This window comes from Peromyscus eremicus, chromosome 4 (assembly GCF_949786415.1).
Source record: "Peromyscus eremicus chromosome 4, PerEre_H2_v1, whole genome shotgun sequence".
NCBI classification, from domain to species: domain Eukaryota; kingdom Metazoa; phylum Chordata; class Mammalia; order Rodentia; family Cricetidae; genus Peromyscus; species Peromyscus eremicus.
The window spans coordinates 106779967-106922640 of record NC_081419.1 but is presented as its reverse complement, the minus strand read 5'-3'; the positions used below and the strand labels follow the sequence as shown (position 1 = coordinate 106922640).

At 43.8% G+C, this 142674-nt stretch overlaps 5 protein-coding genes, 1 long non-coding RNA gene, 1 other non-coding gene and 1 pseudogene across 15 annotated transcripts; 4 read left to right on the top strand and 4 right to left on the bottom strand.

Moving 5' to 3' along the window:
* Nucleotides 1–8527: 8527 nt before the first annotated feature.
* Nucleotides 8528–8661, bottom strand: LOC131910205 (U2 spliceosomal RNA; annotated as a pseudogene).
* Nucleotides 8662–19219: 10558 nt separating this feature from the next.
* Nucleotides 19220–28826, top strand: Lrrn4 (leucine rich repeat neuronal 4). Its single transcript, XM_059259597.1, has 5 exons — nucleotides 19220–19305; nucleotides 20285–20951; nucleotides 21921–22125; nucleotides 26269–26406; nucleotides 27406–28826. Exons 2-5 carry the CDS (start codon nucleotides 20294–20296, stop codon nucleotides 28607–28609), a joined length of 2205 nt encoding a protein of 734 aa, XP_059115580.1. The 5' UTR covers nucleotides 19220–19305; nucleotides 20285–20293; the 3' UTR covers nucleotides 28610–28826.
* Nucleotides 28827–34249: 5423 nt separating this feature from the next.
* On the bottom strand, nucleotides 34250–54599 carry Crls1 (cardiolipin synthase 1). Of its 6 annotated transcripts, none has more exons than XM_059261484.1 (7): nucleotides 54137–54599; nucleotides 51622–51759; nucleotides 46652–46781; nucleotides 40290–40375; nucleotides 39370–39438; nucleotides 37452–37543; nucleotides 34250–34565 (listed from the first exon to the last, which is right to left on the bottom strand). In XM_059261484.1, the coding sequence occupies exons 1-7, from the start codon at nucleotides 54440–54442 to the stop codon at nucleotides 34478–34480; spliced, it is 909 nt and encodes a 302-aa protein (XP_059117467.1). In that variant the 5' UTR covers nucleotides 54443–54599; the 3' UTR covers nucleotides 34250–34477. The 6 variants fall into 6 exon arrangements, with proteins under 6 accessions (XP_059117467.1, XP_059117471.1, XP_059117472.1 ...); XM_059261488.1 differs by lacking the exon at nucleotides 54137–54599 and adding an exon at nucleotides 53935–54046; XM_059261489.1 differs by lacking the exon at nucleotides 54137–54599 and adding an exon at nucleotides 53999–54019.
* Nucleotides 48516–48590, top strand: Trnaa-agc (transfer RNA alanine (anticodon AGC)). The gene has a single exon. It is a non-coding gene; the product is annotated as a tRNA-Ala (tRNA).
* Nucleotides 53334–74494, top strand: LOC131909700 (uncharacterized). Of its 2 annotated transcripts, XR_009378903.1 has the most exons (4): nucleotides 53526–53632; nucleotides 58185–58465; nucleotides 60191–60412; nucleotides 73801–74494. It is a non-coding gene; the product is annotated as an uncharacterized LOC131909700 (long non-coding RNA). The 2 variants fall into 2 exon arrangements; XR_009378902.1 differs by lacking the exons at nucleotides 60191–60412; nucleotides 73801–74494 and having other exon boundaries at nucleotides 53334–53632; nucleotides 58185–58539.
* Mcm8 (minichromosome maintenance 8 homologous recombination repair factor) lies at nucleotides 56148–87898 on the bottom strand. 3 transcript variants are annotated; one of them, XM_059261482.1, is made up of 19 exons: nucleotides 87261–87898; nucleotides 86822–86993; nucleotides 86341–86424; nucleotides 84483–84565; nucleotides 83982–84131; nucleotides 82609–82712; nucleotides 81158–81356; nucleotides 80065–80150; nucleotides 77815–77966; nucleotides 77304–77499; nucleotides 74572–74602; nucleotides 73795–73935; nucleotides 70475–70616; nucleotides 69051–69246; nucleotides 65740–65959; nucleotides 65151–65360; nucleotides 63778–63854; nucleotides 59543–59732; nucleotides 56148–58952 (listed from the first exon to the last, which is right to left on the bottom strand). In XM_059261482.1, exons 2-19 carry the CDS (start codon nucleotides 86967–86969, stop codon nucleotides 58860–58862), a joined length of 2502 nt encoding a protein of 833 aa, XP_059117465.1. In that variant the 5' UTR covers nucleotides 86970–86993; nucleotides 87261–87898; the 3' UTR covers nucleotides 56148–58859. The 3 variants fall into 3 exon arrangements, with proteins under 3 accessions (XP_059117465.1, XP_059117466.1, XP_059117464.1); XM_059261483.1 differs by having other exon boundaries at nucleotides 87601–87898; XM_059261481.1 differs by having other exon boundaries at nucleotides 87662–87898.
* A 117-nt stretch (nucleotides 87899–88015) lies between these two features.
* Nucleotides 88016–101719, top strand: Trmt6 (tRNA methyltransferase 6 non-catalytic subunit). The gene is made up of 11 exons (XM_059259595.1): nucleotides 88016–88266; nucleotides 94267–94394; nucleotides 95320–95429; nucleotides 95896–95987; nucleotides 96097–96180; nucleotides 96436–96560; nucleotides 97245–97600; nucleotides 97952–98037; nucleotides 99257–99359; nucleotides 99458–99544; nucleotides 101013–101719. Exons 1-11 carry the CDS (start codon nucleotides 88133–88135, stop codon nucleotides 101202–101204), a joined length of 1497 nt encoding a protein of 498 aa, XP_059115578.1. The 5' UTR covers nucleotides 88016–88132; the 3' UTR covers nucleotides 101205–101719.
* Nucleotides 101720–115396: 13677 nt separating this feature from the next.
* On the bottom strand, nucleotides 115397–127950 carry Chgb (chromogranin B). The gene is made up of 6 exons (XM_059258946.1): nucleotides 127911–127950; nucleotides 126883–127284; nucleotides 123305–123351; nucleotides 122769–122862; nucleotides 116118–117880; nucleotides 115397–115490 (listed from the first exon to the last, which is right to left on the bottom strand). The coding sequence occupies exons 1-6, from the start codon at nucleotides 127948–127950 to the stop codon at nucleotides 115413–115415; spliced, it is 2424 nt and encodes an 807-aa protein (XP_059114929.1). The 3' UTR covers nucleotides 115397–115412.
* Between the last annotated feature and the right edge of the window lie 14724 nt (nucleotides 127951–142674).

The window sequence follows — 142674 nt, the reverse complement described above, 5'->3', positions numbered from 1 at the left end:
GCGATTAGAGAGTGCTTGACCTTGAGCCTAAGAGGTCAACTTAGAACCTTTCTTAACCTTTGCTTTCAACTCTTCACTCACTGACGGGCATCAGATTCCCTGTCCTGTCCTTACTGTGGCCTGTCTTGTCCTTTTCTAGATCTTAAGAAACCACCAGAAAACAAAGTAATACGTATCCAGAGAAAGGAAGAGCCAAGGCCTCAGCTTTTGATAGCTGGATGCCGAGGGCACCTCTTTATTTAATGGAGAATGACCCCTAATAGGTATAAACCTGTGCTTTTTAAGATCCTTCCATGTAATTCTCGCATTGGCCCATAGGGGGGCCAAGTAGAGCTTGCCTACTTGTTCTACTGACAGAAGAAAGCTCACAAGGAGAACTACCCTGAGGTCATACGGCTGAAGCAGTGGAACCAGGATCCAAAGGCAACTTTGTCAACCTTCTCCCTCCCTGCTCAGCCTTGAGGCACTAGCCACCTCCCACTCAACGAAACTCGGTGTCCCCCCCCCTTGCAAGTCCAGTGTGACTCAGTGTCCACCACACCCTCCCACAAAGTCAACATCCTCTCATCAGTCTGATACTGGCAGGAAAGTGTCACCAGCTTTGGGAAACTGGCTGTCCCAGAGTTAGATGGATAAAGTAGAGGTAAAACGAAGAGGTCTGAGAGATAGAGAAATACCTCACTGAAAGTTTTGGGTTTTGTTTTTTTGTTTTTTTCCAATTTGAGTTTGGAGTCCTAAAAAGTACGGAAATGAGTCTTTTCATTTGAAAGTTAGTCCTTTAGTCAATGGCCTTAGGATCCAAGGTATCTTGCAATAGATTTTTCCTGAAGTAAAAATCATTTTACTTGGCCTGAGGATGTATCTCCATTGATAAGCGTCATGCCTAGCAAGCATGAAGCATAATTACAAAGCTCATCCATACAATCGTAAACCTAAGTGTATATGGTAACTTCTCAGACATCTTTGCAGAGGAAATGCTCTTGCTGAATGAAGACTAGGACCCTAACAATTAAGCCATCCCTGAGCCCAGAGTCACAAGGAATCCCGTCTTAATACCACCAGATTAGGAGGTATAGAAAAGCCTCGAGGAGTGCCCCCCAACGTTTGCGATCACATGACATGAAAAAGCGGGCCCTGAGGAGGAGGCAGAGCCCTTTGTGGGGAAGCCGAGGACTTCTGAGGAAGGCCCCAAAGCCTGTGTGGCATGATCCAAACAACGCACCATCAGGAAAGGCCTGGTGCCCCTCCGTGGAGACTGTGACAGGGAAGGCACTGCAGGAAGAGGGGCAGCCAGTTTGAGAGCAGTGCCTGGCTGGACCCCAAGGGTGCCGTGTGGCTGTTAGGAGAGAGCAAGGACGTGTTCCTGGCAGCACAGCATTGTAACGGTGGGTATTCTGGGAACCGAAGAGGGCTGAGGTCTTTACAAAGGGACTAGGTCTCTATGCTGTCACTCAATTTTCTGGCTGTCCTCAAAGAACCTGGACTGGAAGTCAAGCCAACCTCTGACAACCACTGCTACTTCTTTTAAAAAGTAAAACCAGTGTGCCTTTTCCCAAAGGCATACACTTCCAACGTGGATTTCCTCATTGCTGTTAAAGGCCAGGTACCAAGTATTAAACCTGCAGAGATTTCAAGTTGAGCCCTTGCTACTTAAAGGGTAGTCCTCAGCCAGCACATCTGTCAGAGACACAAGACCCACACCAGGATCAGCCAGCACATCTGTCAGAGACACAAGACCCGCACCAGGGTGGAGTCAGCACATCTGTCAGAAACACAAGACCCGCACCAGGATGGAGTCAGCAAGGCACTCTAAGGCACAGGGAAGGGGGCCTGTGCAAATGCCAACCCAGCCTTGTCGCCGGGCCCAGCTCATCTGGCTGTGTGACTTACATCTCGTGCAAGGAAGACAGGTTGCACTGTTGCCCACCACCCCCACCCCCACCCCCACCCCCACCCCCGTGCCCTGGAACAGGGGAGATACCAGGAGATTAAGTAGCTACACAAAGCTATGTGACAGTGGCTGAAACCAGCTTCTGCCTCCCCAAAGAGCAGTCTCAACCACAGAACTCGTAGGTCATGACAGAGAGAGACTGATTCTGAGAGAGAGGTGGAGGGACACTGATGTCCTAAGGGCTGTCCCTTGTGCTTCATGCCTCCCACAAGCTGTCTCCATTCATCCCCTGAGTCAAGTACGCATGATAAGCACCACTGCACACATTTAGAAATGGTGTGCTGGGAAATGTTTAGAAATTCTGTGGTCATGGGGTTAGACACTCTGTGGTCATGGGGAATGCTGGTTGGCTACGTCCTATGATGTAAAGACCCACGGCACAACTAATGTGACAGTAGTGGACACACACTCGGAAGGAGATGTGAACATCAGGTGACCCAGCTAAGATAATCCAGCTCCAGTACACAGTGGGATTGTGCATAGATGTCAAGCAGCTTGTCAAGGTCGCAAGCTATATACAGGAAAAAGGTTTTGAGTCTACATCTTCTGAAGTGCACTCTTCAACACTGCTCTTGATTTTCGGTGTGAATTTGAGGCTCCTATGCCAGGATTTCTAAGTTGTGTTTATTCATGATAGCATCTTTGTGTGGCAGGGAAAGGGAGAGAACAGGTCAGTTATCTGCCACTCTACTTTTTTGGGCAATACACAGAAAGAGAGAGAGAGAGACAGAAACAGAGACAGAGATAGAGAAAAGAGAGAGGAAGAGAGACGGGGAGGGAGAGGGAGGGACAGACCTTTTCCAATAATGCCCTTGGAAGCCTGTTAGCAACCTACAGCCCCATATCCATATTGAGCTGCATGCACGGCCTTCTCCACATAAGTTTCTCCTCCCCTATCGACCAAGTTCTAATCAAATACATTCCCAGTTATGGCTGGGTGCAGGAGGCAGGATTTATCCCAGGCTGAACTACTTGGGGGTACATGAGCAGTAAGCAAAACTATGTCCCCAAATGAATTTTTAGGGAGAATCCCCTTTTTACAATCTTATGCCTAAGTATAGTTGGAGGCATATGATTTATAGCAGATGCATTATGGAAAGAGGAATGCCCAACATGCAAAGACTTACATAATCCAAATCCATTCATTAAAACAGAGAACTGCCCACGCTATGCCCCTTAGGTAGCCAATTCCTTAGGAAGCCCCAAACAATAGTCAGGGAGCTAACAATCTTCACTCATTATGGCTTGCAGTCAACACTGACAGTGGGTTCCTTTCTGCCCTGTCTTCCCTTCATGATGGACTACATCTGTAAGATAAAATGAACTCTCCTTCCAAGTTGCTTACGATCATTGTGTTGGCTAGTTTTATGTCTTCTTGACATAAGCTAGAATCATTGGAGAGGAGGGAATCTCAGTTGAGAAAATGCTTCCATAAGACCTGACTACAGAGCATTTTCTTAATTAGTTGATGGGGAAGGTCCCAGTCCACTGTGGGTGGTGCCATCCCTGAGCTGGTGGTGGTCCTGTGTGCTATAAGAAAGCAGGCTGAGCAAGCCATGAACAGCAAGCCAGTAAACAGCACTCCTCCATGGCCTCTGCATCAGCTCCTGACTCAAGGTTCCTGCCCTATTTGAGCTCCTGTCCTGACTTCCTTCAGTGGTCAACAGTGATGTGGATGTGTAAACCAAATAAACCCTTTCCTCTCCAAGTTGCTTTTGGTCATGGTGTTTCATTACATCAGTAGTAACTGTAAGGAAGTCGTGGTCTTTATCACAGCAATAGAAACCCCTAAGTCACCTGAAAACACCTAACTCAGATCCCGACCACCAGTAGGTAATACCTGAGTTGATTTTTTTGCAGAACATATCGAGATGAAATCCATAAAATCCTGGAATTTTCCCCTCCAATTACTTTATATTAGATCTCAAATGCCAAATTTTCTACTAAACAACTCTTCAGATGCCAAGTATCACTGTACTTGTCCAGTATGGCACTCATTTGCAAGTCTGACTCAGGGGTGGGCTCAAGAGGGAAGGAAAGGATACCAAATGCCAGTCAGAGACCTGCAACAAACACTTGGCCCAAGCCTTGCTGTTGCTCGCAAATGGTTGATGCCAAATCATACCAGAGAGCAACAACTCTCCCTTGGGAACCAAGCCCCTTTGGAGGAGCAGCGTGAGATGTTGTACTGACCTTTTTCTCCCTTTGTAGATGACCTTGGAAATCAAGTGCTCACCAGGAGAGCAAATGACCAGCAGATGCTTGGAAAAGGGCTACTAAATAACTCCCTCCTGTAACCTGTGAAATAGGGAGTCACAAACATAAAATCACTGGGAGGCATGAAGTGGACAGGCACGTGGTCAGTCAGATAGGAGGCCATTTGTGAGCCATATCCTGCCTACTATGGATAGAGGAGAAGGGGGACTCGGGGGACACATTTGCATTCTGTTTTAAAGATGCTCTTGTACTGCATATCATAAAAAAGAACTGGCTTGTGTTACTATAGCTTAGCACATGCCCACTGTTAACGGCACATGTGTTTTGAGTTGACTGCCACCCCTAGCCCAGATGTCTCTGGAAGAGTACAGAGTTGACACCACAGACATTGAATTCACTGGACTCAGCATTTTGAGAAGTGTCCAAATGTCCACAGGAGGAAGGAAGAGGGTAAGGGACAGTAATGAGAGTCAGATGTCCTAACTCTCAAAAACAGGCCTGACCACCTGACCAGAGGGGCAAGCCTGAGCTCCACGATGACTGACTGCCTTAATCACCTTCCCGGTCCCTACATATAATCTGCCTTCTGGCACTGAGATGCAGGACAGGTCTGTAGATGTTAATCCACTGTCCTCTCAGATGGCCAGCTCTCTGAGTAAAATTCACCTTTAAAGACTTCATTCCTGTCTCTGTCATTGGCATCTGCAAGGGACACATAGCAGTGGGTGCAGGTGTTCTTATCTCAGTGTCCCCACATGACACGGCTGGACAGGTAGCTCAGTGGTGAAGGGTGCGTATTGCTCTTGCCGAGGACCCGAGTTCTGTTCCCAGCACCTACTCAGGTGCTTGTAACTCACAGCTGTTTATCACTCCAGCTCCCGGGTAATCGATGCCTCTCACCTCCACGGGCATCTGAGCGCACATGCACATACCCACACAGACAGACACACATATCCATAATTAAAATTTTTTGATCTTAGTCGGGCGGTGGTGGCGCACCACGCCTTTAATCCCAGCACTCGGGAGGCAGAGCCAGGCGGATCTCTGTGAGTTCGAGGACAGCCTGGTCTACCAAGTGAGTCCCAGGAAAGGCACAAAGCTACACAGAAACCCTGTCTCGAAAAAAAAAAAAAAAATTGATCTTCTTTTTTAATACCACATGACAAATATATGTCAGAACCTGTAGTGGATATCTGTCCTACCTATGACCTTGAAGTACAGCCCCCTAGAGATGTAACAGGTAACTGTTCTACCTATGACCTTGAAGTATCAGCCCCTGGGGCATGGCCTCGGGGCTACCCTTAAGACTGGAGAGGCATATAGAGCGCTCTCTTCTCTCCCTGGTGGGCTTGGATGGCGCAGACTGACACAGGCGGCAGACCAGCGTGGGACAGTACCTCAGCCTTCCAGGACCCTGCAACGATTCTCCTGTTCCGTTTAGTGAATTTTCTTTCCTAATAAATTCCTTTTACCCTTTAAGCCGACTCCCATGGATTTCTCATTATAAGAACCTAATGAATCCAGCAAGCAATCATTTTCAACCTGTGGCAGGGCTCAGCTATTGTAATTCAACCAGATCAATTCTTTCCCCTTACAGTGCTGGAGGCTTCGCATGTGGAGACAAGTTATCACTGAGCTGTATTCCCCCATCCTCAGCCTCCCTGCCCTTTTCTATTTTCAGACTCATACTAATCAACCCAAGCTGGCCTCAAACTCAAGATCCTCCTGCCTTAGCTTCCTGAGTGCCGGGGTAATGGTCACGCAACACCATGCCTGGTCTAAATCAATTTATTTTAAAGCATACATATATATTTTGTGCTATCAGAAAATTTTCTGTGTTGAATCGCTGTAAGTTGGTTTTTGTTTGTTTGTTTGTTTGTTTGTTTCTCTTTGGGCGACCTGCCACCCAGCTCCCAAATAAATACACAGAGACGGAGCCATATTCGTACTTATGAATGCCTGGTCTTAGCTTGGCTTGTTTCTAGCCAGCTTTCTAACTTAAATTTTCCTGTTTCTCTTTAACTACATTTTGCCTCTGGGTTTTTTAACCTCTCCTTATTCTATATATCATTCTTCCCTTCTTACTCTGTGATTAGCTGTCTGGCTGGTTGGCTGGCCCCTGGTGCCCTCCTCTCCTCCTTTCTCACTCCTTCCTTTTCTTCTCTCAAGCCTAGATTTCTCATCCTCTTTATTCTGTCTGGCAGCCCTGCCTATCCTTTCTCCAGTCAGGTGTTTTAGGCAGACAAATTAACACAGCTTTACAGAGTTAAATAAACGCAACATAAAAGCATGCAACACATCTTTGCATCATTAAACAAATATTCTACTGCATACACAAGTGTAACACATCTTAAACTAATATTCCAGAACAAATCCCCACTTGAAGAAACTTTCTTCCTTTCTCAACCTCCTTAGGTAGGCAAGGCTGGACTACAAATCACTATACAAGCCTGGAGTCCACATACTTGCATCTTTTTACTCCACCATTTCCAGCTTGTAGTCCCAAAGTCATCGCTCGGTCCAACAAGGCAGCTATGGCTCCAGGCATGTCACATGGTTTTAGCTCTCTCCAAGGGAGTTTGAAGTATTTGCTCTTTATTCAAAGTGGCCGCAGACTCAACTAGAAGTCAAGGTTATTTTACTGATAAAAATGGTGAGAGTGGATATTGGGAGACAAACGACTGCCTCTTCCACAGGCGTTTGCGATGCCCAGGAACTGTGCTAGCTGCTCAGGTTACACACAGTGCAGGAGCAAATGAGAGAGATGGCAGGGCCAAGCGACGCAGTCTCCTAAGCACTAACACAATAAATAAAAAGCAAGTGAAACCAAAAAGTAGGGGATAGTTTGGGACAGTAGAGTCAAGGGCCTGTCACGAAAGTTTCTCAGGGGGAATATTTAGACTCGGCCTTGAAGGTCAACAAAAGATTTGCCGAGTAGAGAGAGGGGCAGGAATTCAGTCGAGCTTGGCAGACATTATCAGTGGAGAAAACTGAACAATGCTCTTCTCCACGATCCCCCATGGTCAGCTTGGCATGCAGAAATGCACGGTGCAGGGGCAGGCCAGAGCTAAGCCAGTAGGTGGGGCAGGAGGACACTAACAAGTCGTCTCAGAGCCAAACAGAACTTTGCTGTTGTGGCCAAGACTATTATCTCTGAGCAAAAGCCATTTTCCTTTCTTCCTCCGTAACAGAACTTGCTTTTTGATGGAGTCAAGGTGTGGTGGATCTTCACTGCTCCACACCAACCGACCCTGTTTCCCAACCTCTCATCTTCCTTGGCCGATAAGGGTATGTGTACCTATGACCTAGTTCTGACCAGTGAGGCCTGAGTATGCTGTGGAGATCCCTGTGACCATCTATTACCTTGATGAAAAGACTGTTTATACTTCACCTTTCTAGTTCAGCCTGTCCAGAATGTGGAGGCAACACTTGGAGGCCCTGCAGCCATCCTGCCTCCAGAAGGCAACAGCACAAAAAATGAGCCGAACATAACACACGCCTCTCACACAGAAAGCTTCTGTGGCAGCATGGAGCAGCTGAAGGGAAAATGGTAGCTTGCACCCGCTACATCTGTGACACTATTCATTTCTGTCAGTTTTGACTGACAAGGGACAGAGGATGTTTCTAAGTGCTTCATTACACAGTGATGAATTTCCCCCATTATTAAGCAGTTTTCTTGAACCTACACCTGAACACATTCCCAATCGTTCTAACACTGAACTAGTGAATTTGTACAATGAGGGGGAACAGAGTCAAGCTTGAACCCACATTTCTAGCTTGGTGAGCTGAGTAGATGGAAATGCAGTGTCCAGCCGTGAAGTGTACCATATATAGTCAGTGGGGCCCCAATGTGTTGCTGGTGTGGAGATAAGAGACCAGTCATGCCAAATGTGATGCAATTCTATGAACCTTGTGAACTTTCACACTGGTACTGCCCAAAACATTCCTGGAATTCTCCCTTGGAAATCTCAGCAAGGTCTTATCTACATTAGAATGTCCTCACCATCAACAAAACCGCATTATTCTCATGACGACCCAGTCTTTGGAAATATCCAAGACAAAGGTGAGTAATGAGATTATGATAAAGTAATTTTAATGAGTGATTAAAAAAAAACTCTGATGATTGATGAGTGTGTGTGTGTGTGTGTGTGTCATAAACTCCTGAAAGAAATTTCAGAGCAACCATTACAAATATGGAGGTCAGCAGGCTGGCTGGGTGGGGGAGGGTGCTTGCCACTAAGTCTGATGACCTGAGTCTGATCCCTAAAAGATGTCCTCTGATTTCCCCAGACATACATACCATAGTGCCCTATTTCCCACCTCACATAAATAAATACATGTCATAAAAAATAATTACGAATATGGTTTTGCATCATTTGCAAAAAGACATTGCCTCTAAAGTAAATTTCTGAGAAGCGATTCTTGCCAGATTTTTTTTAAACTGATAAGAATGCATACTACACTTGATCTTAGCCAAAAGGCTGAGAAGTGATGCTAGACTTTTTAAAAAGAATTTCCAACGTGGCCAGAGATGGCTCAGTGGTTAAGACCATTTGATGCTGTCGCAGAAGACCTGGGTTTGGTTCCTATTCCTAGCACCCAACCATCTGTAATTCCAGTTCCAAGAGATCTGACACCCTCTTCTAACCTCCATACACACCAGCCACCCATGTATGGCTGTGGTACGCGTACCTACATACAGGCAAAATTCCCGTACCTATAAAATAAACAATGTTTAATGATGTTTAATTTTTTTAATTTTATGCGTAGGTGTGCATGTTTTTGTGTGTGTATGCCACAGGCCAGTCTGATGGAGTCAGTTCCTTGGTTTAGGGTCCCTCTTCCCAGGTGACTCTGTGTCACGCTGACAAGCACTAACCAGCACTGTCAGCAGCTCCGGCGATATGGACTCTGCCTCACGGGTTCCGGAAAGATTTTAGAAAACTAATAATTAGCAATAAAGTTACAAGATTACTAATACATTATTGGGGATAAGTAACCACATATTTCTAATTGATGCTACTTTGAGTAATGACAGAATGCCATCCCTATTAAAATCTGCTAAAAACAAAAAACAAAAACAAAAAACAAAACCAACAAACAAACAAACAAAAACCTGCTGTCCCAGCTCTGAAGCTTCCCTGCTGTGCCTTCTTTTCCTCTCAGTTCTTCTCACTCGACCTCGGGCCAGCGTGTTCATTGTTCATTTGGACGCTGGTGAGCAGTGAGCGGTGTGGTACCATCCTGCCACTATGTCTGCCCTCTCTGTGACTTTCTTCCGTCCTGTCTCAGTGAGAAGAGTACCCACCTCCAGCCTTTTGAGCGTTCCCTTAAGGTTTGTGAAGGGTTTCGCTCCTGCAATCTCCTCTCGCTTGAGTATGACTGATTTTTCCCAGTTTCCTGGCACATTCCCGCCCAGCCTGTAAATGTACTCTGCCTTCGTAGGGGTGTTAACCATCGCTACAAATTATTGATCAGTGTTCTGATGACCTGAGTCTGATCCCTAAAAGTTGTCCTCTTTTGAAGAGGTGGGATCTATATCGTCTCCTACTAGATCTGGGTGGGCCTGTGGTGGGACTGACCGACCATAGAACACAGCAGAAGTCACACTGCAACTTCCAGGCATAGGTGTGGCAACAGACCACGTGCCATGTCCAATTGGCTGAGCGTTCTGCTAAGCAGCCCTAGCCAGGTGAACTGGCCCGATAGAACAGACCTTCTAGCCGTCCTCAGAACAGCAGCAGCCATTGAGTGAAATCACCTGAGTTCTCGAGCCCAGCCCAGTCAAAGCTGATTCTTACCTATGACTTCAGCCAACGCCACCTGAAGTAAATGGGCCACATAGCCAAGCTCTGACCAAATTCTTAACCAGAAAATCGTGGAACAGACTACAAGGACTTGTTTAAAGCTATTAAGGCTTGGGGTCTTGTTAGCCAGAACTATCCATAGTAACTTCCACCTCAAACGGTTTCAAAACTGTATGTGGTCCCATCTTCTTTTGTATCTCACAGCAGAACTTGCCCCAGTGGGGTTGGGGAATTGGCTCAGTGGTTAAGAGGACTGGCTGTTCTTCTAAAGGACCTGGGTTCGATTCCAAGCACCCACACTGCAGCTCACAACCATCTATAACTTGAGTCCCAGGGGATCCGACCCCCTCTTCTGGCCTTCTGTTTGCTCAAAACCTGACTAGCCATGCTCTTCTAGGTAAACCGGTTCTCAGTTTCCTGAGCCAAGTTTCCCTGGCTTTTCTGCCACTTCTCTACTGGCCCCTTCCCGGCTGCTCTGGCTTACTCTGCCTCGCCTTTCGATGCTGGCTTGAGTTTTCCTCTTCTCTTTGCACACACATTCCTTGGGTGAGCACAACCCATTAATTTTCCTTATGAATCTTCTATCTTCTGATGCCTCCCAAATGCAACTCCCCAGCACTAGGGAGAATTCCAGAGTTACACAGCCAATTGCCTCCTCAGCGCGTCCTTTGAAGGCAGAACAGCCATTTCAAATTTCACGTGGCCCAGAACGGAGCCTGCCCCTAATCTGCTGTGTTTATAAATTCCTGTCTCGGTCCATCCAACTCTCAGCCAAACACCAAGGAGTCACCTTGACCTCTTCTTTTCCCTCATCACATCGATTAGTTCCCCATGGCAACTGTAACAAATTATACAAATTCGGTTGCTTAAAATAACAAACAATGCTATCCACTCACAAAAGGGAATGAAATTTTAATACACACTATAATGTGGGGCCTTGAAAATTTGTGTTTAATGAAATAATTCAGGAACAAAGGACAAGTGTATATGATTCCATTTACATGAGGATGTAAATGAATAGGCAAATGAAGGAAAAGACAATACGGTGGATGTTACCAGGAGCTTGGGAGAGGGGGCTATCATTTAATGGATACAGAGTTTGTTGGAATTGATGAAAGAGCTTTAGGTGTTGTGTGGTTAGTTTTATGTCAACTTAACACAGTCTGGAGTCATTTGGGAAGAGGGACTTAGCTAAGAAAATGCCTCCATAAGATTTGCCAGCAGGCAGTCTATAGTGCATTTTCTTGATTAGTGATTGATGGGGTGGGCCCAGCTAACTTGGAGTGGTGCCACCCCTGCGCTGGTTGTGCCGTGTTCTCTTTGCTAAATAAGGTAACATTTACCCCTTCTGGAAACGAAGCAATGAACATCTCTCAGACTATTTATTCAGGCCACCACACTCACTACCAACCTATTAGCAAATCTTGTTGATTCTAATTGCCAAACACTTCAAGATTGTGTTCACCTTTGCTATCATCCCTCTTGGGCCAGCAGCAGCATGTTTACCTAGGACATTCACAACATGTTTTCAACATAACTTAATTCTACTTTTGCTCTTTCCTTCAATCACCATGGCAACCTTTGGCCTTTGAACACCTGAAACGTGTCTTGTCCATCTTACTCACATGTTAGCATCCCTGCCTACTTCTCTCCTTACTCATTATCTGCTAGCCACAAAGACCTGCTCCTGTGACTCAGACACAGAAGGATCTTTCTTATCATCCCATAGAACACAACGCTTGTGACCCTGTACATGACGCAGCTCTATCTCCCCAGGGCCTCATTCCAAAGAAGCAATGCCTCCTGATGGCCATCTCCACTCTTCTTCCCTATGCTTTTACATCAAATCCCCCTAGTTATTCCCTTCACAATGCTCACAGCAATCGGTAACCACCTTGTTCATTCACTTACTGTCAATAGAGAAGGGACTGTGTCGGCTCCAGCATTCAGAACAGCTACTGAGTATAGAACAGACATTCAGTGTCTTGAATGAGCCCAACACCATACCTAAGGCCTGTAACTATCTAAATAATCAGGTTCGTGGTAATTCACTCATTTCGCACACTACATACAAGTGTTCAGTCCAGAGGGAGTTCCTAGACATTTGAGCAGACGGAGCAGCCAGCATCACAGATAAGGCAGAAGATAGATAGATGATAGATAGATAGATAGATAGATAGATAGATAGATAGATAGATAGATAGATAGATGATAGATAGATAGATGATAGATAGATAGATGATAGATAGATAGATAGATAGATAGATAGATAGATAGATAGATAGACAGACAGATGACAGATCCACAGTTATACCAAAGGGAAGAAAAACAACCCCCTCCACCACCAAGGGTCGCACAGCAACAATTGAATATAATACCTGGAAGTGCCACGTGCCATGTTCTGTAATTATTGATGAAGCAAAACTTAGAAACACGTCCTTATCGAATTATGAGGGCTTGGAGATACTATCCTACCACACAGCCAGAAAAAGGAGAATGTGAGATGTGAAAGTGCACCAAAGATTAATACAAAGCCTTTCATAAAATGACTGCATATAACCTTTCCAGACTCTTCTCCCTACACTCCCTTCACACACCATGCCTATCATACATTCAGTCCTCTGCACATACTGGATCCTCTACCACAGAAGCTTTTCAGAGCTAACTACTGCTCTAATCATCAATTACTTTTTTTTTTTATATAGATCCTCACTATGTAACCCTAGCTTACCTGGAGCTCACTTTATAGGACAGGCTGGCATTGAACTTGGAGATCCACCTGTCTTTGTCTCTAAGTGCTGGGATTAAAGATGTGAACCACTACACACAGCCATCATTATTTTGAACTTCATATAAATGGGAACATATATGTACTCTGTGTGCCTAACTTCTGTTAATCAAAGCAGTGCCATGGAGATTCAAATGCGGTTTTGAGAGTAGCTTTTTTTCTCTCTCTCTTTTGTGGCTCTGCACTAGCTCATTGTATATCTACACTCTTATTTTACGAATCCATTTTCTTATTTAAAAGCCTTCTGGGTTGTTTCCAGTTGTGGGCATTTATAAATGAAGTTGTTATAAACATTCCTTCTCTTGAGTATAAAACTAGGGGTATAATTTCTGAACGATAGGGTACATGTATGATATCATATGACATTCCCATGAGCATAAGGATTCTTTTTTGCTCCATATCCTTATCAATACTTGGTATTAAATTTTATGGGTTTTGCTTCTTTGTTTTCATTTTTGGCCATTGTGGTGGTACATAGTTGTGTCTCATTATGGTATAAATGTGCATTTCCATGGTGAGTAATGATTTTAAGCACATATTTACCTGCTTACTGGGTAACATGCATTTCTTTATTGTGGGGAATAGATGAAGTCCTGAGTGAATGTATATTATTGACATGGGCACAGCCATGTCAAGGACCCCAATGCCCAAGACCCATGGTGAGGGCAAAGCCTTCCCCTATCCCAGTACAAATGTTGGTGAACAACCTTTAGCCCAAACCAATGTGTGCAGAGAGTATCAACTGCGGCATCCTCATCCTTCTGGAATGTTGACATTGTGTACAGAAACTACCAACCACAGCAGCTTCCTCCTCCCAGATGACTCCAACCTGAGACTGCTCCCCTACAGAGACCTTCTAAGGAGGCCTTCTACCAGGATTAGTTACCCTCCCCCCACACACAAAGTTGGTGCTAAGCTTGCTGAGTTTCTGAACTACTGCTGGTGCACCTCCATCAGAGCACACAACCCACCCCATCGCAGCTTTTCTGTATGTGTGTCCTTTCTTCATTTCTTGTCACCCCAGTTAGGTCAATCCTTAAATGGTGCATGTTGCTGAACCTTATTCAACAAAACCTTATTTCAACCAAACACTGCACACGCAAGTTGCTGTAGACAATGGTGACAAACCATATCCATGTTCCTTAGGATTACAAATCATTGTCTGATTTGTGTAACTTGAGCGCTTTTGTTTTGAAAGGATTTTCCTAAATATTTTAGAAATCTAAATATACTCAAACCTGATTGCTCTTCTCTAAAACATTCCAAATAAAGAAATGTAACTAATAAGAAGTAGAAGAGCACGGAATAAAAAATAAACATATTCAGCAAATATCATTTAAGCAAGTGTGCTGTTGAGCTTTCTGTTACTGTAACAAAGCCTGAGATAATCAACCATCTTACAAGGAGGAAAAACTTGTTTTAGCACACAGTTTCAGAGGTTTCAGTCCATGGTAGATTGCCCATTATTTGTGTGTGTGTGTGTGGGGGGGTCTATATGAGGCAGTATATTACTTGGTAGCAGGTAGTGGGACAAACCTTCTCATTTCCTGGTGGCTAGGAAGCAAAGGAAGAGGAAGAGCAAGGTTCCAATATTTCCTTCAAGAGTACATTTATGATAAGACAACTTCCCACCAGTAATCCCTACCCATTAAAGTTTCCAAATACCTCCCAGAAGTGCCAGGGACAAGGGACCAAGCCTTTCGGGTCTTTGGGGCCTTTCCTGTCCAACCCACAGCACATGTATAATGCATGAGTCCTGCCAGATACAGGGATGAGCAGTAAACAAGCTGTAAACAGCGCACGGCTCAGCTCCTTGTGATCTGGTAGTGTGCTCACACTATGTGCGGTGGCTTCTGTCTTCTGCTGGAGGGAAGGTCCAAGCCTTACTCACCTCTGGGACCTCATTTTATATGTGAGCACCCAATACAGATGTTGGCATGTGCATTGAGTTGCTAAGCCAGTTGATCTCTTTGACAATCCCACATGGAATAGGTAGAGTAGAATTTACATTGTCCTTGGTAAGGTGGGATCAGCTTGAAGACGGGAATCCACATCCTCCATCCGACTTCAAGGTTCTTTGCTTTCTAGTGCATCCCTAGCTGTGGAGAACTCCAGAATCAGTTTATAAGATAGCCTATGCCTTTTTCATCTTACTTCCTACATCTATACACAAAGGAAAGTGATAAATTTGTGCCTGGCTCCTCTGTTCAGTCTGAATCTTTTCAATGATGGATTTTTTTTTTTAAAGTCTTACGTTTTTACATGCCAAGCATCCCACAAATCCCTATGTTGAAGTCTTACTGACACGGAGAGGTAAAAGGCTTTACATCTTAACTGTCACCATCTTGTTCCTAAAGACCTCTTCCTCTTTGGCAGGTTGTCAATGAGTCCACACAGATGCCATGAGCTCTGGAAGCCTCTGTACTGCACACCGTTCTGTGGGAGCAGGCCCTTTCTGGAGACTTGACAACCTGGTACCATGTCCTCCCACAAACACCCTCCCATCCCAGCAGCTCGTTTATCTCAGGTGTCAGAGAAGAATGAAGCTGTGCTCTTGCACATTCCAACTCTGGCACCTGGAGGGGAATTCTGCAACAGAGTCAGCTGGCATCTGGGAAGCCAGGCTGACCCGTTGGCTGGCCAGTCACCTAGCCAGCCCCTATCAACCCCCAGGCTGCTAGAGCTGTGAACACAGCCAGACGAGAGGCCCTTGGAAGATCTCTGGGGCAACCTGTATCTGAAGTATATATTCTGACACTCCTGGGAATGAGACAGAACAGCACAGGTCAAAAGCCTAGAGTTCTTCCCAATGCTTGGCATTCAGGAGGTGAGGGCAGGTCAGGCCCCGACTCCTCCACCAGAGCAGGAGAGACCTAGTGAACTATGAAGAAATGGCCTGGAAGGATTTATGAGTGGGGTCACCCTTTTCCTCATTAACCAGAAACCCACAACTCTGTAACCTCAGCCAAACCTTTGCCCTCTCTGGAACTCAGTTTTCTACCTTCAGAATGGACAGGGTGGGGGTAGGGCCAGACAAAATGGTCAAGACCTTTCTAAAAGCGACGATCTTTGGCCCTGATTTTTACACACAACCAGAGAAGAAGTATAATTACTGGCTGTTTGTTTCCCTGGGGCCATGTGTTTCTAACACTCTAACCATGTGATCTTTCAGGAGAAATTCCCTACCAAGCCCTAAAATATGTTGGAAACCTGGGATTGCAAAAGCTTTGACGATTTAAATTTCATTAAAAATATTAAATCTATGTGTATGCGTGTGTGCCTGAGTGTATGTATGTGCATCCTGTGCATGCAGAAACCCAAAAAGCTCAGAAGGCGCCGCTGGATCCCTTGGAAGTGGAGTTAGAGTTTTGAGTCATCATATGGGTGCTAGCAGCCAAATCCAGGTCTTCTGCAGGAACAGTAAGTGCTCTTAACCACTGAGCAAGCTATCCAGCCCCATGGTGACTCAATTTCCTATTTCTGCTTCAGCTCCCTCCCCAGTCTCTACCCTCTCCTTAACCATCTCAGCCCTGGGGCCCACCGTGATCCTGCCACGCCTTTCCCCATTCATTTGTCAAGCATTTCCCCCGAGTGCCAGATTCTGGCCTGTGCTCTGGAGCTAGCAAGACTGTCAATGTGGCTAGTTCTCAGGACATTCAGTCTTACAGATGGAGGGACTCTATCAGTCATCTGTGGCACACAGCCCGCACCCCCTGTGGAAGAGTACCCAGGAAGGATATCTAACACAGCTTAGAGCAAGGAGCTAGGGCAGGTACTCTCCGCACTAACCCACAGCAAGTGGGCCTCCTTGGAGAGGCTCCATCCGTGCTCAGGGAAAGTCAGGTATGTCTGGGAGCTGCATCAGCAGTGAGAAGAATCCTGGGACCAGCAGGATACAGAAGCTGGGGGTAAATGCTGCACTTCCTCAACACTTGACAGACACATCTCTCGGAGAGTCTCACTGCTCATGACCGTAACTCAGACTCCCTGGGCTTCCTCAGATCATCTCTCCAATAAGTTCCTTGCACCTGAGTCCTGAGTTAAAGGTCTCCTTCTTTAAGGCATAGAGGAGGTTGTTAAGAGACTGAGTTGATCAAAGGGGAGACACCCCAGCCGGGGATAGTTCAGGAGGTACCACATGGAGGAAAGGATGTGGCAGGGGGTTGAGAAACATATACTTCTTGGTTCCAGGACTTTGTCACGGGACTCTTGCATCCTTCTCTGGTAGAGTAAAACATTTATGCCACCTTTTCCTAGGCTACCAAAAGTGCTAGAAAAGAAAGGACTGAAAGAGTTCTTCGGTGTCCCTGAGAGGTGCCCACAGGTGCCACACAGTAGTCATCTTTAAGCCTGCTATACCCGAGAAGTCTGCTCATTGACAAAAGGACATTTTCAACATGTTTCAGCATCTTAAGTGATACGGATTTATCTAAATATCAAAGAAAGGTTATCTTAAAAAGGAAGATAACAGCAGCATCAAATACTAAAATCGGCTGAAGGGATCTAAACACAGTAATACACAGACAGCACACTCATAATCTGCTCCAGAGCCCAGTCAGCCTTGGGAACCAGTTTCCTTACCACAGCATAGTACTCAGTGCCTTGGGAAGATTCAATGAGAGCATGCTTGTGGACCTGGGATCTAGCAGTGGAAAGTACTTAACTGTAAAGTGGGGGTTGGGGGTGGGGGTGGGAGGTAGGGGATGGGGTGTGTGTGTGGAGGTGGGGATGATGATGGAAAGCAGAAAGCACCATACAAGGGCAAGGCTATAAAAAAAATTCTAAACAAACCCATCCAGGGACTGACCTCAGTTTCCCCAGCATGGGGGCCCAATTGGATAGCACCAGGAACCTATCTGCTGAAGCAATAGAGCACCCCGGAGGACCGAGAGTAAACAGCACATCAGCCTAGGCAGGCAGCAAGTAACACAGCAGGCTAGGTTAGGTTGGTTAAGAGGATCTGAGCTCCAGGAGAGTACCAGGTGACGACTTCAGGGCCAGGGGCTCTCCCTACCCCTCCCCACTACGGCCCAGAGGAGTGTCCCCAACAGGGTTTCTTAACATAGTTTACAGTCCTTGCAGGTATACGAAGGTCCTTCCTTCTAGCGGTCTATTTGTACTTATATCTCAGTGGGCTCTGCTCCTTCCCATCTGGTGTCTCCAGCAGAACTCCCCTGCTGGATTCAAGGGAGCTAATGACTTGACCAAGGTGGACAGAGCATGTTTAATTTTGAGAGAAATCTGAGGCTTTGATTCTTGGGTATACAGCTCTGTGCCAAGCAGAGGTTAAGGAGCTCATGGCTGGGCCTCAGGAGTCAACCTCCAGCCACTTCCCTTCCCCATCTTTCTCTGCTTCCACTTCTTCCCATGGTGCAGCGGTCCCAACACCACCGAGGCCAGGACCCAGACTCCTGGATAGTTCCCCAGAGGCGAGCACAGAGCAGACCTCCCCTGACCTCGCTTAGGCACAGGAGGAATGTTCTGAACAGCAAGGCCTCAGCTGGCCCTGCAACACACATCTTTGAAGACGACCTCAAAGGAAACCGCCAGGGACTAGTAATCCCATCAGACCAGTTTGCAAGGTTCCTGGGACTACTCAGAGCTGCCCAGATAAGCAGTGACAGGAGGAAAAACAGGAAGCTCTGGTCCCAGCATCTGTATACAAAGAATTGGGGATGACAGCCCAGCCTGTTCTCAAGCTTCCTGACCGGCCTGGGAGAAGAGGGAAAGGGGTAGGAGCTCTATGGGAGAACAGCACTGTCTGCTCCAAGCAGGTGCTGCAAAAACACCTGTGTCACCGTGTCCTCTGGGGGACCTGCAGGTTCTTATAACTGGGATCCATCATGGAGCGGGAGTGTTCTTTCTGCATTTCTGGTCTCTGTATCTGTTCTCACTGCTCAGAATTAAACACAGGTTGTCACTGAACCGGGTCTCAGAGCAATCACTTGTCTTGGGGGCTTTTGCACATGGCTTGAGCTAGATCCAGTGTGAAGACTCCTTTGCGCAGGTCTGTGGTCACTTCCCTGTGAATCTCTGCAAGCCACTCTGGGAAAGCACCCCTCCCCTCGGGAAAGGCAGCTTCTTTCTCTCCCAGCTCACCATTCCAGCTCCAATTATCCCAGGAGATTAGGAATCACCTAGAAGAGAGAATAGGATTCCTGGGAGGTGACAGGGCTGCCTCACTGGGCACCAGCCCTTGCTGCTGGCTCCTTTTCTCAAGCTTGGGAAAGTGAAGTAAGGAAAGACAAGGACCGGAAGGATTGGAGGAGGGCTGCAGGTGGGGGGTGGGGGCGCCAGGTCTATGCAGGGAAAGGCCCGAGGCGAAGAAGTGAGATCAAAACAAGGAAAGTCTTGGTGGAGAAGGAGGGGCTTCAGGGCGGGAGTGTCTCAGGCTCCTCCTGGACCGGGCTGGAGGAGGGGCAGTGGGGAACCAGCCGTCTCCCCTCTGACATTCAGAGTCACATTCAGAAGTCACTGGTTCCTGCAACAGTCAAAAGTTTGAGGACCGTGAAGGGGTGCCACACCACAGGGACAGCTTCCAGGTAAGTGTGCCATACTACAGATACCTTCACTCCTGGCCTTAAGTCCCAGCAACTTTCTCATCACTTTATCTTCCTACCAAGAGGGAGGCCTTTCTCTTGGAGCCTTGATGGTGACTCAAGAGATTGGTGTTCAGTGGGGAGCCATGGCAGGAATCTGCAGTAACATGGGCTATCAGGCAGTGACCTTCATGCCCAGGGCCCGCTTAGAAGCCACCAGAGCGGGTGGAAGCGCAGCCAGCGGGCCTGGGCCATCTCTCCTCCAGTGCTGGCTTTTTAGAGCCCATCTGAGACCAGGGAATGCTTGATCCAAGAGTCCCAAGTCTTGGAGCTGTCTAGGGCTCCTGTCTTCTTCTGAGGGCAACCTTGAGCTCCCTTCCAAGATGAGGATCCCAGAACTTATTTTACTCAAACTAAGAAGTGGCTGGGCACTTCCAGTGAGAAAAATGGGCCCAGTCTAGGTTTGACTACATTTCTCTTGACTCCCATTTAATCTCAGCTGAAGTTTAACCCGGGAGCATTCACAATTAGGACGCCGCTGCTTAAACAGGGGGGAGCCGGGGGTGGGGGGTGGGGGGTGGGGGGGTGTTGCAGACAAAAAGAGAACGAACAGCCTTCTCTCAAAAACTCATAGAAGAGGAAGCATGGGGGACCCTGGAAGAGTCAGGTCAGGCGTGGAAAGATGAGGGAAGCCTCCGGGAGGCTAGGACAAGCAAGTGTGCATGGGTCCTGCACCAGAGATGAGGGAAAAGCTGGTCTCCACCTGCTCTCTCTCTCTCTCTCTCTCTCTCTCTCTCTCTCTCTCTCTCTCTCTCTCTCTCTCTCTCTCTCTCTCTCTCTCTCTCTCTCTCACACACACACACACACACACACACACACACACACACGCGCGCGCGCTACAGGAACATCGGAACATCCAGGGGACACACTTTTGCCTTCCGTTCAGGGGCTTCTTCTGAAGTCATGGGCGGTCTTTCCCTAGAGACTCGACATGCGTTGGACGCTGCTGCTTCTGCTGCAGCTGCTACTGCTGATGGTGCGGAGCCAGAGACTGGCGGGACTTTCCCAGGAGACGATCCCCCTCTTCCGACTCACTCATCAGGGACCCCGGGACATGCACGACAGCCAAGCCACCGACTCGCCCTGCCAGGGGCTCCCCGCTGCAGCTGCAGGAGCCACGACCCTGACCCTGGCAAACCGCAGCCTGGAGCGCTTGCCCAGCTGCCTGCCGCACACGCTGCGCAGCCTCGACGGCAGCCACAACCTGCTGCGCGCCTTCGGGGGGCCTGAGTTCGGTCGCCTGCCCGAGCTACGCGTGCTCACTCTGAACCATAACCGCATCTCCACGCTGCACTGGGGCCGCGGCACGCCGGCCGAGCTGCGCGAGCTCGACCTCAGCCACAACCTGCTGACCGCGCTGCCCGCCTACGCCGGGCCCCCGGAGCGCAACATGCGCTCGCTGGTGCTGGCCGGGAACCCACTGCAGGCGCTGCAGCCACGGACCTTCGCACGCTTCCCGGCGCTGCAGCTTCTCAACCTCTCCTGCAGCGAGCTGGACCACATCGCCCAGGAGGCGTTCGCCGGGGAGGACGGCGGGCCCCTGGCGGCGCTGGAGGTCTTGGACCTGAGCGGCGCGCGCCTCGAGCGAGGTGAGAGCGGGTGTGAGGGCTACACACGCTCCTCTGGGGGGTGGAGGTCAGGGCTGCGTTCTTCAAGAGGTGGCCCCAGAAACCAGACGCGTGGACCCAAGTGCCTGAAGTGCCACACAGTCGCAGAACTGCTGACAATCGCCGGATTACATAAAAGGAAACTAAGGCACAGAATGGTGGAATGATGTTAGACCTAATCTCTTAGATCTAGCGCCTAAAGTCCTCAAATCACAGCCCAAGCATTCCACCGGCAGGGCTCAACACTTCTGGCTGGATGAAAGCTGTGGGATGGCGAGGTGAAGTTGGCATTGGAGCACATAAACATATACATGAGCTTTGACCCAAGCGTGCCAAAGAGGAATTCATTGATTTCCCCTGCAACACGCATTTGTTTCTACAGATGTTGGGTTCTTCCAACAAGATGCAGGAGGGAGGTGCCTCTGATTCACGAGCATGCTTCTATTGCTCTTTAAAAACACTCTATGTGTCTATAACCTCTTGTTTACCACGGTGGTCTGAGGAAGGGCGGCAAGGGGCTAGAGAGAACAAGAAATTCAGAAAGGGTAATGTTCTCCATATTTTGGGAGACGACAAAATTGAGTTCCTGGGACCTCCTCCAGCCATGTGCCCCTCTCTTCCTTTCTTGTGTTCCCTGAAAGCTCTCCACTCTTCGGAGGCATCCGAGCTAAGTCTGGCTATTTGGCATATGGAGTTTATTTAACCTGAGGCTGTGACAGCAGCAGGCTTGGAGATAATAGTCCCGGGTAAGGGCTTCCAGCTCTGTGACCTTGGGTCAGCCATGCTTCTCTCTGTTTTTAGCCAACTTGTAAAAAAAAGATTAGGCATAGCTGAGGAAGCACCTTTCCAGCTGCTGTAGTGGTCACCTCTCCTGTCACTTACTTCTGTATGGCTCTTCTGGGCCCCTGGGTTTTGGGCCTTGCTGTAATGGATAATTCCCTTTGATTTCAGTTGAGTCTGGGTGGATCAGGAACCTTCCACAGCTCAAGTCCCTCTACCTGAGAAAGATGCCCAGGCTGAAGACGCTGGAGGGAGACATTTTCAAGATGACTCCCAATCTGCAGCAGCTGGATTGTCAAGAATCCCCAGCACTCAGTTCTGTCCACACAGAGATCTTTCAAGACACACCTTGTCTACAAGTCCTTCTGTTCCAGAAGTAAGTGATTTTAAGCCCAGCTCAGTCAGGACTGATTTTTGCCTGTTATACTATATTGAATTTTATATGACATGCCAGTCCTTACTGTTTCTGTCACTGCCCTTCCAAATCCTGCCTGGGCCTCTGTTCTCCCCCCATCTTCCCTGTGGTGTCTTAAGCAGGTCCCAGACAGTATCCCCAGCTTCATAACTAGCAATGAGGAGACAAGGACACTGGGCCTTCTCTCCACTGGAACCCCCTCCTTTCCCCAATGATGCCATCCCAGGGTGTGAGTGGGCTGGGAGGGAAGGAGATGGGGTAGGAAGGTTTACCATGCTGTAGGATCTGGAGTTGTCCCCCTTATTCTAGTAGCAGCCATTGGCTTGACTTCTCAGAGTAGTGGAACTTAAGATGACCCCAGGCCACCTCTTGTCAGTGGGTCCTACATCGGGGACTTGTCATTTGACATAGAAGCATTGTCTTTTCTCCCTCGTGTTTTGGTAGGGGATGGGGATTAGAGGAGCTTCCAAAGCGCTGTCCAGTCTCTTCTCCCCTCTTTGATCAAGTCTCCAGCTGGGTAATGAGTTAGTAAACTCCTTGTCTTCCCTGGTCTTGAACAGGGTGTGGATCTCTTTTCCCAATTCTCTTTGGGATCTGGGCGCCTCAGCCAGCCCCTTACTTAGTGCTCTCAGCCTTTATGGTTTCTGTTGAACCTAAGCCCTGTTTGAAATACCCAGTTGTTTAACAGTCTGTTCTGTGTCATTGGCCATTTGTGAAAGATTTAAAGTAGCAGCATTGAGCCTTAGTTCTGTGGTGAGGTTCTGTGTTCCCTGACCCACTGGGGCTTAGCGCTTTTCAGAGGATGAATACCTGCCTCTCAGAGTCCAGGAAGATGGTGTCTTAGAGGGGCCACAGGGCTTACCACATCGTGGATAAAGGTGGTGTCGTGGCTCACAATTCCAGGGGAGCCCAAGAGTGGGTTTTCTTAGTTCTCTTTTGCCCAAAGCAGGTGCCAAAGATGGAGCTATTTTTCCTTGGGAATGAACGCTTCTCCTTCATTTGGTAACCAGATACTAAGCACACATGGTGTGGAGGGAAAATACTTTGTGGCTATGACTCCTTTAGGCTTGATAAAAATACAAAAATCCAAAGTCAAAAGGATGAAACACTGGAAAATGATATAGAGTGAAACAGGACTACAACAATGGTACTCCCTTTGGGGCTTTTCACTTAAAAAAAAACAAATGGGAGCCCTTAAGTCTGTTTCTGGAGTATAGGCTGTATCTATAGAACTGGGGAAGGTGGGGCTAGAGAGGTAGCTCAGGGAGAAAGGTGCTTGCTATGCAAGCATGAACACCTGAGTTCCAATCTCCAGCACTCCAGGCACGGTGGTGCACATCTGTAACACCAGCATAGGGATGCAGAGGCAGGTAAAGCCCTGCAGTGTGCTGGCCAGCCAGCCTCAGCTAAACGGCAAGCTTCAGGCTCAGGGCAGAGACCCTGTCTCAAAAAAATAAGGTGGAAGGCAATCAAGGAGGACATCCTGATGTCAATCTCTGACACCCACAAACACATACATGGATACACATTCCTACATGCGCATTAATATGCATATCCTCCCTCCCTCCCTCTCTCTCACACACAAATGATAATACTAACTGGTGTAGGTGATGATGGTGATGACGGTGGTAGTGATGATGACTGTATGATGATAATGGTGGTGGTGAAGCTGCTGATGCTGAAGCTGGTAGTCATGACAGTAATGAGGATGCTATGGCCCCACCTTTCAATAAGACCACAGTTTAGTACAGGAAGCAGATGACTGCCGGCCAGCACCAGCCATCGTGAACCACAGCAGAGGCACACACTCTATGCTGTGTTATAAAGCAGGTAGTGCTAGTGATCCATCAGGCTGGGTAAGGGAGGCTTCTGTAGGGAGAGCGTGAGTGAGCCATAGCTCTGTGCAGCTCATGTTGCCCATGGTGAATTTGTTAACTGTGAAGGGCAGGGAAGTAAAACCTAAGAGTCAAGGAGCTCAGGAAGTGCGAAGAGTCCACGTCAAACATTCTGTCAGACTCCAAGGAAAAAACAGGGGAGAGCCAAGAGTGGACCTGCCATTGTTAGGTGTGAGAAACTGTAAATATGCCTAGAATAATTCTCCCCTGCCCCATTCCCGTCCCCCATCCCTGTCTGTGACTGCTCATCTTCACCCATCCAAAGCTTGATGCTTGAAGCTTGGTGACTTGAAATCGGTGCTGTATTAGCAAATGTAGACAGAAAGGAGAAAGCATTGAGAGTTGGAGTTTGTTTTCTCTTGTTCTTGGAGCCCCGACTACCATGTGATGCTCTAGGCTGACCTCCCAGGTGGTAAAAGGTGCATGGAGGGAGGTCCACACCTAGTTGAGGCTCTCTATAGATGATGTACTCCTACGTCATCTGGCCCAGGTGAGCCTGCCCAGACCAGGAACTGCCAAGCCATCCCAAGAATCATGTGAATGAAAACAAGGCAATTGTAAGCTTCTACGTTTTGGTGCCATCCTCCACTTAACAAGGGCTAAATGGTGCACTGAGCGAGGCATTGTATAAGTACTGGCATTGTGCCAACAGCTGTGGTCCAGTTCTGGCACTCAACTGCTTTCTCATTTATGGCTACATCCAATTTGCTAATATCCTCCTGGCCTAAGTAAGTCACCAAGTTTGAAAGGGTAGAGAAGTACAGCCTAGCTTTGGATGGGGAGAGATGCAATCACATTGCAAAGGTGTGAGCCTACAGAGATGAGAGGACCTGTGGCCATTTTTACAAATACTCCATGTAGCTGAAGTTTTCCTGGTCCTGCCTGGCCCACAGTCAGGACAAATCTCTCCCACTCGCGTCCCCCAAGTAAACGCACAGAGACTTATATTATTTATAAACTGTATGGCTGTGGCAGGCTGCTTGCTATCTGTTCTTATATCTTAAATTAAACCATTTCTATAAATCTATACCTTGCCACATGGCTCGTGGCTTACCGGTATCTTACATCATGTTTCTCCTCACAGTGGCTGGCAGCATCTCCTGACTCAGCTTTCTTCCACCCAGCATTCTCCTCTCTCCTTGTCCCGCCTACACTATCCTTCCTGCCTGGCTACTGGCCAATGAGCATTTTATTTATCAATCAATCCTAGCAACATATATTCACAGCATACAGGACATCCCACAGCAACTCCACCATACTCAGCAATGGCAAACTCACTCCAGGCTCTCTCCCCTCTTTCTTCCCTGGAGTTCAACGTAATCTTTGTCCTAGACTCACTGCGCTCTCTGGGTCTCTTGGCTTATCCAGTGGTGAGATAAGAGTTTCACTGAGAGTTTTGGATTAAGGGTGGTAAAACGCTTACCTAGCATGTGGGAAACCCTGGTTTCAATCTCCAGCACTGGTCTATAACAATAGTATTTACTATCCGTTTTTGTGTGTGTGGAGAGATTTGTATTTACTAACACGTTCATTATCACAGACTTTTGATAAAAACACTTGGCATGGGGGTATTTTCTCTATTCAATATGAGTTAATAATGACTGAGTTTGGTTGACAAAATAGGAGGTCTAAACTCATTTTGGTTCTACTCAAAATTCTAACACTAGCAGAATTGTTTTCTCACAACACCACTGTGCCTCTTAGGGACATTTGTTTCTTTTTCTTTAAGGTTTAATTATTGGGGGCTGGAGAGATGACTCAGCACTTAAAAGCACTGGCTGCTCTTCCACAAGTCTTGAGTTTAATTCTCAGCAACCACACAGTGGCTCACAACCATCTATAGTGACCCTCTTCCAATGTACAGGCGTACATGCAGATAGAGCACTCATATACATAAAATAATTATTTTATATGTATGTTTGCTTTGCTTGTGTGTATGTCTGTGCACCATATGTGCAGTACCCATGGAAGCCAGAAGATGTGAGATCCTCTGGAACTGAAGTCACAGACAGTTGTGAACCACCACGTGGGTGCTGAGAACTGAACCCAGATCCTTTAGAAGAGCAACCAGTGCTCTTAACCTCTGGGCCATCTCTCCAGCCCTTGTGGGAACATTGTGAACCTAATTGTTCAAATTGAACCTAAAATCATTAGTTAACTGATTTGTGTATGTGTGTGTGCACGTGAGCACACGCGTGTGTCATTTCAGCTGCAACTTGAGTTCCTTTGGACCTTGGATTGTGAATTCCTCCCAGGTCTTATCTGTCAACCTCTTTGGCAACCCTCTCACTTGCAACTGTGAGCTGGCTTGGCTTCTCGTGGATGCAAACAAAACTGTCGTACACAGGTAACACATTTACTGAACAGATGGCTGTGAGGTGGGATCAACCTTCCAGGGCTGGAGCCATCCCAGCTTATGTCTTGCCCATATGACCATGTGGGCATTCACCCCAATGTAGTCAGGTGGGGGGCGGGGAGGGTGAGGGCTCTGCTTCTATTCTAGAAAGGGCAAAGAATATAGAAAAACTGACTTGGGAGCTTTTAAATGGACGAGGCTGCCAGATGGTGCTCACCATTTCTACTCATATTCATTGGCCAACAGTTAGTGGACAAACCACACACACCTAACTGCAAAGGAGGCTAGGAAATGTAGTCTGCATGCCCTGTAGGAAAAGCAATATCAGCCATACCATTTCTCCATTTTATAGACAAGGGAATAGAGCCCAAAGTAGTGAGGTACTTGATAAATTCATGCAGCTGCTGGATGAAGGAGACAGTATCCATCTTCATCTACATCTGTGCTCTTAACCACTAGGCCCCTTGATCCCTCAAGACAGCCTAGCTTCCTGCTCTTAGCCATTCAGCCTAAGCCCAGTATGCTTACAGAGCTTTCTCATGGGGCAGGAAACAAATTCTAATGGTATCTCTTGGCTTAGAAGAGCTTTATTTTCTAAGATGCACTAAATCCCTTGACAGTCAAGTCTCACTATGCTGTTGAAAAAGATGCTGAGAGCACATGCTAAAGCAGAAAGGCTGGCTTCATTCCACTTCCTACTGTAGATATGACTGTGTTACACTCTCTGGGGTAATAGTTCCTACTGCACAGGTTTCCCAGGTTTATGCTTCGCCATTTGCTAGCTATGGCATCTTGGGCAGTTGGCATCTCTTTCCTGTTTCCTTCTCTGCCCAGAAGGGATGAAAGGGACTTCCTTCAAAGGTTTCCTGGGTCAATAAAGTGATGTCACTAGGCGATATTTGGTAGAGATGTGTTAGCAGAGCGGACCCCTACATTGAGGATTTAAAACCCTGAAACCAAGGATCTCCTAATGATTGGTTTTCCCTCCAGGGCAGCAGATACCATGTGTGAGCCCGCTTTAGGATCCAAGGACCCCTTCTCTGGCCCTCTCTCCCTCTGCCAGCTGTCTGATGTGTGCAGGCCAGACCAAAGCACCACCCTCTTGGCTTCAAATCCGCCTCACTTTGATCATCCAGTTTCTGCGCCACGGACACAGGGGCCTTCCATTGGACAGAACACAGTCCTGTCTACTCAGCCTGGAGGAGGCCAACAAAGTATCACCAAGGTCCCCTCCCACACTGTGGCTTCTCTTACACAAGGGTCATGGATGCATGGTGATACTTCAGAGGAAACTGCCCAGTCCCCTCCTGACTCTCTGACCGTTTACAGTCCCTCCAGGGCCCTGCCTGGTGCAGCCGGCACAGGGGCAGAGCAGATTGCCACACATACCCTCGAGCCCAGTATCTCACTTGCCTCCGGCACACTGCTCAGCAAATACCTCGGACCCTTGTCCACTTCGCCAAACCCCCGGAGCATATCTCAGACTAACCAGAGGACACCAGCCACCGCCCAGGCTCCCCACACACATCCTCCACAGGATGAGATTCCAGTCCTGCTGTTAGATGACGACAGTGAGGAGGATGAGACTCAGAATCAGGTGGCAGCACCTCACGAGGCTGTCTCTTGTGATTACCACCCCTGTAGGCATCTGCAGACCCCATGTGCAGAGCTGCAGAGGCGCTTCAGATGCCGCTGCCCCGGTCTTAGTGGGGAAGATACCATCCCAGACCCTCCCAAGCTGCAGGGGGTTTCAGAGATAACTGACACGTCAATGCTCATCCACTGGTGTGCCCCCAACTCAGTGGTGCTCTGGTACCAGATCAACTACTTGGCGGAAGGAGGATCTGGGAACCAGTCCGTAGCGGACATCTATGCTACAGCTCAACAGCATCCCCTGTACAAGCTGTCTCCAAGCACCACCTACCACGTGTGTGTACTGGCAGCCAACAGGGCTGGCCTGAGCCGGCAGCAGACCTCAGGCTGGAAGAGGTCATGTGCCACCTTCACAACCAAGCCCAGCTCGGTAGTCATCTTCTGGGGACTGTGTATCTCCAGTGCCCTGTTACTGGTTAGCACCCTGGTGCTGTCGGTGTGTCTCTGGAGGCAGCGCTGGAAGCCACACAGGCAGTTCTATGACACAAACCTGGTGGCCTTCAAAAACCCGGCCAGGGCTGAGGAAGTAACTCAGTGGTAGTGACTTCCCCATGCGCACGGCCTTGGGTTTATCCCCGATATCAAAATCAGACGCATTCGAGGCCTTGGATTGATGTCTAGCAACCAAATTAAACAACAGACCAGCCTTTGACCACCTGCTGAGGCTCCAGACCTTCAATTATCCCAGCTTCTTTCTTCCAATCAAACTACATCTGCACATGCAGAAATTGTGATCTAGTGCCTATAAACAATCTTGAGTTCCACATTCCCCAAAGTGCCTCAGGCACGCACAGCACTCTGCCGCTTCCTTCTCTGTTCCTTCTGTAACTGTTCTCAGTAACCTGATGGTCACACCCGACAGTCCTGCTGGCACCTGTCCGTCTGTGTTGTCCCCTTGGGGTTTTCAGCAGTCAGTGTCTCCCTTAGTGTCCACTGGGGTACTGCATGCGAGGAGATGGGAGAAAAGAAAACAATTGTAACAAGGAACACAACTTTTGGAAATGCCATCCTTAAGTTTCTTCTGTGCAAGTTGCCTTGTGGCCCCTGATTTTCAAGTGAGTTCTGCTATCCAAGAGCGGGTGGCCAAGGAAAAGTTATGGGTAGTTTCCTAAGGCCTTCTGAATTTATTAGTTGCATTTCAGGGTGTGTCAAAACATGTATTTCCAGCTTTACAGCTAAAACTGGCCTTCTGGTAACATCTGTGAAACACGGGAAAAGACTATTTGCTTCCAGGGCTTCCTACATTTCACTCAAGACTCAATAGACAAAAGTAACATGTACTTTAGTGCTTAGACAAGGTCTTACTGTGCAGCACTTACTGACCTCAAACTTGGGACCCTTCTGCCTCTCTCTCCAAATGTTGCGATTACAAGAGTTTGGAGAGGAGGGAACGTTGAACCCACAAACAGCGCTTATGTCTATTGTAAGAAAAAACTTGTCTGAATCCATCTCTCGTCTCCAGAACAGGCTGTAGCACAAATGCCACACTGCAGAAAGAAGGAGGATTCTAGCTGGGCCCCCATATGAATTATACTATACACTTCCGAGGGGCTAAGTATTCAAGCATGTTTTCAACATCCTAAAATACATCCCTAGTTGTATCATATATATCCTTAAAAAGTTACAAAAGCCAAAAATGTGAGTTGGTGTTGTCCTAAGACAAGTAATTAAATAGCCCCAGTGTTTTTAGCCTACTCTCAAGAATGAGTCAATTTGCCAATCTGTATACACAAATGCATACTCTAATATTCTCATCCAAATACAATCCCAGCATATTTTAAAAATGAACACAATGCTGGGCAGTGGTAGCACACGCCTTTCATCCCAGCACTCAAGAGGCAGAGGCAGGTGGATCTCCGTGAATTTGAGGCCAGCCTGGTCTACAGAGCTAATTCTAGGGCAGCCAAACCTACACAAAGAAACCATGTCTCAAAATACCAGGAAAACAAACAAACAAACCAAGGACAGAATGTATTTTTTGACAATTCAGTATAAAAAAAATTGTGAGGGCATTTGAACTATTTTTAAGAGTAGATACGGAAAAGGTGTAGACCAGAGCTAGATCAAAACCCCTCATACTAAGGATACTATGGTCAACAATAACCACAATTAAGCAAATATAATAAAGCAGAATAAAGGTCTAATCTCCTCCATAAGCACTTTTCCACCTTTTTACTTGACGTTTCTGTGGGCTCACCATCCTGGGTGCTCCAGTAGTCCCTCTGTCTCCAGGGTCAGCAGCTCCGTTAGAAACTGTATGGGAGAGCTGAGGAGGGGGCAACCGCCAGCCTTGTCCCACCCTTCTCTTCCCTGTGATGCAGTGGTAGGGTTTAGTATGTGCCAAACCCACGGTGGCAACATTCGCTACTTTTCTATTACTGTGACAAAACTCCACGACCAAGGCAACTTACAGAAGGAAGGATTTATTTAGCTTGTGGTTCCAGAGGGGTCAAGAAGTTGACAGCAGGTAGGCATGGCGGTTGGAGCTAGAAGCTGAGAATTTCCTTTTTTTACTTTTATTGATTCTTTGCAGATTTCACATCATGCATCCCGATCCCACCCACCTCCCTGTCCCTGTGCCCATCCCCCCCCACATCCACCCTTGCAACCTCCCTCCCAAAACAAAACAAAATTTAAAAGAAAAACCAAAGCAAACAAACAAAAGCAAAACCAACAAAACAAGACAAAAACAAAAACACAAAAGCCCAGAAAAAGAAAGCATCTGGTTGTGGAAGCTGTAGTGTGTGTGGCCCACTGAGTCACACAGCTCCCCCTAAGTCCTTTCACCTTCACTTGCAAGCCTTCATTGCCACAAGCCATCGCTCTGGTTCAAGGCCTCTGGCTATCAATCATGGGCTCTCACCAGGGCTCCTCTTGTATATCCTGTTGCCCTCTGTCCTGGGGATCCTACAGTTTTGGATCTGTAGGTTCGTCCCCTTCACATGCTCCAACAGTTCATAGATATGGTTGATGTTCTGGTGGGCCAACTCATGGCCCTGGTTCTGGGCCTGGGGGTAGCTGGGCTGGTCCCTCTACCAGCTTCCCTCCACTGTCACCACCCAAGTGAGCTCTCCAGCCCTGCCTTGACCAGGCCACCCAACACAGCCTTGTAGCAAGGAGAGGGGCCAGTTTTGCTCTCAAGCCCTTGGGTCCGGCTCACCCATAATCACACCACCAGGGCCAGCTCCGCTGTCTTGCCCAGGCAAAAAAGGCGTAGGGCCCTCTCTTCTGATTGCTGTAGGGGGCACAGGGTGGAGGTGGGGAGGGGTCATCTCTCCTGCTCTCATGCCCTCAGGTCCGGCTCATCTGCACCACCACCAACAGGGTCAGCTCTAGTGTACCGCACAGGCCAGGTGCAGGGCCTGCTCTCCCATGTGCTGCAGGGCCCACTTGTGTGCTGCAGTCAGTGAGGGACAAGGCTAGTTCTCCATCTTTCGTGATCCAGCCCTCTCACTGATCACAGGCAGCAAGGGGTGGGAGGGGGAGGGCATCTTTCCCTCACCCATGCCACCACATGGCAGATGAGGGGGTGGCAGGGCCAGCTCTGCTGTTCTCACTCTCAGGACTGGTTCACCTGCTTCCTGACAACAGGGTCAGCTCTAGTGTGCTGCCCAGGTGAGGTGCATGCACATGGTGAAGGGTGGGGCCATCTTTCTTGACTGCAGGGGCTAGATCTCCTGTGGCAGTATCCAGTGAGGGGCAGGGCCAGCTCAGCACAACCTTCAGATTTCAACACTCTTGGTTCCTATGAACCCCATGGCGATACAGGCCATGGACATCAACAGACCCCAGCCACAGCAGGACCATGGACCCAGACGTGACCCTCGGCAGTAGCCCTGGCTCAGGTGGCAGCACAAGCCACCTGGATCAGTATGGTCCTGGTAGCAGCATGGCCCTGGGACAACATAGTCTCATTTGGCTGACCAGACCTCGGGCATCCCTGTGGCCTTGGTGATAACATGGGCCATAGACATTAACTCAGACCCTGGCTGCTGTAGAGCCATGGACCCAAACATGGACCTCAGCAGCAGCCCGGGCCCAATGTCACCATGGCCCCAGGTGGCAGTACATGGCCCCATGGCAGCATGGCTCTCGGACACCAATCTGGCCCCAAATAGCGGCCTCTGCACTGCCCTCAGTGGCGACAAGAGCCACAGACATCAGCTCAGCTGCTTCAGGGCTTTGGACCAAGAATGGCCCTTGGCAATAGCACATGTCCAGACATCACCTTGGATATAGGTGGCAACCATGCCTTTCACATCAGCCAGTTCCTCACCACCCTCACCTTTTCAGAACTGCCTCTCCCCAGCCCATGAAATGCTCCACCTCTCTTCCAACTCCCCACACTGTATTCGCTCACCATAAGAGCATCTTACTGCCCCTGCCAGCCACATGGCATGGCTTGGATCTGTTGCTGTGGCTATGTCCCAGCCTGGAGCTAGAGTCCTTGGGTGGCTCCTGGTTGAGTCCTGCCCCACCAGCCGCATGGACTGAAAGCTGTTGCTGTGTTGCAGGCAGGGGCGAGGGCCCTCAGGCAGCACTTGAGGCCTACCTGGCATGGCCTGGAACTCTTGCTTTGCAGTATCTTTGCCAGGGGCTAGAATCCCCAGGCGGCTCCTGGTAGAGTGGAGCTATTGTGCCACAGGCCTGGGGCTGAGAGTTCAAATCTTGAACCACAAGTAAAAACCAGAAAGTGAACTGGGAATAGCACATGGCTTTGAAACCCCTGTGACATACTTCTTCCAGCAAGGCCACACTCCCTAGATCTCTCCCAAATGGTAATATTCAAACATCTGAGATTTGGGGCATTCTCATTCAAACTACCACAGTGGATAAACTGGTGCTTGAGAATGTGAGAAGTCAGGACCAGCAACAGAGGGTTGCACCAATGCAAAATGCAAGGAAGCTTGAATTATCTTTAACTTCTATTTCTTAACACAGCTCAACAAACTGACTGGAGAGTGTTGTTTGAATCTTAGATGGTCTTTTAATAAAAAACCCAGAGCCAAATATCAGGGTGAAGCTGAAAGATCAGAGAAACAGAACAGCCAGCCACTAGTTCTTGCCTCTTTGAAATTCTCAGCCTAAAGAGACTGCGTTCCTGTTTCCTCACGCCTTATATACCTCTCTCTGCCCTGCCATATTACTTCCTGGGATTAAAGGCATGTGTCCTACCCAAGCAAAGGTATGAGACTTCAAGTGCTGGGATTAAAGGTGTGTGCCACCACTGCCTGACCTCTACGTCTCTGATCCTCGGGCAAGTTTATTAGGGTACTCAGTATATCCCCACAGGAGAGTCTTAATGTATGGTTCCACATTACATGTAGGTTAAAGCTAAGGAGAAAGGGCCACCAAAGGCCTCCAGTATGTGAAGGAACCCCAGCTTCCTGACCCTAGCTGCACCCTAAACACAGGGTGTGGCGGGTCTTTAAAGTCAGATGGTCCTGAACCACTTATGTTCACCACATGAGGGGGAAGTGCTGCATCTAAGTGTACTGCATAGATTGGCAAACTATGCAGCTGCACAAAGACAAACCACAGAACAACCCAAGTGGAAAGAAGGCGCGTTTTTCCAAGCTCTTTTTTTTTTATTGAGTTAACAATAGAAGACTCCCCAAAGCTTTAAAAAAAAAAGACTCTGAAAAATAGAAAGTTTTATATTATTTACATGACATATGAGTACAGGTTGCAATATCATACAAACATCACATTAGAAATAGTGGGGAGGCATGACGTAATTCTTGGCCTTTTAGATGCAAAGCCATTATGTGTTCCATTCTGACTCCCATGTTACCTGTTTTCCTAATACATAAACTATTTGGTACCTGAGAGGCTGGAAGACTACTGATAAACTTCAATACCGTCTATTTTATTTGATCTTTTTATTTTCAAAACTTATGGCATTTTAAGGCTCTTTACACCTTTACCCTACCCCGCAGCTAAGTTTATTCTCACATTTTCAAATGGTCAGGTATTCACCACATGAAATGTTAAATGTGTATATAGATTTAAAATTCAAACATAAAAATGCATAGCCACGCTGTGTAGGGTATATATCTCATCTCAGGAAATCCCTCCTGCTTTCCTGTTTCAATACTATCAACTATGTTTTTTAAAAACATTAAAAAAAAAAGACAATAACTAGAATAATTCATCTCACAAATTAATCAAAAACCTAAGATTAAAAATTCTACATTATAGTTTTATTTGTATTTAAAAATACACTGGAAATTCTGTGTAGGCCCATGATAGAGCTTATTTTCGACGTACATTCCTTCGGTTTGAGACATGGTTTGCCTGACAAGTCCTTTCACAAGCTGAACACCAAGATGGGGAAAGTCCTGTAGCTTTCGCTGGCGCTGCTGCCGATGATGCAAGTCGCTTCCTTGCTGCTGGAGCCGGATGCCTCTCATTTGCCCTTTATCACCTGAACGGTTTTCCGACCATAGTGATAATAACTGTATGCTGACGCAGCTGTAGTGAAGGCTGTACAACACCTTGGAGAGAAATGGGACTCAGCTGTCAACTCTAAAAGCACTAACAGCAGAAATCATAAAGTACACACATCAAAGATGGACTAAGAAAATAGAACTGTGTGACAGAACTGTCTAACTACAGAAATCTAAATCCATGACTTCCTTTAATAAAGACTTCATTTGAATTGGTGATGCCAAATCAAAGTCATCTAATTACCATGGCCTACAGACTAGCAGTGCTAGCAACTGTTTTTCTGACCACAACTCTTATGTTCTCATTTTTCTCCACAAAACTAAATTTGTACAGAAATGGAGACAACTGTAAAAAGACCGGAGAAACACGGCAGAAATCTATAGAGCTCCTACTTAGACTGCTTGGGACAGATCTAACGTCATGCACTACCTTGAAGCAAAAACAGGAGAATCTGGTTACATATGGATGCAATTTGGAAGAAAGAAAACTTCCATTAATGAACCAAAACACCAAGGGGGAGGGGGAACCTTCATTTTATGCAAGAAAATAAAGTTCAAACTGTATCACTTTTAAAAGTCTTTAGTATAACTCACTTTGATTTACCAACCACATTTGTTCAGACTGCTAAAGCATGTTTTAATTATAATTAAAAGTTTATCAAAATACAAATCAACATGGCAGCCTATTTGGAATGCTTAAAAGTTTGATTTTGACACATTTTAAGACATTTACAAATGAGTAATTTGTATCAAGCTTTTTTATAGGACTTTCTTTAGACCACCAGCCCACAAATAATGACAGAGTAACTTATTAATTATAAAAGCTTGACCTTAGCTTAGGCTTGATCTCCTAGTTCTTATAACTTAAATTAACCCATTTCTATTAATCTACGTTCTGCCATTCTGTATGTCCAGCTGTGGTGGTACTGTGTTCCCTGAAATATTATGCACTCTAATAAACTTATCTGGGGTCAGAGAGAGAACAGCCACAATATTAAACATAGAAGTTAGGCAGTGGTAGCACACGCCTTTAATCCTAGCATTCCAGAGGCAGAAATCCCTCTGGATCTCTGTGAGTTCAAGGCCACATTGGAAACAGCCAGGCATGGTGACTCACGCCTTTAATCCCAGAAAGTGAGCCTTTAATCTCAGGGAGTGATGGTAGAAGGCAGAAAGATATATAAGGTGTGAAGATCAGAAACTAGAAGCATTTGGCTGGTTAAGCTTTCAGGCTTTTGAGCAGCAGTTCAGCTGAGATTCATTCTGGATGAGGACTCAGAGGTTTCCAGTCTGAGGAAACAGGATCAGCTGAGGAATTGGCGAGGTGAGGTAGCTGTGGCTTGTTCTGCTTCTGTGATCTTCCAGCTTCACCCCAATACCTGGCTCCAGGTTTGATTTTATTAATAAGACCTGTTAAGATTCCTGCTACATCCAACTCCATATCAGGCTAGTAAATCCCCCCTCTTTTTCCCAGAGTTCCTCTCTCCTCAGAAGTCCCGCCTATCCTCTCCTAGCTATTGGCCATTCAGCTCTTTATTAAACCAATAACAATGACACATCTTTACAGTGTGCAAAAAGATTACCCCACAACAGTAATTAGCTCAAGATTCAAAGTGCTAGCCGGGTGGTGGTGGCACACACCTTTAATCCCAGCACTCGAGAGGCAGAGGCAGGCGGATCTCTGTGAGTTCGAGGCCAGCCTGGTCTCCAAAGCGAGTTCCAAGAAAGGTACAAAGCTACACAGAGAAAACCTGTCTCGAAAAACCAAAAAAAAAAAAAAAAAAAAAAAGATTCAAAGTGCTTTCACTATGTGTCCCCCCCACTAGCCTGGATCCTCAACATCACTGTTCAGAATGTCTGCTGAGGGCCCCGTTCACCTGTATTTATGGCTCAAATGCTACTTCTTATTACTTTTTCTTCCTCTAAAACTCTTAACACACTGGCAATACTTCTCATTCCTCCAAGCTGTGACTGCTAACTTCTATGCTCCAGGCCTGAGAGTAAGGTTAAGAATGCCAGTTGTGTTAATCCCCCTCTACTATAAAAAGAGGCTTCTCTGGTGACGACCGGGAGATGCACTAACATATGGGTATAAAAATAGGAACCTAGAGGCAACTCATTACTATCTCTGTTTAGCAGAATGATAGTATTAAGTTCTCTCCTAGGATCTATGACTTAGCCAGCCACTGGTTTGGGGGTCCTGTTAATGGAAGCAGGCTTTAGTTCTATCTTGTGGAGTAGGTTTTAAATCCAATCAGAAAGTGATTAGTTATTCCCATAACTATTTGTGCCACTACTGCAAACACTTGCTATTGTAGCTTTCAGGGTTCAAGCTGGGCAAAACTTGCTTCTAAGAGACTGTTGAGTGCCCAGCTGCAAATAGAAGAGCTACATCACACTCCCTAACACCATGGCTCAGGGACCATCATGCAAAAGCAGGGGAAAATTTTAAGAGCCAGAGGTAGTGGGCATTTGCAACAAAACAGTATTTATTGGACACAATGGTGACACTACACACATGAACTTACAGTGAGTATGACTGTACACATGCATAAGGCCAGCGCAAGCCAGCTACAATCTCTGCATGAACACAGCTGGGACCATGAAGTTCTACCCCTTTTTGAGGAGCTATTGGCAACTAATGGCTGTTGGGGGAAAGAGAATTGGTTTTCTTCAGAGATACGGCTCCTTAGGGGTTACCCATGCCCTAGTACATACAAGCAGCACTAAGTGGACTCATGAGTATTTACAAAGAAAAAAGATAGCAAATAAAATCGGAGAAGCAGAGAAGAATAGAAAGAAGGGAAGAGGGGATGGTCAGAGCTTTGTCTACCTACTGTTCATTAAACACTTTAAGAACATAGTCATTTTAGGATTGTCACAATACAAAGCCACTGTACTGATATTCTCAAAGTAATTCTAAATATAGCTTACCACAGTATCTGAAGATAAATGCTGTCAGCATAATTGAAAACTGGAGCTGCCAAAGAAGCTGCCACCAAAATTAACTGGACTGCTGTATTTACCTTAAAAATAAAGGCATTATGAATGAACAGTGTCAAATGGGTTCTGTTTTAAGCTTTTGAGGCAAAAGTATACTCATTGTGACACACTCTAAGCATTCTGGATTGAACAGCATTATCCATGCCAAAGTTGGCATTCCCAGGTGAGAATACCTAACAGGTCAGAGTCACCAACTGACCTCTCTGCCTACACAGCTTTATTTACAAGGGTAGTGACAACCATCAGAAAGTACCACATCTTGAATCCCACAGCAATTCAATGATGCTATACAATTCTTACTAAATTCTTTGCCGTACTTCCTAGCTATCCATTCAAACAGCTCTGTAAACATGAAATAATGAAGTGGCTTCTCCCTGGGTGAGAGGATCATAGTAAGCACCAGAGCCAAACCCAGAACCCAGACTTCCAAGGCCACTTTACGTGCTGCCTGCCACACCCTGTGAGGTCAGAAAACCAAAATGCATTCACTGCCATGATTTCATGATTCCTCTGGGAAATAAGTACTACCTATCCTCAACAGCACAAAACAGAAGCAGAAACAGTCTAAGATGACATTCTATGAAACAATCTGGGTATGATGCAGTTAAGGAAGGTGTACAGAGACGCACCTTGGTCCTATTATTCATTCTGCAGTCAAATGACAGTGATCACAGTGTGATTTTTAAAATAAACAACACATTCCATCTGAGAAACTTCCTATAAGAACAAGCGTTTATTGGTGCGTTTGTCCCAGCACTCCAAGTGATTTTCTATGAAGTGCTATATACAAATTGTTGCCCTTCACACAAATAAAGTCACATGAAGCTAAAAGCTCCCTGTATGTTGTAATAGTCTGTGCCTGTACAAAAACAATGGTCCCTCTGTCCCAAGGACATCTAATCTGTTACATCTGTCACAAGAAATAGAATGGAAGGATGACTTAAGTGAAGTTATCAAGACATTAATATCTTTTTTTCTGTGCAAAGGGTGATGTACATTTATGATCCTGAAAAAGACTTAACAAAACACATTGACAATTTACAGTAAACTGTTTAGTCCCTTTTCATCTAACACTTAAAAATAAAAGAGTTGGGGCTAGAGAAATAGCTCAGCAGGGTAAAGAGACAGGAGATCCCTAGAGCTAAGGCAAGCTCCAGGTTCAGCTGAGAGCTGCCTCAATCATTAATTGTAGAGAGCGAGAGGAAGACTACCTACGCCAGCCTACACATACATACATACACACACACACACATACACACACATACTACATATAGGCACCTGCAATTAAAATGAATGAATGAATGAATGAACAAATGAAAAGGTCTTAGATATGATGTTCTGACTACAGGAAGACAGGAAAAGCATGAGACTCTTCATTGAAATCTTGTATCTCAAGAAGCACTACATCTCCCTTTTTACCTACCCTATGATCTCATTCAAGGTTTAATTCTTAGCCCATCGACAAAGACAAACTGCATACACTACAGATCTAAAACAATTTAGATGACAGAAGAATTAACTTGACATTGTCTGTCTGACCCCTCTTCTAGCCCTTCTAATCAACACATTTAAATTCGTCTCATTCAAGTTGGTTAAGATGACTAGCAATCAAAAGTGCCTGTAACCAAGCCTGACAACCTGAGTTCAATTCCCAAGACCAACAAGATGGAAAGAGAGAACTGACCCCCACAAGATGCCTCTACCTTCCACACATGTGCGTGTACACACTCCCACACAAATGGTTAAGAATGCTTTCGTTCTAAGCTGCTCCTGAGACTTTTATATTCACTCCAGTCTAATAAAAGTTCATGAAGGACTGACTTCTTTGAAAGGCTGCTGTGAGTCTTACCTTGCTGATAAATGTGGGTTTTAACCTAGCAGTAGCATAGCAAGGATTGAAGTACTTAGCTAGTGTTCGCTGCCAAAAGAAAAAAAAAAGTTTCAATTCATTGTTCAGGTTTCAAACAAAAGTTACCAGTGCTTACCCTATGACTAGCCCCAATGTATAGGCATCTTCCTTATGTTAAATAAGCACTATTTACATACCATGCTAATCATTCTAGGCTATTGAAAATAAAGTTCTTCAAAATATAGATCTGTCAAGTTCTACAACATTGCATACAATTGCTCTAACAAAGTTTGCTTCATCATATATTTTCCCCAAAGAAACTTATGTTATTCTCTTTTACAGGTTAAAACAAAATAAATAAAATATATCTCTATTTTTTCTGAGAATCAAAAAAGACAATGCTATACTTATATACTCAAATATTTATAGAACCAGTGAACTAGTATGTAGCAAATCATTCCATTCTTCTATGACTTATTTAAAAAATAACTTCTAAATCATTCATGGTGAGGCTAAATGAAAAATACATAGCTTGAAGCTAGAAACATCTCTAAGAGTGAGGTGCTTGGGGCCTGGTTAGCTGTCCCAGGTTTCATATACCATCAACTGAAAAGCTGAACTTAATAGAAATCACTTTTTGTTTTTGTTTGTTTTGTTTTGGTTTGTTTTTTTTTTTTGTTTTGTTTTGGTTTTTTTTGAGATTAGGAATCTATAGATCCCAGACTAGTCTCAACCTCATGGAGATCTACTTGCTTCTGCCTCTGGAATGCTGAGATAAAAAGCATGTGTCACCACGCCCAGGCAGAAATCCAGCTTTTAAAACACACTACTAGTGTGTTCAAATTACTCTCAGAAAGTGAGGTCGCATTCAAAGAGAAAATATTTATAAGCAATGTGAAGGACTATTTGGTGAAACTTACCGGCGTTGGCAGAGTTCGGTATCTGACATAAAACACCGCAGCGATCAACATTACATCTCTTGAAATTATCATGTAAGTGAGTGGGACTGAAAACCAAATATAAAAATCAGTAATGAGGAGTCTGAAAACTACAAACAGATACTATGACTGCAGAAAAGCCCATTCAGCCTCACACTAATTGATGCTTTCCATAAGTAAAAACTTTGTGATTAATACTTATTGATGATTCAGGCCCTACAGTAAAGCCCTGGTCTTTTTATTCCTTCTTGTAATCAGAATAACCTGCAGACTGTGGCTCTGTGACTAATCTGCCTCCAGAATTCTGATCCACTCACCACTTCTGTTCTTCGTGTGGCTGCCTATAAACTGCAAGTCTGTACATACTAGTGTGAGCTACACCCAGCCTCTCCACACCCGACTCTTCTCAGCTTTGTCCTGGGAAAATGATATCATGCTCACTGGAATCCAGTGAAAAGTAATGATAAGGAGGTTAAATGGGGGTGTAAGAGAAGTTAAAATATCTTCAAGTCTCAGGATTCCTTGTATCTGAATTTTAGTTTATTTTCTAAAGAGCGTTTACACAGTTTACATACAGAAATACAAAAATATTTTCACTCTTGTTGTGCTAGTTCCTACCCACATGACTCTTATTCTTCTCTCTGCCCAGCCTGGCAATCAATTCTTATCATAGGCTGAGTCTCCCTTATCCAATGTGCTTGGTCAAGAGATGTTTCAGATTTCAGTTTCTTGGATTTTGGAATATTAGCACATTGCCAGCTGAGCATTACTAATCACCAAACAATCTAAAACCCCAAGCTGTTTGTCACTGGGGATACTCAACTCATATTCCTCAGGTTTTCCAGCATGGTCCCAGGGCCATAGCCAACAGGAGGATATTTTAGATGGGAAGACAGGGAACTTACTTCATTTACAGCCTTCTGTACCATACAAAGTTTAAACCACAATTCTGTATCTTCTACAAAATAAACTTAACGGGAAAAATCCTGAATTCAAATCATACTTCAGATATCTTTTTTGTGGTATTTTCAAACAGCTCAAAGGTAATCTGAGGCTGTGTTTAGGGTCCTCTCCAGTTCTAACATTCTATTGGCTCTGCACCTGCAACTATAAATCAAACGGAATTTGCCTTGCTCTCACCCTCCACGACAGTGCTGTTTCAAAGAGAAAATGTGTCTAGCAGAGCATGTGACTCTAGTAGCCAGTCTACTATTAACCACATGAACCATATTTTAAGATGCACTTTCTTAATGATTAAACAAATACTTGTACAGTAAGCATTAGCTGATAAATTAACAATAACCACACTTTAAAATGTAGCTAACCTCTGCAAATCAAAATCAGTAACTGTGAAGGAACCCGAGCAGGAATAAGGTCTATGGAATGCAGACTTGGGCAATGCTCTGGAGTCATTTCAGCACCAGGACCTGGCAGTACTCTGGAGTCATTTTACTGCCTGCAACCACCTGGTGGGCCACTTCCAAATAAAATAATACTCTTTGTCATAAATATACAATTCCAACTTATGCGCTCTTAACAGCATGATTTTAAAAAAAAAAAAGAAGCAAAATTAGAAGTGGAGGGGAGATGAGTAAACAAGACACAGAAACTTTAACCTCATCTCTCAGTCACTGACAAGAGGACCAAAGGCAGGGGGGCAGGGAGTGAAGATGTGAACCTTTCAACAAGACTTAAAACTACACTTACTAAGCTTCCACAGAGAACATCACAACACAGGACTGCAGCATATCCATTCACTGAAGTACATGTTTATAAAATCTGATTGGATACAGGTTGGAAGACTAAAGTCATAGAGCATAGTCTCTGAACATGCAGTAAAGCTTTCAATCATTAACAAAAGACACCTACAGAATCCATACAAACTGACAACTAAAACACATTGTTATCTTGGTTGTAGTGGGGATTGAACACAGGGCCTTGTGCATACTAGAGAAATGTTTTGATCCTGAGCCACACCCCAACCTAAGAAAAGTTATTAGACAAGACAGACAAAAAAAACTATGAGGAAAATATTCTGTCTCGGACAATAACAAAAACACTAACAAACACACAAAATGCTGTGAAAGTGATACATACGGAAAGTACAGTTGCATGGAAACCTCATAAGAGCTAGAAAGCAATGAGCAATGTGCCCATCTCCAGGCTGTGCTGTCCACACACACACACACAGCCAGGAGCACTATCAAGTACTTAAGGGTGGCTTATCAAATAGACAGGTACATAAATGGAGAGAAACACTCCATTTTAGAAGTTTTATACTTCAATTTGGTCATTTCTTATTGATTATATGCTAGAGTCATTTTCTGAATTACACTGAAAAGACTTATCTAGTGTGTGAGCACGTGGGTGGGGTGCACATGTGCTGCACAGGAGGTCAGAGAACTGATTTTGGGGTCCAGAGGACTGAACTCAGGTTCCTTCCTCAGCACCTTACTCGCAGAGTCATCTCACTGGCCCAGCAGAACGGCATTAATCTACTGGGTTAAAGAAAGTAGCTCATCAAAATTTTAATCTATTCATCTTTTAATATAGCTACTAAAAATGTTTCATTAAATATGGCACCTTTTTTATTTCTACTAGAAGAACTGATAAATAAAAAGGGATCAAGGAAAGCCCAGACAGGCAGAGAGAGAGAGAGAAAGGGAGGAGATGACATATTTAATGACATAAATAATCAGTGAGTCTTTTCAAACCCAGATTTGGTTCATTAGGAGTCACAGAACTGGCAACACGTGACTAATCACGAGAAAAACAGAAGAAAGTACGATTCGAGTTGAAAATGAGGACGTTACTGTGTACCACATATCTACAGTACCAACAAAAAGGTGCTATGAAGAAGTCACTTCTTTTTGAGTTTTTTTTTTTGGGGGGGGGGCGTGGGTGGTTCAAGACAGGGTTTCTCTGTGTAGTTTTGGTGCCTGTCCTGGATCTCGCTCTGTAGACCAGGATGGCCTCGAACTCACAGAGATCAGCCTGGCTCTGCCTCCCGAGTGCTGGAATTAAAGGTGTGCGCCACCGCGGCCTGGTGTAACTTCTTTTTTTTTTTTTTTTTTTCTCCAGAGCTGAGGACCAAACCCAGGGCAAGCGCTCTACCACTGAGCTAAATCCCCAATCCCAAACTTCTTAATAATATAAATAAAATAGATAAGTTCCTAGGGAAAAAAAAAATCACAACTTGTAAAATACACAAAAGATAAATTATTAAACTGAATTACCCTAGAACAATTAAAAAAAAATTAAAAAATTAATCACCTTTCAAAATTCTCAACAGCTTCAACAAATTCTATCAAACACTCAAGATGAAAAACTGTAATGTCACATGCATACCACTCAAGCACTGAAGAAAAAAAAGTCAGTGACCTGTTTGATTAGGCAAGTTACAACACTGGTATTAAAAACAGGGGCCCAGTGAGAACGGCTGACGCCCGCCAAGAAAAACAGGACAGCAAATGCTGATGAGAATGTGGGGAAGAGGAACCCTTATTCACTGATGATGGGAATGCAACCACTATAGAGACCTGTATGGAGCTTCCTCAAGAGACAAAACAGAACTACCATACAACCCAGCTACGCCACTAGAGTACACGGCAGAAGGACTCCAGGAACTGCCTGTTTACTGCTGCACTATTCAAAAAAGTCAGGAAACTGAAACAGCCTCAATGCTTATAAATGAATGGATGAACAAAAATCTCACAGTTAAAAGAAAAAGGAAGTCATGACATTTGCAGCAAATGGGTTGGAAATCGTTATTCAGCTAAAAAGTCAGACTCAAAAACACACATTTTCTCTCATGTAGAACTTAAATTTAGAAATGTACATGTATGAATGTACAAGTGTGTGCATGTACGCGAGTACTTATGTTTTTGTAGGTCATAAAGCTGGAAAGAGGATCCTTAAGAATAAGATCTTAAGCGAGGTGGGTGCCGAGCAGGTCATGGCATACATGTCTAACAGGAAGCAGAGGGAACTAGAGGATGAAAAGGGTCCACTGGAGGCAAAGAAGGGAATGACTGAGAACAATGTGTATGACACCTTATGTATGAAGATGCCATGATAAAACCTATTAACGTTATATTATAACTTGTAAAGTTAATTTAAAAACCAACAAAGATTTTTCAAGAAACAAATTCCAGGCTATAGCTTGGGAATTTAGCTCAGTGGTATAATAATGCCTACCAAGTACAAGGCCACTGGTGGGGGCAAAAATCACAAAAAAAAAACACCCCCCACAAAAAAAGTAGGCCAAGCTAAATCTGAGTGAGAAATATTCAACAAAATACTATCAAACCAAGCCCAACAATATCTCCAGAATGTATCCTGGCCAAGCTGGATTTTCACCAGGACTACAGGTTGTTTTAACACTAGAAAAACTGTAATGCAACTCACCTCGTAATAGCAGCTTAAAGGGGGAAAAATGCTAGACCAGTAATATGCCAAGAAAGAGTTCTCAGTGCTCCATCAAAATAAACACTTGGAAGAAATTTCCAAGAAAAACTACTACTTAACTTGTAAAGAGGATCTACAAATCCCTACAGGAATCACCCTACAAAGTGGTTGTAAAAGCTTTGAGCTGGGGTGAGTCAGGCTTGCTCCTGCTCAGCATGAGACACACAGTACGGTGAGGAAGTCAGAGAGATAAAAGAAACAGTCATTAACCACAGACCGTGCATAGTGGGCCTGGAGACAAGCCAGCAGAATTGAACAGAGTCAGAGGGAGAAAGCTTTATTAGACAGGTTAACATCGGAAAAGAAGCAACTGTTGTCACATCAATAACAGCGATCATTACATAACACTTCAACGCTTCCACTGGTAAGAACATTAAGAACTATCAAATACCTGAGAGTAAATCTGTCAAAAATTTATCACTGTCTTGGAGAAAATTAAAAACTCTGAAAGACATCCGACACGGCCTAAAGACATAGAGACATGGCATTTGTGACCAAGAAGACTTGTAAAAAATGTCAAATTTTCCAAAGAGATCTATACATTCCATGTAACCAAATCAATTAAATCCCCAACAGATTTTTATTTTCCCTTTGGAAAAAGCTAATTCTAATATCATACACACTGGAAACAGCTAAGAATATCTAATAACTAACAATGTGTTATTACTTATTAATAGCAATAACTAATAACTAATGTCTTGAGCATTTAGAAAACCAGCATCAAGCTGGATGAGCATCATGATACTTCATCTACCAGACACCAACAACGGACACTAATGGACAACAATACAAGACCAGAATGAGACACCACTACACTTCTGCCAGACACCAACAATGGACCAGCTTCCATTCTCAAATCCCACTTCTAACGGGGGGGGGGGGGGGAATGAGGAAGAAAAACTACTTAAGAAATACAGCCTAAGCACAAAATGAAGAACCAGAGTGGCATGACAACACGTAACAAAAGAGACCATGAAGTTTCAGAGTATTCAGAAAATGCATATGTGTATATGATCTGAAACTGAACAATAATGAATAATGCGGGGGCTGGAGAGATGGCTCAGTAATTAAGATCACTGGTTGTTCTTCCAGAGGTCCTCAGTTCAATTTCCAGCAACCATATGGTGGCTCATAACCATCTATAATGGGATCTGATGCTCTCTTCTATCATGTAGGCACACATGCAAATAGAGCACTCACATAAATACATAAATAAATCTTTTAAAAAAATGAATGAAGCAAAATTTACAGATATCTTCATAGTATCAGAGTTCCCATTATGAATAAACTGTACTTAATAAGGATAACCCTGGGGGCTGGAGAGATGGCTCAGCGGTTAAGAGCACCGGATGCCCTTCCAGAGGACCTGAGTTTGATTCCAGGACCCACATTGATGGCTCACAACTGTCTCTATCTTCAGTCCCAGAGGATCTGACACCCTCTTCTGCCTTCCGTGGGCACCAGGCACCAAGTGGTGTACAGACATACATGCAGGCAAAATATACATACCATATACATAAAATAAAAATTGAAAAAAAAAATCAGCGACTTATGAAGATTTTAAATTACTTCCAAATATCTGTGTGCTAAAAACACATAATGTATCACCAAAAAATTCTGGAGTGTTATGAATTGGTACTGAACTATTACCTCAATTAATTTTAAACAAAGTCATAAACAAACTGTTTCTCCTAGTGTAACAAGGACACAAATTCTACAATAAACAGTGTGACAAGCAAAACAGTTTATTTGAAATTGAGGAAACAGTTTAAAGTTGAAAATATATTTTGGAAGAAAAACTATTTCTCTCAAGAGAAGGCCTGAGCTCACTACCATTGTTCTTCCCTATTATTGAAAGTACACATGAGTGTTCTTACCTGGAATAAGATCTGCATAGGTCAAGCTAACATATAAGATGCTGATAAGAACTTTATCAGCAAGTGGATCAAGAGCACTTCCCAAAGCTGATTTTTGATTGGCCCAGTTTCGAGCAATAAATCCATCCAACTGAAAATAGAAGTGTTTTTTAAATAAACATCATAATAGGAACAGAATAGATAATTTGAAGCTTAAGAAACACCAGAAAAACAACTATGCTTTCAGACAATGCCAGCCAAATCTGATTTCTTATCCCCAAACATTCTTACTCCTTTTAGCTTTTAAAATAGTAATTACCTAAATGATAAATTTCCTTCTCCTCCAAGGGGTCCTACTGACTTCTCACTATTTTCACAACATGCTCATGTGGGATGAACCCAAACACAAATGTAGAAATATAGAGCCCACAAAACTCACAGAAGGCATGACTGACAGAGCTGGGAGAAGGAGCCTGCTGTTTGGAGCTTTAACGGTTGCTATTGCATGTAAGAACTACTTTTTAATTGTGAGACACTCAGCTTTTACATCCCTGTCTATTTTACTGTATTATCTGACTCTTGTGGGTTTGTTTTTAAATTTATGTGTATGTGTAACTGTAGGCCATGTATCTGTGTGTGTATATGTGTGTCTGCAGAGGCCAGAGGAGACTGTCAGATCCTCTGGAACTGGAGTTACAAGCAGCTGGGAGCTGTCTGATGTGGGTACTGAGATTCAAACTCAGGTCCTATAGTAGAGCAGGAAGCACTCTTTATAGCTGAGCCATCTCTCTTTAACTTTAAAATATATTTTGTTCAGAGAGCTAGGGTGTATTTAGTGAAAAGAGTGCTTGACTAGCTTCTGTGAGGCCCTGGTTTGATGACCTGCATCATACACACACAAAAGTAATAAATATATGTCACACACACACACACTGTTTAGTACCACTATTAATTCAATAATTCCATGTTCTATGTATTACCTATATTTGAAAGAAAAACATAATCCTCTGTACCTACCCTAGTTAAAATGCTAATACTTAAACTACTTTTTTTTTTTTTTTCATTTTTCAAGACAGGGTTTTGCTATGTAGCCCTGGCTGCCCTGGAACCCACAGAGGTCTCCCTGCCTCTGACTCATGAATGCTGGGATTAAAGGAGTGCACCAACAAACCCAGCACATTACTTCTTTAATTACTTACTTTGATTAGAAACAATATTTTAACCTAAATCACACTAGATTGCCAAGCTTTTTACCATAAAAACTGAATCTCTAGCCTAACTCAAGAAGGGCCAGACTTGCATCATCAGGGACACAAAAAGGGTTAAAAACAGGTGCTGTGACATGACACAAGACAGAAGTATCTGTCTTGTTCATCCTAGGCTCCAATGTATAGCACTTATTTTATTTAACTCTATTTCTATTTAACTCTATACTTCAACAAATCTCTACTTTTATTTCTAAGAAAACAATAAAACTAACTTATGTGCAATTAAGCATGATGCCTTTTAAAGATACTAAGTCCTCTATGTTGCAAGTATTCCAATAAAGTTAAAGGAGAAAGACATACCCAGGAGTGGCTAAGGAGTTGGTCTAGGCCTGAGTGCTCAGGGCAGAGCACTCACCTGACACACAAAAGGCCAGAGGATGAATCCAGGCATAACAAAACAAAACCCACAGCAACAACACAGACACAGCAGCAGAACAGACTGCAAACCCGGCTCTGCACCCCCTTCCTGCATGACTTTGAACAAGGCGTTTGACCTGGCTTTCTTTCTGCTTGAAACAGGCAACACCATCTACCTCAAAGCCTTAGCTGCCTTCAGCACAGTATGATTAATACTTGTTCAGTCTCTTAGCAAGTCCTCAAAAAAGCAGTTACTAGGGGTTGGGGATTTAGCTCAGTGGTAGAGCGTTTGCCTAGCAAGCACAAGGCCCTGGGTTCAGTCCTCAGCTCCGACAAAAAAAAAAAAAAAAAAAAGTGGTTACTAACTACTCCAGTTACAACTAGAACAATCAGCTGTCTTCTTCCCTGACCCCTTCCCCTGTAATTTTTAGTTATTTATTGTTTATTTTGAGACAGGTTCTCTTAATTCTGCAGCCTGGAACCTACCATGTAGACCTGATTGGTCCAGAACCCGTAGCTATCAGCCTGCCTTTGGTGCTGGGATTAGAGATCTGCACCACCATGCCCAGCTACTTTCTTAAGTGGTTAGAGGTAATGCTGATTAACCAAGTGTCTATAATGGGGAGTTAAGGCCTTGAAGAGCCACTTTTGGTTCAGTTTCTGTTCTTCACTTCCCACTGTGGCCATTATTACTCTCCTGTCTTCACTGTCCCTCTAACCCACCTCATTCCTTTCACTGCACTTCATTCCTCCCACAATACCACTTCCATGCACTTCAGGCCTGCATGCAAGTGGCTAAACACCGCTCCAAAAAATACATAAATGGGCTGACGATCTCATGAATTCAGGACATAGCCTTCTGTGGACACTCACCGCCTAGCTGTGTCTATTGACAGTATTATCTTCTCTTATGCTTTTACCCCTGACCTACTTCGTTCCTACTAAATGCTCTCATTCTGGCCCATGGCTATGTCTATACTTTCCTAGAAGAAAACAGTAAAAAGACAACTGGTACTTCCCTATGTTGCACCTAATAACACTGCTCAGCTGCACTCATCCTCTGTGTTCCCTACTCAAATCCCATCCTTCATTTTATTACTCAGCTAATGGAAAATATTCCTCAGCACACCTGTCTTTAAAACAATCCTCCCATGGCCCTCTTTCTCTATTCTCCTACAAAGCAAAATCTTCTTAAAAGCAGTGCCAGCCATTACCATCCCTCATGTACTTATCAACTTAGGCCAATCATCCTCACACCTCTAGAAAGTTCTCATGCAGACCACCAATGTGTTCTGCATTTCCAGATCATGTGACCTCCACACAAAAGCAGCACTTTTGTCACTTACTCTCTGGGACATGCACTGCCCAATCTTCCTTTCTCACTATCCCTAACACCCTCGCCAGGCTTCTGGTCCTTTACTAATTGTCCACTTCTCCCTTTCACTTACTGGACTGATTAGATCTCACTTAGATCTGATTAGTCAGCTCCCAATCCGTCCTCTTCTGCTCTACACTGCCACATTCAACCTGAAGCAAGAGGTATCAGGAGCTCAGCTGTTTCCCCTAAACCCTGTCCTGTCTCAAAGGTTCTCCATCCCCCAGTGTTACCACCAAGTATCTGATTTTGAAGATGGGGTGGTTTGTGGGAAGGGGTCAGGGGTGCCTTGGTGATACTATTTTACTCCCATCCAACCTGTCCAGTATATCGACTTATCAATACTTTATTCAGAACATTATCCAAACCCATCCACTTCTAACTCCAAACTCCAACTCAGTCTAAGCTACTTCCTCCTCACCAGCTGCTTGGCTTCCAACGCTTGCTGGCCTAGAGCCTACTTCCCACACAATCAGATCTTGCCATTCCCCTGCTTAAAACCAGTGAGTGCGGAGGCATCCAAATCTCCATGGAAAAAGTGCACAATATGATACCAGTTAATTCTGATTCCCATACACGTCATACTTATTAATGGGGTGTCTCACTCATGAAAGCCATTTCACGTGACAGTTGATCCCCTACCCCACAAATTAACAAATATAAAAGGTGACTCCAATGTCTGGAGGTGGGGGGAAGAAAACAAAAACAAAACCAACTTTACTATCTAAACTATTTCATTATTAGTCTAATGTTCTAGGACAGACTTTCAGACCACACCAGTAACTAATGGAGAGACCTTAGGCTTCAGGGGGACGAAGAGGCACTGCAGAAAGGGGGAGAGATGAGGAGACTGCGGACAGATGGGGACAAAGGAGAACTGCCATCTGAAGGAAAGGCAGGAGCTCATGGGAAAGGCTGTATCTGATGCCCAGTCAGAAACCCGTAGGACAATGCAAATGCTCCCCTGTCCACCTTCAAGACCTCCAGTTCTACACTGATCACTACACTACAGTTACTAGGCAAGTACTGTGACTATGAACCACAGAAGAAAAACAAACATTTTAAAAATGCTGTACAACCTTTACTTTTGGGAAATCAGTTTTCTACTCTCATTAAATAATTATTGAGCAAAAATGTTAAAAACAAATAGGGTTGAAGACATAACTTTATCTCCTATCCAGGTGCAAACACATCTCCTAGCTTTCCCTGTGAGAAAATATTGCTTCCATTTCCACATGCTCAAAAGCTCTGATCTCAGGTTTTTCCTCTGTCCTTCTCCCAACTGTGTTTGTGGGCATGGAATTGTATAAGCCATTTCAAATCCTCTGTGAAAAGGTCATATACGATGGCAGTGGCTAGTCAGCAAAAGCAGTAGAGCCTTCTAACATACAACTGTTTCCCCAATTCTAACTTGGTAGCACACTCCCTAAACTGACAGTGTGATGTCAAAGAGCTCCCCTCCTTGTCCATGTGCTCAGGAAGTAGGAAAAAGGATGGATGCCCATCTCAGACCTAGGCCTAAATGCACAGCAGTCCTAGGTGTTCCTGAATGACAGCCTCCAAGCACACACGGCCTTTGCCAGCTCCCAGGCCACATCCTCTTCCACTCCCTGCAGACCAGACTATTTCCTTCAGAGTAGACACAAAAGAGTCCCAGACCTTCTCTTTATTCTACCACTACAGCAAGCACTCGGCTCTGGAACATTCCTATGGGTGTTTCTTTCTTGAAGAAGTTAAAAACAAAGGGTAAAGACTGCCCTCTCCTGGGGCTCTCCACGACCTTTACACTTTAGATCTTTATAATCTTTTCTAGATCTTCTGGATCTTATAAAAGCAGCTCCACATGAACGCTAAAGACAAGTCCTTACACAAAATACTAGATCACTCATGCTGAGGACGTCCTTCCAGGAAAGCTGAGTCTATGCTCCAGGGGAGTTATAGAAAATGTAGGATATGGAAGGGAGCAAAAAGCAAACGAATTCATAACTTACCAAATCCGTTAGCCCAGCTAGAGCAAAAACACCTAGTGCAACATTAAAATCTTCTTCAAGGATCAGATAGCCCAACACGGGGGCCAAGCCAATTCTTGTCATTGACAGCATATTTGGGATTGTCCATGGATTTTCATACTGAAAGACAAAGACAGCACAATTGGAATAAAATGCTACAAACTCATACTTTAACATACATGGAAATGGAGAGTTCTGTACATCTTTCCAAAGCGGCCATGGAGATGTTGAGACACTTTCTCCTCCCTCAAGTAAAGAACTGGGGGTGTTCACAGCTCCCACTTGGGAGTTTTGGTTCCTTGAAACGTCACTTGGAGCCCAGCTGTTAGAAACTGGCACTGACAAAAGGCTCCTTGGCAGCTGCCCTGAAGGACAATCCTTCTTTGCCAAACAGAAAATTCATGAGAGCACTTCAACTTTCAAACTCTTCAGCCCAGCAAAGCTGAAAACACCAAGAAGATGTCTTTCCCTGGAGCCTGAACTGCTTCTCAGTAGTCCAGACAGCCGATTCCACCCCACTGGACTTTGTCTTCAAAGAACCATTTTAACATCTTTTTAAATCAGTAACCAATTCGCCTGAACCTTAACCTTTTTAGAAAAAAAAAAAAAAAAAGAGGCAGGCTGGTGAGCTCAGCAGGTGTGGATACTTGCTGCCAACTCTGACAACCTGAGAGCAGACACTCCATGTGTCCACTTGTATGTGTTTTAGCAAGTATGCATACTCGCACCAAAGGGAAAAAGGGGCAATGTTCATTTCTCAAGATATCTTAAAGTCTCATGAGCCACCTAGCTCCCAAGAAAAGGTATTTATTTTATAAATAGAACCCAACAGAAAGCATACCAGTGCAGGGGGATAATGGGGTGGTTGTTGGAGTCAGGTGAGAGAATACGGTCACTGAAAACTGTAGAACTTCAAATTCTACTACACCAAATCAGAAGCAATACAGCCCTCTCCTCTGGAATCTTCTATTCAAAAGAGGACCACATTATAAAGTTGTATGAAAACAGGCTCATTTACACGCAGGTTCAAAAGATTAGAATGTTTCTGAAACTTAGGAAAAGTGTCAGGCTGGTGAAACAGATCGGGGACGCTGTCCCGACCTTTGTGCATGTAAGGAGGCCAAGCCTGTTGACCACACTATGGTACAAAGTCAGTCAAACACTGATCCAATACCACAGCAACTCACAAAGGCTGGGAAGGGGGAAAGGTAGCCCATGGTTGAGGAGATGCGATACAAAGCAAAAGCCAGGAATGGGGGGCTGGAGAGATGGCTCAGTGGTTAAGAGCACCGACTGCTCTTCCAGAGGTCCTGAGCTCAATTCCCAGCAACCACATGGTGGCTGACAACCATCTGTAATGAGATCTGGTGCCCTCTTCTGGCCTGCAAGGACACATGCAGGCAGAATACTGTATACATAATAAATAAAATAAATCTTTAAAAAAAAAAAAAAAAAAAAAAAAAAAAAAAGCCAGGAATGGAGAACTTCAAAGTTAGTCTGATGTGCCCACGGGGGCAAGACCAAGTCGAGAGCTGCAAGCACCTGTCACGTGGCAAACACACAATTACAACTGGATAGTAAGTTACTGGGCCAGTGAAGGGGCCGGAGCCCTACACAAAAGTTCACTCATATCTAGTTATTACGTCTGTAAGAGTCAACACTGGGAACTTAATCTCAGATTACCCAACCAGATAACCTGTGGCATACTCGGCCAACTGTGCTGGGAAGGGCTGAAGCCAGGTTGAGGGCAACTTCAAAGCATCCAGCGTTCAAGCTCCAACAGGCTTTAAAGCTATTCCTGAAGTTGAGACCCCTGCTGGGGTGTGGCCACCTCAGCCCATGCTGTGTAACTGAGGAAAGCAGAGCAGTACAGGGGCCTCTGAAGACCTAACAATTGAAGATGTAATAATTGCATGAGCTTTGCCAACATGACATCAAAAGCTGTGCCACACTCATGCTCTGGCGTCTCCTGCCTGGGAAGTCATTTGAGCAGGTAAGGTGGACAAATACCTCCTTCTGTTACCTCAAGAGTAGTGTTAAGTTTCAATAATACAAAGATGAAAGGTCTTTTAATTACAACCTAAGCTAAGTAACTGTCCTCCGTGTTATTGTATACGATGACCAAAGGCCAAAGGATGATGAACCAAATCTGCACAAGCGAACAGACGGGCCGCTCTTCAGATGCCTCCGAACTTACCCTTATACGCTGAAGATTCACTTCGAAAAATTAAAAACAGATTTATAACTAGACGTGCGACAGCTATTTTGACCAATGCAACGTGCAGACAGACACACCTTCCAACAACGGATGTGGACAGAAGGGAATTAGAGTGGGTTCTCATTTGGCCAGAGACCGTACCCGGCTGGGGGCTCCCCGAACCTCACGGCGACCGAACGCCCCGCCTGCCCGTAACTCCCCAGAACACCGGCTGAGTGTCGCGACAGAGCGCCGAGCCCGTCACCTGCCTCCCGGCGCCCCGCCGACCCTCGTACGTACCGGGCTGGCGGCGCTCGCCGGGACCCAGCGGGCGCCCGGGGCCTGCGCGGTAGCACCTCCTCCGGCCGCGGACTCCGGGGCCGCCTTCCCCGCGCCCGAGCAGTGGTTCCGCGGGCCGGCGCCGGGCAGCCGCAAGGCGAACGCGGCCGGGCGCAGCCGCCAGCGCTCGGCCAGGCAGCCCAGGCAGCAGGCCGCGGGCGGCAGCAGGGCCCTGCGGGAGCCGCCCCTGCCGAGCCGCGCCCCCGGCGGCCGGCCGGCCACGCGAAGGGGCCCCCACGCGCCGCGCGCCACGCGCCAAGCCAGCATGGCCTTGCGGCCGCCGCGGACTCCGAGTGCCGAGAGCTCAGCAGCCGGCCGCCAGCTTCTCCACAGATGTCCAGCAACGCCGAGGCCGCAAGGATGCCTCCATACTAATTTCCACACTCCCGCACGTCCCACTTATACGGGTGGCCCCGAACCGTCAAGGAAGGCCGCTTTCACGACACTTTCACGACACCCAGCAGCTCGGCTCTCCGGCGCCCTCGGGCGGCAGCGGCAAACACGTGTAGCCAAGGCCGGCGGGCTCCTGCGCGGTGTGGCTCGTTGGCCCGCAGGCTAAGCAGAATGACAGGGAGGGTAGACCGTGAGAGAGTGCCACGTGGCCACAGGAAGCCAGTCATCTCAGGCTCCCGCCCCAGACCGTCTGCTGCCAAGTGGCCAAGTGGCTAGCAGGTTTTAAAGCATTAGTGTTGGAATGAAAGTATTAACTACCCTTCCTGTTTTTTGAGCACTAAATGCATTATGAATAGGTCCAAAGAAGCAATGAAAAATGTCAATACCAATCACTCTTTACTTGGAAAAAGTGTTCACTGTATAAGCTATTGGGCATTTAATCCTATCAACAACTCTAACATAGGTTTTTCTTATTGCCTTTACTTTTATAGGTATGGAAATCGGTGCACAGAAGAAATTTTATTTTTTTGTAAAGTTTTTAAAAAAATTTATTTTTATTTTATGTACAATGGTGTTTTGCCTGCGTGTATGTCTGCTCATACGTGTCAGATCCCCTGGAATTGGAGTTACAGGGTGTTTGAGGTGCCATGTGGGTGCTGGGAACTGAACCTGAGTCCTCTGGAAGAGCAGTCAGTGCTATTAACCACTGAACCATCTCTCCAGCCTGCAGAAACTTGTCTATTCTTAAGAAATCCAAACTAGGAACACATCTTCTAACAATGAACCTGTTGTTTTAAGTTACACATTACTGGTACATTGGCTTTCTAACCTAACTAACATGTGCCTACCTTTTGTTACAGTGTTGGGCTTGAACCCAGGGCCTTCCCAGGCAAGGTACCAGTGGAAGAGCACCAAGTCCTGTCAAACCGGAGGATGGACTGTTCACAGTCTTTCCACTATCCTCCTTAAGTCCAGTCTGTGAAAGCATATAATCATCTAGGGTTGTTCTTAAGGCTCAAATTAAATTTGACGATTATAGACTTGAGGCACATTTTATCAAGATCACCTTATCTATCTATCTATCTATCTATCTATCTATCTATTTATGAGGAGCGTTTTATCAAGATCACCATTTATTTGTTTGTTTGTTTGTTTTGACAGGATCTCCTTGTGTGGCCCTGACTGGCCTGGAACTTGCTTTGTAGACCAGGTTGGGCTTGCACTCAGAGATCTGCCTGACTCTGGGATTAACGGCCTGCACTACCATGCCCAACTATCTTTAATTTCTTGTACACCCATTGGAACACTGCCATTAAGAGAAAAATCTAGGGACCACAGAAATGGCTCAGTGGTTAAGAGCACTGGCTGCTCTTCAGAAGACCCAGGTTGGATTCCCAGCACCCACGTGGTGGTTCTCAACCTAACTCTAGTTCCAGGGCATCTGATTCCCTCTTTGTCCTCCATGGGAACCAGGCACACACATAGTGCAAACATATATTCAGACAAAACATTAAACATTAAGAAAATCTTTAAAAATCCATACATGTTAAAAAAATCCATTAAAAGAAAAATCTAAAAGTATTTTAACAATGTTGACTTTATTTTTAAACCACCATTAGAACCACTCATCTGTTTGTCAGGAACTTTGGGTAACACTGGTGAGAAGTGGGCAGAAGGTAGGGAGAGAAAGCAAAGACCAGAGCCTCTGCAGTGAGGCGCTGATAGGTGGCGAGCAGATGAAACACATGGGGTTTGGGCTGGGAGGGCTTGGAGTTATTTCTTTGGAGTTACAAAAGCTGGCCAGCCAGAAGATGTAAACAGCTTTAGCTATTTGTTTATTTATTCAGTTTTTCGAGACAGGGTTTCTCTGTGTGGCCCAGGCTGTCCTGGAACTCACTACATAAACCAGGCTAGCCTCAAACTCAAGATACCCACCTGCCTCTGCCTCCTAAGTGCTGGGATTAAAGGTGTGCACTACAACCACCTGACTTTTAGCTGTTAGTTTGGTCCTGTGACAACAGCTACCAAATAAACAAATACAGAATTTAAGAAAACATTCAGCAGCTTCTCATAATTAGGCTTACAACCCTTATTTAACAGTCTTAACCTTAGATATAATGGTCTGATGGCCCATCTTCTTTGATTACGCATTTCATCTTTCTCTTTCATGAAAAGCTGCTATGCACTGACTTCTGAAGCAGACTTTTAGCTCTAGTAACAGATTATCAGCTCTTCTTGCCCTTGAACACTCTAGGCTGGGCAAGGTGTGGTACACGCCTTTAATCCCAGCACTTGGGAGGCTGAGGCAGGCGGATCTCTGTGAGTTCCAGGACAGCCAGGGCTGTTACACACAGAAATCCTGTCTTGAAAAACAAAGCAGCAGCTGATGAGAAGGCTCCACTGGTGAAGGTATTTGCAACTAAATCCCATCAACTGACTTCACTTCTCAGGACTACACAAGAACACTGTGGCCACCCACCGACGCCCTCCCCCAAGAAACAAAGAGAGAAAAAAATCCTTTAAAGGCAGACATCACCATATTGAGCTGCAGATACAATTCAGTGTCCCAGGTTCAATTCACTACCTTATTATATTTATACTAACAGCTACCATTTGCTTCCTTCAAGTCAGGCTTTAATATTTTTATTATCCCACATTTCATTTCCATTTTGGATGTACTATTGGTTAAATGTCCATTGTAAAATATGAATATTTGTTTTATTTTGGCTACTCAATATACACTGCCATCTTTGTGTATGTATGTAGGTGTTTGGGGGTGGGAGGGGAGAAGTTGATGCTGAGTGACCTCACCTTACTTTTTTGAGACTGGGTGTATTTATGAACTGGAGCTCCCTAGTTCAGGCTGGCTAGTGAGCTTCAGGGATCTGCCTGTCCTACCCCACCCAGTGTCAGGGTTACAAATCCTCTTGGCTTTACAAGAGGATCGGTTCTCAACTTCACCAACTAAGCCATTTCTCCAAGCCAGATCCTTGGGTATGTTTTGTTGCTGTGGGATACTCCTTTACACCGTGTAAAGATCTGTAACTGTGATTGGTTTCATAAAAAGCTGAACAGCCAATAGCGAGGCAGGATGTTCAGGGCAGAGAGAACACTGGGAAGAAGGCAGGAGTCATGAGGAGATGTAGAGCAAGCAGGATGGGTACTACAGAGATGAGGTAATAAAGCCACGAGGCAGGAAGTAAATGAATAAAAATGGGTTAATTTAAGTTATATGAGCTAGTTAGAAGCAAGACTAAACTATTGGTCGAGCTTTCATAATAAGAAGTCTCCATGTCGTTTATTTGGGTGCTGGCTGGCAGGACAGAAAAATCCACCTACATTTTGTTTTTCAATTTTTCATCCATCCAGTTTCCCGGAAGTTGAGTTTATTTCCAATGAGTGGCTGACAATGCCTGAGTGCTTATATGCTAAAGTGGTTGTTGGTTATAGATATGAAGGATGTTTTAGCTAGAGGTCCAGTTCCACTTGAAGCTTCTCACAAAATATGGTGGATTCTGACTTTATGGGTCCTGCCCCCTTGAAGCAGACCTCAGGAAACTCCCCAGAACGTAATCCAGCTTTTCAAACCAACGTTCCTTGTTGTGCTTTCTCTTAGGAGGCCGGATGAAGAGCATCCTTTGCTGCTGCCACCTTCTTTCTGCAGAGGCAGTTCTCAGCGCAGGAATGGCAGCCATGAGGCAGAGGCAGGAGCGCTGTAGACACCATGGCAGCAGGCTAGTTTTACAAACTACTCCTGCAAGATTTTCTTCTTTGTTTTAGTCATCAGCCTTCATACGATTCTGTAAATAAGTATTTTCCAGAAAGGACTTCTGCTTAAGTCAACAAATTTCTTCTACTTCCAATGAGAAGTCAGAGCCACTGCCCATAACCATAAAGGTTAGAAGCAAATAGTTTTATTTGTGACTTAAACATTTCAAAGTTTAATGTAAATAAACTTTCACCAGAACACATACTCATTTGTTTATGTATTATGTGAATGCCTGATAGACACCTGATATACAAAACTATGAAACACTAATAAAAATATGACAAGTATAAATAATGTTTATGTTATTTAGATAAAATAATATAACTAAATTACTTTTAGCCTTCTGGATAAATTATGGATTATTAATGTACAACTTCACCACTTCTTAGCTGATCATAACTAACACTTTCTTCTGTTACAAGAGTTGTGTGTCATTTTTCAGAACTTTCATTTTCAGTTTTTGTAATTAAGATCATTTTGAGCTATTAATAAACCACAGGTGGCTCTGACTTGGTAAGTCTGTTACGTAGTTTGAAGTTGGTAAATCTTTGGACCTTTTTTTAAGAGGTAACCCTGGTCATTCAGTGATCCAATGAAGTTTTCAAAATCAGCAACCTAGAAGCAAACATCCAGAGTCAGCCCATTCAGTAACATGCCAAATATGACTTTCACATCAATCTCTAAACAGACATACACCAACAAGTTTCCCAAACACTCCAAAGAGTAAAGAATCCTTTGTCTTAACCAAAACCCAACTTAGACTAGCTTTTGGAATTGCATGACCTTACATCTAAGCTTCCATTAGAACTCTGAAGTAGGAGCAGGTGGGATCACAATAATTCAACAAATGAGAAACCAGAGTCAACCCTCTGACTAGCACAGGACAGTCAGGAAAAGACGGAGCCCAAGTCTTCCTAGAAAAGTCTCTCTATCAAAATGCCAAAAACCTTTGAGAAGTAACAAAAAAATCTTAAAATTAAAAAGTGATTTTGTTTGCTGGGTATGGTTTCACTTACCATTAATCCCAGCACTTGGGAGGCAAAGGCAGGTGGATCTCTTGAGTTCAAGGCCAGCCTGGTCTACAGAGTTCCAGAGAACTCCAGTTTCCAAGAGAAACTGTCTTGAAAAACAAACGGGTTTTGTTCTATTACTAAGGGCCCTCTGAAATTATTACCAAAAACTGGTAAGTATTTAGGTTATCATACCTGAATGTTTAGTTCTTTGGAAATCTGACGAAGTTGATGAAATTGAAATATATTATTATAAGTTCTTTCAGCAATGCTGTTGAGAGCAGAAATAAATCTTTTTGCTGTTGACCTGTTGCTCATTCCAGAGCCGTGCTGGGATCGCTCAAAATCCAGGTTCCCAAATTCATCTGAGTAAGTTCCTAGCATGCTTAAGGATGGAGAAGAAAGGATTATCTCATGTGGCATGGCTACAGACATTTTTGGACTGGGTTCCAAGTCATAACAGAAGTTTGGGAATGACTGAGATTTACTTAGCTACTTTGAAATTCAGTATGATATATATTGACATAAATATATTTTGAACACAATTATTGCCTTTAAAAAAAAAAAAAACTTTTAGGTAGGAGTGGTGGTACATTCCGGCAATCCCAGTGCTCAGGAGCTAAGGCACAAAACTTCTTTGAGTTTAAAAACAGCCTGAAATGCATAATAAGTATCAGGCCAGGTAGGGCAAAGGAAGGAGATCATATTTCAAAACACCAAAACAAATTTGCAAACAAGAAATGCAAAAATGTAGAGTTGAAAAACAATATTACAAATATCAAAAAAATGCTTACTGATTAATAAAACTAAAATTTCTGAACAGAATATTTTTGGCTTTCTCAGGTAAACATGTGTTATTAACTACCACAGCATCTACAAAGAAAAGATGTTTAAAAATACTCTAGGAGAGCTGGAGAAATGGTTAAGATCACAGGCTGCTCTTGCAGAGGACCCAGGTTTAAGAGCACCCACATGGCAGTTCACAAGCACCTGTAACTCCATGGGATTCCATTCTCTCTTCTGGCCTCTGAAGGCACTGTATTCATGGTACAGAGATATGTGCAGGTAAATCTTTGTACACTGTAAATATGTATTACTCTCATTGGATAATTGTATTACTCTCTTCAGCTGACTGGCCAATAGCTGGACAGGTAGAGGTTAGGTGGGACTTACAGACAAAAACAGAGCACAAAGAAGAAAAAGAGAGGAGTCTCAGGAGTCTCAGGAGTTGCAAGTAGACACAGAGAGAAACAAGATGAAACTGTTGTGTTGAAAAAGGGTACTGTCACCGGACGGTGGTGGCGCGCGCCTTTAATCCTAGCACTCGGGATGCAAAGCCAGGCGAATCTTTGTGAGTTTGAGTCCAGCCTGGTCTACAAAGTGAGATCCAGGACAGCCTCCAAAGCTATACAGAGAAACTGTCATGCAGCAGAGCATAGGTAAGAAATATGGGTTAATTTAAGTTATAAGAACTAGTTAGTAACAAGCCTGAGCTATCAGCTGAGCATTTAATAATAAGTCTCTGTGTAGTTATTTGGGAACTGACTTGTGGGACAGAAAAGTCTGTCTACATATACCTATAAAAAAAAAATCTTAAAAATAAATACTCTAGGAATGAACTCAGCTCAGCTGACTTGCAGGGATGGCAGTCAGACACTAGGCCCACTTCTCTTCTGTTTTCTCTTATTTTTACAGTACCATCAAAAGATGGTAATAGGCTGGGTGATGGTGGCACACGCCTTTAATCCCAGCACTCGGGAGGCTGAGGCAGGTGGATCTCTGTGAGTTCGAGGCCAGCCTGGGCTACCAAGTGAGTTCCAGGAAAGGTGCAAAGCTACACAGAGAAACCCTGTCTCAAAAAACTAAAAAGATGGAAACAGGCATCTGACCTGAGTTTGGATAGAGTCTGCAAACACCCATTACAAATGGAATCAACCACCCTGTAATCCAGCTCTACTGCTGACTCCATCTGTACAATGGGACACATAAAATCCCATAGCCAGTTTAACAGGTGAAGTTTTTTACTCAGCAATTATCAGATAAGTATTGGTGACCTGTCAGGAAGTGGGCTCCGGGCGGTAAACAAATCTAACTAATCACTCTTCATTCTTAAGGAGTCCTTAGGAATGATCTTGAAAGGTCACAATCTGTTCCTTGAATAGGTAAGAAACTGTGCAAAGAGAAATGTGCATCATTTAAGTGAGACAGGAACACATGACAGAATAGTGCACATTATTTACTACCTTCAAGTTTAATCCACCTGAATGATGTAGTAAATTAACGTTCCTTTGTTGTCAGAAATGCCTTGAGTTACTGACATGGTAATTATACTTGTTTAACAAAGGCATCATCCTAGTAACCCAAGCCTTGGGAATTATCCTTATTCCATTTTACAGATGAAGATGGTTTTGGCAAGTAAGGATAAATGACTTTCTAAATGCTACACTACTAATGAATGACACCTGGATTTTAATCCATGCTTCCTTGCTTCCATTTGAAAAAAAGATAGGTAAAATATGTGACAAAAACCTCTGAAGTGGAAAATCTCACAGCAACCTAGTCTTTCTACTCTTTGTAGAATATTTTTAATTTTGTAAGACTATGCACATAAACTGTTTACTAAATAATAACATTTACTTTTCAAAAAATGTCCAACTCTGTACTATGCTAACTCAGATGAATTATGTCATGGTTCAGATTTTTCTCACTCAGGCTTCTGCTTCCCAGTTAAAAAAGTAATTTCACAGGATAACACATTAATGGTGGTTTCAATAAAGCAGAAGAGATAGGAACTATAAAAGGGAAAACTTTTTAAAGAATGTACTTTAATTAATGAATTAATGAAGTATGTTTAATATCACATGCTAGCCATGATTGTGGGCCCTGGAAAGATGCTGGTAAACACGATAAGGTTCTTGCTCTCATAGACCAAGAAAGCACTTTAGTCTAACAAATCTGAACTTGATGTGTTTAGACAGCTCTCAATCTCTGATAATGCTAGGTAATCCTAACCACTTGATCAAACTATTCTCTCCCATTGTTGCTGACAAACTGAATTAAAGAGAAGGTTCTCTTCCACACAGACTGCCTATAAAAGCAGAGAACAGGCTGCAGATTCTACCCATAAGCAGAGGGAAGAAACCACAGGTAGACCAGAACCATAGTGAACATAAGCAAAACAAGGTGAAGCCTCCCTACTGGGAGAGGGAGAGAGTAATCATTGGCACCACACTCCTGAACAATTAATTACAAGAACAGTATGACTGCTAGACCCTAAAACGTCTTTGTGACTTCTGTTCTGTGTAGTAGTATTTCTCATCAGGACCACCAGCTCACAAATATCAACATGGAGACTTCTTATTAGTTATGAAAGCTTAGCCATTAGCTTAGGCTTCTCCCACTAGCTCTTATAACTTAAATTAAGCTACTTTTATTAATCTACGTTCTTCCCCTATGGCTTCGTTACCTCTACTCTGTACTGTATGCCTGACCTCTTCGGTATCTCCCTGGTGTCTCTCTAGCATAATCTGTGTGCCTAGATTCCTCCGCTTCTTCCTCTCTCTTCCCAGAAATCCTGCCCATCCTTCCCTGCCTAGCTATTGGCCATTCAGCTCTTTATTACACCAATCACAGCAATACATCTTCACACAGTGTACAAATATCCCACAACAGATCTGATCTCAGTTTATGGCATGAGCCAGAGGAAGAGGGATCTATGCAGCCTTTAACATCATCAAATCTGGCAGACAGTAGTGTCCACCAACATGCACTAATTAGCACTAACAGAATACTATTATTATTGTGTGTACGCATGCCACGACACTAGTGTGGAAGTCAACTCTGTGGAGCTGGCTCTCCTTCCACGTTTATATTGTTTCCAGGAGTCAAATCATCCGATTTGCATGCCAAGTACTTTCACTGCACCAAGACACCTTGCGGCCTGTGGTGTAACTTGTCGGGGCAGCCTGAAGTTGGACTATAAAACCCTTGTTCAACTGTACAGAACTGTTATTCAAGGTCAGAGAGGAACTGGCAAAGCACCCTGATTCTGACACGAAGCAAATTCATTATCTATATAATTTACCCTGAAGAAATGGAAATTACCTATCAAAAACACCAAAAGGAAGGAAGGAAAGACAGAGAGAGGAGGAGATAGAGAGAAAGGAGGAAGGGAAGGAGGGAGTGAGGATGGGAGTAGGGAGGTGAGAAAGGAAGAGAGAAAGGGAAAAAACAGCTCCTATAAAAACTAAAGGGCCAGCAAGATGACTGAGCAGGTGAAGGCGTTTGCCAGGGCTGACAATGTCAGTTCAATCCCTGGGACACACATGGAGGAAGGAAAACACTGACTTCGGTTGTCCTCTGACGTCCACATGTGTGTGCACACACGTGTGTGCACTGCCCCCCATATGTAAAATCAGCGTCAATCTTACCTATGTTTCATAATTTCAATTATATCTTCAGCATCTTCTTTAGTTGCTTCCTCTCTCAACTCTAACCTTGCTCGTGCCTATGAATGGAAACAACTATTTTACAATAAATGATAAACACTGTCACCATTACCTGTGTAAGTGTGTTGTATCTAAGTTTAATTATTCATTGTATGGGGAGGCTGGGAGTGAGTATGATCAAAATATGTTGTATGCATGTGTGCAATTCTCAAAGAATAAAAATGTCTTTAAAAATTAGAGAAGTGGGGCCGGGCGGTGGTGGCGCACGCCTTTAATCCCAGCACTTGGGAGGCAGAGCCAGGCGGATCTCTGTGAGTTCGAGGCCAGCCTGGGCTACCAAGTGAGTCCCAGGAAAGGCGCAAAGGTACACAGAGAAACCCTGTCTCGAAAAACCAAAAAAAAAAAAAAAAAAAATTAGAGAAGTGTACAAATAACTTAAAATACAGCCAAAATTCATTTTACCTATTAACATTTTTTCCTGAGTATTCATTTCATGAAGTTTGGTTATGAAGATATGTTTTTGTCCTTGCCTTTTATTTTCAGGAAATCAGTTTATTTGAATTAAAATACCGGAGGAGTCAATCATATTTTAGGATCAAAAGAACCTTAGCATTCGTGGGGGCTAATTTTAACTGCAGCAGTACCCGGAGCACCACACATTGTGACAAACAGCGCTGCTCTTAGAAAGGCTGCCTACGCCTCCAGACCTGTCACACAATCAAATGACCGAGTCAAAATACTCAACATGTTCCATGTTCCCATATGCTCAACTTGGAAGCCCAGGATTCTAGGTAATCGAACCATTTTTCAGACACTCCAGGAATCTACAGTGTCATTAAAAAAATTGACATTGCTTGGCATAACTGGTCCTATATTTAGAAAGAAATCTGTAGCTTTGATATGTTACAAAAGTGACTTAATCTTCTAAAAACTCTTTTATTTATCCTTTTTTAAAAAATTTTTAATGTCTCCTAGACAAAACTGATCAAAGGAGATCATCACACAAATGCACGCACGCATGCACGCATCCTCTCTTACAGTACTGCATGTATGCATGCACGCATGCACGCACTCACACACGAAACCTCTCTTACAGTACTGGAGACTGAACCTAGGGCTTGCACATGCTAAGCAAGCACTCAAGACCACTGAACACCTCTGCTGATTTTTGAGACATGTCTCATATTAAGTAACCTAGTCTGGCCTTGGACTCACTCTGTAGTCCAGGCAGGCTCTCAATTTGCAATCCTCCTGCCTCAGCATCCTGAGTAACTGAGCTTATAGGCTGTGTCATCAGGCTAAGCTCCCCACCTCTTCCTCCAGCCACAAAAAGCATGAATGTAGGAAATGCAAACCTCTGTCAGACGGATCAAAGACTCCAGCTGCCTGGTGGTGATGGGTGAGCTGCTCATACGCTGGCTCTGCTTGCGGAGCTCCAGGTAAAAGTCCTGAAGAGCCTGAGCAGCTTCTGTGGACAGCCTGGGGTGGACGTACCGCCGTGCATAACCAACATACTTCCTCAACAGCTGATGTGGAATCGGATCTGTCTTCTCTCCAGGAGCCACCTAGAGTAGGATTTAAAAAAAAAAAGCTAAAAAAGTTAGCTTGTTTAGGTAAATAAAAAAGTTCCAAAAGCCTCTCCAAATAAACCAAACACTACGGTCACAGCTCTCAAGCCAATTGCCTTAGCACAGTGGTTCTCAACCTTCGTGATACTGCGACCCTTCAATATAGTTCCTCATGTGTGGAGACAACTATAAAATTATTTTATTGCTACTTCATAACTAATTTTGCTACTGTTAAGAACTGTAATGTAAATTTCTGATATGCAGGATATTTGATAGCCAATCCCAAAGGGGTCATGACTCACAGTTTGAGAACTACTGGTTTAGATGATTCCAAAGCATCATGGAATGAAACTAAATGATTAAGAAACAGGTATACCTTTAATCTTTCTGACAGTGGTTTCTCAGAAACCACTTCAAGTACGGAAGTGTTGGAATCCTGACTGAGCGCACGAGCGACTGTGGCACCGCTGATGGCTCTCTGCTTCCCAGCTCTGATTGCGATCACGTGTTCAGAAAGTAAGTGGTCATGCTGCTCATTCGGCGTATCTAACAAGATAAAGACCAAATCGAATCTGGACAGTAGGGCACTCCCCATCCTAGGAAGCAGGGAAGAAAGAAGCAGCAATGTTTGGAACGGAAACAGAAAAACCCAAGGAACTGTTTAGAAGTAAACAACAGTCAAGCTTTCAGTTCAGGAAATAAGCTTTCAGCATAGCTACAAGTTCCAACTCCCCACCATACAGCAAAGCCACTGAGATCTGCACACAGGCTATCAGTGCCTCCAGAGCTCTTTTCTACGATTGTTTTCTTTTTTGCCTGCATATGTGTCTATGCACCAGAGGTGTGCCTGGTGCCTGTGGAAGCCAGAAGAGAAGGTTGGATGCCCTGGACCTGGAATTAAGGATGGTTGTGAGGTGCTATGTGAGTGCTGGGAACCAAGCCCAGGTCCTCTACAGGAGGAGCAACAAGTGCTCTTAATTGCTGCGCCATCTCTCCAGCCCTGCTTTTATAGCTTGTCTCATCAAAACACTGTCTCTCAAGTACTCATGTCCCACTTAAATGCAAAATCTTACTTTTGTAAAAAGAGCATCTATATACCCATAAGAATAACAGAGTAAAGATTTAAGCATCATACCGAACCCATCAATCAGGAGCAGTTTTTATTTGTAAAAAGAAAAAGCAATCTAAAGTGTTTAAAGATTTTGATGAAACCACCAAAGAAGGCTTGTGCTAATAACAACCAAGTCCACTGTAGGTTTTGTTCAACAAGATTATACAGACTTTATAATATAGAATTTCATTATTTTACTAAGGGAAATCCACAAATAGAAGACTTCGTTGGAGGCAGGGATAAAGACACACCAAATCTCCAAGCACAACTGTGTTTTATTTTTTACTTTTAAATTTTTTCTTTGTGTGCATGTGCACGCATACCATGAAGCACATGTGGAACTTACGGGACTTGGTTATGAACTGAAGTTTTACCCATTGATCTTGCTGGCCTGACAATTTCTATTTTTTTTTTAATTTTTTAAATTTTTATTTATATTTATTTTTCTATTATCAGCTTGATACAGTATAAATTTTTCCCCCCAAATGTCCTTTATTGAAGGAGGGAGGAGGTCTTAAATACAGCACAATGGGAGAACCCCGGAGGGTGGAAGTTCACTACTGATGTTTTACAATCTTCCATCTAAGCTATTAACGTCCATTATGCAGGATACACAGACAAGGATTTTTCCTTAAGCATTCAGGAGGGTGGAACCCGGCAGGGAATTAGCATAGGGAGGATATCAAGGTCAAGGTCAGCAAGCAAGGCAACAGTTACCCAAAACGGAGGGCCAGGGCCCTACAGGTCCCCCTTTCACTAAAAAATGAGCTTCTGACTTAGGTTGTGTGGGACGTCAGCAGGTTACCTTACCCATCATGGAGACGCCTGTCCAGACCACACAGGCGCTCTGTCTTAGGTTGGTGAGCGCCCCCCCCCCCCAGGTATTACCTGTCTCTGAATACTTATTATCATACAGGCTCAATTGTGTGTGAGCTGCAGAGTTAACTGCTGCCAAAGATCTCAAAGTGGCGCTGGGCTTGCAATCTGTGTGTTTGACACAGAAAAGACCAACAGAAGTCCTAACCCACCCATACCCAGTAAGCTAAAGGCAACTGAGCCATTCCTTTCCTTAACGAGCCTTACTGCAAACAATTTCTATTTTAGATGCATACATTTCTTAAGTTTATTATTACTATTTATTTGTGGTTTTTCAAGAGAGGGTTTCTCTGTATAGCCCTAGCTGTCCTGAAACTAGCTCTGTAGACCAGGCTGGCCTTGAACTCACAGAGATCCACCTGCCTCTGCCTCCACAGTGCTAGGATTAAAGGTGTGAACTACTACCACCTGGCAAAAAATTTTATTATTTTTATTTATTTATCTATTTATTCTTGGGGTTTTTTTGACATAGGGTCTAACTATGCCAAGTGAGGCTGGCCTTGAACTCATGGAAAATCCACTTGCCTCTGCCTGAAAGTGCTGGGATTAAAGGCGTGTGCCACCACACCTGGCTCAAGATGTATAAATTGTTAACATTTGCTGTATCACATGTCTGTAGCGTCTAAAGACTAGAGAAGATAGAAAAGATAGCAAAGATAGGCCATGAATTTAGGACCAGCACTGAGCAACACAGTGAGATTCCTCATCTCAAAAACAAGGGGGATGGGGAGGGGTTGGAGAGATGGCTCAGCATCCACAGGCAGATCACAACCAGCTGTAACTCCAGTTCCCTGGGGATCCAATGCGCTCTTCTGACACACAGGCAAAACACTAATACACATAAAATAAAAATAAATAAATCTTAAAAAAAAAAAGAAAATTTAAAAAGAGAAATAAACAAGCTGTCCCCAACTACACATAAGGCCCTAGTCTTTCCTGAGGTACTGTCTTCTCATTTGTATCAGTTAAGTCTGTTTTTCTTTTATACACATTGTGTTCCCCTGCACAAAATGAATTAGAAAAGGAAGCACAAGCCAGGCATGGTGGTTCATACTTTTAATCCTAGCACTTGGGAGGCAAAGGCAGGCTGAAATCTGTGAGTTCAAGGCCAGCCTGGTCTACAGAGCAATTTCCGGGCCAAGGCTACACAGAGAAACCCTGTCTCCGGAGGAAAAAAAAAAAAAAAAAAAAAAAAGAGGAAGCACAAACTCAAAGCAAACCTTGTTCTTGAAAAGTCCATGGCATGGCCTTCTTACCCAGCTAAGCAGACAGGGTCCTTTATCAGGGTCTACAAAGCCACTTGCTTCTCACTGCTGCTTCCCACTGTTCAGTCTCACTGAGGTTTAAACTATTTGTGATTTTTGATGGTGATAAAGCTGCAATACACATCCTACAAACATGTCTATGGAGTTGTTAACTACGATCAGGATTTCCTAAGCATAGAGTGGCCAAAATAAACACAATGTACATAATCATACAAGGTTTCAACATGTGGAGCACGTGAGGATTCTTTCTCACTCCTTAACACTGATAACTGCATCTAAAACCTTTGCCAGTCTAGTAGGCTCTCTGTGGTACCTCAGTTTTTCAAGACTTAAGCACATTTCTGCAAATTTACTGGAGACCTGTAACTTCCATGGCTACACACTGATATTCTCAATTATCTTTTCCTTACTGACTCACAGCACACAGAGACTTACTTTAAATTCTCAGAAACTGTTTTGGCTTTATTGTAGTGTCCTCCAACTGGATTTGCAGCAGCAATAATGGAAGTTCTTGCAGGGAGGCTGCAAACCACACCAGCTTTAGCAAGGCTAATACTCTGCTGTTCCATGGCTTCTAACAAGGCTTGATGTTGGTTCCCCATCTTATCAAACTCGTCTATTCCACAAATGCCTACACGCACAGGAGGAAAACAGACAAAAGCATCTTTTTGTAAGGCAGAAGTTACTGCACAGGGATTATTTCCACTTGTTTCTAGAATGTAAAATTATCAAATGTTAGCCTGGCAGCCTGACAGCTAAGTGCCCTTATTTGCATTATTTCCTTCACCTGAGACCTTAGGAAAGGCACTGCCACTTCCGATGAGCACCATACGAACATCAGTTGTACACGGATGCCATGTTCCAGGCATGCTGAACAGCACCACAAAGATAAAATCCCCTTGCCCTTGGGAAGCTTACATTTTATCTGGCCAGCAAGAGGCAGTCAAGTGAAAACATGGTGACAGCTGCTAGAAAGAAAGGTGGTCATGTTAATGAGAACAGATTCTGCCGCAGAAGGCGGCCAAGATGGAGTTAAATAAAGAAAACTAAGTCACAGCTCTAAATTCTTAGGGCAATTCTTCTAGAGCACAAGATGGCATCCATCTTCTTTCCTGTTTCAAGGTAACTAGAATGATTTTGAGCTAAGTAGCAGTAATGCTCAACAGGTGGGTACTCACTGTACACATACACACTAAGCAATGGGAACGAGGTAGTCCACAGAACAGTCCACTCCTACTCCACAGGAACTTACCATAAAACTCCAAAACAAATGTCCACAAATGTGACAGGGTTATTAAGTGGGAGGTGTAGAAACCATCCATATTTTATGATTATTTAACTTTGGCATCTATTTGCTGTAAGATTGTGAAAACAAACCAGCTTCAATTGTATAACAGAAATAAAAATGATAGCACTATATGTTCAATTATTATTTGACACTCACTGTCAATCCACTGGTTAGGACAGTGTGCTGTCTAAACGGCTCTCAAACTAAATTCACTGAAAGGAAGAAATTAAGCCGAGGTGGGAGGCAAGTGCCTCTAACTCCAGCACTATGGTGGCAGAGGCTGGAGGATTACCTCCTGAGGGAACCTGACTTACACAGCAAGCCCACTGCTTCAACAAGAAAAAGGGGTTTGGCTTTGTTTTGTTTTGCTTTTAGGGTTTTTCGAGATGGAGTTTATCTGTGTAACAGTCCTGGCTGTCCTGGAACTCGCTTTATAGACCAGGCTGGCCTCGAACTCACAGAGATCTGCCTGCCTCTGCCTCCCAAGTGCTGGGATCAAAGGCGTGCACCACCACTGCCCGGCTGAAGTTTTTTAAGTTTTTAAGAATTATTAATCCCTTTTGTCTCTCACCTTGGTCACCAAGTACCAGGGCACCAGCTTCCAAAGCAAAATCTCCAGAGGAACTGTCTTTTGAAAGAGTTACAGTCAGCCCAGAGCTGGTGGTGGTATTTCCACAGACATACACACCACGAGGCGCCACATTGCATGCTGCCTATTAAAAACAAAAGGTTTAAAAGAATCATTCAGGTTTGTTGCCATGAAGCATGAGAACCTAAGTTCAGATGCCCAGCTCCCTTGTAAAAGCTGGACAAAGCGGTGTAACATTCATAATCCCAGAGCTTCAGGAGTGGAAACAGGCAGACTTGCTGGTCAGACAGTCTACCCAAATCAACAAGCTCCAAAGTTCAGTGAGAGACCCGTCTCAAAGAGTAGAGTGCAGAGTAATAGAGAAAGACACCTCACATCAACTGACTGCCTCCACACCACACACACACACACACACACACACACACACACACACACACCCCAGTAAAAAGGAAGCACTGACCACAGTCAACGGCTCCAATCTGGGGGTGATGCATATGTTAAGTCAGTGCTCTATTCCTGAAGTCTCTTTTTTTTTGATGGATATTTGTGTATGTGCACCACAAATGTGTTGGTTCCCATAGAAACCAGAATCGGGTACTGGATCTCCTGGAGATGGAATCACAGGTGATTCGGAGTCACCTGACAAGGGTGCTGAGAACCAGGCTGGAGTCCTCTGAAAGAGCAGCAAATGTGCTCAACTGCTAAGCCACTCCCTCACACTCCCCACGCCCCCAGTCAGGGTCTCATGACAGCTGAGGCTGCCATCCTCAAATTCACTATGTGGTCCAGAGGATGACCCCAAAGTGCTGGTTTTATAAGGGTACACTACCACAGTGGTTCTGTGTGTGACAAGCAAGCAGAGTCTATCAACTGAGCTACAGTCTCAGGCCTCCTTGTTAGTCTTTTCTGAGAAGTCTCACAACGTTCTAAGAGTAGGGTGGATTACTAAGTGCTCAGAGGGAAGTAGGAATATAAATGTTAAGTGGTTCCTGATAGTGCTGGTCTAATTTTTAAAAAAAAATGTGGACTTTAATATTACAGCTTTTAAAAATGTTTGTATTGTTTTATGAGTGTGTGTGTGTGTGTGTGATGTCCTTCTCTATCACCCTCCACTTTTGTTGGTGGTGGTATATGTGTGTGTTGTGGGTATGTGTGTGTGGTCACTATCTTCCTCCACCACTCTCTACTGTTTTGAGACAGAGTTGCTTACTGAACCAGAAGTTTACAATTATCAGCGAGACTGTGATCAGTGAGCTCTTGGGGTTGACCCCACCAGCCCAAGGGTTACAGGCATGTGCAGCCATGTCCAGATTTTTACATGGGTGCTGCTCTTAGCCACTGAGTCAACTCCCCAGCCTGACCAAGGATTTTAAAAGCATCATTCTAGGTTTAAAATAGAATTAACAATGTCATTGCTTGGTATTAAATTTTCTCAGGACCAATAAATATATTCTGGAACTGTTTCTTTACCAAGAAGAACTTCCAAGTTATAAAAAAAGGTGCCAGAAAAAAAAATGTTTCACACTGTGAACAACACACATAAATAAAATTTTAAGATATATACAATCAGACACCATGAAGGTTAAAGCAGGCTTCTACCTCTAAACACCTATTCAAAAGTTACAAACACAGAATGCCACGAACTACAGAAGAAAGCTTCAACAGTTCAGATCCCTGGATGTACCGTTTCCTTTTAAAAAATATTTATTTATGCCTTTAATCCCAGCACTCAAGAGGCAGAGGCAGGCGGATCTTTGTGAGTTCGAGGCCAGCATGGTCTACCAGGAGAGTTCCAGGACAGCCAGGGCTAAACAAAGAAACTCTATTTCAAAAAAAAAACTATATATATATATATATATATATATATATATATATTGTGTGTGTGTGTGTGTATGTGTGTGTTTTACATGAATGTACTGTTTACTACATGTGTGCAGTGCTTGTGGAGGCCAGAAGAGGGCGTCATATCCACTAGAACCAGACACAGATAGTTGGGATTTACTACGTGGGTACTGGGAACCAAATCCAGGTCCTCTACAAGAGGACCAAGTGCTCTAAACCACTGAGCCATCTCTTCAGCCTCTGCTTTCACTTTTACTATAAACTTTGTTTCATTTATAACTCGGTAATTCTTGCCTCAGATATCAGGCTGTTGCAAGAGCTCAGAACAGATTAAAGTAGGTTCTTCTGGCCAGAGACCTAAACAAGGATGCAATGTTTTAAAGGAATTAAAAAGACTGGTTTTGTGGCTGGAGAGATGGCTCAGAGGTTAAGAGCACCAACTGCTCTTCCAGAGGTCCTGAGTTCAATTCTCAGCACCCACATGGCAGCTCACAACCATCTGTAATGAGATCTGGCACCCTCTTCTATTATACATAATAAAATAAATAAATCTTAAAAAATAAAAAATAAAAAGACTGGTTTAATATTCAACCACAGGGAATAAAGATGACACATATGAAGGGTGGGGGTATGAAAATGCAATGGTAAAATCAAAGCAGTCCTGTCTCACATCAGGACCACCTCTAGGAGCATTACATATATATAAGCACTAACTTCAGGCTGCCTATCTTCAAAGAGTTTCAAAGACAACTATGATATACATCCAGAGCGCTCAACTGCTAGACAAAGATTCATCAGCACAGGACTGACTGCAAGAAGGAGGGAGTTTTGGGGCATCCTTAAGAAGGACACTGCTGGGTATCACTCTGAGAAAACCACAAGCTTTCTAACAAACAGTACCTTCTAGAGCAATCATGAACCCAAGAGGGACACACCATCAGGCTCTGGCTGAGAGAGACAGAATCTTCTTTGGTGGCTAACAACTGATTGGTCAGAAAAGTTGTTTTGCTTTGGATTCAGAGAAATGGTGGCGATATACAGAGATCCCTTACCTTTACCAGAATATTCTGAAGCCCTAACAAGATGCTTATGTACTTGTATGGAAGGAATACACAACCTAGCTTTACTTCCTTCACTATTCTGTTCATTGTTGTAGTCACATCACAATAGACTAGCCAAGCATTACTAGGTGCAATAATGGCAGAAGGAAAATAGCATTTCATCAGTTCATATCGCCACAACCGGATGCCTATGTGGTTCGTGTGGCAGGAAGCTAGCTTGATGTGAAAATAGGGCCAGATACACAACATATTACTCACACAAACTCCAATTCCTCTATACCCCTAGACAAACTAGATCCTCTGCAACCCAAACATGCTGTGCACTGAGAGATGCCCACCTGCCAATTATTCATGTATTATATAAGCAAAAGGCAAAATACTAAATAATTGATTTTCTACCTGCAGCATCTGACTCTTTCCCAAGCCTGGATCTCCAACAATCAGGATGTGTGGGTCTCCTCGAATGGGAATCCTGTTTTTGTCATCTGCGTACTTCTGGCTACCGCCAAAGAGTGCTAACATCAAACCTGCTTTAACAAGCTTGTGTGGAAGAAGAGAACAAAAAAGAAAAATATCAAGATGACTAGCAAGAGGCATTCCTGCATGGTTACAGCATGACCTGTCTGTCTGGAGACGACTTCCCCTTCAGAGTGCTGATGGAGCCCAAGGCTTGGTATCTAATTAGTCAGATGCTCCACTCCTAAGCTATACCACCAGCCAGGATACTTTTAAACATAACTGAACTTTATTATTTTTTTTTTTACAATGAAGTCAAGAAACAAAGCCAGGCATGTCTCAAAAACCAAAAACATCTAGAAACAAACTTCTATAACATAAATGATTAAAAATGAAGACTAAAAGTATATAAATCAGTGGTATCTTAGAAACTGCTAAGAGCAACTTTGTATGGCAACAATCCATTCCCAATTGAGAAGCACCTATTGGAGCCTACTTTAACTTGGTGTCTAATTACTTTGTCTATCTGCCATAGGTGTCCATTCCCAGTAATTGTCGACAGGTCCAGGGGGCCATTATTTGCCTCCCACATAATCAACTTATAGAGAATGATGATTCATATTAAAATATTAATAACTGGTAAGAGACTCTCGTTACTTTTTTGTATTAATATTGCCAACATTATGTGCTTTTTGAATGAAAGTCAAGTAATATACTTACTTCATGACCAAAAATGACAGGACAAAGTGAGCTGAAAAATAGAATACAATTTATAAATTCTAACTTAAATTTCATAGGTCCATTAGAAGATCTACTTTACAATTTGCTTAATTTCCTTTACTTAGTGTCCAAAAGGGGACACTAAGTAAACCCCTCAAGTTTTATTCTTACTGTAAACTTTATTAAAGTCTTATTTAATCTATAAAGGGAAGAATACTTTAAAATCCATGCCTCTGAGGGGGTGCTTGCAAAACATCTTAAAGTAACTCAATATACAGCTCATCTTACAGAATTAACACTTAAAATGCACTATTTTCAGGTTTCCCACTTCCTGAACTCCTTGTTTTATTTGAACATATCTTTAGACCTGTGTAGTCAAGTTACCAAAAGGACACTAATGAGTGAGCTCAGCACAAAGGTTAGTATTTTAAGGTGGTATAAAATTTCATTTCTTTTCAGTTCAATTCAAAAGGGTCAGATGAAAAATGTGAATACAAGGAAATAGCGCTACAAGGGCTAGAGAGATGATTCAGCTTGTAGAGTGTTGGCTGCAGAAGATTAAGGATTTCAGACTCCTGAACCATGTTAAAAAACCAAGTATAAGCTGGGTGCTGGGGGCACATGCCTTTAATCCCAGCACTCTGGAGGCAGAGGCAGGTGGATCTCTGAGTTTGAGGCCAGCCTGGTCTACAGAGTGAGTTCCAGGACAGCCAGGGCTACATAGAGAAGCCTGTCTCAAAAGAAAAAAAAAAAAAAAAAAAAAAAAAGAAAAAAAAAAAAAAGAAGCAAACAAACAATGCCCCCCCCCAAAACAACAACAACAACAAAAAAAAAAAAAACCACCACAGGTATAGTGGAAAGCTGTGATCCTAGCACTGTGGAGGTGGAGACAGAAGGATCCCTGGTGCTCACTGCCCAGCCTAGCCAACCTCTAAGCTCCAGGTTCACTGAGATACTGGCTCAAAATGTAAAATGCTTAGCAATAGAGAAACACAAGGAACACACCTGATGTCCACATAACGCATGTGCACACACGCACACAGTACTTGCATGTGTCCATTTTGTAAGGAACAAATCAAAACGGACAGGGTAGTAGCAAGGAGTAAAGTGTGAATCTTCCTCCTGTTTAAATAAATGTAAACAGAACTTGGAGCCCCTTGAACTAATCTTTACCATGTGCTGGTCTACCTGCCACCTGCTTCCTCCCAAGCACCTGTGCCTGCCTATCACAGACTTTTCTATGGCCACAGAAGCATCTTCAGTAGACACAGGGCAGGACAGAAGTGCTGGGCTGCTCCTCAAATCTAGGTCCCCAGGAGGCATTCTCATCAGGGCACCATGGCCCGGCTGCCATCCCTTGTCTGTGTTTCTCCTGCCTTCCTGCTACTTCTGAGCTCTTCTCCCAAATAAATGACACTTAACCAAACTGTTGCTTCCAAAGGAATCTAAACTAAAACATAACTTGCTGTATATTGACAATTCTAATACTCTCTTCTCTGTTTGTGGTCCTCCACTTGTTATCTAGTGTTGGTCAATAAACTAAAGGTCCAGGATGTAGACTGTACTGACTCAGTCTCTAGCACTCAACTTGTGTAGTAGGGAAAGCAACCACTAACGACATGCCAATCAAGCCGGTGTGGTGCGTTTCACTAAAAACTTCCTAGAAAATAGCCTGCCTACTCTGCCAATCTGCCAGATTAATAAAGTGAAAGCGAATTCCTCGAAACCCCTTGGTTTGGAAGATGAAATCACAAACACGAAGACAGAGGGAAGGAAGGTGAACTGTGAGTAGTGCCGAAGGGCCACTAAGCGGCTGCCTCACTTACAGCCGTAAGAGGAATGGCAGGCGTCTGAGCCCAACCCGGCTGCTCCCGGGCACTGCCTGCCTGCTCAGACAACTCCTAGGTGGCTCACACATGCCGACCCTATCACAGCACTAGCTTCCCAGAGTAGGTCAGGGTGGCTATTGGGTGGGAAACCCCAAGAGTTTAAGGACAAGAACTCAAGTAACTCAAAACTTTCCTCAGTTGGCAAACTGACATACAAAAAGCAGAAAGAAAGACTCAACTCTGGAGCCCAAAGCCTTGATCAATTTCTTCATGGAACACATTCCAAGTCTCCTTCCTTCACCTCTCCTAGGTAACCTTTTATGCAGTGTCTTGATTTTCCTCATTTCTTCAAAATTACCCCCAAATTGCCAGAACGCCCAAAGCATACTACATCAAGTATGGTGAGTATATTACAAACTAATAACGACACGGAGGACTTCTGTGTGAGACAGTCATCATTTACGCTAGGTATCATTTTTCCTAAAAAGGCCTAAGTATAAACACCCCTTGCCGTGTAATATCTTTTCTTGCTACTATTCACTTCTGTCACACAGTGCAAAGGCAGCTAGGATATCATGTAAGTGACTGAACGTGGTTCTGTTCCAATAAAGCTTTATTTATGGACACTGAAACCTGAATTTCATATAATTTTGTGTAATGAAATACTCTTCAGTCTATAGCCATACCACCCTGAACACGCCCGATCTCGTCTGAAGTACTCTCCATTTTTTTTTTTTTAACCATTCAAAAACACAAAAGCCCTCGCAAGTCCTGGAACAAAAGACAGCGAGCTACGTGAGGCCTATGGACTCAGGTTTGCTGACTACGGTTGACTATCTGACAAGTCACCAAGAGCTTGCTGACATGCACATCCACACAAAGCCTCGAGTCACTGAGACGTACTTGACTAGGAGCTTCAGCAGGTTCTCTTCAGCCTGAATCTCTTGGATGGCATACAGGTCTTTAAGTGAGAACTCCATCAGCGTCCCATGCTGAGAACCATCCTCTGCAGTCTGTGCTGTCTGTCCTTTGCTATTGCTAACAGAATTTGCTTCAATGTACAAAAGGAACATGCACTTATCATTCTTATTCCGAGAACCTGAAAATCCAAAATATTAAATGTATTGTTTTTATTTTCTATATAACAACTAGACTGTTAAACAAGATTTATGACTCAGTGACTTTATTTACTCATTCACTTGAGACGTTTTAGAGATAAGGCCTCAAAACTAACTTCAAACTGTGACAATCCTTCTACCTCAGCTTCCTGAGGACTAGAACACTTCATCCACCATACATAGAAACAAGGAATTCCTAAATTATTTGAGATGCAGAAGTATCTTACACAGAGAAAAAAGCTAACATCTAACATACCACTGGTGAGAAACAGTCATGAAGAAAGTTACCAACATACCTTCTTCAGTATTTGAGACTTTGACAATTCCAGTAATAGTCACTGTATCTCCTGGGACACAACTATCTACAAGATCATGAACAAGTTCACACTCTATTGTTCGAGGGATCCGGCCCGCTTCTCTCTGTGCGTCAGACATCAGCTCCTGTATTCTAAGGCATTCAACAGTTTTCAGTTAGGACACATCTTACATTCAATTGTCTCTTCAACACAGTGACTTTCCAGGATCTGCACACTGCTGTTCTACACGAAGGCAGACTGGTTTTTAAGGAGTTCAATGACATTTCAAAAATTGCTTCAGTTCCGATTCAGAAGGGCAGAAGGAACATATGCATTCATTTCCCTAGCATCCCTCAAGAATCCAACAAGTAAGACTCACCACAGAAGTGAAGACAAGTTTGGAGCACGTAAAAGTGGCATCGACAAGTGAGGCATTGGTGAAAGTTCTGAAGAGAGCAAACCGTACAGGAGTGATGGGTGAAGCACGGTGACGTCCAGACCGCACAGACAAAGCTCACAAGGGGACAGAGAAGTGACAATCTAGGTTCCCGGCAGAGCCCCAAGAGCTTCTCAAAGTCGGGGGTGGGCAGCAAGAGACAGTACAGAAGTAAGTGGTTAGAATTTCTTTGGAAGGAGTGGGCAATCAGGCAGGGAAAGAATGAGAATTTACCATCAGGCAGCAGAGCACTATCCTACAGAAACGGGCAAATTCCTTCTAAGAGGGGAGCTAAGATGTCCCTGAGGCTATCTCAACTCCAGAATAAAGCTTCCTTAGTTCAGCATTAAGACACTCGAACCAATTCAAGAACACTCAGAACCACCAGAACTCCCATCTTACTCAGGAAGAAGGCCCAAGGAGGAAGAACTCCAACCCACAGAGAGCAGCAGAGACGATCCCACCTCTCCAAACAATTTCTCACCTGATCTCTGAAATGGCAATAATTCAAGGAAGAGAAAATAAAAACAGGAGTCTAAGAGCATGTCATAAAATAAAAATAAAAAGTGTTCTGAGATGGGAACAGAGGGAGGACAAGCATGAGATCACTAAGTTAAAATCACCAGGGTAAGTCAGGGTGGTGTGTGTCTGTAACCCCAGTACTCAAGAGGCTAAGACAGAATTGTGGGTAAAAGGTTACACAAGGGTCACAAAATTGGTCTCAACACAATAACAACAAAACACATAAAAAGCAAATGTTTCTAGAGATGATACAACAAAGAGCCAACTCAATTTGGAAAGCATGCAGAGAACTGGAAGGATAAGGCAAACACAGGCGATGGGTAATGTGAGGGATGCATCGGACTGGAAGTCCAGAAAGCAGTGGATGGTACACTGGACAGCTAAAGACACTTGGGACAAAAAGTGTCAAGGGGCATGAAGACAACTAACTATCCCTTCACCATTTCCTAACTGCACAAATGAGGAGATTACAAAAGGGGCGGGGAGCCCAGCACCCTAAAGGGAATGAGCGTGGGAACAGCATCGGACCTCCCACTAACAGCAGGAAAATAACAAAAGAGACTTGAGGAACTGTCAGACTGTTTTGTTGGGGGGAGGGGTTGTCACAGACATATAATCAAAAAACCTGGAATGACTAGATGAAAAATACATAAAAGAGGAGCCTGGAGAGATGGCTCAATGGTTAAGAGCACTTACTGCTCTACCAGGGGACCCAAGTTCAGTTCCCAACACTCATGAACTGCCTGTAACTACAGCCCCAGGGGGTTCAATCCCATGCCAATCTTCTGGCTTCTGATGTCCCTCTTCTGACCTCCTCGGGCACTCACACAGTCATGACATAAATTCATGTAGACATACTACACATAAATAAAAATAAATCTTCTTTGAAAAATATATATAGAAATAATGTCTTACTTGCAAAACAAAGCAAAATAAGCTAACAGTAAATGGTATAAAATGCTGAAAAGAAAATGAGAACATGTCATAAAATAGCCCAGTTTCAAGTGATTATCTAAAACTTCAATATTAATCACAGTCCATCATGGAATATGAAACGAATCACAACATTTAAACACAAAATGAACCACTTCTCAGTAGCTATGGGATGTAAAAGTTGCATCCTTTCTAGAACTGAGTAACCAATCAATTTCAAAGAGATAATTATCATTTTAAAACACAGGCTCATCAAATAACCATTATTTGCAGATCAAATGCCACGATACATATAATAAAACCATAGATTTTCTCAGCAGAATGAGAACTCCTCTTTACTTCCTGTTCTGAGTGCTTACTTGATCAACTGCCAGTCCGTTGTGACTGTGAGGGGAGAGCTGCGCAAAGGAGCAAATGACTTCCCTCGACACGCGGGCACAGGACACTGCAACACAAGATTGACACCCAGCTTCTGTAAGCCATGGCCACATCTTACGGTACTAAGTTACAATCTCACCCACTTCTTGTTACAATCTTCAGGCGTCATTCTTGGTCCTTCTCTAGCTGATCCTTCTCATTTTCTGTACTTACTCTTTGCTGTGAGTAGCCAAAGCTACCCATTAGCTCCGTATCAGGTACTTACTCCTTCCTCTGTGCCCAGGAACTGTCCCAGTCGTGGGCTCCCTGACTGCCCCTTCTCCTTCAGTCTACATGCTTTGACTCAGTCCTCTCCTTTTGAAAAGTCTTTCGTTAAGGACTTTCATGAACCCTCGGCTCTCCTCCAGCCCCCTTTCACTTGACTGGTAATTCTCATTGTATATGCAGACTGTGTTCAAGTCTTCTGAAGTCACTTTTTGGGTGTTTGAAGTTGAAGATGCATTTATAAACTTAAGGCACTGTAGCAGTTATGCAACAGTATTAACTCCCTGATCGGGAGCAGGAGTCAGTTTCCTCTCCTGGAATCAGGGCAGTCTGTGACTGACTCCACTCAACTGTGACAGAGTGACGGAGCATGATTTGCAAGGCTGGCTTATGAAAGGCAGTATTCTGCCTACCAACTGATCTCTTTCCACAACAGCCGTCAGCAGCCAAGAGCAGACGACAAGCTCTGAACTGCCCTCATATGTGTGAAAAGCCAAAACCAGCCCGTAAGAAGGTGCTCAGCAGGATACCTCACTCTACCAGCTCTTGCCATCATGTGATGCCAACTCCACAGAGACACAGAGGCAGACTTACCCAGGTGAGGGTTCTTCCAGCCTTCTAAACCGAGAAATCATGAGAAATAATAAAGTCCTGTGGGTTTGAGCTCTAAATGTAAGGCCATGTGCTCTGTGACGGCTCTGTTCAAAGACACTGGGAAATGTTTAGCTAGCTAAAAACACTGGGAAAAATTGTAAACTGATGTGCCTTCTTAAAGAAGATAGAAGGTAAAGCCATTAAAGGACGTATCACCTTTGTAGGAAGATTGTATTTCCCATCTGGAAGAGGGAAACTCTGAATCTCTCCACATGCAGCACAACGAAAAGCCATCTTGGTGCAAAGAGGCTTTATGTTCCCGACACGAACCACGGTCCCTCTTATGGAGATGTACTTTCCATAGCAGTTTGCCCGGACGTTCTTGAGGTGTGTTAAGGGCTCATAGTTGTACACTCTAAAAATAAAACAAGAATGTGCCTATCTAAACTTACAATGAACGGAAAGAGTTGTATTTTCACAAGTTTCTTTGGGAGCAGCCACAGAATTCGTCCCAGAAATCTCACAAGTTAAATGTTATTAAAAATGAAAAATGCTAAATTCCGTATGTTGCCATCTAGGGAAAAAGTGGGAGGGAGATAATTAAAGTAGAAAAAGGAAGCCACTATGGAGGCCCACGCCTTTAATACCAATACCCAGGAGTCAGAGGCAGATGGATCTCTGAGTTCGAAGCCAGCCTGGTCTACAGAGTGAGTACCAGAACAGCCAGGGCTAACAGAGAAACTCTGTTTTGAAAAACCAAAACCAAACCAAAACAAAACACATAAACAAAAACAAAAAAAAAAAAACAAAAAAAAAAAGGAAGAAGAAGAAGAAGAAGAAAGGAAAAATAATTCCAAAAGGAAAATTCTATAGATAAAGTGACTTTGGGGTTTCTAACTTTTTTCAATTTTTTTCCACTTCTCTCTCTTATTTTTTGCTTTGTTTTGTTGTTTTGAGACATGTACACTGTGAAGAAGTGTCACTCTGGCTGGTTTAATAAAGAGCTGAATGGCCAATAGCTAGGCAGGATTTCCAGACATAGAGGATGCTGGGAAGAAGAAGGGCAGAGTCGCAAGGAAGAAGCAGGAAAGCAGGATGGACACTATGTAAATGAAGCAAATGAGCCTTGGGGCAGCATATAGATTAATAAAAATGGATTAATTTAAGTTATAAGAGCTAGCTAAAAACAAGCCTAAGCTATCAGCCAAGCTTTCATTTTTTTTTTTGGTTTTTCGAGACAAGGTTTCTCTGTGTAGCTTTGCGCCTTTCCTGGAACTCACTTGGTAGCCCAGGCTGGCCTCAAACTCACAGAGATCCGCCTGGCTCTGCCTCCCGAGTGCTGGGATTAAAGGCGTGCGCCACCACCGCCCGGCAAGCTTTCATATTTAATACAAGTCTCCGTGTGGTTTTACTGGCGCCAGCTGGTGGGACATAGAAAGACTCCCTACAGAGACAAGCCTGCCTCTGTTTCTCAGGTGGGGATTATTTAAGGGGAGGAAAGGGTCCTGGCAAAGGCTGAGAGGGGAAATAAGTGAGGCCAGTGGGGGATGGGAGGAAAGTAAAAACAAAATAATGATATATGTATGTATAAATATTTCACAATGAAACCCATTTGTTTGTACAATAATAAAAAAATTACTAAGAAAAAATAGCATCAAGTTTCTCACCTTGCAAAAATATGTGGCACATTTACCATTGTTTCTCCATCATTAGACAATCCCTCTTGAGCTTGTAATTCTGCGGCATGCCGTTCAAGGTCCTTGGTTAATACCTTAGTCGACAATTGAAAAGTAAATATTCTGTAAGCAGAATTCTCATAGATAGCCCAAAGTTCATGAACAGCTCAGAAAAAAATAAACAGTACTGTGATAGTCGGTTAAAAGACCGATAATTCGTTATGACCATTTATTCTGCAGCAGATTGTTTTATTTGGGATCTTCTTGCACCTGAACCAGAAAACTTCAGCATCCCTACCTTCTGTCCCAAATAAACTTAACACTAAAAGTCCTTACAGCAGGGGCTGGAGAGATGGCTTAGCAGTTAAAAACAGTTGCTGTTCTTGCAAAGGACTGAGGTTCAGTTCCCAGCACCTGCATGGTGGCTCAGAACCATCCATAAGTCCAGGTCTAGAGGAACCAATGGCCTTTTCTGACCTCTTTGGGCACTAGTCACACACAATATACACATATATGTGGGGAAAACACTCATACACATAAAATAAAATAACAGCCCTCAAAGCCATTACCCACTGGGTTCCACTAAAAAAATGTCTGTAGGCCATGCCTCAGCCCAAGCCAGAGCAGGAAGGATGGAAAGGAATCGTGATTAGGAGCATGTTAGAGAGATAAAGGAGTGCCGTGGTTGCCTGACTAGAGAAATAATGGACTGGATGAGTCTGAAGGTAAGAGGCAAGGTTACCGTGCAGGGCTCCCAGCAGTGCGCACAACTGTGTGATGATGTGTCCACTGCAGCTGCATGTCCTGACCTCCCCCGCCGTGGCCAGGTTCTATGTATCCCTTCAAGAGCTCTCCAAGCCCACACCTTCGCTGAGCTTTCCCATTCTGCCCCACCTCTGAAGGCACGCAGCACTCATCTGTGCCTGTCCTGGGTCTGCTCCCTGACCCTGTAGCCCTTCTGTGGGTGCTTTTAGGTGCTGTGACCTCTGTCCCTGAGAAAAACTGATGCAGGCACAGAACAACCGTTACTTCCAGTTGACCCATGGGACCCGCAGGGAAATAAGTGATTTCCCTGATGCCAAAGAAACTCCACCTGAAGGCAGTCCTTTCGCTCCAAGTTCCGGACACCATGCTTGTTCGGTATTTCATATTAAATCAGAGGCCTCCTCACAAAGGAAGTACGACTTCTGTATCTTTAATCAGATTAAATGATTCAAGTAAACTGTATGTAGGCTGACCTTGTTATCTCTTAGGGGAAGTCTGCAATCCTTAAGTTCTACCTAACTTCTGTTAGTAAAACCCAAGAACCTTTTAAAAAGGACTGACACTATGGTATCTCCATTTAAAACGTTGGCCAAACTTACCTGATGTATTGCCAGGCCCATACACGCCAAGGTTTTCTCAGGGATATCTCTTAGTGCATTTTCTATATCTGGTATCAAGTTAGTTAGTTCATCATCTTTTGTCAGTTCTTTAAAATCCACCAAAATGCTCCCCTTTCTTTCTATTTCATCCTATAAAAAGATTAAAATTTAAATATAACAATTGCTTTTCTGAGTCAATTACCATAGCTGACCATTTAGTATGCACTTTGAGAAAGCATAAAATAACCAAACAGTATATATATACATATATACTTAACAAACTTTTGAAATTGGTATTTATAGTAATATCTCCAAGGACGAGAAAGCTAAAATGGAGAGAATGTGATTCCCTTGGGTCCACACTGTTGTTAAGAGGTAGAGCCAAGCTCTAAACGACACCCATCCAACTCCAGTGCTCATGCTCACTAGCACCTCAAACATCCTGTCCAGTTAGCTGTCACATAGAGACAGACTGTCCGTGTTGTTGTAGAAAGCACTCACCTTATCATAAAAGTCAATATGCCTTGTGAAAAACTTCTCAAATGCTTGAATCTTCTCAATACAAGGAGAGCTATTACTGTAAACTAAGCCAACAAACACAGCATTAGCACCAATAATCACACATGGAAGCATTTGTATTTCCTGAGACAGACCCCCTACAAACACCATACACTTTCTCCCCTTACTTAGTTTGCATTGTGATTACATTTGGATAAATACTGGAATGAATGAATACTTGAGTTTCTTTTAAAAAAAAAAAAACAACCAAAAACCAAAACAAAAAAACCTGATGTCTGAATAACTGAAATATCCATAAAAGTCCAAATATCTGAGAAACTTTCTACTGAGTCTTAGACTCCTCAAAGGGTATATCAATTCAAATATCTTATACAATACACTTAAACATTATAATAAATGCAAAGTCATACACATGAATGGAGCTAAACATAATCACTATCTTTGCAAAGTAAATTCTACTTGTTCATATTGTCATTTGTCAAATTATTTCCGAAGATCTGGAGACAGACCAATGCTTAATTGTAAGCTCAAAATTGTAATGCTAATTCAGTCTAGTGAAATGCAGCTGTTCAGTTTTAAGGAAGGTATTCCTTAAATTCAATCTTTAGTAATCTAAAGGTCACTTAGTGCTCTGGGCTAAGTGCTAGGACAATAATGAAAATGTTGGCAGTCAATGTATCCTAAAGGAATAAAGGATCTCCTGTGAAACACATCTATCAAGTTAATAGGGAGGAAAAGAAAGAATTCATTCATACAATGAATACTGAAAGTTGACCACAAGCAATATAGTATACTAGAGGGGAAAACATACAGCTATAAATAAACACAAGAACAAAAACCACACTTCATAAGAGATATAATGAACATGTAGACACCATAAGAAGAGCAACACCTCCATAGTTCACAAACATGTCTGATAGTAGATGGTATTCTTTTCTACACAAACCTCAAGTGACATCTAACTCTTGGTTCGAGACTATTACTGTTTCCTGCTGTGACAATGACTGACATCTGTGCCGAAGTTCCCAGACAACCTTTACGTTCAGCCAACTGAACACATTGTAAGGACTGGAAGGTGGCAAGAAGTTTGAAAGAAACTATTCTTATTTTTATTCATTTTTTAAAAGATTGGCTTTTACGTGTATGTCTGTGTTAAGTGTTATGTCACATGTACAGGTGTCTCCGAGGCCAACAGAGGGTTTCAGAGCAAGCTTCCTTCTGGGACCCAAGCTCAGGCCCTCTAGGAGAACAGCAAGCATACTTAACTTCTGAGCCACCTCTCCAGCCTTGCTCCAGTTCTTTTCAGCATCTCTGCTGCTGCACAGGACGGCTATAGTTCCAAGCAACGTCTGATGAGTCCTCAGTTACTAGGAACAACCAGCTTCATGCATCTGTGTTCTGAGCACAAAGTAGAATGCCTTCCAAAGTCCTAACGCACAGCTTTGGAGGGTGCCCTGAGATGAAAGCAGCACCTTTGCTGTGTCTCCACCTTTGAACGCCCAACTCCTGATAACCTTGGAATGTCTTTGATTTTTGCTCTCCCCCAGCCACAGGGATCAGACTGCTGTGTCCGGAACCCACCACTTTCTGGGAGGTCACCTCAGTGTTCCCTTTCTGCTTTGAGTCTTCCATATACATAGCTAATTCTTTGTACTAAATTATTTTTTGAAACACTCACCAGTTTGTTTTCCTGATACATGTATAAAAATAATGCTCCGAACAAAATGTTTGGAAGAGCAAAAGGCACATATCAGATATTCAACCGAATCATGGTAACATGAAATGTAGTATCCAGAGATGAATATATAACTCATGGTACTTTTCAACTCTTTAACTCTACCTTCAGAAAAGTAAAGCTTCCAGCCCTTATACGGTATAAACTGGTCCAACGTTGACTGTAGAAGTAAAGGTTGGGAAGTTTGTTCTGAAAAAGTAGAATATTATGTTAGTAAAAAGCAAAGCACTGTTTTTCCCCCTAGTGTCTCCTTCTACAAGAGTCTATTAATAGATCCTAAATTGGATATTTCAATAAGAACTATATCCTGCTGTCTATGAGGCATGAATTGCTTTTTTTTTTTTAACATTTGTTACGTGTGTGTAGTCTGTGTCCATGCGTGGGCTCACACATGCCATTGTGCACATGTGGAGGTCATATGACAGCTTGAAGGAGTCAGTTCTCTCCTTCCATCATGTGTGTTCCTTGGGATCTAACTGAGGGTCATCAGGCTTGGTGGTAGGCACCCTAATCTACTCAGCCTTCTACTGGCCCTTGAGCTGTTTCTTTCATGAGAGACAACAAACTGATCATTCAATGTACTTACCAGAAGTGCGCTTCCCTGCAGCTTTACTGGGGTCAGCTCTGTGTTCTCTTTCTCTCCAGCTTCCTGAGAAGTTCCCACCACCTCTTCCTCTTTTCCAGTTTTGGAATCTTCCCCGTCCAAAACCTCTCCCTCTGTATGCACCACTCATGTCTTCTAAAAGTAAATAGCACCCCTAAAATGGATTAACGTAGTAAAAAGGGGGAAATTAATATACTGTGTTTGAGACTAGCACATAAGCTTACAAAGTTCCATGCTACAGCATAAACATTATGTATTGTGTAGTTATTCTTTTAATCCCCATCACGACTTAAGGTACACTACAGACGTTATTCAGCATCAGTTTTCAAAGAACCACCAAGAAATAAATAGACAGTAACTTGAACCTGTTTGCAGTGTCGGAGACTATTATTAGGCCATACTAGCTGAATATAATCCTCACCTGTATGATACTAGGGAAATATCGTAACTCAATCTTCGTTGTATTATTTTCTGTGGCAAGCTGTCCTAAAACTGTTCTAAAAGAAAACAATTCCACCTAAAAATTCCTATCCCATAGATACAAACTACTAATGATATATTCATACACTGCAGTGAAATTCATTAGGAGAGCCTATGTTAATTTTAAGAGGATTTAGTTAATCGTTCGCAAATAAGCAAACTCCTAAAATTAAACTTGTTTGTAATAGCACTGAGATTAAAAACTCAAGTCTTCAAGACTCTCAAGATGAGACATTCCATCGCAACACTACGTTCCACATCGACCCAACAGGATAACATACTGAGAAAGGGGGCAATTCCAACAAATATTTAGGGAAGTAAGCCTGAGGAAGCGCCACCCACAATCCCTGACTTCATTCAGGTCCCGTCGTCCTAACTGCGGGAGTCCTCGAGTCCTCCCAGATCGCGCCCGGGGCCCCGCGCACTGCCACGCAGGGCTACGCGGACACTCCGGCTCCCGGGCCGCCCGGGTCCCAGCGTCGCGGCGCACCGGAACGCGAGGCGGAGAGCGGGTAAAACCGAGCACAGCTCCGCAAGCTAAACTCCGAGTTCCTTCGGAGTTCTTTTTTGGCGCGTCTATGACGCTCGAGGAAGCCACGCAACGGGAGGGCGGGACGAAGTGTAGCCAATCAAAGAGTTCAGATAGACGGAAGTCGCGAGGCTCCCGGAAGCCGCCCTGAGGTCGGGACCGGAAAGCGGAAGCGGCGCGCAGCACGTGGGGGCGGTGCCGGCGGAGAGGCCGGTTCTTCTTGGTTGTGTGTGGTGCTGCTAGCGGCCGGAGCCGGGACGGAGCTTGGATACGGCCTGGCGTCCATGGAGGCATCAGCGGAGCAGCCAGCCCCACAGCCCCCGCATCCGCATCCCGGGGACCACTGCATCCGTGACGGCGACTTCGTGGTGCTGAAGCGGGAAGATGTGTTCAAAGCAGTGCAAGTCCAGCGGAGAAAGTGAGTCAAGTTACTGGCCTTGGGCGGCGCGCACCACCACCTAGATGCTCATCCCTTCCAGTGTCCCATTCTTGGTTCTTTGAATCCGCCTCCCCTCCCCGCCCCCCAGCCGTTGTTGCCACCACTCAGGTCTTCCTGTCACAGAGGTCTTTTCCCACTGGGACCCTTTCACATCCTTGGCCTATAGGATCTCCTTTGCCCCTTTCTCATCCTACAGCGCTCGCTTCTACATTTCTATCCCCCAATCTTCTACCTTCAGCGCCGGATTCCTTCCCAGGAATTCCATTCGTGGTACTCCCGCCTCCTTAGGTTCTTAGGGTCTTCTCTGTTACAGAACTTCTCCAACCTTTCACATTGAGATCTCTTCATTATGTCTCACTCTCATCCCCACCTTCCCCATAAATTCGACTTCCTCCATAACAGAGAGGAGGGAGGAAAAAAAAAAAGATCCCTTACACCTAGTCTGGCTTTCGGGTAGGCAGGCCTCTTCTCTCGACCTCGGTGGGAAAATCTGTGTACTATGAGTAAGAAAAGGCAAATTCCTACAGGATGCAATCACTGTGAGCCCTTCAATACATCAAGGTATTAAGGGTCCAGGAAAACCGAATTGTTCCCGAGCAGTTCACTCAAGAGCTCAGAGCTCATAATTGGGCTAGTTACCTTTCTGACAGCTGATTGACTTACTGAATCCTAGTAGCTTATTGATGGTTAGAATTTATTGGGCTGTTTAGAGTACTTTGGTACAGTGAAGTTTTCTTTTGAACTTATCCTACTGCTTTGTTATTTGCTGGATTGTTGCCGTGCTGAGGCTCTGTGCGTACTAGACAAGGGCTCTGCCACCGAGTCACATTGCCATTCCTGTAAAACTCCTTGAAAAGAAGTAAATCATGCAAGGTCAGGAGAACAACTTTCTGTGGGTCAGAAAACTGGGTTTCGTGAGGTTTGGAACCCCTTCTAATGTTCACTTCACGTGAGTTATTTTTGCCACTGTTTGATTCAAACCATTGACTGGTGTTTGAAATGAAGCCGGAAGCAGTAACGATGCCAAGGGCTGGGGATGTAGCTCTGTTGCTAGAGTGCTTGTCTGTCATGCCCCAAGCCCTAGGTGTGGTTCCCAGCACTACATAAATGGACCATGTTGGTGCAGGCCTGTAATCCCAGTACTTGGGAGGTGGAGGAAAGGAGGATCAGAAGTTCAGGGTCATGTTTGGAGAGTCTGAGGCTAGCCTGGCCAACATGAGACCCTGTCTCAAGAAAATAAAACCAGTTAGACAGGCAGCTGTGTCCAATGCATCAAGCCAGTTGGTAGCCAACCTTTCTTGACACAAGCACACTTTGATAAAGAACAAAAAATCAGAGGGATGGGGTGTTCATTCTAGTCCAGAATCAAACATCTGCACCCACTTTTGAGCATTTTAAAGTTCTCCACTGATGAGATTTGTCTTGGTGATTGAAATTAGAGAAATCTTACAACCGTCCTCATCGCTGCTATATTTTTGTGTTCTTGAAGGTAGTGTTTCATTTTTCCTTTTCAGAATTTTAAATTAGAAATTCTTTGCCTACTTCCAAGTACATAGGTTTTAGAAACTGGCAATTTATAATTTAAACTTTTTAGCTGCAGTATAACTTAGTGCAGCAAAGCTCTTAGGTCACAGGCACATATTTTGATGAGCACGCCCCATGTGCACATCTGTACTGATAGCCGCCAGCTTAACCATGTTTTTCTTTCAACACTTTTCTGCCTCCCACGTGGAGGGATTACAGGTCTGCTACACTATGCTCAGTTTGCTTCATGTTCAGACACAGGTATTTGAATGTCCCTTTACAGTTCTTTCCATTACCAGTGAGACAGACAGTATCTTCTTTTTGAACATTAAAAAACAGGTTATAATTCAAAAGTCCAGGGTTATTTTAAACAGTAAAATATTTTCTCTTTAGAAAATAGTAAAAATGATAACATTTCCCAAAAAGCCCTTTTAAGCCAAATGATAGCTGAATTATACATATAAATATTGATTAGATTCTGAAGACAGACAGTATCTTTAGGGTGTTTGTTTGTTTGTTTGAGACAGAGTTTCTCTGTGAAACAGTCCTGGCTGTCCTGGAACTCACTCTGTAGACCAGGGTGGCCTTGAACTCACGGAGATCCGCCTGCCTCTACAGGCAAGCACCATTATCGCCTAGCATTTAGTTCTTAAAAAGTACTCTTTAGCACTATTTTTTTGGCCAGTGGTGGCATATCTTTAATCCCAGCACTCAGGAGGCAGAGGCAGCGGATCTCTGTGAGTTCGAGGCCAGTTTGATCTACAGAGCAAGTTCTGGGATAGCCAGGGTTACACAGAGAAATTTCAATATCTCTCCCCCCCCCTCTGTCTCTGTCTCTGTCTCTGTCTCTGTCTGTCTGTCTCTCTCTCTCTCTCTCTCTCTCTCTCTCTCTCTCTGTGTGTGTGTGTGTGTGACATCGGGTGCCCTCAGAGGCCAGAAACTTTGGATTTCCTGGAATTGGCATTATAGCTGATTGTGGAAACCTTGTCTCATGTATGTGTGTGTGTGTGTGTGTGTGTGTGTGTGTGTGTGTGTGTGTGCGTGTGTGAGAGAGAGAGAGAGAGAGAGAGAATTTGGGTGCCCTCAGAGGCCAGAAACTTTGGATTTTCTGGAATTGGAGTTATAGCTGATTGTGGTTTACCCAACGTGGGTACTGGGAACCAAAGTCAGGTCCTCTAGAAGAACAGTAACTGCTCTCAACTGCTCACTGATTTCTCCAGTCCCCTAAAAAGTACTCTTTAGAAGTTATTTGGAAGCTCTTTTTATCTACCCCTCTTCTTGGCAAAGTCATCATGGTCATTTTTGTTTTGTTTAGAAAATGACCTGGTGAATTCAGCTGCATTCCAACCAGACTCCCTGTCACTAGAGCAATCCCAGCTTTCTTCAAATCTTAGTCCTTCCCAGGAAACACAGCTCACTTATCTATCAGATTGCCTCCCACAGTTTCCCAATTGAGCTTCCAGGCCAGTAAGTTTGAGTACATACCTTCCTGCCTTTGCACAGAGGATAGGCTGGCAGAGGCATAAATCAGCCCAGCGACAATGTCTCATTAGCACCAAGGTGCTTAAGAGGGTACTCAGCTCTGGCCTGAGCTGAGCAAATGTTTTGAGTGTTATACATTGGTTATTGGAAATCCAGCAAAGAATAGGAATTGTCTCTGTCGGAAGCACTTCAAGAGTCATATGGTTCAAGTGACATTTCATGAATGAGGCTGGGAGATGGCCCAATGGGTAAAGCTGTCACCACATAAGCATGAGAGATGGTGGTACATATCTGTAATTCCAGCTGTCCTACAGCAAGATGGAGGCAGAGACAGGAGAAGCCCTAGAGGTCTGAGGGCCAGCTGGCCTGACCTGTGCAACAGTGAACAAAGAGAGAACTTGCCTCAAAAAAGATGGAGGGCGAGAACCAGCACCTGAGTTCATCTTCTGACTTCCACATGCACACTATGGTCCCCAAACACACATACGTGTACATACCCCCCCCACACACACACACACACGATAAAAGTAGATAGATTTTTTAAAGGATGTGATACACAAAGATGTGGCAGGATAGAGAGCCCAAAAGAAGACACATGTAGGAACTATCAGTAGTGGGAAGTGCATTCTGTGAGCCTCTAGGAACAAAGAGAAAATGAGAGAGGTGTGAGCTGGGGCACAAACAGAATTCACCAGGACAGGACAAGTCCTGGAACTCAGAATTCCGTGTGTGCACCTGGACTCTGAAGCTTCCTTAGGTACAAAGCTTTTGTTAGGGTCAACAGTGCTGGGTGATATAGAAAAAAACTGCAGGCCTGTACGGATCCCCCAGCTTTAGCTCCTCACACAAGCACACACAACAAGCATAGCAGGAATCTTAACATGTCTTATTAATAAAACAAACCTGGGGCCAGGTATTGGGGTGAATGCTGGAAGATTAGAGAAGCAGAACAAGCCACAGCTTCCTCACCTCAACAGTTCCTCAGCTGATCCTGTTTCCTCAGACTGGATGCCTCTCAGCTGAACTGTGCTGCTCAAAAACCTAAAAGCTTAACCAGCCCTAGTTCCTGGTTTTCACACCTTATATACCTTTCTGGTTTCTGCCATCACTTCCTAGGATCAAAGGCTCTTGTACCATGCCTGGCTGTTTCCAGTTTGTCCTTGAACTTACAGAAATCCAGACAGATCTCCGCCTTTGGAATGCTAGGATTAAAGGCGTGTGTGTCACCATTTTCTGGCCTCTATATATAGTGGCTGTTCTGTTCTCTGACCCCAGATAAGTTTATTAGGGTGCACAATATTTTGGGGAACACAATATCACCACAAACAGGTGTCATTGTGTCTTATGTGACATACTTCTGAGGAGTCGCTGCACACACACATTAGTCATCCCAGAAAGGGAACCTACAACAGACCAAAATAATGACTGCATCAGTGTCTAGTTTGGTGAGCCAATGAGTGTGTGTGTGTGTGTGTGTGTGTGTGTGTGTGTGTGTGTATAAATTTATTTATTTATTTATTTATTTATTTATTTATTTATTTATTTATTTATTTATTTATTTATTTATTGGTTTTTCGAGACAGGGTTTCTCTGAGTAGCTTTGCGCCTTTCCTGGGACTCACTTGGTAGCCCAGGCTGGCCTCGAACTCACAGAGATCCGCCTGGCTCTGCCTCCCAAGTGCTGGGATTAAAGGCGTGCGCCACCACCGCCTGGCGCCAATGAGTATTTTATTGGAGTTACTAATAGAAGAATGGGTAGGGGGTTATTTACAAGGACACAGAGATAGTTCAAAAGCAGCTGCATCACCAGAAAGGCCACTCAACACTGATTGGTGACTACTCCCAGAACCCCGCAACCCTGAAGCTGTAGAGCAGCTCCAAAGTTGAACTTCTCTCAGCAGCCTGACTGGTGAGCTTTGTCGTCCCCCACACACCCTACCCAGCAACTATTTACTCCTTTGTATGTTGTTGGGTAGCAGACCCTCAAGAATCTTCCAAGATTTTGTTCTCAAGATATGTGACCTTTTGCTTGCCCCCTGAGGCTGGTGTCTCCTTCCCTCCTAGAGGGAATATTTCAATTTGGAGGGAATGTAGCAATTCAGAGAAACATGCTTCAGCACTAGCTAAGGCCAGTCTGGCCTGAAGTTTAGCGTCTTTCTACCTCTGTCTCCTACATGTTGGGATACTGTGTAGACTATACCAGGTAACTGAATCTTGAACAGTACAGTTTTCCCAGGGCCTCCGATTTCTGTCTTGGAAAAAGGCATCCCAGGTTACTGTGAGATGAAAAGGGTACACATACTACTCAACATCTAGTTATTACTCACCAGGTGTTCATTTTCTTTGAAGGGAAGGGGATCTTGTTGTGTGCATTCCTTTGAAATTCAGTAAGTACAGATCTGAGTGGTAGGAAAGCCTAATGCCCAGCACTCAGCAGTACATCATCAGTGTTCAGTCCATTCAAATGTGGAGATTGTCAATAATGGTTATTTCTAATACAGGTTTTTTTCTAATACAGGCAAATTTGGATTTGCCACTTTTCTAGTACAATAGCCAGTTAGACAGAGGCCAAGGAGTTTTAAAAATTGTTGTCATCTCAGTGATTATTTTGTTGGGGATTTTCTAGTGTAAGTGGTGTGAGGTGTCACAATGCATCCTTATGGCCTGGGAATCTTGGCAGTCATACCCATGTTGAGATCTGCAGAATCTGTGAAGTTAAGCAAAATGCAGTCAGACCTGTGCCCCATAAAAGAGATTTTCTTCTAAAAGCCAGTGTTCTCCTAGCTTCCTAATGAATGTTTGTATCTCTGCCCATCCTGGTTCTCTGTAGTTCATTTGTTAGGTTTGTACACAGAAGTAGTGCCGTTCACTCTATTTTATCATGAGAACTTTCTACAGTAAACTAGAATGAGTACACCTGGTTTAGCATGGACGCAAAAGAAGCCAATTGAATGGTTGCTTTTTCTTCCTCAGAAAAGTAACTTTTGAAAAACAGTGGTTCTACCTGGATAATGCCATTGGCCATAGTTATGGGTCAACGTTTGAAGTGAGCAATGGAGGAAGTCTTCAGCTCAAGAAGAAGAAGGAAGAACCTACTTCAGGTACCCCACTTTGGATGTATGAGATGGATGGTCTACAGTTAGCTAGGCAGACTTCCGTTCAATTTGGATGCTCTCCAGGAAACTTAGCAAAAACAAGAGGTGATCCTAAAAAACTAAGGCCAGACTTGAGGGGCTGATGGGCTGGGTGTGGATAGGAACTTAGCAAAAGAAAAATTGCAGGTGCAGGTATGTAGCACAGTTGGTAGTGCATTTACCTAGTGTACACAAGGCCCAGGTTCAGCTGCAGCACTCCATGAGCGAGCAGTTGAAGTACCCCGAGAGATGGAGGTCAGAGGATCAGAGTTCAAGTTCATATTTAGCTATATAGTTAGTTTGAGGCCAGCCTACGCTACACAAGAACTTACCTCAAAAAGAAACTTTGAGGAGCTAGCGAGATGGCTCAGCAGGTATAAGCACTTGCTCTTTTAGAGGACCCAACACTCATACACATAAAATTAAACTTTTTTTTTTTTTTTTCTTTTTTTAATTTTCGAGACAGGGTCTCTCTACATAGCCCTGGCTGTCCCTGAGATGTAGACCATGCTGGCCTTGAACTCACAGAGATCCTCCTACCTCTGCTTCCCTAGTATTGGGAATAAAGGTCTGTGCTATCATGCCTATTTTTATTTTTATTTTATTTTATTTTATTTTATTTTTTTAGAAAGCACTACAAAATAATTTCAAATCAGGGCAAACAAGATGGCCTAGTGGGTAAAGTACCTGTTAACCACATCTGACACCCTGAGTTCAGTTTGATCCCTGAGACCTACATGGTGGAAGGGGAGAACCATGTTCTCAGCCAACGTGCACCATGCCATGTGTGAGCCCACACACATACACAAATACACATAAAATTAAGAGATTAAAATGTCATTTTTATAATAGTTTTATATCAAAATTATCATAGAGCAATTTCTTTCCTTAGAGACTAAAGAAGCGGGCACTGATAATCGAAATATAGTTGATGATGGAAAGTCCCAGAAACTTACTCAAGATGATATAAAAGCTCTGAAAGACAAGGGCATTAAAGGAGAGGTAAAAAGGATTCCTTCCCTTTGTGTGTGTGTAACAGATTTGTTTTTAATGAGATAAACTGGAGTGTCAGTTAAAGTGTATGTGCAGTCCGCACATGAGGGTTTTGTTTCTTGTGCACAGGATAATAGACTGAGTGGCGGCACCACAAGAGTTAGTGGGAGAGAAGTTAACAGCTCGTTTGTTTTGGTTTTGGCTGATCTTCATCTCTCATCTCCCTTTCTTGGATATCTCTCTTCCTTTAGCTTGGTTTAAAGGAGTTGTGTGAATGAGGCCTTGGGTTCCATCCCCAACACCAGAAAAAACTAATCTAGATGGAGTTTGTAATGTGTTTATTGCAATCCTAAATAGAGTGTAGAAATGCAGTTGACCCGCTCAGACTTCGTGGAGGAGGGACTGGAGGTGAGACCTTTGAGTGCTTGGTAAGATGGGGAAGCTTCAGGAAATCTGCTTGCTCCTTTTCTTACAGGAAATAGTTCAGCAGCTAATTGAAAATAGTACAACATTCCGAGACAAAACAGAATTTGCCCAAGATAAATATATTAAAAAGAAGAAGAAAAAGTAAGTTGTCTTGTTTGAAATGGTTAAAAGTAGTGCATCTTTTCTGTTTCCTCCGTAAATATTACTAAAAATAAGATGTTTTATGTTGCTGTTCTGCTTTAATCCCCAGATATGAAGCCGTCGTTACTATTCTGAAGCCTTCTACCCGTATTCTTTCAATTATGTATTATGCAAGAGAACCTGGAAAAATTAAGTACGCTTTGTTTCCTTTCAAAAGTATAATTGGGGGAAATATGTCTTTAAGAGAGTCATGATTTTAAGTAAAATGAAAAGCTTGCTCACCTGCATAAAGTGTCCTCCTTCCTCATAAATTGTAAGTCCTTTTACTGTTGCCTCAAGCAAACAATAATCTTACCAACATAATTTTTATTAAACACCTAGGAAAAATGTTATTAAATGTCAAGCTTTACTTAACTGAAAGTAAGTGGCTCATCCCTTTTTTCCTTAGCCACATGAGATATGATACACTAGCCCAGATGTTGACATTGGGAAATATCCGTGCTGGCAATAAGATGATTGTCATGGAAACATGTTCAGGCTTGGTGCTAGGTGCCATGATGGAGCGAATGGGAGGTAAGTCTTGGTGTTTTCAAACTCAGTAAACTACCCTGATGTGAGGAAAAGTCCAAAAATTGAAACTTAGAAAACCAGATTGAGTTTCTTTAAAAATAGTGAAGTGACCTCAGTAGACCTCTGTGGCTCCTGTCCCAGAACCTTCCTGTGTGGTCCATTTCTCTCCACTAAGGTTTGTTAGTGTCCTGTGATGATGACCTTTCCCGCTTTGGTGTCTATGGGGATGATTCTGGAAATGCATCTAGCTAATGATTTACTGTGTTGTCAGGCACTGAGGGGCTGTAGGGAAGCTTCTCAGAAGGTATTCTGTCTTGGAATACACAAGCTGACCTGTGGTTTCCCTGACTCTGTGGAAGATAAGCTTGCATCCACCCTCTCTGAATGATGAACAAGGAGAAAGCAAATAGTCCCAAATGATGTCACCTCTGAACAGGATCACTGGGACTCCCATAGTGTCCTGAGGAGATAGGCTTCTTTACGACTCCCTGTGTGCTCTGGAATTATATTCTCTCTGTGGGGAATGGAATATTCATGGTGTTCAGGGAACCTTCACGTGGGCTGTAGCATTCTTCACCCTCTAGACAGGGGAGAAGACTCAGGAGTTAATGATGTCTCAGGAGTTAATTATGTAAGGACTTGGGCTTTGTACAGTCTAGATTCCCTCCAATTGTTTTATCTGTTCAGGTTTTGGCTCCATTATTCAGCTGTACCCTGGAGATGGACCTGTACGGGCAGCAACAGCTTGTTTTGGATTTCCCAAGTCTTTCCTCCATGGTCTTTATGAATTCCCCCTCAACAAAGTAAACAGTCTTCTAAATGGAACATTTTCTGCTGAGATGCTGTCCTCAGAGCCTAAGGCCAGCACTCTGGTTGAAGAAAGTAATGGTGAACATGGGGGAAAAGAGATATCTGAACAAGCCGATGAGGATTGCACGGCAGAAGGCCCAGAAAGCAACCCAGAGGAACAGAGAGCAACGGAAATTGTTCCCCAGGACCCAGAGAATAAGGAGCCGAAAGAAAAAGGAAGCAAAAGAGATTATGTAAGAATGGCAACAGTCATTATCCTTGTGATAGCCTCAGAGCCTCAGTGAGTCGTTAGGTTGGGAGATTTGGGTTAACCTGGAAACGTTAGGTCCCCAGATGATAGCTGTCAAAAACAGCTGGGGGAAATGGTGTTTGTACACATCTGGGTGACTTCAGCAGCAGCTTCAGCAGTGCTTGGGTAACTTGAGGATTGACATTTGAGTATAGGCTTCCTTGGGTATCCTCACCTTCCTTATAAACCACCCCCATCTCTGTTTTCTGCTAAATACCACTGCTCTGCTCTGATAGGACAGCATTTTTGTAAGCCTGGCTGAGTGACCTCAGTGTGTTGGTTTCTTGCTGTTCAGATTCAGGAAAAGCAAAGACGACAAGAGGAGCAGAGGAAAAGACATTTAGAGGCTGCTGCTCTGCTGGGAGAAAGAAATGCAGATGGGTATGTTGATGAAGGTTGTGGAGCACTTCTTGGTGCTGCTGCATTCTGCTTAGAATGCATCAGCAGTTTCTTTCCACTGTCTGCCCTGAGTCTAGTGGGAAATGAGGTGAAGATTTGCTTTACGTTGTTTTGTCTTTTGTTGTTGTTGTTGTTGAAAAAGACTGGGTCTCAGCTGGAGAGATGGTTCAAGGCTTAAGAGCACACACTGCTCTTACAAAGGACCAGAGTTAGGCTCCCAGCACCTGCCCGGTGACTCCTAACTGCCTGTAATTCCAGTTTGGGGGAGATCCAACACCTATGGCCTCCTTGGACACCTGCACACTCATATACATACCTACATGTAAGCAAACACATTCATAATTTTAAAAAACAATTCGGTAACTTATCAAAACTTTTATTTTAAGGCTGGTAAAAGTAAGTAGTTGGTTGTTTTTAGAGAAAGGCCAAGTCCAGCAGAGGGGGGAGTTGGTGGTACTAATTTGATAGTTTCGAAGAAATCTGAACATTGAGCAATGACTGTCAGACAGGACTGAAAAGTCCTGTTAGGTGCAGGGGTGGGACATTAAGATGACTATAACACTGGCTAAAAACAAGCTAATGAAAACCCCTGCCAGAGGCTAGAGAGATGGCTGAGTGGTTAAAAAAGAGTGCTTGTGCTCTTACAGAGAACTGGTGTTTGGTAACCAGCACCCATATCTTTGGCAGCTCACAGCTGTATATAACTCTAGTTCCGGGGATCTGACACTCCTCTGTGCGCATGCGCGTGCACAGACACACACACACACACACACACACACACACACACACACTAAAAAATACGTCTTTAAAGAAAAAGAATACCTCTGTCGGTGGGAGGTGGATTCAGAAGTGTAGTGTTGGATTTGCTTCCAGATAATATAAAAGCAAAACCACAAGAGTCTCCTACATAGAGCTGCCAGGCAGCCCAAACACTAATAACCCGGTTTCCTAGGAATAAGTAGCTCAGGATCTCATTCTGCTCTGAGTTTCTAGAGTGTTGCACTTGTATAGTCATGCTGGCCTACTCCCTGTATAGTTCAAGCCAACCTGGAACTCAAGGCAGTCCTCCTGCCTGGGCCTGAGTGTTAGGATTTTAGCCATGCACAACCGTGCCTAGTAATATGTGATCATTTTAAATACACTTAAAACGCATGCTCCACTTGGAGAGTGTGGAGGACCGTTCTCTCTGTTTTCCTTGCAGTTTGATCGTGGCCAGTCGTTTCCACCCCACTCCACTGCTGCTGTCTTTGCTAGACTTTGTGGCCCCATCAAGGCCGTTTGTGGTCTACTGTCAGTATAAAGAGGTAAAGCTGAGACAAAATGGACAGAATTCCACATCTGAATTTTGATCCCCCTATTATAGCTCGGGAAATGTCTAACAGGATTCTGTTTTTGCCCTTAGCCTTTGTTGGAATGCTACACAAAACTGCGGGAGAGGGGAGGGGTCATCAACCTGAGACTGTCTGAAACCTGGCTCAGGAATTACCAGGTAAGCATTCTCACCCCAGGCTCCAGAATTGCTGCTTCCTTGCACAGTACTACAAGTTGTTAAAAAGAGCCACTGTTCACAGTGGCAATGGTGGAAATGTCTGCCTGTCACTCAGAGAAAATACCCTGGTTTCCTGGCCTTCTTTTCCTACCAAGGTGCACTGTTCTGTAACCCTAGTCCAGAGGGAGGTGGGGGGTTGGATTTTCTGTTGTTGTTGTTTTGGTTTTTGTTTTTTCGAGACAGGGTTTCTCTGTATAGCCCCAGCTGTCCTGGAACTCCCAAACTGGCCTGGAACTCACAGAGATCCACCTGTCTCTGCCTCCCAAAAAGCATTCTCCATCATGCCCGGCTAGTCCAGAATTATTTAAAATGCAAATAACTAGTTATACTACCCTCAAGACCTTGCTATCTATAGAGGTGGGTAACTAAAATTAGAGATAAGTGACCTTGTCCTCTGCTGCAACATCTTCCCAGCCAGTTCAGGATTTACTGGTGGGGGGTATGTTATTCCAGACACATCCTCTGAGATATATTTATGTTCATTCTCTCTCTCATCTACCCCCTTTCTGGCAGCGTTAGATATCAGAACCAGGATCTTGGGCATGCTGGGCAAGTACTCTGCCACTGAGCCACATCCTCAAGCAGATATATGCCAAGGTAGAAGTTCCATAACAGATTTATTAGGGCAAAGGGGCCTTTAAAAACATAGAGAAAGAGAGGAAATGGAATTATGTAGGTCATAACTTACAAAAGAGGAAGGGGACAGCCTGCATAAATACTCTGAGAAAGTCTCAGTGGGGAGCTAAGAGTAAAGACTACCCATGCAAGGGCCTCCTGGACCGAGCAGAGTGGTCTGCTCTTGTGCCTGGGCTCAGTTTGGTCTCAGTATGATCCCTGCAGCAGATCCCAAAGTCACAGCAACTGGAGAGCTTTTGCTGCCTGAATGCCTCATAGCCAGTTCCTTCAGGAAGGGAGGTCGGAGGAGACACTTCTGTGTTCCTGTGTGCCCATCCTGCTGGTTGGCATTCATTCCTACCACAGTAAGGATGCTGCTGAGTCCAAAGGAATATTGCCTTTTCATGTTGCAAAGGTAACAAGGGAGAAGAGCCCTTGTTGGGTTAACCGCAGGGAAGTGTCCATCCAGTGTTGCTTCTCCACATACCCCACACCCTGTTGTTGGCCATGAAGCTTCCTGGAGCCAGAGTTACTACAGAAACCATTCGCCCTCCCCTCTCAAACTAGCATTCAGTTTGAGAGAAGCAGGGCTTCAGTTATGTTTTGTTTAAAATAATTGGATCGCTTTGTTTTTATACTTTTTTCTGCATTGTGCTATGAAGAAGTGGTCTTCTTAAAAGTTAGTTTTAAATTGAGAATTTGTCATTTAAATTCTGATTTTTGTTATATTGTTGACATAGTTTGTAAGAATGCAGAAAGGCAAGAATGTCCATTTTTTTTCTGTTTTGGTTAGGTTTTGCCAGATCGGAGTCATCCCAAATTGCTGATGAGTGGAGGTGGAGGATACCTTCTCTCAGGCTTCACTGTTGTCTCGGACAGCCTGCGAGCAGACCCCAGCCTCAAGTCTTGTGCAGGCACTTTCGACACACACGAGGCTGAGGAGCCAGCAGCTAAAAAACAGAAATGCGTGGGATCTGGTTCTTAAGAGATTACTGTTTGTTCCAAGGCGTTCTGCAGCTGTTAATTACACTTGAAATGACATCACTAAACTTTTTTTCCTATCCTAAGAATGTGTGGACACCCGTGCCTGGGAAGAAATAAGCCTCTCCTTTGCTTCTGATGCAGATGGGGTTAGTCAGCAGTGCAGCTCCGACGTGTGGTAATGGGTGATGCAGCAGTCCTGTTTCTATAACAGACTCCAAGTACTTCAGAGTACTCTGCAAATACCTTGGGAAGGTCAACATCTTGAGAGTGTTGATATGTAAGACTTTGTTTCTATTTCAAGCAAAGATGAATAATACAAGCTAGCTAAAACATGATGAGCAGTGAAAAGAAATCCCCTCTCATCCATTCTCTTCAACCTAAGCAATACGGATGTGTGAGCCTATGAGATTTATAGTACCAAAAATGTCTACCCTGTGCCCTGCAATGGAATAAGCCTTTTTAAATACTAGATTTTATTATTTTAATAGTTGACAGCCTGAGGAAGATCCAGGTATTTCTTTTTTGGTGCATAGAAAGGTGTAGTAAGTGCTTTTTTGCAGTGGTTTACCCATCTTTGTTCTAAATAAAATAATTAGAACTTTTGTGTACTATTAAACAATTGTTTTTTTCCCTCTCTAGAAATGTGTATCGATGTTGGTATATATACATGCACATAGATGCATCTGTATATGTCAACACAGACAGAATGTACTACCTATAGTGGGGGAGAGAGCGAGAGAATACACAGTTGATTCGAACTGTGGTAAAGACCTGTGCAAGACAGACCAGCTCTCAGTGCGTTGGTATCACTCCTTGTCAAGTGTTTCAAGTGCCTTTTTCTGGGATTACTCACACTAGTCTCTGAGGGTCTGCTGGAGTGAGGTGGGTGGCCTTTATCAGCTCAGAAAAAGTATAATCAAATTACTTTACCATCTCCATTGTAAGAAATAAAACTGTCTAACTCAAGACTCTTGTCCGCTTGAGAATCTTGTCCTGCTCACTACAATGTGCCTGTGGTGTTCATGTCACCATAGAAGCCTATCCAGCCAAGAGCATCTTGGATGAAAAAAAATGTTTTCCTAATAGCATGTGCTATGGTTTTTATGGTTTTTCCTCTAATAATTTCTTTTAAAGAATAAAAGTTTCCTACTCTGAGCCATGTGTCATTAATGATAATGATGCCACATATATCACGTTGAGCTAACAGTGACGTACGTGGTAGAGAACACACTGGAATGTACCACATGCAAGTCACATTTAAGGAGAGTGTAAGATTGCACAGAGGAGACTCGGTAGGTGCTGGTCACTGATAAAATGACCTCAATTGGTGTCCAGGTTCTGTTCCATTCTCTGAATCGTTGAGTCTGCCCTCTGAGGTAAGGGTCTAAGGTCTGAGCTACCAGAGCCCTGCATGCCTCAGAGAACACTAGCAAATACTTCAAAGGGGATGTGTGTGTGGTGGGGGAGGGGGGAGTCCCTCTAGGGTTCGAACTTGGGTTATGTGCCTTTAGCTGCCAGCCATCTCACTAGCCCTGACACAGTTTTGATACATATGAAAATATGAGAGTATTTGCATGTTATTTGAAAGTGTTGGTGTAAAAACTGCAACAATATAAATACTAGAGACCCTATCCTAAAAATCTAAGATCGGCAGCATTCAGATACTTTATCCTGTGATTCGTGGTGTGCAGTGCCAGTGAGGAGAGTGGACCTAACCACCTTAACTTGAAGTAGCTCTAGAATAATACTAACTTTTCCTTAAAGTAAAGGATACCATGCAGTGGTGGTGCACACCTTTAATCCTAGCACAGAGGCAAAGGCAGGAGGTTCTCTGAGTTCAAGGCCAGCCTGGTCTACAGTGAGTTCCAGGACAGCCAGGGCTACAGAGAAACTCTTAAAAAAAAAAAAATTGCATGGGCCGGCAGTGTGGCTTAGTGGATAAAGGTATTTGCTGCATAAACCTGGCAATCTCCAGAACCAACTCCATAAGACCATCCTTTGATCACACACATTGTGGCTGTTGTGTGCTCACACTGACACATCATGCACAAATTAGTTGTTCTTAGATTATGAATTTTATTTGGACTTAACTGTGAGCACAGGTCAGGTTCTAAGACTGAACAGCTACTTAAAGAACAGGGAATAAACAGTTATCCTGTTGACACAAGTTACAGCTTTTTGAGCCTTTATCCTTTATTCATTGGAATAAAGATTTTAATCATGGGGTTTTTAAATGAGAGTTTTAAAAAGCTATATTAACTCCAGAGGTCACAATCTAGTGTTCTCATACCATATACTTAAAGCAATTTCTAAACATTGTATGTGTATTCTGTGTCTGGTTTATGTCAATAATGGCATATGCATGCCATGGTGTACATGTAGAGATTGGAGGACAGCTTCTGAGAGTCAGTTCTCTTCCTTCCTCAGTCTTGGACAAGTGCTTTTATCGCCTGAGCCATCTTACTGGCCCTGAAGTACCTTAAAAAAAAAAAAAAAGCAGAAACAAAAACACAGTAAGTACTGTGTTGGTGGGCTCAGTGGATAAAGTGATTGTCACCCATATATGATGCTTGAAGTTCCAAAACCAATGTAAAGCTGGATGCAGTAATCAGTATTCCTATGGTAAAGTGGGAGGCAGAGACAGGAGTGTTGGGATAATCTTTTTGTACACCATGATGATGTGTCTCCACCAAGGCACCTTCTGATTGGCTTAATAAAGAGCTGAACAGCCAATAGCTAGGCAATAGGTGGGACTTCTGGGAAGTGATAGGAACTCTGGGAAGAAGAGGTGAGATTCGCCAACCAGACATGGAGGAAGTGGGAAATACAGTATGGAGGAGAGGTAACGAGCCACGAGGCAGAACATAGATTAATATAAACAGATTAATTTAAGTTTTAAGAACTAGTTGGGAACAAGCCTAAGCTAAGGCCAAGCTTTCATGCTTAATAATAAGGCTCCATGTCATTATTTAGGAGCTGGTGATCCAAAGAAAGCCCAGCTACACAGGAATCCTTCAGAAGCTCAAGGACCAACTATCCTAGAGTACACAGGGGCAAACAACAAAGTCCCTGTCTCAAAATGGAAGTCAAGGAACAGCAACATCTGAGGTTGTCCTCTGACAACCACATGTTGGCCATAGCACATACACACCCACACCCACATGATGTACACAAAAACTATTTTTAAAAATCACAGTTACGTTTTGTCTCAGGGTTTCTATTGCTGTGCTAAAACACCATGACAAAAGCATCCTGGGGAGGAAAGGGTTTATTTGGCTTACACTTCTACATCACCACTCATCATCAAAGGAAGTCAGGACAGGAACTCATAAACAGCAGGAACCTGGGAACAGGAGCTGATGCAGAGGCCATAGAGGGATGCCCCTTGCTGGCTTGCTCCTCATGGCTTGCTCAGCCTGCTTACTTATAGAACCCAGGACTACCAGCCTAGGAGGTGCACCACCCACAATGGACTGAGCCCTCCCCCATCAATTAAGAAATTAATTAAGAAAATGCCCTGCAGGCTTATATACAGCCAGATCTTATGGAGTCATTTTCTCTATTTGAAGTTCCCTCCTCTCTGATGACTATACTTTATGTCAATCTGACATAAAACTAGCTAGCACACATTCCAACGATTGCAGTCTTGAGTGTTTATCAAGTTAACTGTCTATGGCTAGCAGGAGAGCAGAGCGGAGGCCAAGAGTTAGACCATATCATAAGGGAATATTTACTGAGTGGTCTCAATTATACCACAAACCAAATGACTTCCAGCATTTACCTCCATGTACTTGTCCTAATTATCTGGCTTATCATGGGCTACTGTGATGCAGCCAGTAATTGAATGGTCATCTTTGAATAAACTCAGAATCAATAGATATTTGGCCATACCATGTTTGCTAAGATTTGCTAGGAAAGAAGGTATTTTCCTTGGTGGTGGTTTGGTTTCATTTTGCTTTTGTAAGTTGATTGGTATATTGATTATTAATACCGCTGAGACAAAAATATCTGGTCAAAGCAACTTAAGGATTTATTTTGGCTAACAGTTTGAGGGAAAGGCAAATGTGGCAGGAAGGAGTGAAAACAAGCCTCCTGAGTGCTAGGGTTAAAGGGTGGCACTATTCTCTGGGCTTGAGTCCTGGACTATATAAAAAGAAGAAAATTAGCAGAGTACCAACAATTCATTTCTCTCTTTTTTCCTGACTGCCAATGCAATTAACCAGCCACTTACAGGCCACCAACCACCCGCTCCTGCCACCATGCCTTCCCCACCATGGTGTGTCCTCTTGAACTTATCCAGAATAAATCATTCCTTTCTTGCCTTGCTTTTGGTTAGGTATTTTGTCCTACAATGAGGAAAACAACTAATACAGAAAATTAGAACCAAGAAATGGGGTTGTTGCTGTCATAACCTAACTATGTGGTTCTTAGGTCTTTGAGACTGCTTTGCAGAAGGAATGTGGATAGTGGCAAAATAACTAAAATACAGTCAAGCTTCAGATCCAAGCAATCCATATGTACATCCTGTAATTTCTTTTCTCTCAGCCTCAGCTGATAATTTTCTTGAACTAGTTAAGTCCTTATCACCTTATAGGGTTTAAAATAAATTACTTAGTTCTTGAGTAGTTAATCCAATTGTGGGCTGTAACCAGTCAATATCTCCCAGCAATTTTTGAAAATCATTAAGAGTTTGTATTGATCTCTCCTGCTTTGTACCTTCTGTGGTCAAAATTTTTGTAAACCTATCTTATATCCTAGATAATTGATAGAATCTTCTCTTTGTACTCTTTCAGGAGCAAAATTCTCTTTACTTCATCAAACACTTTATCTAAGGTATCTGCATCTGAATCAGTAAGATATCATCCATATAATGGTAAATTTTAGATTGAGGAAACTGTTTACAAATTATTTCTAATGACTGTTGTACAAAACATTGACACAAGGTGGGGCTGTTTAACATTCCTTGTGGAAGAATTTTCCACTGATACCTTTTAACAGGTAAAGTATTTTTGTAAGTAGGCAATGTGAAGGCAAATTTTTCTTTATCCTTTTCTTGTAAAGGAATAGTAAAAAAGCAGTCTTTTAAATCAATCACTATACTAGACCATCCCTTAGGTAATAATCAAGGCAAGGGAATTCCAGGCTGTAAAGAGCCCATTAGCTGAACCACTTTATTTGTGGCTTTTAAATATGTTAACATTCTCCATTTCCAGACTTCGTTTAATGACAAATATAGGAAAAATGTGAGGACTGGTCGATTCTTCAGTATGTTGAGCAATTAGCTTCTCCTGTACCAACTGCTATAGTGCCTGTAATTTTTCTGATGTCAAAGGCCATTGTTCCACCCACACGTTTGTCAGTTAACCATTTTAAAGGTAAGGGAGTAGGTACTTTTGAAAGACCAACAGCTGTTATGTCCTATTTCTGTACAACCTGAACAGTCTGTGACTGTTCTTGATAATACCTTTCAATATTTTTCTCAGAGGCATTCTTTATTTTATAGTTTGTTTCTGAGATTAGAGTAATGTTAATCTGTGTTTTCTATTGCTGCAACAAATCACATTCCCATAAATTCATTGCTATCACTTTAATTTTCCTCTCTATCCTCCTAGCCCTATACACTCGACAATTTTGCACATTGTTTTACCTGAGATAAAGTTCCAATCCCTAGAAGCTGAATACTTACCTCCTGAAGAGGCCAATCTGGATGCCAAGATTTTGGTGAAATTATTGTTACATCTGCCCCTGTATCAAGTAAGCCTACAATTTCAAAGCCATTTATTTGCATTTTTTGCTTTGGTCTCTCATCATTTATAGCAGTTTGACAAAAGTACTTGTTTTTTGGGTCTCTCCTGAATTTTTTGTTCTATCTATTGAAGCTGTTTTGTCCTTGATTATATCCAAAGCAGTGTTGTTTTTAACAGCAGGCATTAGTCTTTTAATTGCTCTGTGGATGAGTTTCTCCAACACTGACAGGGAATGATTGAATCACATTTGATATGGGGCCCGTGGGAGGCCCCTCAGGGTGTTTTCTGGTGGCAAAAGGTTGCCTTGCCTGTCCCTTGCTGATCTGCATTCATTAGTCCAATGCCAGCCTTTGCCACACCTTCTGCATACTCCAGAAGGCAGAGGCCTTCTTTTTGGATCATCTCTAAAAAAAAAAAAAAACATTGTTTCTAGGAATGCTTTGCCTACAATCCCTTTTCAGATGACCTTGCTTATCACAATTAAAACATCTGACATTTTTATTTTTTCTTAAAGCTTTTAGAAATTACTTCTCCTATCATAGTGTCATCATAAACATGAGATCCAACATCAGCTGAAATTCTAATCCATTCATCTATTGGTGCTGATGTTGCCTTTAAAGACCTAATCACCCTTTTGCATTCTGAATTAACAATTTCAAAAGCCAAAGATTCAATCAATATTTTTTTAATTCTGATACTATTCTATTTACAACGAAAGTCAATCTTTGCAAAAAAAAATCAGTGAAGGCTTCTTTTGAGCCTTGTATAATTTTAGTAAATGACTCAGACCTCTTTCCTGATCTTCAACCTTGTCCCAAGCATTTAAAGCTGCTAAACAACATAGCACCAAGGTATGATCATCAAATTCAAGCTACCTTTGTAACTCAGCATATTGACCTTCATCTAGAAACTGATCTTGGGAAATATTAATAACCTTTAGCCCTATTTTGTTTTTCTATGTCCTTAGCTTCCTCTTTCCATCATGTTCACCATTGTAACTGAGGACCAGCTTCCAATATTGCTAATGCCAAATCTTTCCAGTCTTGGGGAATAATTCTGTTCTGAGTTGTTCATGAATTTAATATCTGCTTCACATCAGGTAAATGCATGACTTATGAGAATGACCACTTCCTTAAATCTTCCCAAATCTAATATTTCTATAGGATTCCATTTAGCTTCTTGATAACCTTGGAGGTGCCTATCATCTGCTAGAAACTCTTGCATAGTAACTGGATAAACTAAGGTTGGTTTTCTAACAACCTTGGGCCACCCCTCTTCTGTTTCATCATGCATTGGTGTGGTAGGTTCTTGTCTAAATTCCTCTGTCTATGTCTGAGCATTTTTCTTATTTTCATTTATAAGTCTTTCTAAGCCTTGTATATCTGATCAGTCTACTTTTCATTTTTAACACAAGAAAACCACTATGGCTATTAAGGATAAAATATGAATTACCAGACTGATAGTGATTATATTTGATGTTAAGTAATTTATCTTTTCATTTTCTGCTTCTGTTTTCAAGCCATCTAAAGAAGCATTATACAGAGTCCTAACGCCCTGTATAATGATATTTCCCACCCTTAACACAGGAAAAAAATTTCCTTTTAATATTAGTTAACTCTCTCCTTCAGCGCTTTCTAGGTATCTTTTCAAATCTGATGGCTTCTGAGTTTGTCCACAGCTGGTGTAATTTCTGTGTGGTTGTACCCATTGGGTGCCAAATGTTGTTTTTAACAAAATCTAAATCATTAGATTTTACCAATAAACACTTGGGAGCCAGATGCTGTGGTGAAAGCCTGCTTGCTCAGAGAGGCAGAGAAAGCACCCAGCTGACCTTTCTCCTCTGTCAATGTCCCAGAGAGTTGTCTCAAACTGAATGTCTGTCCTTTCTACTTCCTGTGCATCTCTCTATCTGTCTTCTTGACTCCCTCTTACTCTCTATAGCTTTTTCCTATCAACTGGTTGCTTGCTCTGCCTTTTAACATGTGGTTGACTTTATTTAATTCTGTTTACAATAGTCAAGAGGAAAGCTCTTGGATTAAAGGTGTAGTGTGTGCTTGGGCTGAGCCACACTATAACTAGAAACAGGTTTTTCCCGTAAATAATGCAATATTGGGGTTCACAGTGTGATCAAATATCCTGCAACATTACTAGGACAATTGATGCTGGTTAGCTGGAGCTGAGAAATTAGCACTGATTAAGAAGAGATTGGCATAATTGGGGATCATATATCTGGGAGTATTTCCTCAGGTCAGCACACAGAGGCTATGGTTCAGAGAGGGTCAAGTCTGCATCTTATGCTGGCAGCCAAACTTGGTAAAAAGTAGGAGTCAGCTAGATGGCATTGGTTTTTGAGGGCTTGAAGAGGTTGTGGAGACTGAGGCTTGGCACTATATGGTGGGACTGGAGTCACTGAACAGAGGCCAGGAGAGGCCATTGGTGAAAGTGTAGTCAAAGTCCTAGGACTGAAGTGATCATGAAAGAATCTGAGGCTTGGTACCATGTGATGGTGTTAGAGTCCTTGAAGAGAGCCCAGAACAGGGTATCAGTAAAGGTGTAGCCCAGTTGCAAAGACCTCAGCATTTTGGAGATGCCAGTACCATGGGACAATCACCAAGGATAGTAGCAGCTGTGGAGTTGAGCCAGCCTGAGCCTGGGAGACAAGCTGTGTTTGCTAACAAAGGCAGAACTGGAGAAATGGAGCCCTTTGCAGCATAGAAGATTGTGAGTGAATCCCAGATGTCTGATACTGAGCTTTTTACACTGGTGGATTTTGGTTTTGCTTTGATTTGATTGTGACTGTGCCCTGGTTATCTCCTCTTGAAAAATGACAATATTTAACTTATTTTGTTTTACAGGAGTTCACAGTTAGAGACTTTGGAATTTTAGAGAGACTTCAGAATTCTTAAGAGTCTTTGGATATTTTAAAAGGCTGATGTTTTAAGGTGTTTGAATTTTAAATGCTCTGGGATTTTTAAAAGTTGGAATGTTTTATATCGTGATATTGATATTCATAGGCGAATCTTGGAGATTCCATGGTTGATGGGCTAGAAGCTGTAAGCTGAAATAAACCCTTTCCTCCTCAAGTTGCTTTTGTCATGGTGTTTATCACAGTGATAGACACCCTAACTAAGGCAGGGGGTAAAGTGGCTTCACATAGTCCTTTTCTATCCCCTTTGAGTGACACAAAGTAAGACATACTTATATATAATATGAAAAGAATATGACGGATATAAATCAATCGTCAGCAAACTAAAGCCCACAAGCCAAATGTAGACCACTGCTAGTTTTTTTGTATGGTGATTTGAATTAGATGCCCTATATTCTCATATATTTGAATGCTTGGTCCTCAGTTAGTGGTGCTATTTGGGGAAGCTTAGCATTGCTGGGGGAAGTGTGTCAATAAGGGTGGGCTTTTAAACTTCAGCTTGCCCGACCCTATCATCCCCAGCCTGCCCTCACTGTTTCCTGATTGTGGTTCGAGATGTGAGCTCTCAGCTCTCATCTCTACTCACCATGCCTGCCTGATGCATTCTCCCCACTGTGATGGTGATGGAACCACAAACTCAAATAACCCCTTCCTTCTATAAGTCGCCTTGGTTGGGGTGTTTTTTCACAGCAATAGAGAAGTTGTAACTAATGCAGCCTGTAAGCTAAAAATGGCTTTTACATTTGTAAGTGTTTAGAGGAAGAAAGTAAACACACACACACACACACACACACACACACACACACACACACACACAAATCTGGCGAAGTAATTTCTGTTGTTTAATTCTTCTCGGCTTATAGTGTTTTGTTAAGGAAGACCTGGAAATCTAATATAACAAGAAAGAAACGGTTTCAGCACCACCTCCTTTCTCCCAAATACTTCTGCAGCTATGGCTGCCTGTAGCTATTGCTTTATATTTGTATGTATTTGTATAAGTATTGTATGTGTGTATGTGCGTGTGTGTAGGTAGGTCTACTTGTCTATGTGAAAGATTTTTCTTGGAGAAACACAACACACACACACACACACACACACACACACACACACACACACACAGGTCTACTCACCCCAGAAAGAGAACCCATGACAGATAAAAGTAAATAGCATAAATGTTATTATCAACAGTATTTTTTTCCACTTCATCAAAACCTATAGGACCACTGTCATATACATGGTCTACTGTGGATAGCAATGTTGTTAAGCACCTAAGGGTTGTATTTGTTCATGATAGAAACAAACAATCTTGAAAGAGCCTGTGGATGGGACCTGCTTGGAAATGCAACTAAGTTTAAGTGAGTTACTAGGGCAGGCTCACACCCACAGTTGGATACAGGTATTGGATGGTGCCGCTATCATCCAGGATACCATGTAATACCTGTCCTTTTAAGTAGGGAGGAGTTTGAGCCAGGCCTTGTGGTACATGTCTGTGATCCCAGTATTCTGGAGGCTGAGGCAGGGGAATAGTGAGTTCAAGACCAGTCTGGGTTACATAGTAGGACTGTTTCAAAAAGAGGGGCAGAAAGTGTTTGGAGTGATGTCTCAGTGGTTAAGAATCAAACACCCTAATTGTCGTGCTAGAAACCTCATCCAACTACTGAGGGATCTGGATGCAGAGATCCATGACTAGGCCCCAGGTGGATCTCTGGGAGTCCAATTAGCGAGAATGAGGAGGGTTTATATGAGCGGGAATTGTTGAGACCAAGGTCGGATAAAGCACAGAGACAAATAGCCAAACAAACGGAAACACATGAAATATGAACCAATGGCTGAGGGGTCACCAACTGGATCAGGCCCTCTGAGTGGGTGAGACAGTTGATTGGCCTGATCTGTTTGGGAGGCATCCAGGCAGTGGGACTGGGTCCTGTGCTCATTGCATGAGTCGGCTGTTTGAAACCTGGGGCCTATGCAGGGTCCCTTGGCTCGGCCTGGGAGGAGGGGACTGGACCTACCTGGACTGAGTCCACCAGGTTGATCTCAGTCTGTGGGGAAGGCTTTGCCCTGGAGGAGATTGGAATGGGGGCGGGCTGGGGGGAAGGTGAGGGGGGTGTGAGGGGGGAGAACAAGGGAATCTGTGGCTGATATGTAGAACTGAATTGTATTGCAAAATAAAAATTAAAAAAAAAGAAGAATTAGATAAATGCTTCATATACATGTACATATACATACATACATACATATACATATATATATGCAAATACAGATAGATACAGTAGATACAGATATAGATATAGTTCTGTCCCTAAATACAACCTACTTAATTTGTGTATATGTTTTCAGGAATGACAATTTTGTATTGTATAAACAGCATTTGTACTCTTTCCTGGGGAAAACTTCTCCACTGTCAGCATTCCTTTGTTGCCTGTAGTTTTTTTGTGTAGGGTTGAGGCCTCCTGGAATGTCTCCTGTCTAGTTTATCATGTTTATTGTTCTTGTTCTTGTTCAGCTCATGTTTAATCAGTTACGTTTTTGAGAAATAAAGACGCAGTGTCACACCAAAAAAAAAAAAAAAAAAAAAAGAACACGTACTGCTCTTCCAGCAGACCCAAATTCAGTTCCCAGCATCCATATTGTGCTGCTCATGACCACCTGTAACTCCAGCTCCAGGGGATCTGACTTTCTCTTCCGGCCTCCTCGGCCACTTATATACGTATATGCATATGTGCCCAGACACAAATATGCATACCCATAGTTAAAAACAAAATAAATATTCCTGTAAAGGAGAGAGAGAGAGAGAGAGAGAGAGAGAGAGAGAGAGAGAGAGGGAGGGAGGGAGGGAGAGGGAGAGAGCGCAGTCACATCACAGTAGTCCAGAAAGAAGAAGGGAATGCTGGCACTGAGCCAGCTCCTCCTTTTGTTACAGCTCATTTCATCTAAGCCCCTCCTCCCAGCCCATCAGGGACCAGGTCACCCACATTTAGGGTAGGTCTTCCCCTCTCAGCTAATCCTCTGGAGACACTAACAGTCTGCCCAGAGGTATGCCTGAAACGTCTAGTTTTACCAACTCCAGTCAAGTAGACAGCAAGGACTATCCAGCACAGTCTGTGTGCTCAGCCTTTCCTAGGCTATTACACTGGGCTATGTGAGACATATCTGATCTATTCCAATTTATTTTTTTTACGATATGATCCTTGACTGTGGATTGCTTCTTAGGTCATAGATCACCAGAAGCAAATTCTAACATTAGAATGTGAGGATAGACAGTTAATACAGAAAATGACTCCAGGAAATACCTCCAAGTTTACCGGTAGGTCCTGGACTGGAGTGGAAAAGGCAGCCAGTAAAGGATGCATTACCAAGCAGGTTGCTGCTGAGACATTCTGGAAGGCAGAACAGAAGGTGCCATAGAGTGAACTACTCCGGGAAGGTGAGAGCTGACCGGTCTTGTTTTGTTTTTCTGACTTGTCTTACCATGGTTTGAATTGTGTGCTCAGAAAGAGATACGCTGGTGCCCCAACCACCAGGACCCCAAAACGGGATGTTATTTGGCCAGAGGTTCTTATGGTTAAGATGAGGTCATCTTGAAGTCAGACAGGCCTTTGGATACACAGTGACCGGTGTCTTTTTTGTCAATTGTGCCGTGTGAAGAGATGGAAAGTTGGAAGGAGAAGGTGGCGTGTAAGAGGAGGCAGAGTTCGTGTGATGCTGTCAACAGCCAAGAAACATCAGGGGCCACCGGAGCTAAAGGCAAGAAGGAGTCACCTCTCCAGACTTAGGAAGCAGACCCTGCCAACCCCTTGATTTAGGACTTCTGGCTTGAAGGAGAGTGAGGGAATGAGGATGGCCTTCAGTATTCATGATCTCTGCACATGTTCTATTCGTCCTTGCGTGTAGCTAGTCATGATCGCACAGCCAGGAAGGAAGACCCCAGAAAAGAGACAGTAAGAGAACTACCCAAAATGTGAGCCCGTGTTTGGAACTATTTGACCAGCACCAGCTTGGTCCCGGTGTAATAAAGTCTCAATTCACTCAGTGTTTATCTGGAAAGAATCTGGCTTAATTAGTACAGGCCTTCCTGCATTTATAACAATCACCCACAACCCTCAGACATTTTTACCACCTTCCAGAAAACAGATCTTTACCTGAACAGAAAACAATAAAAATAACCTAGTCAAAGCTACTGTTGGTAAGAAATGAGATGGTTGGTCAAAGAGGGTCAAAGTGATTGTCTGGTTATCTTGGAAAAAGAAGCTGCAAGGTTAACAACAGCAGTGACCAACATTAACTATGCCATTGATCCATGGCAGGCACCATGCTGTTTTGCAGAAACTCTTGTTAGAAATAACCTATGAAAAGATACCTTTATTGTGTCGAACCTGAGAACTAGAGGTGGAAAACAACTCGCCAGAAACCACACAGCTGCTCAGATCCAATAACAGAGTCAGGGCTCTGCATATGTGGCAGAAATCAGGCAAGTCCTGAGGGAGGAGCTTACACCAGGTGTTCATATTCCCAGCCCAGAGTTCTGTTCATTATCAAGGCTTTCTTTTCAGTCCAGTCCTTGACTATCTCCCCCTAAAGCTCTCCAGTTTGTTGGAGTCTAATTATTCGTATTTCTCTTGAGATGGGTTTTCAATATATTGCTTAGGCTGGCCTTGAGCTCTGGGATTATTCTCTTCCCTCAGCCTCACAAGTAGCTTTCTGTAGACACAGGCTACACAGAGAGCTAATAAGGGGATTCGGCTGCATTTCTCTTTTGTACTGCCTCGCTTCATGCTCTTTGCCAGTCTTTTTCAGTCCTGATTATGGAACCCAGAGCCTCATATGTGCTAGACAAGCCCTCTACACTGAACTGTCTCCTTTTTTCTGCTTTGCAGAATTTTGAAAGTGATGTTTTGGGTGGGTGAAATGACTCTGTAGGAAAGGTGCTTACTACCAAGCTGGTCGACCTGATTTTGATCTCAGAGAACCAACTTGTGAAAGTTGTCTTCTAACCACAACCCCCCCCACACACACAATGAATAAATCAAACGCAATTTTAAAAAGTAAATATTTTCTTTTAAAATGGGTTCTTCAAGCCTGCCTGATCTCTACCAGGATAGAAATCAATGTTTTATTTTCAATATTTTTCTTTATATCTTGCTATATTTTACTTCAAAAATTTTGCTTTTTTTCTGTTATACACTTAAAGGCCTACAAATCCTAATGCTATCTTTGAGAATATACTTAGAAGAATGGATTTCAAAATCGTGCTCTTCCTAACTAACCCAAAGAGAGCTAAAAAAACAAGAAGGATTTAGTTTCAGGTAAATCTTTTATTGTTTATGTTTCAAAGACAGTAACATGGTCATTGTCACAGGCATGTGAACGTCTATTTTGCAGGAAGAATATGCTACAAGTCACTCTAGTCACATAGCATTAGCATTCTGGCAAAGATAAATGGTGTTTCCAACTGCATCAAACATTTAATAAATAGGAAATTCTGTTTTCTGCCTTTGGATGAGTCAATGGCAGAAACGGCCTGCCTCTCCAACTGTCAGCCCCGCTGGCCGAACTTTTCCGCTATCTTCTGCAGCTCCAGATCCATGGCAGCCAAGTTCTCCAGTTCCTTTTTCTGAGAAACAGAAAAGTGGAGTGCTGAAGTCAATTCATATGCTCCAGTTCAGGGAGCTCTAAGGAGAAAGGGGAATTTTAGGTATAGTAGAGGCTGCCTGAGCCAGCCAACATCAGGGGTCTTCAAAGTGTGTTTCTCCTCATCAGTAGATTGGGCACCCTAAGCAATTGCCCAGGAATGAAGATTCCTGGGTCCCATCCAAAACTACTGAATGAGAAACTCTGGGGAGTCAGGAATCCCTGTTACTCTGATATACTTTCAAGCTTGTGAAGCACCATCTGACAAGATCAAATTAGGTAAAGGCGCTGCTTGGGTGGTCAGCATGATCATGGGAATCACCTGGTCAGCACCAGGTGCCTAAGCACTAAGGTATACTGCACGCCCAGGCAGCACCTGGTACTCATCAGACAGAATCTCCGGGGATAGATCCCAGACAGTAGTTTTCCAAGTTCTCTAAGCAAGACATGAAACACTGGGTGGTGGCTGGAAATCAGCCCTGCTGTGACCAGGGGACTCACATCCCCACAGTGAAATTTCCCACCCGTCTCTCCCATTATCAGACATGTTGATGCTAACATCAACCTTGATCATCAGCTTCTAATTTTAAGCAAAAGCCTCATACTGTACCTCTTCCTCAGTCAGAACTCTCTGATCAGACCTGCCCTTTTCAGCTTCTGCCTCCTGGTGAGGCCCCGTCTGCTCCTCTGAGTCATAGAAGTCAGGAAATTCAGCTGACTTCTTCCGGTAGTGAAGGAGCTGGTCCAGCTCAGCCACTCCATCATACTGCCTTTTCAAGTCCAGATGAGGGGCCCTGGCAAAGCTTCTCTTCTCGTATCCCCAATTCACATCCTCTGAGGAGGGCCTTTTCTCCAACCAGTCATAGTTGTACTCTGGGAAGAAATTCCTCTCAGTCAAGGTCAACCCATTTCCATCTTCACCTTCACCCTCAAGAAAATTGTCATCTGGGTTGTCTCTTTTCTCAAAATCCCCGTTCTTCCACTGGAGAGGGTCAAAGTAGGGGTTGAAGAGCATCCCTAACCTCTTCCTCTTTTCAGTGGTGGGATAGGGTGCATACTGTCTGTCGGGAAACCTCATTTCCTCCCTGCCTTCTTCTGGGTCTAGCAGCTCTTCCTGTTGCCACCATTTGCCTTGGTCCCCTTCCTCGTCATAGTTGAGGTAGTTTTTCTCCTGTTCTTGCCATTTGCTTTGTGGATACCTTTTTGCCGTATCTATCAGGCCTTCTTGAACAGGGTAATGTCCTTTACCCAGGAGCCTTTTCTCTTCTCTGGTGTCAAGAGCAGAATAGGCACCTGGCTCACCTCCCCTGCCTCTGTGTTGGTATCCCTTTGCCCCCTCATAGACCCTCTCTTCCTCAGTTTCTTCACTGTGTCTGTTGGCCATGCTTTCAAGTTCAGAGTTGGGGTGGCTTCTCTTGTACTCCTTTTCCTGGCTCTCCTCACTCTCAGGCCTTGGAGCTCTGTCCTCTTCACTTCCCCTGCCCCCATACTGTGGTCCCTGAAGGCGCTCGGGAGCCTGGAACCCTGGATAGCTTCTCATTTCTTCCCCATATTCGGGTTCTTCCTCTGACGCCCTGTAGTGGGTTGGATGGTGGCCCCTCTTTTCCCCTAAACTGGCTGTGGCCACATCTGTCTCCTCCGACTCCTCCTCAGGGGCACGTCTCCTTCCCTCCAATACAGGATGCCCTTCTTGAGGGGACTTGTTGGGGCGGCTTCTTCCGTGGTGGTGCCTGGGCCGCCGTTTGGCTAGTTCAGAGGCCGTGTCCTCCTCATCTTCCTCGGATTCCTCTTCGCTCTGGTCGTGGTTGCTAAGCTCCTGGGGTTGTTTCTCCTGCCTCCGTGCCTCCTCTCCACTCTCCCGGCTGCCTTGCTCCCTGCTGTGTGTCTTCTCATAGAGCCCCACCAAGTGTGCATCTGCTCTGGCCACGGACTCCTCTTTTTTCTGAGCCACGGTGTCGCTTCTTTTGTTGGAGACGGTGCTCTGTTTCTCCCCCAGAGCTTCAAGGTGTTTCTCTTCGCCAGCATCTTCCCTGTGCTCCCCTTTTGGGTAATTCTTGCCGCCTTCTCCCTCCCTTTCCTCTGCCTCACTCTCTTCTGAATGGCGCATCTTGGCTTCTTTGGACACTTGTTGGTTGGAGGGATGGAGGCTCTCCTGGGATTTGTCCACTCCCTCTTGGCTGTGTTCTCCTCCTTCTGTCCGCTTCTCATTGTCTGCCTTTGTCTGGCCTTGAGGGTCTTCTACTGGAGCTCCTGTTTCCTCCCTGCTGGGAGACCAGTGGGCTACGGAGGCATCAGCTGGGTCTCTTAGCAATCGTACTTCAAACTTTGTGTTCTCATTTTCACCTTTTTCTTCACCTTTGACCTCTTTCCCACCTATAATGAAAATATAGGAGTAAGCACAACTGTAGAAATGCTTGAGGTTCAAGTACCAGCCTCAGTGATCATTAAAAAATCCCGTGGACACTGGGAAATTGTTATATGATAGAGGATATATTCAATTCTTTGAGAAGCTGATGCTATGGAAGCTCTTTGGCTGTGTTTAAATCTAAGAGCTCTGCACATTTAACTTTTCACTAACCCAGCATCTCTATTTGTGACTGTCAATGATCAAATTGAAATGGAGATGTAACTTTATGAAAGACTGGAATTTAGAACCAGAAGAACTCTTACAATTCATCTGGTTCAGCCTCCTTGTTTTGCAGGTATAGAAGATATGGAGACTTGGGGTGATAAGATTCAGGACCATTCTTTCCATATTTGAGTAAGGTGGAGAAGTTAGCATTGTGTAAATGAATGACTCTAACTATAATCCAACTAAATAGCATTAAGTAGCCAAAATAGGGAATACTAAGATTCAAAGGAGGATTCAAAATTTATTTCTCAGACTTTGTTATCGAGTCAATTGTGTGCACCCTACCCAGCAGGAAATGACAACTTCACCTAGTTCAGTCATGTGTTGTGTATTTCAGCCCACAATGGACTGTGAATTTCTCAGTAGTCCCACACCATCATATCGTATGATATCATCATATCATGTGAGTCATAGCCCTCTTGGTTTCTATAAATGCAATCAATGATGTTTATACAGCAACAAAATGGCCTAGTGATGCCCTTCTCAGAATCATTAAATAATTCATGGCTGTAACCGGTGATAAGAATGGAAAGGGCCTCTCTCTTTCTTCACTCAAGTCCCGCCCTGTCCACACGTGCTTTGACGTTGAGGATAAGTTACAATACACTGGGCTGTCTTCACGTTTCATGAGTCAGCAGCAGAAGACATAACTGACATTTTGCTGCTCTCTCCCATCTTTTCCAAATGTCAGGAAGTCTTTACTACATTCTCCCCAAGGACACCCTATGAAAAGAGGTGTGGAGATCACACTGTCTTTGTTGTTAGTTGGGAGGGCTTAGGTTTCAACCTGTCTCACCAAGTTCAGATAGAAGACCCAAAGCCAAGGCCACTGGCAGCTAAGGGTCAACACCGCACCACCCGTCATGGGACCCACTAGCTCTTTGTGGCTGTGGAACACTTGAGGTGTGGCTCGAGCAAACTGAGACCTGATACCTGAGACTTCATACAAAATCAGCGAATGTGTTAAAATAACAGTTTTGATAGATAAGGCAATATTAAATATTATTTGGGTAATATTAAATGAATAAAATACATTAGATAAAATTAGATATACTGTTGGCATTGATTTCACTTGTGTTTTTAAATTTTTTTTAGTGTGTCCACTAGAAAATTTGAAATTATATTTGTAGTTCATACTATATTTCTTTTGAACAGCACTGACGGGCCTTTCTGTTTGTTTTTAGACAGGAGCTCACTGGGTTAATTGGGTTAATAGGTAGGAGCTTAAGAGACAGCAAACAAGCACAGCAGGAGCAGACCTCGGGGTCATTTTGAACTGATATGTACAAAGGACAAAATGTATCTATTTTACAAAATATCCAAGAAACTCTAGCTGGTTCGTACCTCTCTATTACAGCACAGCCTGGCATGATAATAATATTCTCATGTTTACAAAACTGCAGGCATGTCTCTGGCCTTCTGTAGACAGACATTTGAGTTCCAGTTCATTTGTCACAGTCCTGCACCGTGTAAAAGCCCGTGATGATGCCAGGAGGATTGTGAGTTCTAGACCAGCTTGGGCTACAAAGTGAATTTAAGACAGCTAAATAACAAATCAAAGAGCCCTGTATTATGTACAGTGCCAGGGCTAATGAAGCAGGCACAAGTAAGTAGGGAGGCTTTGAGTGGTAGCTTTGACTTCCTGTGCCCCCTTTCCAAACTCCTGTGTTGAAATCCTAATCAATGCTATGATAGTTTGGGGAGATAAGGTCTTGGAAGATTCTTAGGTCCTGAGGGTGGAGCCCTCATGATAAGAGCAGGGCCCTAATAAAAGGACACATGAGAAACACAACCTCCCTCCACACAGTAGGCCATGCAGCCAAGAAGTGGGACCTTATCAGGCACCCTGATCTTGTGCACTAGCTGCTACAGCTATGAGAAGTTAATGGGTATTGTTTAAGCTGATGGGTCTATGATATTGTCTGCAGCACTCACAGCTGACTCAGACAGATGCTGATGTTATTCTCGGAGTCTTCTGGAGGACAACAGAAGCCACACACTCCTCTTCCTACCTGATTTAGGGGGTGGGGTGTCTTAGGTGCCAAGAACAGAAGTATTTTTACCTTTTTTGAGTTAAATGTGTACTGCCTATAGCAGCTTGTGCCTGGAGCTGAGCACTTCGCCCTAAATTTAGCTCTAAGGCCAGCAGGTGAGATTGGAGAAGGGCTGATTAGCCAATGAAGTCTTCCTCACTCTGTAACACCCAAGTGTGATGCTCACCCTTGCTTCTAGGTTAAAAAGGGAGCGTGTCTTATCCATCCTGTTGCAAAGTTGACCAGATCAACCTTGGTCAACCCTGGCCAGAGAAATCTTGTACGTGGTAAGAAACTGAACTTCTCTAAAGTCTCTTTAAGCCAAAAACACACAAACAAACAAACAAACAGCTAGCAACAAAAAACCCAACCCACAATTCTTCCTTTCTCCCCAAATACTTATTCATTCACTGAGTGCAGGAGAGCGGGAGTGGAGACTGGGCTTGGGGTGGAACACAGGCCAACAGGGCATTTCCTGCACTCAGCTGCACATGTGAGTCTGCCCGTTGGCTTAGGAGAAAGAAGAACAGGCCGGGAAAGAGAAAGCTACACTAGCACAGGATGAGATGACTCAGAGCTGGGTTCCCTTTGACCTACACTTCAGAGGCAGCATTTAAATATCAGATGTCGCCGGGCGGTGGTGGCGCACACCTTTAATCCCAGCACTCAGGAGGCAGAGGCAGGCGGATCTCCGTGAGTTCGAGACCAGCCTGGTCTCCAAAGCGAGTTCTAGGAAAGGCGCAAAGCTACACAGAGAAACCCTGTCTCGAAAAACAAAAAAATCAGATGTCACTTTAAGCAGGATGTGGTGGTGCACACCTTTAATCCCAGTACTAGCGAGACAGAGGCAGGTGGATCTCTGTGAGTTCGAAGCCAACCTCCTGTTTACATAGTGACTTCCAGGCTGGCAAGAGCTACAGAGTAAGACAGAATGAGATTCTGTCTCAAAATAAATATATAAGTAAATAGAGAGACAGACAGACAGACAGACAGATAATTAGCTTGGGATTTAATTCCGAGGTAAAATGCTTATGCAGCCTGAGTGAGACCCTGGGCTCAAGCTTCACCACCACAAACAAAAAGAAAAGTTCAAACCTTTAACTTCCTTTGAAATTTACAGGGTCTAAGTAGCAAAATCTGGTAGCAGAGTGTGTACCTCTTCCCCAGAGGCTGAAAGCTAAGCTGCACACGCTCCCGAGAAAGGCTGAGGTGTTGCACTGTGCTGCTGCCCCTAAGAAGGGGACCATGCTGCTGCACTACTGATCCTCAGAAGGCCCGTGCTGTGCTGCTGCTTCTCTGCTCCGAGTCTTTCCTGCTCCTTCCTGATTTTGTGTCTAGCCTGAGTGATGCTTGATGCTGTCCCAGCCTTTATGTCTCTACCTATTCCATGTCTTTGTTAAGAGACGTTTTGTTCTCCAGAGCAGTATCAACAGATACACAATTGGCAAGCTGGAATTACTATAACTACAGCCCAAGGGCTAAGTACTTGATTTTTGGAGGCAAGGAGAGTCTGGCATTCGGTAACACCCCATCACCCCCACCCCCAGTAATCATGGCTATCTGGTAACCTTTTATGACAGACCTTTACCTTTTCATCTGGTAAAGGAAGACAGGGAAGGATAGCATTAAAATGGGTTGGCCCAAAGAAGTAGTGTTTGCTTCCTGTGGTGACTTAGAACTGCTGCTGATACAAGCAGAAAAAAAAAAACAAAAACAAAAACAAAAAAACTTGAGAAAGACATAAGTATCTTGTCCGGAGTGATTGGGAAGCTTCCATTCACTGTTTAATGGGGGTCCTCATGTTTCAGGACCCCCCCCAATAACTTTGATGATTCAGAGGCAGAGTGAGTTAACCCAGATTCTCTGAGCCAATTGTCCATGGTTGTTGTTTATCACTTTATGCATAAACCCCATGTGCAGCAACCACAAGAGTATTTGTCTTAGAATGAGAGATCTTAGAGGTACAAAGAACTCACTGTTTCCAGCTTGACTAACATCTTCAAAGCAGTGGAAGGTGCTCACAAGAGCAGCCTTTGTTTGAGTTGGCTTGACTTCCTGAATGGCAAGGACTGTATAGTTTTGTAGAAACTGGTAACAGTAGATACTGCTTACATCACTGTTTAGACTTTGTTTCCCACAGAAGCTCTTCAGTACAGAGAAAATGCTCCACTAGCCTCAGAGCTGTTCTCCAATCTTGACCTCCTCTCACCTTCCAACACTTCCTCAGCCACCTCCTCATCTACCCACAAGCAAGCTCTTCCCACACCCCTCTCCACCAAAATGAGGACCTGTTTTATTTTTTTTAAAATATGAAACCAAAGAATTTAAGAACCGATGGACAGCTCAAAGACTACAATCAACTAAATTCCCTCTTTCAAAAAACAAGCCTGGAAAATTTTTTTTTAAAGGATCTTCTCCACCATCAGACAGTTACTAAGGGACCAGAAGTCACATCCCTGTCTCCCTAGGTACCAGTCTAGTCAATCAACACTAGCTATAGAATTATACAACAAGGATGCATTTGCAGGTGATGCAGGGCTTCAGGAAAAAGGTTCACTGCAGACACAAAGGTCTTTCTGGAGTATGGGACACTTACTCTTCTTTAGGATTTGCCGGCACTCAGGGGTGACAGTTGGAACACTGGACTTGGACAGGGCACTTGAGAGGACTTCAATAATGCAGCGAGTCACCTATGATAAAACACAAGAGCGGGTTGGGAAGCTGGTGTCACTAGAACACAATTCAATCAGGAGCTCCTGTCACAGGAGGCTTGAGCATGTGCCTGGAACCGATGCAGGATCCTCAGGGCAGGGACACACACTGACAGGATCATGAGGAAGCCTCCCAGGGGACTACACTACCAAGTAGATATTGAGTGGTGATAGCCCAAAGAAGGGAGATGAAGAGCCATTTCTAATGCTTAGAGGGAAATTGACCTGTCTTCAGGAAGACTAAATCCTCTGGGAAGGTTGCATATGCTTCCTACAGGAGAGGAGGCATCACTTGTCCTGGACTCTAAGGGACAAAACTTTGGCTTTGCAATGATAACATGGGGGAGGGAGCTGCCAAAGGGAGTGAGACACTCTAGGGTGTACACTCAAGTCTAGACTCTAGACCAATATTTCAACTTACCATTTCTTCATTGTGATCCCTGTTATCCACTGGAGCTGAGCTGACAGCTTTGAAAGAGAAAAACAGAAAATGTCTTGAGTTGATTTCTTGGAGGCTCAATGCCAAATTTGCAGACTCGCCCTGCTTTCTTTGAGGGGGATGCAGAATGAACACTTAGCAGAACCGAGGCTGGGATGATGACCATGATCATCATTTTCTAGTCGCTTGTACACATGTGTGCACATGTACAGACTTGTGTGAATACACAAACATACACAGCTGTTCTCCAGCAATGTCTTAAACATTTGGAAAGGAATGCTGCCTTACAGCCTATATGCATCAAATTCAAACCACAAATGAGGGCATTTCTTAAGTTTTGGCAATTTCTATGTCTTGTGCTGGTTACACAGTTGTCCTATATTTGTGAAAAGTTTGTTAAGCTGTATACTCTGTGTAGTTTCTACATTCTGTGCTGTAATTTTTTAAATTGAAATAGAATCAGGTGCCCTCCCCAATCCTTTCCCTCTATCCACGCTGAATGGCTCCATCTGCCTATTCCTGTTTCCAAGAAAATCTCCCCTAAACTCACTTATAAAAAACACAGCTACTAAAGGCTAGGCATGGTGGTGCATACCTTTAATCACAGCACTCAAAAGGCAGAGGCAGAAGGATCTCTGTGAGTGGACTTGAGGCCAGCTTGATCTACATAACTTAAAGGACTTTGTAGAAAGACACTATCTCAAAAAACAAACAAACAAAAACCAACTTCAACAACAACAACAACAACCAAAAAATATGGATATTAGATCCTTAATCACTCAAGACCTTTGCTTAAACAGTTTGCTTCTACATCTGTTTCAATATTAATGTTTCCCTGCATTGTATACAATTGTGTAAACACCATTAGAAGTATCAAGTTCTCCAGTCCACTATTATCTAGCTTATTAAGATCATTTAAAACTGTTTGAAAAGTGCCTAACAAGCTATGAAGAAAGACCCCAAGTTCTTCCTCAAACACAGGTTAGATAAGACCTGGCTGGCCAACTGCTGGTGCTCAGGGTCATATGCCTGGCTTTGGGGGTTTGGGTATTGTTTTTCCGTTTCTTTCTTGCTTGCTGAAGATTGAGGCCAGGTCCTCACACATGACTGACAATCACTCCCCAGCTGAGCTGCAGCCCCAGCACCAGGCCAGTCTTTTATGCTCCAGATGACTGCTATTTTGAGAACATACTCACTTTGGCACTTTTCTCTTTTCGCCTGAAATCTGTGAAATTCTCTGGAAAGTAACTATGGAAGAATTGCTCCCCTGGTGACAAAGAAGTCACCCTTTCCAAGTTCAGCCTTCCAGACCTTCTGCAGCAACGCAGCTCCACATATATAGTTCTGTCTGTTGTTTTCCCCAATGTAAAGTGAGTACTTTACCCTTACAGCCAAAGTATCAACTTCTATCAGATCTGATGGTCAAGGGATGTCCCATTGTCCTAGACAATTCTCAGTCTACAACTTACTATTGTAGAACATCGCTGTTTCTCTGAGGGAGGCTCCTCAGACTCTTCTTAATAGAAAGGAACTAGGGCTTGCTTATGAAGGCACATTGTGTACCTTGGTGAGACTTCCAAATGACATGCATTTCTTCCAACAGAATCTGTGATAGCAAAGTAATAACTAAAGATATATTGAGTTCCCTAACCTGTTGTAACTTATTTTTGTAGCAAGTAAGAAATAAATTTAACACTTATGGAAGAGTCAAATTATCAAATGGTTAAAAAAATTATCAAATAATAAGTTTGGTAATAACTTCTGAAGTGTCAACATCTATAAGACTATTAAAGTTTAATCCCAGATGGAAATTACAGAGGTTAAGCGTGATCTTCTGCTAGTAAACCGTGGGCACCCCCAAAGTCCACTAGGTTGAAAGTCAAACAATGTCTGCAGAGTTAAAAAATATCCTTCTGCATATGGTATGGATATGGATATCCTACAGTTAGGTCATCCATGTTAATCTTTAAAGTGTACAATACTCACCATAGACAGCCAGCCGTGGATCTCCTTCTATAACCTCTTAATGGTAGAAAATGAACTAGATGACTTCCTGAAGGCTCCCTACCAACCATGATTTTGCTAAATAACAAACTACTTGAAGTCTCTCATTGCCAGATTTTGGGAGGAGGAAATGAAGAGGTGGTTGCTAAGATACAGGGGTCTTTCTAGGGTGATGAGCAAGTCCTGATATTTGATAGTGGAGATGGTTACAGTCTGTGGATAGCTTATATACCACTGAGTTAGACATTTTAAAGAGATAGGATGCATAATGTGTGAAACATAGCCTAAAATATGGGAGGGTATCATAACTCCATTTTAGTTACTATTAAATATGAGTTTTTATTCTTCTGTAGGAGGTATGAAAATGTTTAACCACCACAGTTGAGTTACAAAAATGTTACTGTTTTGTAATCTAGAGCACAATGTACAGTATCACTGTGACCTCTTCAGCAATGCCTTTCTGAAATACTTTGAACTTGAAGAATTCTAAATTTATTCAGTTTGTTTTCTTTAATCAAATTGAGAACATGTATTAGTTATTCATAGGAATGATTTTTAAAGATTGAGGACATTGTGATTGCAATAAAATAACCTTTGGCTTTGATTCTGTCAAACATTGAATCAAGTGATTCCTGCCAATCAAAGGTTTATATTTATAGAGTCAAGTCTAGTTAGAAATCTCAGTCTCAGAACAAAACACTTTTCTGTGGCCAAAGAGCCAAAGAAAGCTGCTAGCTTAATTTGGTGTTGTACTTACTTACTTATCAGTATCCCAACACAAACACACTCTCAAATCATCAGAGATCATTGAGTAAATTTAGAGTAATTTGAAATTCAACCACCACAATCTTCCACACAGAAATCATCATCAAATGTTAGCTCCCTCTGTTTTCATCCTCCAAAATTGACTGAAACATTAGTTTACTACTCCGGAGGTACTTTTATGGTTATTACACAGTCTTGTTATTTTTATTTCTAGAGTACAAAAGAAATGTCCAGCGAGGATTCCATTCATAAATTAAAAACTGATCGACTTAAACGTGAATTACCTCTACCTAGATACACAAACACAAAGCATAAATATGTTAACCCTGTAAACACATACGCATGAAAAACTGCACACACATATATGACATGCTGAGGAAAATGCATTATATGCACACGGATCTAGTTCTAACTCGGCGTCTTTATAATAACAGAGGAAATTCGGCAGGTGCCAACTGCATGCATTCCCACCCCGCTGCAGCCGCAGTGCTGTCAAGAGTCACACATAGAATCAGACTACAAGGCTCTCTCTAGCCCTGGAGAAAGCTTGGCATCTCTGCAGAGAACACAGAATGCGACTTTGCTCACTAGGGCCGCACAGCCCCTGCGGGGAAAGCAGGAAAAGGCTGGGAGGCTCTCGTTTCCCCAACTCACAGCTCAGCGAGGCAATAACTAATATGTGTTCTCAATTTTGGTTAAAGAGGCCGGGCGGAGAACGAAATCTAGCTCTTCCAGCCGGGGGGCTCCGGGTCCAGGTCCGGGAGCTGTCCGAGGTGCTGAAAGCCACTCACCGGCCAGAGCTGCAGCGCCCAGGAGGCTGAGGAGCACGGCGGTCTGCATGGCCCCGATCGCCAGCTGCGCGCAGGAGGAGCACAGCGGGTGCGAGCTCCGCAGAGCGGCTGTGGCGCGGTGGACGCAGGCCTGGCTCTTATGAAGGGCAGGCGGGGTGCAGCGCCCGGGGGCGAGCGGCGAGCGGGGGCGCCCCTTGCTCAGCCTTGACGTCACGGAGCAGCCCCGGGGCGGCGCCAGCGGGCGGAACCTCAGACAGTGAGCGTGGCCCTGCTCTGGGTCCCAGCAGACGCAGGAGGGGATGCGGGGACGCCAGGTGCTGTCTGTTCCAGGCAAGGAGGGGCAAGGGTCCGGCTCAGATTGCACGCGCCTGCGCTCCAGCTCCCCCGCACACACCTCGGAGCCTGCAGAACGCGAGTTTGAGGCTGTGGGTCAGATGTGTGTAAATGAGGAGGTCAGTTTTGTATCTCCTCTGCCCAGCCGAGGAAGATCCTTGCTTGGGACACACCGGCGGTTCTTAGGGCTTTACAAGAGAGTGATGGCGGTAAACCTAAAGTGTGCAGCCAGAAATACATAACCTGCTCTTGGTTCAGATGTTAGGTCTGTGTATCTGTCTTCCCATCTATGCCTCCGTCTGTCTTCCGTTTGCAGACACCTCCCACCCCACATACAGTGCTTATCAGATGGACTTTAAAAAAAAAAAAATCAGACAGGCCAAAAGGATGCTCTGCGAAATTATCTCTCTCTTTTAACCGCAGTCTCCAAGTTCTGTTCCTCCTGTAAGCACGTTCTGTGGCGTAGGCCTAGTTTAATTTGGAACATATGTAACTGGTGCTATTCTTCTCATTCCTTCCCCCTTTTCCTCTTGAAGGGCTACACTGTGTTGCACTGAACGGGTATTTTGGTATTTAACCAGCTCTTCCTGATAGACATTTATTTAGGTTGTTACCATCCCCCCCCCCTCTTTTTGGCCTTTAGTTACTCCTTTATGACAGGGGCATAGCCAGAGGGCAGGGTATGAAGTACCCACCTTGCAGGAACTTGCAGTACATCCTTGAAAACCTGTTCATCTTTGCTTGCTTTTAGATTGAGATAGAAATGCATTTTAAATTATGTGTGCAAGGGAGATGATAACACATCTTCCAGATTATTTTTGACATGAATTCTGTTAGCCTAATAAGGAATCAGGAAAAAGCACAGGCAAGCGTCCTGCCCAGAAGAGATACAATCTGCTCTGATAACAGATTCTGAGGAACAGTAAAACTTGATTTGAGGTCTCTTTGGTTAAGTGATGAAGGTGTCTACAGACACAACCAAACAGAGATTTCCAGTTCCTTTTCCTGAAAAGTCTCCAATTCTTTTTGCATGTGCTGAGTATATAGATAGATGCATCTTCCTGGAAGATTATTTTTACCAAAGCTTCAGCTACAGAATATATGCTTTTAAATTTTTATTTATGTTTTTCGGCATTGGTGTGGAGAATATAGGGCCATGGGCATGCAGACAAGCACTCTACCACTGTTCTATATCATCAACCCAGAATCTCAGAATTGTCTTGAAAATGCTATTTCTGAGACAACAGGTAAAATTTGAAAAGATGTAAAGATTACATCACCCTATTGTGTTGTGGTAGGAGAGTAGAAACTGGTGAAAGCAACATCAGGATGAACATGTGAGGGCCTGGGAATTTGGCTCAGTAGGTAGAACTTGCCATACTGTAAGAGGGTCCCAAACCTAAGTAGTCCCCCCAGACCTTAACACAACTGACTCCATGATGGAAATGCCATTCAGGCTGTTAAACTCAGCACACAGACTGAGCACCACCTGCCAAAACTAAAACAAAGGCCTAGTCCATTAAAGTCCATAGTTCTGGGAAAGTCTCTAAATGTCCTAATCTTGCTTCTTAGCTTTCATAGTTCCACTTGTGGTTAACTGAAGTATGTCAACCCAGAACATGGTTTTTGTGCTTAAAAGTTCACCCTGAGAAAGGCTTGGGGCTACACTGGGATCCTGGCTTAGACCCATGTCTGAGCAGTCTTCTCTGGTGAATATCCCACAACAGTGCAAGCCCACTGGAATTCAAGCCCATTTAAAGGTGGAAAGAAGAACCAATTCCGCAAGGTTGCCCTCTGATCTCCATTATTCACACACCCCTTACCACCACCACCACCCCCGCAAACACACACACAAGAAATAAAATAGGGTGCTGGAGAGATAGCTCAATGGCTAAAAGCACTTGCTGCACCAAAAGAACCAGGTTCAATTCTGGGCACCCACATTGTGCCTAACAATCTACTGTCTGCAACTCCACTTCCAAGGGATCTGGCCCCTCTTCTGGCCTCCTTGGGAACTGCCCAAAAGTACACAGACATATTTGTGGGCAAAACACCCATCCACACAAAAGTAAATACATCTTTTTAAAAAAATTGAAAAAGAAAGTAAAATGTGAACATGAAAGAATCTTATTGGGCCGGGCGGTGGTGGCGCACGCCTTTAATCCCAGCACTCGGGAGGCAGAGCCAGGCGGATCTCTGTGAGTTCGAGGCCAGCCTGGGCTACCAAGTGAGTTCCAGGAAAGGCGCAAAGCTACACAGAGAAACCCTGTCTCGAAAAACCAAAAAAAAAAAAAAAAAAAAAAAAGAATCCTATTGGCCTATTGGCAGAGAAAGACTGGGAACTCTTGCCCACCTAGGCTACATACAGAAGTAGAGGCTGTGTGAGAAAAGACACAGTCTGTTATACTAGCGAGGCCAGTGCTTTGTAAAAAACCAAAGGGGGACAAAACAGATTTATAAGAAAATGTCAAAATTCATAAATTAAAACATAACTTGTAAATGACCTGCAAAAAGCCACAAGCCTTGTGGCCCAGTACCTTTTAACCAGCTGCTTTCCCTAGTTCAAGACATCATTCGCATCTTCAGGAGGGACTTTTTACAAATTTAATTATTTAGTTTTTGAGACAAAGTCTCTCTATGTAGAGCAGGCTGGCCCCAAACTCACAGATATCCACTTGCTCTGCCTCCCGAGTTCTAGTTTTGTTTCCAACCCTGTGGCACACTTCAGTAGGCCATCCTGTCATGTTGCCCAACCCCTCCACTGTGACCTGTGCCTATAACTGTGTTGGTATTTCTATGCTGATTTTGAGGCAAGTCCCTTGAATATTCAAAAAAATGCTCTTTGTTTTTAGGAAATGCATTTCTAGTCTCAAATTTTGAGAAAAAAATATAAGGAAAAGAGAAAAAAAGAAATCACTTTCATATTTTAAAGATTTAAAAAAAAAAACAGATCTTGCCCCAAGTTTATTTGTTAAAACAGCATACGTTACTGATCCTCTGCAAATAGTGTGTAGGTGTGTCACACCAGTCCACCTGTCTTGGCACTTAGAAACCTTTTCTATGGGGCCTTCACAGGGGCCTGGGCACCTTTTGGAGCTTGAACTGGAGCTGAAGCCTGGGTCTGCGCTGGAGCTGCAGCCTCTGCCTTGGTCTGAGCATGGGCTTTGGCTGGCAAAGTCTGTGACCCTTGGCCATGTAGCTTCTCATCCACTTTCCGAGCTTGGGATGGATAACGAAAGCAAGATGGCTGAGCTTGTGGCTGGGGCCCTTTGGCAGCTTGGGCTCAACCACCTTGGGTTTCACTGTGTGTGGGGGGGTGCTTAACGGCTTCTGCACATGCACTCATTGTCTTCATACTGTTTGCCTGCATTTTCTTCAGTCCTTTTTTGTGCGTCTTGACAAAGCACGTGGTCCTCAGGAACTTGGGGTCCACACCCTTAAGAGATTCATGTCATCTTTGTGACCTGGGTTTCTTCTTTTTTTTTCTTTTTCTTTTTCTTTTTCTTTTTTTTTCGAGACAGGGTTTCTCTGTGTAGCTTTGCGCCTTTCCTGGAACTCACTTGGTAGCCCAGGCTGGCCTCGAACTCACAGAGATCCGCCTGGCTCTGCCTCCCGAGTGCTGGGATTAAAGGCGTGCGCCACCACCGCCCAGCCAACCTGGGTTTCTTGATACCATTTCTGTGCCATAATCAGGATTGGTTGTGTATGGTGTGGTTCTTGGGCTTGACCATGTCTGAATGGTAACCTGCAGCTCCTGAAGCGCCTGGGACCAGAAGAGAAAGAGAGAGATTGTGTATGCGCGCGCGCGTGTGTGTGTGTGTGTGTGTGTGTGTGTGTGTGTGTGTGTGTGTGTCTTCGGGTGTGTATCCCGGACTAGCCTGAGACTCACTGTGTAAACCAAGGTAACCTAAAACTCACGAAGATCCTCCTGCTTCTGCCTCCTGGATGCTGGTATCAAAAATGGGCACCACTATGCCTGGTTAAGTAAAGAAAAAATAAATAAACATTTGGGCAATTATGATCAACAATACACTACAATAGCATACTATTGTTGCATTTTTACAAAACCTGAAATTCTTCCAAAACAAAGAAAGATGAATGTTTGTGGACCAAACTAATTTGCTTAGAAGCTTTGTAAAGCAGTGGATACTGGAAACAGGAGATGTGCTTGGTGTGGTAGCTCATTATATATATGAGGCCAGCCTGGACTGCCTAGTGAATTCTAGGCTAGCCTAGCCTAGCAAGAAAAGAGTGAAGGAGGGAGGGAAGGGTAAAGTACATGAGAGGTTCTCTCTCTGTTGTTGACATTACACAAGGGTTAGTACTACTCTTTGAAATGTACCAGGTGTCTGTAGTTATTTAAACTGCTAGGCCCTTGAAGTATTTGCACTCTGGTTTCCCAATACTTTCCCTCTCTTCTTTTCCCCTAGAAAATCATGATGAAACAATGTTAAAAATCATCTTTTTGGCTTCGCAGGTTGGGTTTGGGCTAGGTGTTTCTGCTTATTAAGACAACCTTGGTGAAGGAAAGCTATTTTCATCATTGCCAATTAGGTGGGGGCAAGGAGGCAGCCCTGGCCAACAGCCAGTTTCTACATGCACTTTTAGATTCCTCTTTACTGGAGTAAAGGATGCTGGGAGTATACTGCCAACATGTACATTTTTGTCTCAGAGGAAAGGAAGGGGAAACACTAAAGGAACCAGGGCTTAGACTCTGAGAGAGGGATACAGTCACAGTTTTTAATGATATCGTGGGCTAGCTCTCCTGGGAATCCTGTTTTGAGATGGTCCTTCATAACTCCCCTATAATTCACCTTGAAAAAGAAATCAGAGTTTGTATGTGTGTGGACATGTTTCTATAGACTACTTAGCCCTGGTGTGCTCCATTTCGGGTCTGTCTACTTACTGACTCAGTACTCATGAACTCCATATTGCATCATTTTAAAAAATCTTGTTATCTGCTGGCAAAGGTTAAAAATAGCTAGTTTTAACAGGGATGACACCAAACCCATAAATCAGTATAGAAGTAGCTGGCATCTTGACAATATTGGAAAGACTTAGCTCTGTTGTTGGTGTTTTTTGTCTGTCTGTTTGTTTGTTTGTTTGTTTTTGTTTTTTGAGACAGGATTTCTCTGTATAGCTCTGGCTGTCCTGGAACTCGCTCTGTAGACCAGACTGGCCTTGATCTCACAGAGATCCACCTGCCTCTGCCTCCCTGAGGGCTGGGATTAAAGGAGTGTGCCACAGCGCCTAGTAAGACTTAGCTTTTTGATTGCTGATGATATTCTAGACATAATATTATCTCAGCACAACAAAATACCAGGAAAAGAAGTCATGCATGGGAAACAGTGTTTCCCAGGAATTCTTTCAAAGAACTAAGGAGGAATAAACACAGTGCCAGGGGCCAGTATTTAAGAAGAGTGTGGCTTTGTAAATGGCTTCTGGAATGATTAGCCTTGAAAATGAGACCAACAAAGGGAATTTGGTACTGAAAAGAATACATAGGGATTAGAAACACTGAGAAAGCAGGTAAGGAAACTGAGAAAATCCAGAGGTTAGTAACTGCAGATAGCTGCTACCTCTCCAGAGATGGAAGGATATAGCCACCCTGCAGCCCAGAAACAGAGGCCACTTAAGGCAAGATCTGGGGCCCTGGGAAAGGCTGCTGGGCAGCAGCTGGAAACCAGAGTAGCTGCTACTGCCAGAGATATGTTTTCTTTCCAAAGAGGGTGAGGGGAAAAACACATTTTTTTTTCTTTTCAAACCCAGTGCCTCTTAGCAACCGAAGCTACCTGGAAACAGCAGGGCAAACGAGGAAAATCATTTACAAGGGCCAGTCTCCCAGTGAGACAGCTCAGATCAGAGAGCAAATTGGAAAGCAAACAGACAAACAAATGGCGAATAGATCAAACCACCTTGGAGTCCGGACACTAACTATGGATTTTTGTTTCCCAATTCACTAATTCAATTCATTTATTTATATGTCTGGCTGACTGTCAGTCAAGCACTGTGGCTTTGGTACATCCTGAGGTTAATTTCAGTGTTAGGGCCACAAGGCTGGAGATTAAAGGTGAGAGCATGCCTGGTGAGGGATGATGTATCCGTGGAAACTGTTGCCCTGCAGGTCCATGTCCCCAGAACTCCCTGTGTTGGTGGCCATCAGGGTAGACATTTATCTCTTGTGACTTTGACTTCACCAAGCTCCCCTCCCCCCAAGAGCCTCATGTCAGCAAGTAACTTTCCCTGGGTAAGTTTGATTCTGGAATACTTACTGTATCCAGTTTCTCTGTCAGGTAAGATTCTTGATGTATTTTGAAATAATTAAGAAATAGCAAGCCTATCCCCAGTCTCAAGAAAGAAATGTTTTACCTTTTTTTGACCCACCAAACTGTGGATAATGTAACACCAGACAACTTTCATGCAGATAAATATTAATAAAGTGAACATTTCTCAAGAAATGTCTGGAGGTAAAGCCATATCATTGTGTAACACAGTAGGGGGTGTTTCTCAGTTGAGGCTTGTATATGATGAGATATGTCAGATAACACACTTGAGAGGAAAAAAGACACTGACCGCAGGTCGGGGGACTGGGGAGAGTGCCTAGTGGGTAAAACCCCTTGCCGCCAATCCCGACACCTTGCATTCGACCTCCAGGACCCACTTGGTAGAAAGAAAGAATAGACTCTTACAAGTTGTCCTCTAATGTGTATGATGTCCCTGCCCTAACTGCCAAATAACTAATTAATGGAAGAGGGGGAAGAGGGGAAGGGAGACGGAGGAGACAGAGCTGGTGGAGGGTTACCAATGCTTGGAGTTTGATAAGTTTGATGAGACCTTCGTGCTTTTGGCAAATTTACCACTTGATGTTACTAACCACGCAGTTGGTAGCAGTGGTAGTACACCACCTGATGTTACTAACCATGCAGTTTGTAGCAGTGGTAGGTACACTACCTGATGTTACTAACCACGCAGTTGGTAGCAGTGGTAGGTACACCACCTGATGTTACTAACCATGCAGTTGGTAGTAGTAGTAGGTACACCACCTGATGTTACTAACCATGCAGTTGGTAGTAGTAGTAGGTACACCACCTTTTGTTACTAACCATGCAGTTGGTAGTAGTAGTAGGTACCTAGAATGAAGGGTGTTTATGACCTTTGTGTATCCCTCCCATTAACATACACTCACTAGGTAAAGAGACTTGGTTTACAGAGCACTTTCTTATATGTTACAATATGGTTTTTAAATTAATGTTATAGGACCAAATGCTCAGCTCTCTAATACCCCCTTTACCGATGAGCAAAATGAGACTAAAAGAAAAGACACAAAATATCCATGATTGTACAGTGCAAAAGGCAGGGCTGAGATTTCTTTCTCTTTGTAAAATGAATTTGAAGAATTTTCTTCCTAAAAATTTAGCATATCAACTGAGTTACCTGGTGCAGTCCACAAACCTTACGTGTATAGGTCATTAAAGTTTAACACATGTACCCATGTAGTGACCATCCAGATCCAGAACATTCCCAGAACCCAGAAAGTTCCCCATCCCTTTCACTCATCACTCCCAACAAACAAAACCCCACTTCCAATATTTAATACCACAGATATCTTCAGTCTGTTTCAAAATTGTGTATAAATGGCACCGTGGAGCCCATGCTCTTTTGTGTCTGAGCACTTACCGTCAGGATTGTATCACTGAGATCTGCCTATGTTTCTACAGATGGCTGTATTCATGCTCTTTAACTCTGTGCAGTTTTCCATAATATTGTGTGGAACAATTTATACATTCTGCTGTTGGTATTTGGATTGGATAGTTCCCAGCTTAGAAATAGCACGAATAAATACACCCGAACACTTGAATGTGAATTTGTCACATCAGCTCCTGTAGACACTACTAGCTTTCTGAAATGAGTATACCAGGAACTGATATTTAAATGAGTGTGTATAAACATCACAAAATACAAACTCTGTAGAGCTGGTAGGATTGCTAACTTAGTTCCAGGATACACTGAGGCCACAGCACATGTCACTTACTTCCCATATCTGTGTAAAGCTTGTGTCCAAAGACAAAGGCTGTCCTTGCTTACTCAGTGGTAATGCCCAGAGACAAGACAGGAAGGGAATTACCCTCACTGGAAGGACACTTTCTCCATTCAGATCACACTTATTTTTCTTAATTTTGGCATTTTTTCCTCTAGAAACTCTAGCTGAAAAAGCAGATCATTGTGACCATGTGAGAGGACACTTCAGTTTTCTTTGACTTCAAGCTTCAGAAGAGAGCAGAGAGACTCTACTCACAGACAGGATTAATGCAAGGATTGGGTGACCTTGGGGTTCTTCCTAGCTACAAAGCAGAGGGGAGCTAGGAGTAACTGTTAAGTTTGACCAACCCCGAGAGTCCAGGCCTGTAGTTCCATTCAGTTTGGAGTCAGAGACAGGAAGATGTCAAGATGAAGGACTAGTCTACAGGGTGAGTTCAAGTCCAGCTTGGGCAATTTAGTGAGACCTTGACTCAAACTAAGAAGTAAACAAAGATCTGGGGTATATTTCAGTGGTTGGGCACTTGCCTAGCATGTGTCAGGCCCTAAATTCAATCCTCAGTCAGATTAAAAAGGAAGTCTGACAGGGTTTCGCACAGAAGCACAGGTTTGTGGCACATGCCCCCTCTAATACTCTAATATTCCTCTGATTCTGAGTGGTGAGAAACTGAGATCTTTGTCCTGTTCCCTTGGGGGAATCTTTCCATCTCCTAGTACCAACTCTCTGTGTCCTTGGTGCCCGGGTACCCACAGCCTCTTTACCCCCTTCCTATGAAGAAGCCTTTGGATATAACAGTCTTCCTATGGAGGTTTGATATTCAGCCACATTAGAAAACAACCATTTAAATATGTGGCATTTTCAGTACCAATCAGAAAGGGTGGCCATGACTCTAAGTCACGCGGCTCTCAGGCTAGCAGCCATTAGGGAGAGTGTCCCAGCAGTCCTGCCCTGATGGTTTTGAGTTCTCCCCCCTCTGCCCCACCCCCACCCCCACCCCGCTTCTGAATGCAGTTGCTGGTCTCTGCTCTCATCCCAAGGAGCCATGAAATGTAAGTTGGTTATGCCTCATGAGTTTGAGATTTGATGACTTTGCTCTGTGAGGCGGCTTCCTGCTGATGCTGAAATTAAAGTTATTTATGGGGACTGTAGAACATGGCAACCCCAGGCAGCTCTTACCTAACAAAACTGCACTCTGTAGGTGGAATGTCCAGGGAAAAATTTACATGGAAGAATTTCAGTTTTATACACCTATGAATATTTTATTTCCCAATAATTCATAATGGCCCTTGAGGAACCATTATTGTTAAGTAAATATCATAACCTAAGTGCTCTCATGATATAATTACTCATATTTTTGTTTTGGGTAATAAATATGCAAATGTAATTTTTGCTAAAGGATCGCTGACCCCCCTCCCCCCATCTACCCTCCTCCCCCACTCCGTCTCTGTCCTACCTGCCTTTCATTTCTTTTACATAAAAGCAAAAAGAAAAAAACAAATTTTATATTGCCACATGAACATGATACTGTCTAGAATGGCATATCACTAATCCATATGCTCATCTCAACACAATCTATTTTGACCTTTAGAAGACATATTATCTTACAAGGCATAAAAAATGCTAGAACATTTACTGAATTTGGTCTTTTCTGTCTCCCATTCCACTCCAGAAGCACAGTGGAGGCAAATTCACAGAATTCACAGGACAAAGAATCTTTGGCAGATATGAAGGGTTGAGTGGTATTCCAGCTCTAAGTGTAAACATGTACCAAGGTTTATCAGACTAAGTCCATTACAGCATGTGCCAACTTCTAACCCAGAGGCAGAAAAGAAAGTAAAGAGTTTCAAAGCAACTGTCCTAGGTGCTTCTTATGTCAACTTGACACAAGCCAGAGTCATCTGAGAGGAGGGAACCTCAACTGAGAAAATGCTTCCATAAGACTGGACTGTAGGCAAGCCTGTAGGGTGTTTTCTTAATTAGTGACTGATATGGGAGGCCTGAGCCCATTGTGGGTGGTGCCATCCCTGGGCTGGTGGTCCTGGTTCTATAAGAAAGCAATCTGAACAAGCAATGAGGAGCAAGCCAGTAAGCAGCACCCCTCCATGGCCTCTGTATCAGCTCCTACCTCCAGATTTCTTCCCTGTTTGAGTTCCTGTCCTGACTTCCTTTGATGACGAATAGTGATGTGGAAGCATAAGCCAAATAAACCCTTTCCTCCCCAAGTTGCTTTGGTCATGGTGTTTCATCACAGCAATAATAACCCTAACTATGATAGCATTATACTCATTTTCAGCCCAAGGAGGGGCTGAAGATCAAAGAAACATGGAGATGAGAACTGTCGGTGGGGAAAAGGTCATCGTTAGAGGACCCCTGAGTCCCTAGTTTCTTAGACTTCCTAAAACAGACATCCTCAAACATTCTTCAAAAATTCGACCAATGGTTTGCTTGAAATTCGCTGTTTGACCGTAATACTTTGGAAAGTGTTCTGCCTGTGGGACTATGGAGGAAGCAGAGACAAACCTGAGCGCATGCCTTCCTCATTAGGTGAACCACGCAGTGTCATTTTTGGATTTTGCATCTTCTTGCTTTGAAGGAACAAAGAATGTCATACAAGGCTCAGAATAGTTGCTGAAATACTGAGCCGTTCACTGCCCCAACTCCTCCTTTTCATAGCCTTTTACATTTCTCCTGGTTCTTTCCAGTGAAAGACACCAAGACCGTTTGGGGATGAGTAAGAAGTAACTCAGGAGAACATCCTGCCTCTTTGTTATAGTGTTCTAAGAGATGCATAGAAATCATCCAACTTTCTACCAGTCCTACAGTCTAACACCATGCACATACCAGACACAAAACCGAATTGGCACTTTGCACAAAGTGTGCTCTTACAATGCACTAGTGAGTGCTGGTAGGCACCACACTGAAACATTCCTGGAGCCATTCCAAACAACCTTTTCCTGAAGATGTCCAAGGGGAGACTGTCCGGGAGTATAACTACAGACTCAGTGCAGGAGCCAATAAGGAATACCTTTTAGTGGACCTTTATGAGATCCCTCACTTACAACCAGTGAGTCATAGACCACTGAATGGGCTAACTCTTCTGTAACTCCTTCTAGAGACAAAGACTCTCATGATAATATCCTTGAGGTATAGGGAGCAGCCGAGACTCATCTCTGTGAGTCCTTCAAAGTAGGTAGTGGGCTGGGAAGCCTTTTAGAACTCCCAAGGGAATGATATTTTCATCTTTGTACCCTGACATTTCTGGCCCAGTCTCCATGATAAGTCTCTGGACTAGGTAGTTTGCATCTCATCAGGGCTAAGGAGATGTCATCTTGGACTATCTATCACTTGGCTGCTTCTGAAGTTCTTATCTATCCACCAGGCACTTAAAGGCTCAGCTATGCCTGAGTGCCAGGGCCTCCTGCAGCCTCCATTAGAAGGGATGCAGAGAATTCAGCATCAGGACCACACTGGCCCAGTCTGGAATCTGAGTCCTGATGACTCATCTTGGCTATGACTCATCTCCCCAGTCACTTTCGCTGTCATCTAAGATTCCACAGTGTGTGGTTAAGAGTTTGGGGAAATTAGATCCAATCCCACTTAGGTCACTTAACTAAGCTGTGTGATGATGGAGTAGTAGCTTCATTCTGTGGGACTATAACTTCCTTATCTCTATGAAGAGGCTAATGATGAGAACCTCAGAAGTAGGATGAGGGAGCAAATGATGAGCCCCTACTGTGTTGGACATGTGGGAACCCCCAAGACATGGTGGCTGCTATTGCACCTTAAATATTGTATTTTGAGATATGGTTCCATACAATAAGTCTCATCCTTTTAAAGTCCAAAATTCAATGGGTTTTAAAATTATACTTGCAGAGCTGTGTCCCACTGCCATAAATCACCAGCATTCTATGTAACAAATGGCTTCCTCACAGGTTTCCTGCTTCAGTCCTTGTGTCCTCACAGTCCATTTTCCACTTGGCAGGCAGACAGAGTGGACTAGAATAATTATCAGTTTCCTCCAAGACAGGAAAACAAAACAGAACAACAACAAAGCAACAACCTCAAAATAGCTTTAGGAAGTACCTAAAGCTAATAAGATTCACTAGGCCCCTCCCTCTCCAAGCACACACGAGTTGCAAAGACTGCCGAGAGATACTCTCAGACAAGCCGAGTTGAACCGGAAGAGGCTTAGACCGACTGATCTCCACAGAAAGGGTATGTCCACAAGCTGCCTGCAGGCTGTGCAGTGTCCTTCAGCTTTCCAGCTTTTGTCAACTGTCACTCTGGCATTTGGTTTGGGGATACAGCGGTCTTAAGTCACTTCAGTTCCTGTAAGTGACCCCAGTAAAACTCACTGGTTCACCAAACTGGACTTTTGATGTCCTTACTGTGGTCTGTTGATTGGTTCCTTATCTGGGGTGAGGATGTCTCCCCAGGAACAGTGTCACGCAAGGTTCTGTCGCTCACTGCTGGGCTGAAATGAGTATTCCAAGCCAAAGGCTTACAGTAGTTGCCAGCCCTTCAAGATTTGGTTCCTTTCACCCCTCTCGGCACTGGCTTCTGCACCATTCTGGATACACGTTTCTGCCACAGGTCCTTTGCACTTGGTATATACCCTCATACAGGGCAACAGCTCCACACCCCCTCCTTCCCTCCTCTACAGCTTTGCTTCAAGGCCACCTCTTCAGCAATGCTCTCACAGACTTTCTCTCCATTTGTCCATTCTTCCAATTCATTAGTCTCCGGAGCACTTAACATTCTCAGTAAAATACCATACACATTTTACTTATTTGTAGCTTATCGTTCTGGTAGAGTATAAACTGTGGACGGGCGGGGGTTTTGTTTATTTCGTCATACACTTTATTCCCAGCATCTAGAACAGGACTTGGCTTATAGTGACTGCATTGCACATCTTGTTGAATAAATAAATCAGGCATAAGCAGACATGGGAGTCATCCTTATGATGGTTAATCTTAGTTGTTAACTCTATGGGTTCTGGAATCGTCTAGAAGATACACCTTTAGATTTGTCTGTGAGGGTGCTTCCAGAGAGAATTAGCTGATGGAAGAAGTTTCTTCATGGGAAAATTCATCATCATCATCATCATCATCATCATCATCATCATCATCATCTACTCTGCTGCTGCTGCTGCTGACCTGCCACCATCTTCCCCTAACATCAGACTCCAATTTCTTTGGCCATTCAACATGGACTGAACACCAATGACCCTCTGTAGATGTAACCGTCTTTTTAAATAAGAAACACAGAGCCGATTCAGAGATGAAAGCCAAGAGGTCAGAGCAATAGCTAAGAGCTGAGATTAAAAACCTTACCCTTCACTGCCACTGCTGTCTTACCTCTCTGCAAGAGACCTACTTCCTGTATGTTTGTGCTTTTTGTTGACTTTCTATTCTGCCTTCTCATTGGTTGTAAACCCAACCAAATGACCTCCTCATCACTGCCCATCTGTACAGACCTCCAGGTCTTCTATGGTTGGTATTGAGATTAAAGGCATGTGTCTCCATGCTGGCTGTATCCTTGAACACACAGAGATCTGCCTAGCTCTGCCTCCCAAGAGCTGGGATTAAAGGTGTGCACCACCACCGCCCAGTTTCTACTATGGCTTGCTATTAGCTCTGACCCCCCAGGCAACTTTATTTATTAGCATACAAATAAAATCACATTTCAGTACAATTAAAATATCACCATAACCCTCCAGAAACCTTCCAGGCCTCCAATGTCAGATGAGAACTCCTGAGGCATCCAGCTTCAGGACACTGCTCAGGACCTGTCACATAAGCCCATCTAGTAAATCCCACATGTGTAGTGTGATCAAAATCATGACATTGTATGAGTTGGGGAAAGATATGCTAAGTGCTTGCCGTGTATAAAAGACAAAACAAGATGCAACGCCTGGCCTCAGCACATTTGATCAGTGAGCACCTGCTGAGGACTGATACTGTGGTTGCCACTGGCATCCAAGGATGTGGATAACTGCACTCCGTGAGCCTATTGGAAATTTAAAGAAGAGCCAAATACGAGTGTTTCTTGGCTTATCGTGAGGGTACTCCCAGTAAAGTAGAAACGTCATAAATTGGGATTACATTTAATATAACCAATCTACCCACATCTTGGCTGTTTCCATCCCAGTGTTATGGTTGCCTTCAGATGAGCCTCACTGCGGGCATCACATGAGAATATCATAACTGCATTCAGTCAGCCCAAGAAGACAGCAGAGTTCAAAATAATGTCTTCTACCAAATGCATATTGATGTTGTCCCATCAAAGGCTGCAAAGTATAAGTTGAACCATCATTAGCTGTGGAGGGGTGCTTGTGGTTATGGTTTGGGACTCTGGGTGCTTCCTCAGAGGAAAACACAAAGGGGGACCAATTAGGATGTCAAAGGTTGGCAGGGCATCCTTGGGACCTGGAGGTGATTTTGAACTGGCTCTTTAGGAAGCATGTCAGAGAAGTTTACCCTTTCACAGGTTGGTGATATTGAAATTGAAACAGGAGTTGCAAGGCAGTGTGCTATTTATGCTGGAGTTGGCACACAAAACCAGAGAGAGCTGACTGTGACATTTTTAGGAACATAAGAAATTGTTGGTTAGAACGTTAGTAGCGTGAACTTGGCTGTAGTGAAAGAAATTACAGCACAGAGAGCAGCTGGGTAAATACCAGGGCTGTCTTTTTCACATCTACTCAAGACAACACACTCACGGACACAGGACAGATTTACTCCTGTGGCTTGTCTGAGGATGGTAACACCATGTGTCAGGGACAATACACCCAAGTGACTGGGCCTGCATGATGGGAAAGATTTGGACATGGCAGAGTGGAACCACTGCTTCCTATTTTATTTCCACTCCATGATGAGCAAAACATGTTCCCCAAATTTCATGTCTACCCAGAGCACCAGACTGTGACCTTATTTGGGATGTAGGGTCTTCGTAGACTGTAAACAGCATGCAGCTACCTTTCAGATCTACCCACACCCCCTGCAGTCTTGCTACCTCTGCGTGTTCTAGGAAGACCTGGCAGGCCATACCTGCTGTGACCCTATAGTCTTTCTCCCTTTTTTGCTGTGGTACGATCAGAAGCAACCTGACTACAGCCGTGTTCTGTGGACTGTTTATGAGCTCCAGGGTGGGAGACCTCCGTGCTCCCCTTTAAGAAGGGAACTACACTTTGTCTGGTGGAAGGGAAGGCTCCCCAGAATCCTGCCAATTGCATCTCTTCCTCTGAAAGACAGTTCCTCTCAGCACCTTCCTCTAGAATCTACCACAGCATTGCCTTTCACCTTTCCTTCCTTCCTTTTTTTTTTTTTCCAAGACAGGGTTTCTCTGTGTAGCCCTGGCTGTCCTGGAACTCATTCTGTAGACCAGGCTGGCCTCGAACTCATAGAGATCCACCTGCCTCT

Coding starts and splice junctions, on each gene's coding strand:
- Lrrn4 (XM_059259597.1), top strand. CDS start 20,294: ATGCGTTGGACGCTGCTGCTTCTGCTGCAGCTGCTACTGCTGATGGTG. Junction 22,126..26,268: donor CAAGTCCTTCTGTTCCAGAA/GTAAGTGATTTT, acceptor GTGTCATTTCAG/CTGCAACTTGAGTTCCTTTG. Junction 26,407..27,405: donor AACAAAACTGTCGTACACAG/GTAACACATTTA, acceptor TTTTCCCTCCAG/GGCAGCAGATACCATGTGTG.
- Crls1 (XM_059261484.1), bottom strand. CDS start 54,442: ATGCTGGCTTGGCGCGTGGCGCGCGGCGCGTGGGGGCCCCTTCGCGTG. Junction 51,760..54,136: donor CGGCGAGCGCCGCCAGCCCG/GTACGTACGAGG, acceptor TTTGTCTTTCAG/TATGAAAATCCATGGACAAT. Junction 34,566..37,451: donor ATTTATCTTCAGATACTGTG/GTAAGCTATATT, acceptor TTTCTCTCCAAG/GTGTTGTACAGCCTTCACTA.
- Mcm8 (XM_059261481.1), bottom strand. Junction 81,357..82,608: donor GTGCCACATATTTTTGCAAG/GTGAGAAACTTG, acceptor TTTTATTTTTAG/AGTGTACAACTATGAGCCCT. Junction 65,361..65,739: donor CACTGTCAGAAAGATTAAAG/GTATACCTGTTT, acceptor ATCCTACTCTAG/GTGGCTCCTGGAGAGAAGAC.
- Trmt6 (XM_059259595.1), top strand. CDS start 88,133: ATGGAGGCATCAGCGGAGCAGCCAGCCCCACAGCCCCCGCATCCGCAT. Junction 94,395..95,319: donor GAAGGAAGAACCTACTTCAG/GTACCCCACTTT, acceptor TTCTTTCCTTAG/AGACTAAAGAAGCGGGCACT. Junction 97,601..97,951: donor AAGGAAGCAAAAGAGATTAT/GTAAGAATGGCA, acceptor CTTGCTGTTCAG/ATTCAGGAAAAGCAAAGACG.
- Chgb (XM_059258946.1), bottom strand. CDS start 127,950: ATGAACAGGTTTTCAAGGATGTACTGCAAGTTCCTGCAAG. Junction 123,352..126,882: donor GGGCGCTGCAGCTCTGGCCG/GTGAGTGGCTTT, acceptor TCTCTTTCAAAG/CTGTCAGCTCAGCTCCAGTG. Junction 117,881..122,768: donor CCGGCAAATCCTAAAGAAGA/GTAAGTGTCCCA, acceptor TTTTCATTATAG/GTGGGAAAGAGGTCAAAGGT.